This window comes from Nicotiana tomentosiformis, chromosome 4 (genome assembly GCF_000390325.3).
Source record: "Nicotiana tomentosiformis chromosome 4, ASM39032v3, whole genome shotgun sequence".
Taxonomy (NCBI): Eukaryota; Viridiplantae; Streptophyta; class Magnoliopsida; order Solanales; family Solanaceae; genus Nicotiana; species Nicotiana tomentosiformis.
Genome location: NC_090815.1, coordinates 98,429,173 through 98,573,351, shown reverse-complemented (window position 1 = coordinate 98,573,351; position 144,179 = coordinate 98,429,173). Strand labels below are relative to the sequence as shown.

General features: G+C 38.0%; 2 protein-coding genes and 2 long non-coding RNA genes across 7 annotated transcripts; 1 reads left to right on the top strand and 3 right to left on the bottom strand.

The window, feature by feature from the left end:
* Positions 1 to 61,640: 61,640 nt before the first annotated feature.
* On the top strand, positions 61,641 to 90,303 carry LOC104105125 (uncharacterized). Of its 4 annotated transcripts, none has more exons than XR_011415538.1 (5): positions 61,641 to 61,973; positions 62,350 to 62,421; positions 62,839 to 63,038; positions 88,823 to 88,918; positions 89,828 to 90,303. It is a non-coding gene; the product is annotated as an uncharacterized lncRNA (long non-coding RNA). The 4 variants fall into 4 exon arrangements; XR_011415537.1 differs by having other exon boundaries at positions 62,350 to 62,434; XR_011415536.1 differs by lacking the exon at positions 62,839 to 63,038.
* A 16,614-nt stretch (positions 90,304 to 106,917) lies between these two features.
* On the bottom strand, positions 106,918 to 119,338 carry LOC104094301 (uncharacterized). The gene is made up of 2 exons (XR_685851.2): positions 118,833 to 119,338; positions 106,918 to 107,038 (listed from the first exon to the last, which is right to left on the bottom strand). It is a non-coding gene; the product is annotated as an uncharacterized lncRNA (long non-coding RNA).
* A 4,950-nt stretch (positions 119,339 to 124,288) lies between these two features.
* LOC138910202 (uncharacterized) lies at positions 124,289 to 125,047 on the bottom strand. The gene is made up of 3 exons (XM_070201425.1): positions 124,779 to 125,047; positions 124,445 to 124,685; positions 124,289 to 124,324 (listed from the first exon to the last, which is right to left on the bottom strand). The coding sequence occupies exons 1-3, from the start codon at positions 125,045 to 125,047 to the stop codon at positions 124,289 to 124,291; spliced, it is 546 nt and encodes a 181-aa protein (XP_070057526.1).
* An 884-nt stretch (positions 125,048 to 125,931) lies between these two features.
* Positions 125,932 to 126,279, bottom strand: LOC104097475 (RING-H2 finger protein ATL46-like). Its single transcript, XM_009604036.1, has one exon. The coding sequence runs from the start codon at positions 126,277 to 126,279 to the stop codon at positions 125,932 to 125,934; it is 348 nt and encodes a 115-aa protein (XP_009602331.1).
* Positions 126,280 to 144,179: the final 17,900 nt, after the last annotated feature.

Sequence of the window (144,179 nt, the reverse complement as noted above, 5' to 3'; positions counted from 1 at the left end):
CTTATGTGTTTAGCGGACCGTAAAACAGAGTCAATTTCCTTGATTTGGGATTTTAAAATAAACCAGTGACTTGGGACACCCTAATAATTATTCTAAATGGCGACTCTAATTAAATAAATAATCCAATTTCGAATAATGTCACTTTGATTGAAAAAACTCCCTATTCCTCGAAAAAAGGAGGTGCGACATTTATTATCAAACCATCTATTTATACCAGTGGAAAAGGAAAAACAAAATCCTATAAACAAAACCCTAACTTGCTCTCCAATCAAAAAAAAAAAAAATTGCTCTCCAATTAAGCACCTATGAAATAGGCCTGCATATATTACAATAATAACTAAATTTACTATAATTACAATATTGACATTTAATAGAACTCATCATGGTTAGCACCTGTATTATCCTGCACAAAAAACAAAACAACCACAAAACAATAATGAAAAATGAAATGTCAGATTTCCCAAAAATTAAAGGAGAAAAAATTAAAGCAAGAATGACCACAAGGCATTATTGGACGGATTTAAATTATACACAATTACGATGTAAAGAATTTTACACTACTGGTGTAATTAAACTTATTAAAGCATGTTATTATTCTATTATCTAGTTTACTGTATCGAATTTGCTATGGAAAACTATATGTTACGTTGTTATAGATCAACTTTACAACGACATGCCTGGAATTATAAAAGTATTATACTATTTACTCCGTTCACTTTTACTTGTCCACTTTAAATTTTTTACGCCCTTAAGAAATAATAATTGTGGTATGTATTTTACCATATAACCCCTAATAATAATAGCGTTTCAAAAGTCTTGAGAAATAATTTTGAAAATGAGTAATTAATGATCGGGGTAAAACATGAAAAAAAGATTGTCTTTTATACCTCTCTTGAGAAAATATTAAATAGGAAAGGTTTTTGACTATTTTACCTTTATTTATGTCTTAAACTATAATCTCTCTTTATTTAATACTTACTCATAATTAAGGTATTTGTAATCTTCAAGAACATTAATATTAAGGGTAGAATAGGAAAAAAAAGAATTAATTTACTCTTGAACTTCTAAAATGACAAATAATTTGAGACAATTATTTTTAGAAACCACGGCAGATAATTTGAGACGGAGGTGTAATAAATATATGTTTATAAAGGCATATTAGTGGTCTGCTACAATAATGTATTTCAGTGTCAAAAAAGTGTTGAAGCACTTTTAAAATAATGAGCAAAGAAAAGGAACAACTATGACATTTAATGAATGGATCTTAAACATCATAAAGAATGTATCTTTTGGTCATTTAGAGGCCTTATGTACTGTACTAATAATCTGATTACTGATGTCACACTTCCTTTGGTGTTAAATATAATGGTACATAGTAATATAGTATGATGCACTCAAAATACGCATTTAACTAAATACTAATAGCCAACTATTTTATATGAATACAGAGACCCGACTATTTATAATGTGAAACTGACTCTACATAATTTAATACCAAAAGTCCAGTATAAAGCAGGTTAGTTATACACATTTTGAGGCCTAATACAAAGAAAGAAAAACTTTTTTCTTTGTAAAGAAAAACTAAATTTTGCTTCTCTTGCTTATTGAAAATTGTTTTCTTTTTTCATGCAGTATTTCCGTTCAACAAGACGGACCACTCATACTTGACATTAAGAAGTTCTGTTCATTAAATGCTTTTGGTCAAATAATAGACGGATCTCTAAACTTAGCACTATTGTTTATTTAAACACTAGATTGTTAAGAAATTTCAAAAGTTCAATTTAATAGAGCAACAAATCAGAAAACATAGAACTCATCCAAAGATCAAACAGATATATAGAATGGTACAATCTCTCATATTCTATATTTCTCATACAATCTGGCTACAGTAAAAAAGAAGTGTTTCAGCATCTAACTTGCTTCACTACCTAGCTAAAATAAAGAAAATACAGTCTCAGATTTAGCAATCATGGTAGCTTAATCAGTATCCAATCTTTAGCTTGGAAAACTTGATGCAAGTTCCATGTGTCCTATTGCGTGATTTATTGCATGCAATGTCGTAGAATGGGGCGGGGCGGGGCGGTTGCGGGGCGGGTTTAGATTCTAACCCGCAAAGACTTCAACCCGCCCCGCCCCGCCCCCGCATAACAAAATTTTATGTTTTCAACCCACACCAACCCTCATAAACCCGCCCCGTCCCGCCCCGCACCAACTCGCATAAACCCGTCCCGCAAAGCAAAAAATTTTCCTTTTTCATTTTTAAGAAATAATGAACTAGCACAAGTTTAATATTTTTGTTTTCTTCGGATTGTTAAATCCCTCGTACGCTATGACTCAGCTCTTTATTTATTTGAAGGTGATTTTTCTTTTGTCTTATGATACAATAGTCAAATGATTATTCTTCTCCTTTTTTTTTACTTTCACTGAAAATATTTTTTTTATGAAGGAAATCAAACAAAAACTTGTGCTAACAAATTATAAATTTGTGTCATATAGTGCTAATTCATATTTCTGAATGCCGCATCTTTTACGGTCTAGTCCTGGATAGCTCAATCCTGGAAGATAATCACACAATTACTGGAGGATCTAGGGCAACCTAACAGCTCCCCGTAAACTCATTTTCCTCCAATTGGAGGAAAATATTTTCCCTATCAAGAGAAGGGAAAATATTTTCCAAAACTTTTCTCAACCTCCCCCACCCTATTCCCCATCCCCACCAACTCCCACCAACCCACCCCACCCCCAAACCCACTCACACACCCCCACATCCCCACCAACCCACCCCACCCCCACCCTAAATAAAAATATTATTAATAGTACTTTCTTTTTATGTTATAGATAGATTTTTTTTTTTATGATATAAAAAAAGTTTTTTATTTTAATAAAAAACGTACTTTCTTTTCATGATGTAAAAAAAAAAAATTCTTTTATTTCAACAAAAAAAATTATTTTCTTTTCATGATATAAAAAAAGTATTTTTTTCCATTTCAACAAAATGAGTACTTTTTCTTTTTATGATGTAGAAAAAGTATTTTCTTTTATTTCAATAAAATGAGTACTTTATTTTCATGTTGTAGAAATAGTGCTTTCTTTTTCAACCAAAAAAAGTATATTTTCTTTTTAGTTATGGAGCACAAATTTCAATGTTATTTTTGCATAAAAAAATAAAGTAGCACATTAGTTCCTTTGGGTATTGGGGAAAGGGGGAGCAAGAAAACATGGGGACTTGGGGGAAGGGAGGGAGGCTGAGGAGAGTAGCATAAAAAATATTTTTCACTCTCTAACCAAATACTAAAAAATATTTTTCAGAAAAAGTTTTCCACTCACCAACTAAATAAGGAAAAATAAGTGGTAAAACCATCCATTTTCCATGAACAGAAATCCAGAGATAACGCCACCTTTCAGAGAGAATACATGTTGCTAGAGCATTCTTTGTCGGCAATAAAGAGAGAATTTGAACTAGCGGTGAGTCCGACAATTGACTGATACGGTCGTCTAGGGTTTCTTCAACTCCGGTGACTCTCACCTTTTGTTTCTTCGAAGATGAAGGATTTATCAAATTACTACTGCTACTTCTAAAGTCGTCATCTTTGGTGGAGTCGCCGGAAGAAGTCCATGAATTTGGAAGTTGGAATCGTCGTCGCTTCAAACAAACACTTCGGTTTCTTTTGTTTTTGTCTTCACTTTCCGACTTAAGAAGGCGCGTGACTTGGACCAAGTGAATTGTATCAAGGACGAAGAAGGTAGAGTCTTGTTGGATGAGGAGCTTATCCGTCGGAGATGGCAGACCTACTTTCATTGTCTCTTGAACGAGGAAGGGGACAGGAGCATTGTACTGGGTGATTTGGAGCTCTCGGGGAGTCGTTGTGACTTTGGATATTGTAGGCGTATTAGAGTTGATGAAGTTTAGAGGGCTATGTGTAAGATGAACAGGGGCAAAGTGACCGGGTCGGATGAAATTCCAGTGGAGTTTTGGAAGAGTAAGGGCAAGGCAGGCTTGGAGTGGCTCACTAAGTTATTTAGTATCATTTTTAGAACGAAAAAGATGCCCGAAGAGTTGATGTGGAGTACGATGGTTCCTGTATACAAGAACAAGGGTGATATTCAAAATTGCAATAACTATCGGGGTATCAAGCTGCTTAGCCATACTATGAAAGTTTGGGAGAGAGTGGTAGAGCTAAGGGTGAGGAGGAGTGTGTCTATTTCCGAGAACTAGTTTGGGTTTATGCCGGGGGCGTTCGACTACAAAAGCCATCCACCTTGTTAGGAGATTGATGGAAAAGTATAAGGAGAGAAAGAAGGACTTGCATATGGTGTTTATCGACTTAGAAAATGCATACGATAAAGTTCTGAGGGAGGTTTTGTGGAGATATTTAGAGGCTAAAGGTTTACCTGTTGCCTACGTTAGGTTGATTAAGGACATGCATGATGGAGTAAAGACCCAAGTGAGGACAGTGGGTGGGGACTCTAACCATTATTCGGTTATGATGGGGTTGCAGCAGGGGTCGACACTCAGCCCTATTTTGTTTGCTCTAGTGATGGACGTATTGACGCGCCACATCCAAGGGGAGGTGCCGTGGTGCATGATGTTTGCAGATGATATTGTATTGATTGACGAGATGCGAGACGGTGTGAATGCGCAATTAGAGGTATATAGACAGACCCTGGAATCTAAAGATTTCAAGTTGAGCAGGACTAAGACTGGATACTTGAAGTGTAAGTTCAGTGGCGAGACTCAAGGAGGGGAAGGAAAGGTGAGGCTGGATGCGCAGGTCATCCCTAGGATAGCGAGTTTTAAGTACCTTGGGTCTATTATTCAGGAGGGTGGGAAGATTGATGTGATGACCCAAAAGGTCATCTTATACTTTAGAACTTGAATCTGCGCTCTTAAGCCTTAAAAATCTCATTTTTACCCTCCTCGATTCACGTGCATAGGGATCTTAAATAAGAATTTTTATTTAAATCTCATCTTAAATAAGAATTTTTACCTAAAAAGTTGATCTTAGTTGACTTGGGTCAACATTTTTAGTAAACGGGCCCGGATACGTGTTTTGACGGTCTCGGTAGGTCCGTATCGAATTATGGGACCTGGGCGAATGTCCGGAATCGAATTCGGAGGTCCCTAGCTTGAGTTATGAATTTTTGATGAAAATTAAAAGTTTGGAAATTATTTATTTTTAAGAATTGATTGATATTTGGCATTGTTAGTATCGGGTCCGTATTTTAGTTCTGAAGTCCGGTACAAGTTCATTATGATATTTAAGACATGCCTGTGAAATTTGGTGAGAAACGGAGTTGATTTGACGTGATTCGGACGTCCAGTTGAGAAAATAGAAATTTTAAAGTGTTCTTGAGAATTTGATTTGATTTGGTGCTAAATTTAGAGTTCTATGTGTTATTTTGGCGATTTGATCGCGCGAGCAGGTCCGTATGATGTTTTCAGACTTGTGTGCATCTTTGGTTTGGAGCCCCGAGGTCTCGGACAAGTTTCAGATAGGCCACGAGATGTTTTGGACTTAGAAAATCTGAGATTTTAGCTGCAGCAGCTGTTCTGGTGTGCCCTTCTTCGCGTTCGCGTAGGTAGTGTCGCGAACGCGAAAGGTTAAATGGGGGCAGGGGAATTTTCTTCTTCGCAAACGCAATGGACTGGTCGCGAACGCGAAGCATTGGGGGTGGTACCCTTTGCGAACGCGATCTATCTCACACGAACGCGATAGTCTAAGGGACCTGGGGGAGCGGCGTCATGATCTTCTACGCGAACGCGTCCACTAACTCGCGAACGCGAAGGCTTTGGGGGAGCTGCCTTACACGAACGCGTAGATAGACTCGCGAACGCGAAGGCCTTAGGCCGATGGGCATCGCGATCGCGACAGGCCTCTCGCGAACGCGATGAAGGCCTGTCGAGTGACTTAAAACAGACTCTAAACACGGGTTTAAGCCATTTCTTAAACATTTTTCAAGAACCAAATGGGTAGAGGCAATTTTCAAAAGCCATTTTCTTCCCCAAAGTGTTGGTAAGTGATTCTAAACCATTTTCTTTCAATTACCCATTATATTTTATGAATTATCAATCTAAAATCTAGAGTTTTCATGGTAGAATTAGGGGTTAGGGTAGAAACTAGAAATTTCAAAAATTTGAGGATTTAGACCCCAATTTGAGGTCGGATTCCAAAATTAATTACATATTCGGGCTCGGGGGTGAATGGATAAAAGGATTTTGGTCCGAACCTCGAGTTTTGACCAAGTGGGCCCGAGGTCGATTTTTTGACTTTTTGGAGTAAAATTGGGAAACTTAATTTATGAAATATAATTGATTCCTTTAGCAATATTTGATATTATTGAGTTATTTTTGAATAGATACGAGTGGTTTGGAGGTGAATTCCAAAGGAAAAGCTGTGATTGGGAATTAAGTGGCAGGGGTCAGGCAGCCAAAGGTAGAGGCCAGACTGTTAGAGGTGGAGGTCAGGCCATTAGAGGTGCAGACCAGCCAGTTAGAGGGCATCCCAGGGATGTAGTTCAGGGTGGTGGGGCCCAGCCCCAGTGTTATGCTTTCCCAGCCAGGCCTGAGGCTGAGTCATCTGACCCTGTTATCACAGGTACTGTTTCAGTTTGCAGTAGAGATGCTTCAGTTCTATTTGATCCGAGATCTACTTACTCCTATGTGTCATCCTATTTTGCTTCCTATTTGGTTGTGCCCCGTGATTCTTTGAGTGCTCCTGTGTATGTGTCCACACCAGTGGGAAATGCTATTGTTGTAGATCGTGTTTATCGTTCGTGCGTGGTCACCATTGGGAGTCATGAGACTCGTGTAGATCTTCTCAACATGGTTGATTTTGATGTCATACTGGGTATGGATTGATTGTCACCTTATCATGCTATATTAGATTATCATGCCAAGACAGTGACCTTAGCCTTGCAGGGGTTGCCTCGATTAGAGTGGAGAGGAAATCTTGGCCATTCTACCAGCACGGTTATCTCTTATGTGAAGGCTCAGCATATGGTCGAGAAGGGGTGTCTAGCTTATTTGGCTTATGTCCGCGATTCTAGTGTGGAGGTTCCTTCCATAGATTCGGTGCCGGTTGTTCGTGAGTTTCCAGAGGTATTTCCTGTAGACCTGCCGGGGATGCCACCTGACAGGGATATTGATTTCTACATTGATTTGACTCCGGGCACTCAGCCTATTTCCATTCCGCCATATCGCATGGCCCCGCCAGAGTTGAAAGAATTGAAGGAGGAGTTGCAAGATTTGCTTGATAAGGGCTTCATTAGACCTAGTGTCTCGCCCTGGGGTGCACCCGTGTTGTTTGTGAAGAAGAAAGATGGATCGATGAGGATGTGTATAGATTATCGGCAGTTGAACAAAGTCACCATCAAGAAGAAGTATCCATTGCCAAGGATTGATGATTTATTTGATCAGCTTCAGGGTGCCAAGGTGTTTTCAAAGATTGATTTGAGATCTGGCTACCATCAGTTGAGGATTAGGGCATCCAATGTTCCTAAGACAGCTTTTCGGACTCGGTATGGGCATTATGAGTTTCTAATGATATCATTTGGGCTGACAAATGCCCCAACAGCATTCATGGATTTGATGAACCGGGTGTTCAAACCCTACTTGGATTCCTTTGTGGTTGTGTTTGTTGATGATATCTTGATCTACTCCCACAGTCGAGAGGAGCATGAGCAGCACATTCAGATCGTTCTTCAGACTCTGAAAGATAGCCAGTTATATGCTAAGTTCTCAAAATGCGAGTTTTGGTTGAGTTCAGTTGCTTTCTTGGGTCACGTTGTATCAACAGAGGGTATTTAGGTTGATCCTAAGAAGATTGAGGCAGTCCAGAACTGGCCTAGACACACATCAGCTACAGAGATCTGTAGTTTTTTTGGTTTGGCGGGCTATTACCTTCGATTTGTGAAAGGGTTTTCATCCATAGTAGCCCCGTTGACCAGATTGACCCAGAAGGGTGCCCCGTTTAGGTGGTCAGACGAGTGTGAAGCGAGCTTTCAGAAGCTCAAGACTGCTTTGACTATGGCACCGATATTGGTGTTACCCACAGATTCAGGATCTTATACAGTATACTATGACGCATCCCGTATTGGTCTGGGTGCGATATTGATGCAGGGTGGCAAGGTTATTGCATATGCTTTATGGCAGTTGAAGGTTCACGAGAAGAATTACCATGTTCATGATCTAGAGCTGGCAGCCATTGTTCACGCGCTGAAGTTTTGGAGGTACTATCTTTACGGCGTACCATGTAAGGTATTCACTGATCATCAGAGCTTGCAGTATTTGTTCAAGCAGAAGGAACTCAATTTGAGGCAGAGGAGATGGCTGGAGCTATTGAAAGACTATGATATCACCATATTGTATCATCCCGGGAAGGCCAACGTGGTAACCGACGCTTTGAGTAGGAAGTTAGTAAGTATGGGTAGCCTTGCATATATTCCAGTTGGTGAGAGACTGCTTGCATTGGATATTCAGACCTTGGCCAACCAGTTCGTGAGGTTAGATGTTTCTGAGCCCAGCCGTGTTCTAGCTTGTACAGTTGCTCTGCCTTCTTTGTTTGAGCGCATTAGAGATCGGCAGGATGACGATCCTCATTTACTTGTCCTTAGAGACACAGTGCGGCACGGGGGTGCCAACCACGTTACTGTTGGAGATGATGGAGTTTTGAGGATGCAGGGTTGTATTTGTGTGCCTAATGTGGATGGACTTCGTGAGCTGATCCTTGAGGAGTCCCACAGTTCCCAGTATTCTATTCATCCGAGAGCCGCCAAGATGTATCAGGACTTGAGGCAGTATTATTGGTGGAGGCGAATGAAGAAGAACATAGTTGCCTATGTATCCCGGTGCCTAAATTGCCAACAGGTAAAGTGTGAGCATCAGAGACCTGGTGGGTTACTTCAGAGGTTAGATATTCCTGAGTGGAAGTGAAAGCGTATCACCATGGATTTTGTTGTTGGACTCCCACGGACTCAGAGGAAGTTCGATGCAGTTTGGGTTATTGTGGACAGGCTAACTAAGTCAGCGCACTTCATTCCTGTGGCAGTTACCTATTCCTCAGAGCGGTTAGCAGAGATTTATATTCGAGAGATCGTTCGTCTTCACGGTGTGCCCGTGTCTATCATTTATGATCGAGGTACATAGTTTACCTCGCACTTTTAGAGGGCAGTACAGCGTGAGTTGGGTACGCGGGTTGAGTTGAGCACAGCATTCCATCCTCAGACGAAGGGGCAGTCCGAGCGTACTATTCAAATCTTGGAGGATATGCTCCGTGCTTGTGTTATAGACTTCGGAGGATCGTGGGATCAATTCTTTCCTTTGCAGAGTTCGCCTACAATAATAGCTACCAGTCTAGCATTCAGATGGCTCCCTATGAGGCATTATATGGTAGGCGGTGTCGGTCGCCAATCAGGTGGTTCGAGCCGAGAGAGGCTCGGTTGTTGGGCACAGACTTAGTACAAGATGCCTTGGATAAGGTCAAGATTATTCAGGATGGACTTCGCACAGCTCAGTCCAGGTAGAAGAGTTATGCCGACCGTAGAGTTTGTGATGTTGCATTCATGGTCGGAGAGAGAGTGTTACTTAGGGTATCACCCATGAAGGGTGTAATGAGGTTCGGAAAGAAGGGCAAATTGAGCCCTAGGTATATCGGACCTTTTGAGATTCTGGAGAGAGTGGGAGAGGTGGCTTACAAGCTTGCGTTGCAACCCAGTTTAGAAGCTGTTCATTCGGTATTCCATGTGTCCATGCTTCTAAAGTATCACGACGATCCGTCCCATGTGTTAGATTTCAGCTCTGTCCAGTTGGAAAAGGATTTGACTCACGAGGAGGAGCTGGTGGCAATTCTAGCCCGGCATGTTTGCCAGTTGAGATCAAAGAGTTACCCTTCAGTTCGAGTGCAGTGGAGAGGTTAGCCTATTGAGGTAGCTACTTGAGAGTCCGAGTCCGATATGCGGAGTAGATATCCCCACCTTTTCACCAGCCCAGGTACTTTTTTATGTTCGTTCGAGGAAGAACGGTTATTTTAGAGGTGGAGAATGTGATGACCCAAAAGGTCATCTTATGCTTTAGAACTCGAATATGCGCTCTTAAGCCTTAAAAATCTCATTTTACCTTCCTCGATTCGCGTGCACAGTCCGGGCAGGTTTTCGTAAAGCGTTTATTGTGAAAACTAATGAAAATAATAATTTTTGCCTTAAAAGTTGATTTTAGTTGACTTCGGTCAACATTTATGATAAACGGGCCCGGATCCGTGGTTTGATGGTCCCGGTAGGTAAATATCGAATTATGGGACCTGGGCATATACCCGGAATCGAATTCGGAGGTCCCTAACTTGAGTTATGAATTTTTGATGAAAATTAAAAGTTTGGAAATTATTTATTTTTAAGAATTGATTAATATTTGGCATTGTTAGTATCGGGTTCGTATTTTGATTCCGGAGCCCGGTACAGGTTCATTATGATATTTAAGACATGTCTGTGAAATTAAGTGAGAAACGGAGTTGATTTGACGTGATTCGGTCGTCCAGTTGAGAAAATAGAAATCTTAAAGTGTTCTTGAGAATTTCATTTGATTTGGTGCTAAATTTAGAGTTTTAGGTGTTATTTTAACGATTTGATCACGTGAGCAGGTCCGTATGATATTTTTAGACTTGTGTGCATGTTTGGTTTGGAGCCCCGAGGGCTCGGGCGAGTTTCGGATAGGCCACGGGATGTTTTGGACTTAGAAAATCTGAGATTTTAGCTGCAGCAGCTGTTCTGGTGTGCCCTTCTTCGCGTTCGCGTAGGTAGTGTCGCAAATGCGAAAGGTAAAATGGGGGCAGGGGAATTTTCTTCTTCGCGAACGCGACGGACTGGTCGCAAACGCGAAGGGTTGGGGGTGGTACCCTTCGCGAACGCGATCTGTCTCACGCGAACGCGATAGTCTAAGGGACTTGGGGGAGGGGAGTCATGTTCTTCTACGCGAACACGTCCACTGGGTCACGAACGCGAAGGCTTGGGGGGAGCTGCCTTACGCAAACGCGTAGATAGACTCGCGAACGCGAAGGCCTTAGGCCGTTGTGCATCGCGATCGCAACAGGCCTCTCGCGAACACGATGAAGGCCTATCCAGTGACTTAAAACAGACTCTAAACACGGGTTTAAGCCATTTCTTCAACAGTTTTCAAGAACCAAACGGGTAGAGGCAATTTTCAAGAGCCATTTTTCTTTCCCAAAGTGTCGGTAAGTGATTCTAAACCATTTTCTTTCAATGGTAGAATTAGGGGTTAGGGTAGAAACTAGGAATTTCGGAAATTTGAGGATTTAGACCCCAATTTGAGGTCAGATTCCAAAACTAATTACTTATTCGGTCTCGGGGGTGAATGGGTAAAAGAATTTTGGTCCGAACCTCGGGTTTTGACCAAGCGGGCCCGGGGTCAATTTTTCGACTTTTTGGAGTAAAATTGGGAAATTTAATTTATGAAATATAATTGATTCCTTTAGCAATATTTGATATTATTGAGTCATATTTGAATAGATACGAGTGGTTTGGAGGTGAATTCCAAAGGAAAAGCTGTGATTGAGAATTAAGTGGCCGTCGGAGCGAGGTAAGTATTGTGTCTAACTTTGGCTTGATGGAATAGATATTATGTGTTCATTTGCTACGTGTTTGGTTGTTAAATACGATGTATAGGTGAGGTGACGAGCATCTATGCGTCGTTGTCGAGTCATAGCATGCGAGTGAATTTTATTCTTGTCTATTTTGTAGCCTTAAATTTTACTATCCATGCTTAGTGGATTATTTGAAATGTTGGGTGATTCATATCTGGTTTCACTGAGATTTGGTAACTTTCGAATATTGATTCAAGGTTAAGATTACATTGTGCTATTGATTATGGTCAAAATACTGGTTCTTTTCTGATACTCTTATTTATCTGTTGTTATCGATTCTGTGATTGGTGAGGAAGAGCGTAAAGCACGAAGGGTGATGCCGTGCATGCTTTATTTATATTGTGAGGAAGAGTGTAAAGCATGAAGGGTGATGCCATGCATGCTTTATTTATATTGTGAGGAAGAGTGTAAAGCACGAAGGGTGATGTCGTGTATATTATGAGAGGTTTAATGCACGAAGGGTGATGCCGTGCCGTTCTATTTATTTATTTGGTGAGGTTGAGAGTAAAAGCACGAAGGGTGATGCCATGCAGTTTTCCTTTGCTGTTTTAATTGCTCAATTCGTTTAAGGATTTTCCGTTTAATTCTGTCTTTTCATTATTCTCACTATTTATGTTATATTCCCCACCGTATGTCCCCTTCCTATTATTTCTGCATTATTTCGTTATTTACTATTGATGCCACTAGCATGATTATATTGTTCAGGTTATATGTGGGTGTCTTGTCCTAGCCTCATCACTACTCGCCGATGTTAGGCTCGACACTTACCAGTATATGGGGTCGGTTGTACTGATGCTGCACTCTGCACTTTCTATGCAGATTTTGATACCGGCTCAGGTTGATCGAGATTTCCTATTGGTCCGCTGTCCGGAGACTCAAGGTAGATCTGTCGGCATTCGCAGACCTTGAAGTCCCCGTCTATCTTTTATGTCCTACTGTTTTCTTTCATTCAGATAGTTGTATTTCTTTCAGACTATTACTTGTAGTAAATTCTAGAATGCTCGTGAATTGTGACTCCAGATCCGGGTGGTAGTAATTAATACAGTTTTATGATTTTCCGCACTTATTATATTTCATCTTAGTTAGTTATTGTTATTTACTGAATGGAAATAAGAAATTGGTTTAACAATTTTCTAACGTTGGATTGCCTAGCAAGTGAAATGTTAGGCACCATCACGGTCCCATCGGTGGAAAATTTCGGGTCGTGACAATTGATGAAGGTGTCACACATCGTACTGGGGCGGAATGTATGAAATGGAGACTCGCTTCCAGGGTTTTGTGTGACAAGAAGGTGCCACCGAAACTTAAAGGTAAGTTCTACAGAGTGGTGGCCAAACCAATGATGTTGTATGAGGCTGAGTGTTGGCCAGTCAAGATAGCTCATGTCTAGAAGATGAAGGTAGCAGAGATGAGGATGTTGAGATGTGTAACGACCTGACTTGTCGTTTTAAGTATTTACGCCTCGTTCAACGATTTATGGTCATGAGCAACTTTGTGATGCGTATTATGACTTGCATGTGTGGTCGAGTTTGGTTTTCAGATGATTCAGGATTAAATTGAAAGAACAATTCTCATTTTTGAAGCTTAAATGAAAAGTGTTGACCAGAGTTAGACTTTTGAGCAAACGACCCCGGAATGAAATTTTGATGATGTCAATAGCTTTGTATGGTGATTTTGGACTTAGGCGTATGTCCGGATTTGGATTTGGAAGTCCGTAGGACAATTTGATGCATTTTGGCGAAAGTTTAAAAATGGAAGATTTTTAGAAAGTTTGATCGGGAGTTGACTTTATTGATATCGGAGTTGAAATTTGATTCTAGAAAATGGAATAGATCCATTATGTCATTTATGACTTATGTACAAAATTTGAAGTCATTCCGGATTGATTTGATACGTTTCGGCACAAAATATAAAAGTTGGAAGATTTGAAAACTCATAATTCGATTCGATGTGCGATTCGTAATTTCGGCGTCGTTTTGACGTGGTTTAAAGACTTGACTAAGTTTGTATTGTAATTTGGAACATGTTGGTGTATTTGGTTGAGGTCCCGGGGGCCTCGAGCGAGTTTTGGATGGTTAAACGGACCAAAATTGTGCTTGAAGGAATTCTGGAATTTTTCCAGTTCTGGTGCAATCGCACCTGCGATGGAAATGGTCGCAGGTGTGCGATCACAAAAGCAACAAAATAGTCACAGATACAGCCTGGACTGGAATGGGCAGAGGTCGCAGGTGCGATGAATTTTCCGCACCTGCGTGACCACATAAGCAGAAGCTCTTCCGCAGGTGCGAGAGGGCAGTGGCATGTGGACGTCGCAGAAGCGAGAATTTTCTCGCAAAAGCGAGCTCGCAGGTGTGACAAATGTATCCGCAGGTGCAAAACTGGGCAGAAACATAAGGATTGAACTTGGTCATTTTTCCATTTTCGTTTTGGATTTTTGGAGCTCGGATTTAGGCGATTCTGGAGGGATTTTTTACAAGCTTGGTTGGGGTAAGTTTTCTATATCCTAAAGTGTTTATATTTCATGAATCTATGATTATAGTCATCGTTTAATTCTGATTTTAATGGAAGAAATCAAGATTTTTGCAAAATCTTTCAAAAACGAAATTTCAAGATTTAGAGGATGATTTGTTATTGGAATTCGATAAAATTTGTATGGTTGAACTCGTATCGGAATGGGTGTTCGGATTTTATGAAAATTATGTCGGGTTCCGAGAGGCGGGCCCCACATTGACTTTTGTTGACTTTTTGGAATAAATATTTAAGTCGACGTATTATTATTCGGAATTATTTACAATGAATTTTAATGAAGTTATATAACTAATTTGGATAGATTTGAGCGGTCTGGAGGTTAATTCAAGCAAGAAGGCAATTTTGGAATATCAGCATAACTTCAAAAAGTTAAGTGTCTTGCCTAACCTTGAGTGGGGGAATTACCCCTTAGGCATCGAGTCTTATGTGCCATTTGTGAAATGTGAAAAGCCGTGTACGAGAGGTGATGAGTACGTACTTGGGCTATATGTGCAAAATTTATTGAATTTAAGTCTTGGGCATATTGTGTAGTAAATTGGATAATTGTTGGCGTTTATTTAATCATCTGTTTGCCATGCCTCAATTCGCATTTATTGATTTTGTTTTTATATGACGATTTGATGTGAATGTTACCTGTATATTTATGTGAATTCTATGAGTTTGATGGTTTGATATTTCTGTAATTTAATTTCATTATGGATTTTTCCTCTGCAAATAATTAATTAAACGAGTTTAAGAAGAAGTGTTAATATAATTATCAAAATTTTGATTAATGAAAGTGTTGCCCTATGCTGATTATTTTCTATTCTGTTGATTGTTTTTGAAGTTTTATATACATTGTGTGGAGCCTTGGGCTATTTGTTGTGAAATTAATTGATTTGTTATATCTTTGAAATTGGTTGTGGCCATTGGGCAAATTGTGATATGAATTGATTTTTGTTATGTTGCCGTGATAATATATTATGTGTAAATTGTTGAGTTATTATTTTTAGGATATAAGGGTGGCATTCTACTGTTGATATTATGTGGGTATAAGGGTGATATTTCACTGTTGTTATGTGTGTTGAGATATTATATAGACGAAGTGATAAGGGTGACTATAGGAGAGATACGGGTGACAATATGAGCGATAAGGGTGGCTATTGATATTGTCAGGGCGGAGGGATAAGAGAGGCTATTATAGGAGTGATAAGGGTGGCTATAGGAGAGATAAGGGTGGCTATTGTTAGGGATGATATATGATGATGTGGAGTTATTGTGTTGGTAATTTTCATGTGATGTTGGGGCATTCCTTGTGTTTATTTTTATATCTTGTGCAACTTGTCTTGTTGTTTCGGTAAACTTGATAATAGCCTAATTTATGTTGAAATTGTGAGCCTGTGGCTATTGCCGGACAGGTAATGTTATATGGGATCGGGTTGCACGCCGCAACAGATATGACACGTGGGCACGAGGTGCCGGAAAAAATATGATGATTTTATTATTGGCACGTGAACTGTTCGTGCAGCTTTATGTAATGACCCGACTAGTTGTTTGAGCTCTAGCACGTCATTCGGCAGTTTGTGGCCTTGGGTAGCTTCACTTCGGGTATTATCACTTGTGCGTGTGGTCGAAATTGCAATTCGGGAAGTTCGGGGTTGATTTGGAGAGAAAATTCTAATTTTAGAAGATTTAAGTTGGAGGAGTTGGCTTAGGGTTGATTTTTGAGTAAACGACCCTGAAATCGGGATTTGAAGGTTCCAACAGGTTTGTATGATGATTTTGGACTTGGGCGTATGTCCGGAGCGGGTTTTGGATGACTCGGGAGTGTTTCGGCGCCTATTATGGAAGTTGGCATTTTGGAAGAATTTCATAAGTTTGAGTTGAAGTGTATTTCAATGATATCGACGTCCGTTTGGGATTTCGAGTTTGGGAATAGATCTGTATGGTGATTCTGGTATTGGGAGCGCGTCTGGAAGTGGATTTTGAGGTCTGTAGGTCATTTCGGGGTCATTTGGCGGAAGTTTGAAATTTGTAGGGGTTTTGAAAAGTTTGACCGAGAGTGGACTTTTTGATATCGGGGTCGAATTCCGATCCCGAAAGTTGGAGTAGGTCCGCAATGTCAATTATAACTTGTGTTCAAAATTTAAGGTCAATCGGGCGTGATTTGATAGGTTTCGGCATCGATTGTAGAAGTTTGAAGTTTCAAAGTTCATTAAGTTTGAATTGGAAGGTGATTCATATTTTTAGCGTTGTTTGATGTGATTTAAAGGCTCGAACAAGTCCGTTTTATGATTTCAAACTTGATGGTATGTTTGGACGGGGCTTTGGGGGCCCCGATGCCGTTCGGACGATGCGCGGATTGAGTTGGAAACTAAAAAGAGCTGCTGGTTGCATCAGTTCTGGTGTAACCGCACCTGTGAGCTTTGGGCCGCTGGTGCGAGCCCGCAGATGAAAGGGTTCGGTCACAGAATCAGCTCTGAAGCGTTGGTCCAGGGACCGCAGGTGCAGAATTTTGTGCGTATCCGCGAATGCGCATATGTGAGGAGGAAAGGCGTAGGTGCGGGACTGGGCGCAGAAGCGGCACTCTTGCTGCAGAAGCGGGCTCCCTCTGCAGATGCGGCCCTCCCTAGGCTTGAAGGCCTCTGCAAAAGAGGACCAAGCACCACAGGTGCGGTACCGCAAATACGTCAACGCACCGCAGGTGCGAAGATCGCTGGGCAGTGATGTTTTTATAAAACGGGGGTTTGGCTCATTTTCACCTCATTTCGTCCATGGGAGCCGATTGTGGAACATTTTTGGAGTGCCATCTTCATCAACTATAATGGGGTAAGTGATTTCTTTACATTGTGAGTTAAATACATGGTTTTTATATGGATTCAAGCATGAAAATTTGTTGAAATTTGGGATTTTGAAGAAAACCCTAGAAATTGGTATTCTTGGATTTTGATCTCGAATTTGAGCATGAAATTGGGAATAAATTATATATTTGATTTCCTAGTGCTACGGGTAGTGTTTGTCTTCGAAAATTTTCGGAATCCGGGCACGTGGGCCCGAGGGTTGCTTTATCGATTTTTCGAGCGGAGTCTGAAATTGTTATAAATTTATTAATTATGAGTATTAGAGTTCATTTTGATTGGGTTGCATCTTAATTGACTAGTTTTGGAGCGACATGCATCAGTTTGAGGTGTTAGAGGGCTTTGGAGCCGGTTATGGAATTTCGGAGCGAGGTAAGTCTCATGTCTAACTCTGCGAGGGGGAAATTACCCCTAGGCGTTGCATATTGATATGTGATACTTGTTGTGGGGGTTACGTACGCGCGAGGTGACGAGAGCCCGTACGTAGTTACATTCATGTTATTGTCCTGGTAGGCTTAGGTTCATATCATGCTATAGCTGTACTATTTGAGAAGTTTCTCAACTATTAAATTCCTCTGTTTACATTACTACTTGAGACTAGACTTGTTATTGTAGAGACTTCACGAGTTCATGATTAGTCACCGAGTAATTCTACTCCGCTTACGGTATGTTTCCGCGATATATATACTTCATTGAAAGGTTTTTGTAAAAGAAATTACAACTCACACGTTTATTCGTAAGTGGGGTCAAGGACCCGTCAAAGCTTCTCACTCTTATGGGATCGGGCCGTTCGCCTCGACAGGGAATTGTATTTCACTCTTATGGGATCGGGTCGTTCGCCTCGGCAGGATTTATGTACCATACTCTCATGGGAGCGGGTTGTTTGCCTCGACAGTTTAATATATGTATCTATGGTTTGCGCCGTTCGAACCCTTAGCAGTACACAACTTAAATTTTATGTTGGATCGGGCCGTACGCCTCGACATTTCATATATCATATCCTCATGGACTCATGCATAATATTTGTCAAAAATCCAGTATATCTATGAGTTTTCCCGATTTGAGTTATGACGATCTATTTGATGAGATCCACTATATATGTATATATGCTCCGGTTAAGGAGGGAATTTCTAATAGAGAGCTTGATTTCCTCGTAAAGAAGGGGAATTTGTATCACGTGATTTATTACTTGTTTGCCTCATTTATTTACTCTGCCTCATACTTAGTTATCTCTTCACTGTACTTGATATTATTGGACCACTAGTGAGTGTCTATGTCGATCCCTCGTCACTACTCCTCCGGTGTTAGGCTAGATACTTAATGGGTATACGTTGATTACGTACTCATGCTACACTTACTGCTAATTTTTGTGCAGGTACATACGTGACTAGTGGCCTTGTGAGAGTCTAGTAGAGTCTTGCGGATCGGTACAGAGACGTCTGTACTTATCTTCGAGAGGCTATTAGGATCACTTCCCTTCCTGATTCCTCATCGTGCGAATTGATTCTTTTGAGGCTTGTACATTTATTTCTTTCCTATTCAATCTTATGCGACGTGAAGTACTTGTTATAGATTGAGAATCGAGGAATTGTCATGGTGCTACAGAGGTGGTTCAGGATGTCTCTGCCTGTTGATTGGGCTATTACCGTCGACTTGCAGAAGGTCGTCCTGTCGTTTCAGCTCAGCATCAATATTTCCTATGGTTTTGAGATTTGGCATTAATTGTTATAACGATTCGTGTATTGTTATCGCACCGTGTTTGTGTAATGGTAGGATGCTTGTCTATGCGTCGAGGCAATGAATAACTTTAAAGGAGGTTTTACTTAGTGTATGATTCATAGATTCAGTATTTTATTTCCAGCGGAGGATAGGCAATCAGACTGAGAATGTTCAGGTTTGGGTTGATGGAGTGACGAGACTTGGTATTTTCGAGCGTGGTGGAATTTTCATCTGTGATGTGGTGTCATCATCCGTTTTGAACGTGCTAAGGTTCGCCGATGTTATAGTCTTCTTCAATTTGCCTTCGAGGCAGGGTGTTGTGAAATGGTGCCTGAGATGCGATTGTCAGAGATAACGGAGTGTAGCAATTTCATAATCGAATTGGTACTTCTAGTATTGATGGATCGAGAAAGATGATCTTCTAAGAGGTTTAGAGTTTGGGGCAACAATTGGGCAGCGAAGGACGAGGGTTTGACCAAAGTGGGAGAGTGGCAGAATAGCATATGGGTTCTGTAGTAGGATAGCCACACGCCTTGAGGGAAGCTTAGAGCAATTTGGGAATCGTGATGGGCAGTGACTAGGACCATGGATTTTATTTAGATGCAACATGACTTCGAGTTTGGAATGTGTTGCTAGACTTTTAGATGATGTCAATAGGGAAGAAGGAACCTCGGCGGGTTCTAGGGTTATGTAATTGTAGCTTCAAGCTAAGTGGGAGAGCCCCACCCTCTATGATTGGATTGCGTAGTTGTCAACTTGTACGATTTTTGGTTATCGGTGTATTGATGGGTTATTACTACTAAGGAAAGAAAACATCAGTGGTAACTTGAGCAAAGAATTTGAGGAATGTGTACTATCTTTGACCTTATCGGTTCATGTTAAGGTTTTGGGAAGACCCAGAGTCTATGCTTCGTGTGGATATGATGTATAAGGAGAAGAATTCAGCCGGTTACCTCTTTGATAGGGTGTTCATTTGCTAGCAGGGCCTTGGAGTTTGATTATATTCAGGGACAAGTTAGAGTGGGTGACTCTGAACAATGGTCCTAGTAGGTTCAAAATTTAAGGTGCGGTGCCTAAGGATTTCGAGTCCGTGGTATGGTTAAGTATCGAGTTTTGGCAGCGGATTATGGAAAAAGGGAATTGGATTGTTCTATGTTGTCTACAGTCTTCGGTGCAGCATTTGAGGAATGGGAGAAAATAACTTCGGATCCATAGAGGGATTTTCAGAATGGGTGTACCAGTTGAAGATGAGAATATGCGCATAAGAAGGGTATGAGATGGTTCGTGGGTTTTGGAGACAACGTGACCTCGTGAAATAAGGTCACTCAGGATGAGTGCGGAATTGGGTTCATGATGTTTTGAATGAAGCTATTATTATTCCTAAGGCAAGTCCAAAGTAAATTAGAAGAAGTCGGATTCGGTTAGCAATGGTTGAATTGGCATGATAGTGGCAATGATAAGTTCCTTCAGCGTGTTAAGTGTACATGTATTTGTGGCGGTACGTGCGAGGCTTGACGGCCGCCATAATTGATCGTATTTGGAGGCATTCGAGTATTATGGCCTGTTATGTGTATATGATGCCCGGAAGAATTATGGTGGTTTAGACCACCACTCGAGGTTTGTATTTTCTGCGGTTATGGGAATTCAGTCACATGTGGCAATGGTTCTCCTGGAATGAGTTAAGTGAAAAGTTTTTATATGATGAAGTGTGTACCCTATTGGTGGTTCAGGAGTTATGATGCAATTCTTGTACTCTTGCGTATTGATATGTTAGGTGCAGTGAGCGGCATGGGAATTGGAAGTTGAGGATCAAGGTTGAAGTTGATGTCGACAAGAATGTCACGAGCTTTGATAAGCAGGGAAGAATTCAGATGTTTAGAGTAAGCTGGTATTATCCTTAGCGTCACCTGAGATCGGTGTCCTGTGTAAGAGGCTTTGTGTACTGATTTGTAGCTTCTTGATTTGCTTTACAACATTAGTGTGACCGGTGGTATGGATGTGCAGACTTGTTACCTGGTGCGGAGGGTCGTGGGAGTGTATCCCACAGGAAGATTGTATAAGTGTGACATGTAGTCACTTGATTGGTTAAAGATTTAAAACAAAGTATGGATATTGTGGTACTATCGCTAATATGGGAATTTATGCCTGAAGGGCGCTCAGTTTATTTGGTTGTGGAATGTGGAAGTTTGTTCCGGATTTGACGGTTGTTCTTTTGTGTCGTTGAATAGGTCATTGTGGGTCCTTGAGGGGCTATTTAGCCAAGCATGGTATGTTCAGAATCGGTTTGAGGTCCGTAGATGGATCTAAATGTGAATGTGGGCTCTATATCAGACAGGATGTGCTCATCTCAGCATAGCGTTGTTTTCGGAAGGGTATTCGGGCCTTGGATGTTATTTTTGTCGTCAGATATTCCGTGTAATCTATATTATACCAAGTAGGTTGTGAGGTGGTTTGATTATTCACACTCGTATTGAGGTCTCGTATGGTTTGTGGTATTATGTGAGCAGTATGGCTCTCGAGATACAGATCATATATCGCACCTTAGTTGTGCTTGAGTTTTGTAGCGCGTGACGCTACCCGTCTCCCCAGGATTTGTATTATGCACTTGGCGTGCTTATGGTTGATATTCGGGAATTTCGTGAGTATAAGCATTACGGCTCGATGTGTGTTTTCTTTAGATTATTATGTGTGGATCGGGTGGCACGCCGCCACGGGTATATGGTTGGATCGGGTGGCACGCTGTAAGGACCCGTAAAAATTTAAACCAAAAACTCGGGGTTTCATGGTGCCAAGATAGATTCCTACGTACGGTTCAGACTTTTTGAGTTGAACAGTACCCTACAGACTAAGAGGAAAATGTTTTGCAAATGAACGCATTTCTGCGGCCCATTATGCGGCCGCATAATCACTTTGCGGACCGCATAATGGCCGCAGAGTGAAGCAGTATATTTGGCCAACTTGAGGTCAGTTTTTCGATCGATTATGCGATCGCATAATCGATATGCGGACCGCATATCGATCGCATAACCCCTCATGGGTTTTTGCGGAGGGAGTTCTGCGGTGCATTATGCGACCGCATACTACCTGGGCCCCTGAATGCCATTTCTGCGGTCACTTTGCGGACCGCATAACCATTATGCGGTCGCATATGCGACCGCAGACCTGTGTCGGGGCACCATTTTTCTTACTTTAAAACCCGACCCCCATTCTGTTAAAACGCCCATTTAGTCTATTTTGAAGCTCATTTCTGAGATTTCTAGTGTGAGAGAGAGAGGGTTCTAGAGGGAGGGCCTAATTCCCATCAATTAATCTTCAACCATCACCCAAAGCTTGGAAATATTCAAGTAGAGTACCAAATTCTTCATTCAAAAAGGTAAGACTTCATCACCCCAACTCTTAATTTCAAACATAGCTATAATGGGGTATTAATAAGATGATCCATGGGTGTGAGGGTTGTTTATCTTGTATGCATGTGATAAAGTGTGTGGAAAAAATAAGAAGTGAACTAGAACCATGAATGCTTTCCTAATTTTGGGTTCAATTTGTATATTGCTAAAATAGATTGAGGTTGCTAAGGGTTCCAGAAAATTGTAGAGTCTAAAGAAGCACAATTGAGGTATGTATGGCTAACTCTTTTCTTCCTAGAATCGAACTCCTGGTGTCCGAATAATTGGTGTAAGTTCCGACTTGATCTTACTAGAATTGTTTGCCTTAATGTGTTGGGTTGAAAGATTCATGTTCCCTAATTATTTTAGGTGTTTACCATGTCATCATGCTATTTGAGAATGTAACTATGATTTGTTCCAAGCTCCTTCCCTTATGTGTGCAATGCCTTATGTGATGGTACTTATCGACATGAATGATGACGTTATTTGAACGAATAAAAAGGGAAAAACTTGAATTGTAAAATGTGCCCAAGTGCCAAGAACTACTTAATAAATGAGGCTGTTTGTCCCATGTAACGAAAGATGGGAAAGAGATGTGAATTGAGTGAGGAATTGAAAGAGGTTATGTCTCAAGTGAGATGGCTTAGCCGATCGGGCCGAGATCGGATGCCATGCTGTACACATGGTGGCATTTGTGTTGGAATTATTGATTTACATTGTGGATATGGATATGTCTCACTTGAGATGGCTTAGCCGGTCGGGCCGAGACCGGACTCCGTGTAAAAATCACAGTGGCATTATGGGTTGTGGCTTTGGCACTAAAGATTATTAACCTAAAAAGATGGAAAGATTGAATTGGAAATTATGTGATCCTTACTTGGTGTTTCCTTGTATTTCTATGAAGTACTTATTGATTTTTATGACTGCCTTCTCTTTGTTTCACTGTTCATTCTACTAAAATTGGTGTTTGCCTTACATACTAGTACTATTCGACAGTACTAACGTCTCTTTTGCCGGGGGCGCTACATCTTTGAATGGATGTAGGTGGTTCCATCGCAGATAGCGCTGATCGCAGATAGTGGTGTTCTCCCTCACACTCATCACAGTAGTTTTGGTGAGCCCCATTTCTTCCTGGGGTCAAGTAGTCCTTCTTTTGTATAAATTTTCATATTTTGAGGTATAGCTGGGGCCTTGTTGCCGGCATTGTCATGTTGCTCTTTTGTACCCTTAGAGGCTTCGTAGACGTTTATGTGGGTCATGTATGTATGTTGGGGTGGTCGTTGGATCGAGTTGTGTTTTGGAAACTCAACTATGGCATAATGCACGTATATAAGGAAAAAAATGAACTAGCAACGTTTATATATTTATATAATTGATCTCTACCCTATTTTACAAATGGTGATCCGTTCCCTTTTTGGATTATGAATGAGTCGGGTAGGAAAGGTTCAATAGGCTTGCTCAACCGGGTTCACTCGGTTGAGCGCCGGTTGCGCTCGCCGAAATTGGGGCGTGACTTTGGTATCAGAGCTTAAGGTTTTAAAGTATCCCATGATGTCTCGGAGCCATGTTAAGTAGAGCCCTTCTTATCGGTGTGGTTTCGACCACATCTATAATTAGGGGGCTACTTGGATATTTAAGAATGATACCGTTTATTGTTATTCTATATCGTGCGATAGAGCGGAACGTGAGGTTGTTTTCCCCTAAGTCGTGCATTATTCTAACTTTCAGTAAATGGTACCTAAGAAGAGAGCGAGAATTGGCCAACAAGCCAATACCACCCCAGGAGTGGTTGTTGATCCCTCACTTGATAATGCGAATGGGGATAATCCCCCTACTATCACACTGCCTGATTCGTGTACTCCAGAACAGAATACCCCAGTTCCTACACCCACGGAGGGTGCCACAATCCCTCCCGCTGATATACCTGTTCGACCTCCAGCCCCAGCTCCTGGTCCTGGTATTTCCGATGGGGATCTTAGGGGAGCTATTCAGATGCTGACTCAGTTAGTAGCTTCCCAGGCTCAGAGGTCAAATGTTGCACCCACTTCATTTAGCTTGCAAGGGGATTCTTCTGGTTCCAGGGTAAACATGTTCCTTCAGTTAGACCCTCCAGTGTTCATAGGTACTGATCCCGGGGCAGACCCTCAGGATTTTATTGATGAGATGCATAAGACTCTCCGAGTTATGCGTGCTACAGAGATAGAAGGAGTAGAGTTGGCCTCCTATCGTCTGAAAAGGGTGGCATATTCCTGGTTTGAGATGTGGGAGGATTCCCGTGAGGTGGGGAGCCCTCTGGCGGGATGGAGTGAGTTTGCGGATGTCTTCATAGACTATTTCTTGCCTGCCGAGACTAAGGCAGCCCGTGCTGTGGGGTTTGAGACCATTAAATAGGGTAGTAAGAGTGTGTGGGAATATCACATGGAGTTCGTGCGCCTGTCAAAGTATGATGCTCATATGATGCCGACTATGGAGATTAGGGTGCGTCGATTTGTGTAGGGCCTTAGCCCTTTCGTTATTAATGAGGCTGCTATAGCTGCTCTAAATTCCGACATGAACTATAGGAAGATGGTGGCATTTTCCCAAGCTACGGAGGCTCGGAAGTTAAAGCTCAGGATGGAACAGGAAAGTAGTAGTAGGGCCCAATCAGCGGGCAACCTTAGGGATTCATTGGGAGGTGGGAGATCAGCTTTTCGGGGAGGATTATTAGGGCCGCCCCAGTCTTATGCTCAGTCTTCAGCTAGTGCCCCGCCACCAGGGCACAGTCAACAGTAGGGGAGTCGCTTTAGGCCCGATCAGGGCAGTAGGGGGTCCCACCATCAGGGCCGATCAGGAGGGAGGTTCCAGCATCAGCAGAGGGCCTCATGACCTAAGTGTGGGAAGATACATTCGGGAGTCTGCTACCTGGACATGCCAGTATGTTACAGGTGCGGGATGGGAGGTCATATTCAGAGGGAGTGTCGTGCATCCCGTCAGGGTACAAGCAGGGGCACAGCTCAGTCATCCAGTCCTGAAGTTGCTATATCTTCAGCACCCCCTCCACCTTGAGGCTCTCCATCACCCATAGGGCATGGTGCAACTAGGGGTGGTGCACAAAGTTCGGGAGGACCCAACCGATTCTATGCTATGAGTGGTCGACAGAGTGCAGAGGCTTCCCTAGATATCGTCACAGGTATATTGATTGTTCAATCTCATGATGTGTATGACCTTATTGATCCCGGATCTTTTTTGTCCTATGTTACTCCTTATGTTGCTATGAGTTTCGGGATAGAACCGGAACAGCTTCATGAGCCGTTCTCTGTATCTACTCCGGTTGGCGAGTCTATTATGGCCGCACGGGTTTATAAGGATTGTGTTGTCACGGTGCGTGGTCGGGATACCATGGTCTATAATGGGAATGGATTGGCTTTATTCATGTTTTGCCAAACTCGATTGCCGAGCCAGAATCATGAGGCTTGAGTTTCCTAACGAGCCAGCTGTTGAATGGGAGGGGAATAATGTTATGCCAAAAGGTAGGTTTATTTCTCACCTTAAGGCCACGAAGATGATCAGGAAGGGGTGTATTTATCATTTTGTCCGAGTTACGGACACCACTGCTGAGGTGCCTACCCTTGAATCTGTACCAATTATGAATGAATTCCCCGATGTATTTCCGGATGAGCTCCCTGGAATTCCTCCACACACGGAGATTGATTTTGGGATTGATATGATGCCGGGCACGACACCTATATCCATTCCACCTTATAGAATGGCGCCGACAGAATTAAAAGAGCTAAAGGAGCAACTAGGGGATTTGCTAGAGAAAGGTTTCATCCGACCGAGTGTGTCACCTTGAAGCACACCGGTTCTCTTTTTCAGAAAGAAAGATGGATCGCTGCGGATGTGTATTGATTACCGGCAACTCAACAAAGTCACAATCAAAAACAAATACCCATTGCCTAGAATAGATGATTTGTTTGATCAATTACAAGGTGCTAAGTTCTTCTCCAAAATGTTTTTACGATCCGGGTACCATCAATTGAAGGTAAGGGAACAGGATATTCCAAAAACAGCTTTTAGAACTTTGAATTTTTTGTAATGTCTTTCGGGCTAACAAATGCCCCGGCAGCTTTCATGGATCTTATGAATCAAGTCTTCCAGCCGTTCCTCGACTCCTTTATGATAGTATTCATTGACGACATCCTTGTGTATTCACGAAGTCGAGATGATCACGCCGATCACCTCAGGGCAGTTCTGCAAACTCTTCATCCACACCAATTGTATGCAAAGTTCTCGAAATGTGAATTTTGGCTTGAATCTGTTACATTCTTGGATCATGTCGTCTCCGGAAAAGGAATTAAGGTTGATCCTCAAAATATTGCAACAGTGAATGATTGGCCTAGACCTACTACTCCAATAGAGATTCGCAGTTTCTTGGGTTTGATCGGGTATTATAGGAGGTTCGTGGAGGGGTTCTCCACTCTTGCCTCTCCATTGACTAAATTGACGCAGAAGGCAGTTAAGTTCCAGTGGTCCGATGCTTGTGAAAGGAGCTTCCAGGAATTGAAATCAAGATTGACTTAGGTGCCGGTATTGACCCTGCCAGAGGGTACCGAGGGGTTTGTGGTATATTGCGATGCTTCAAGGATCGGTCTTGGGTGTGTATTAATGCAACATGGTAAGGTTATAGCATATGCATCAAGGCAACTTAAGAATCATGAAAAGAACTATCCAACTCATGACTTAGAGCTTGCGACAGTGGTTTTTGCATTAAAAATTTGGCGTCATTATTTGTATGGAGTCCATGTAGATGTATTCACGGACCACAAGAGTCTTCAGTACATTTTTAAGCAAAAGGAATTGAACTTAAGGCAGAGAAGGTGGCTTGAATTGCTCAAATATTATGATATCGACATTTTGTATCATCCGGGGAAAGCTAATGTGGTGGTGGATGCTCTTAGTCGGAAATCTATGGGTAGTTTGGCTCACTTGGAGGCATGTCAAAGGCCCTTGGCCCAGGAGGTTCACCAGTTGGCCAGTTTGGGAGTTTGTCTTACGGACTCTAATGAAGGGGGAGTGATTGTGCGGAATAGGGCGGAATCATCGCTTGTGACGGAGTCAAGGAAAAGCAATACAATGATCCGGTGTTGGTGCAGCTGAAGGAAGGGATTCATAAACATTAGACTATGGCTTTTTCTCTTGGCATGGATGACGGTACATTACGGTACCAAGGACGACTATGTGTTCCAAACGTAGATGGTCTTTGGGAAAGAATCATGGCTGGAGTTCATACTTCTAGATATTTCGTGCACCCAGGAGCTCATGGATGACGATACATTATGGTACCAAACGTAGATGTTCTACTATTTCTAATGTGAGAATTTATACCTGAATGGTGCTCGGTTCATTTGGTTGTGGAATGTGGAAGTTTGTTCCGGATTTGACAGTTGTTCTTATGTATCATTGAATAGGTCATTGTGGGTCCTTGAGGGGATATTTAGCCAAGCATGGTATATTCAGAATCGGTTTGAGTTCCGTAGATGGATCTAAATGTGAATGCGGGCTCTATATCAGGCCGGATGTGCTCTTCTCAGCATAGCGTTATTTTCGGAAGGGTCTTCGGGCCTTGGATGTTATTTCTGTCGTCAGATATTCCGTGTAATCTATATTATACCAGGTGGGTTATGAGGTGGTTTGATTATTCACACTCGTATTGAGGTCCCGTATGGTTTGTGGTATTATGTGAGCAGGATGGCTCTCGAGATGCAGATCATATATCGCACCTTAGTTGTGCTTGAGTTTTGTAGCGCGTGACGCTACCCGTCTCCCCAGGATTTGTATTATGCACTTGGCGTGCTTATGGTTGATATTCGGGCATTTCGTGAGTATAAGCATTACGACTCAATTTGTGTTTTCTTTAGATTATTATGTGTGGATCGGGTGGCATGCCGCCATGGGTATATGGTTGGATCGGGTGGCATGCTGTAAGGACCCGTAAAAATTTAAACCAAAAACTCGGGGTTTCGTGGTGCCAAGATAGATTCTTGCGTACGGTTCGGACTTTTTGAGTTGAACAGTACCCTACAGACTGAGAGGAAACTATTTCGCAAATGAACGCATTTCTGCGGCCCATTATGCGGCCATATAATCACTCTGCAGACCGCATAATGGCCGCAGAGTGAAGAAGTAAATTTGGCCAACTTGAGGTCAGTTTTGCGGTCGATTATGCGACCGCATAATCGATATGCAGACCGCATAATCGATATGCAGACCATATATCGATCGCATAACCCCTCTTGGGTTTTTGCGGAGGGAGTTCTGCGGTGCATTATACGACCGCAGAATGAGTATGCGGACCGCATACTGGTCGCATACCTGAGCCGTAAGTTCAGGCCCCTGAAGGCCATTTCTGGATCACTTTGCGGACCGCATAACCATTATGCGGTCGCATATGCGACCGCGGACCTGTGTCGGGGCACCATTTTTCTTAATTTAAAACCCGACCCCCATTCCGTTAAAACACCCATTTAGTCTATTTTGAAGCTCATTTCTGAGATTTCTAGTGTGTGAGAGAGAGGGTTCTAGAGGGAGGGCCTAATTCCCATCAATTAATCTTAGACCATCACCCAAAGCTTAGAAATATTCAAATAGAGTACCAAATTCTTCATCCAAAAAGGTAAGACTTCATCACCCCAGCTCTTAATTTCAAACATAGCTATAATGGGGTATTAATAAGATGATCCATGGGTGTGGGGGTTGTTTATCTTGCATGCATGTGATAAAGTGTGTGAGAAAAATAAGAAGTGAACTAGAACCATGAACGCTTTCCTAATTTTGGGTTCAATTTGTATATTGCTAAAATAGATTGAGGTTGCTAAAGGTTCCGAAAAATTGTAGAGTCTAAAGAAGCACAATTGAGGTATGTATAGCTAACTCTTTTCTTCCTAGAATCGAACTCCTGGTGTCCGAATAATTGGTGTAAGTTACGACTTGATCTTACTAGAATTGTTTGCCTTAATGTGCTGGGTTGAAAGATTCATGTTCCCTAATTATTTTAGGTGTTTACCATGTCATCATGCTATTTGAGAATGTAACTATGATTTGTTCCAAGCTCCTTCCTTTATGTGTGCAATGCCTTATGTGATGGTACTTATCGACATGAATGATGACGTTATTTGAATGAATAAGAAGGGAAAAACTTGAATTGTAAAATGTGACCAAGTGCCAAGAACTACTTAATAAATGAGGCTGTTTGTGCCATGTAATGGAAGATGGGAAAGAGATGTGAATTGAGTGAGCAATTGAAAGAGGTTATGTCTCAAGTGAGATGGCTTAGCCGATCGGGCCGAGATCGGACGCCATGTTGTACACATGGTGGCATTTGTGTTGGAATTATTGATTTACATTGTGGATATGGATATGTCTCACTTGAGATGGCTTAGCCGGTCGGGCCGAGACCGGACTCCGTGTAAAAATCACAGTGGCATTATGGGTTGTGGCTTTGGCACTAAAGATTATTAACCTAAAAAGATGGAAAGATTGAATTGGAAATTATGTAATCCTTACTTGGTGTTTCCTTGTATTTCTGTGAAGTACTTATTGATTTTTATGACTGTCTTCTCTTTGTTTCACTGTTCATTCTACTAAAATTGGTGTTTGCCTTACATACTAGTACTATTCGATAGTACTGGCGTCCCTTTTGCCGGGGGCGCTACATCTTTGAATGGTTGTAGGTGGTTCCATCGCAGATAGTGCTGATTGCAGATAGTGGTGTTCTCCCTCACACTCATCACAGCAGTCTTAGTAAGCCTCATTTCTTCCTGGGGTCAAGTAGTCCTTCTTTTGTATAAGTTTTCATATTTTGAGGTATAGCCGGGGCCTTGTTGCCAACATTGTCATGTTGCTCTTTTGTACCCTTAGAGGCTCCGTAGACGTTTATGTGGGTCATGTATGTATGTTGGGGTGGTCGTTGGATCGAGTTGTGTTCTGGAAACTCAACTATGGCATAATGCACGTATATAAGGAAAATAATGAACTAGCAACGTTTATATATTTATATAATTGATCTCTCCCCTGTTTTACAAATGGTGATGCGTTCCCTTTTTGGATTATGAATGAGTCAGGTAGGAAAGGTTCAATAGGCTTTCTCGACCGGGTTCACTCGATTGAGCGCCGGTCGCACTCCCCGAGGTTGGGGCATAGCACACACCACCACGGATATGTTGTTTGGATCGGGTGGCCCGCCGCCACGGGTATCATGGTTTGATCGGGTTACACGCTCAACGGTATCATGTGTGGATCAGGTTGCACTTCGCAACAGTATGATATTGAGTACAGTTTCCCATAGCTATTATTTTGTGTTTTGCTTCTCGCTTCCTGAGGAAGGTTCATAATATCTTTTCGGTTGTTTAACTTAGTTACGTGGGTTGAGTAGTTCTTTCCAGAGTTCGTTTTTCCTTATGTATCACATTCGAGTTTGTGGCTTGTTGGCACATTGTGGAATCATATGAGACTTTTGGTAGTGATTGTGGTGGCTTATTACCGGAACGACTTATACTGGGTGAGGTGAGATTTTTGGACGTGGGATCAGTGCAATTAGATTTATATGAAGCATATTAAAGAGTAAATATTGTTATTCAGTCTACAATGAGGTAATGGTTCTTGTCGGGAGGAAAGACTCCATAAATTGTGATTCAGTAGGTGGTTATGAGTTCTACACATCTTCTCTGTCGTGGAAGTATTGTGAGAGTTAAAGCAAGGCTTAATTGGTCATGAGGTACACCACGGGCTTCAGGTCAGTGGAAATTTTAGTTGTTGTGCCTTGGAAAGATTGCCTTAGGCAAATGAGTTACGCGGTGCATGGTAAGAATTCAATAAGGGTATACAATCATGTGTTGGTACATCAGGTAGTGATGGATACGGTGTTCGTATGTTGGAAACAGACCTGGTAGAGAATTTCAGATGTTGGAATTTTGCTCTAAGGCTTATTTGCCTAAATAAAGGGGAGGATCTTCAGATTTGCTCGAGCCAATGTGCTCAGCTGGGTTGTGGTAGTACGGGTAGGTGCACAAGGTGTTAAACAGAGATTTCAGACAACTCCAGAGCAGTTATTAGCACATTCGAGGATGAACTTATGTTTAAGTAGGAGAGAATGTAATAACCTGACCGGTTGTTTTGAGCTCTAGCACATCATTTGGCAGTTTGAGGCGTTGAGTAGCTTCACTTCGGGTATTATGACTTGTGCGTGTGGTCGAAATTGAAATTCGAGAAGTTCAGGGTTGATTTGGAGAGAAAATTCTAATTTTAGAAGCTTTAAGTTGGAGGAGTTGGCTCAGGGTTGATTTTTGAGAAAATGACCTCGAAATCAGGATTTGAAGGTTCCAGCAGGTTTGTATGATGATTTTGGACTTGGGCGTATGTCCGGAGTGGGTTTTGGATGACCCGAGAGTGTTTCGGTGCCTATTATGGAAGTTGGCATTTTGGAAGAATTTCATAAGTTTGAGTTGAAGTGCATTTCAATGATATCGATGTTCGTTTGGGATTCCGAGTCTGAGAATAGCTCCGTATGGTGATTCTGGTATTGGGAGCGCATCCGGAAGTGGATTTGGAGGTCCGTAGGTCATTTCGGGGTAATTTGGCAGAAGTTAGAAATTTGAAGGGTTTTTGAGAAGTTTGACCATGAGTGGACTTTTTGATATCGGGGTCGGATTTCGATCACCGGAAGTTGGAGTAGGTCCACAATATCAATTATGAATCGTGTGCAAAATTTGAGGTCAATCAGATGTGATTTGATAGGTTTCGGCATCGATTGTAGAAGTTTGAAGTTTCAAAGTTCATTAAGTTTGAATTGGAAGGTGATTCGTATTTTTAGCGTTGTTTGATGTGATTTAAAGGCTCGAACAAGTCCGTTTTATTATTTCAAATTTGATGGTATGTTTGGACGGGGCCTCGGGGGCCCCGATGCCGTTCGGACGATGTGCGAATTGAGTTGGAAACTCAAAGGGGCTGCTGGTTGCATCAGTTATGGTGTAACCGCACCTGCGAGTTTTGGGCCACAGGTGTGAGCCCGCAGGTGCAAGGGTTCGGTCGCAGAAGCGGCTCTGAAGCATTTGGCCAGGGACCGCTGATCGGTGCCAAACCTACACCACTATTGAGTAGTGAGGATGGTCGATGCAGTTTTACCTAACAAGGTTGAGATCGATTTCCACAGGGAGTTAATTGATTTTGAATTAGGTATTTATCTAAATCTAGATGTGTGTGTTGTTCCTAATTGCACTTCCAAACATGATGATGTTGATTCTACTTCTATTTCTATTTCTATTGTATGCTAAGATTAAAGCTAAGTACAATATTTTTGATGATAGCTTTCAAGTGTTTAAAAAAAGGACTAGTGTAGTGACTTCCGCCTAGGTGGATATCTAACGGGTATCAAGAATATAGGGCGAGTTTGATTTTATTGGGTTCATAATATAGCTATCACACCCAAGTAATCACTCTATACCTCTCGGTAGTTTGAGTGATTTTGCCCAATTTGAGTTTCTCAAGTCCAAATGGGTATTCATGCAATACAAGTGATATTATCTCAAGTCGGGTATTACTATCTCTAGGTTTAACCCTTTTATGGGGGCTATCAATTTCTTGAGTTCACCCCAAATCCTTGTTAGCCTCATTTTTCTAGACTTAGTCCCTCTTTCTCAAGAAGAGCCTAAGTCACAAAGGCATGTATCAGTGTTTGCAACCACTAATTCTACAATTCAAGCATGAACTAGGCTAAATATCACTAACCCATAAACATTCAAGCCCTAAAATTCAAGACCCATTAAATAACCACACTAGGGTTGGATCACAACCCTAGCTATGGGTCTAGCTACTCATAATAATAGCAGAAATCAAAGATAAAGAGAAGATATAATCCATAATACTAAATTAAAAGATAAAAATCTAATGTTATAAGGTAAATCTTGTACAAAATTGCCCAAAAGAGAAAACCTAGCCATCTCACATACTCAGCAAAAATATAACATAACCTAAAATTGACAAAAAGATCTATTTATACTAAGCTAAAATTTTCGAACAAAAATACCCCTGCGAAAATTTCGCAGCCGCGTAATTCTGACCGCGGCCGTACACTTGCTTTCGCGGCTGCGTAATTCTAAACGCGGTCTGCATTTCTTCACATCTGGACCTGGGTTGAACCTTGTTTCGCGGACCGCGTAATTTCCACCGCGTCCGCGTGAGAGACTTCCGCGGCCGTGTAACTTTGACGCAGACCGCCCTTCTCATTTTTGCTTGAATTATGCACTCTCTGAACCTTTTCAACTGCGGTCCGCAGAATTCCCATCGCAGTCGTGCTGGTACTTTCGCGGCCACATCTTCTTATCGCGATCCGCGTTCATGTTTGTGCCCAAAAAACCATCTCTCTGATTCTTCATATCACGGACCTCGAAATAATGGTCGCGTCCGGTTGATACTTTCACGGCCGCACTTTTGTGTCGCGGTCCGCGTTCCACACCTCTTGGCTCAGTCTTGGTTTTTGTTCAAGTTTTGACTCCTTTATGAGTTGATTATGGCTCCTTTGTCTCATTTTGAACAATCCCTGCAAGCAAGCATATTAAGATAGTTTTCAGGAATACCTCCACGCATTTTTGGCCCAAAACACAAGTAAAAGAGAGCAATTAAAAGGCTAAAATCCCTACTTATCAACTCCCCCAAACTTAAGCTTTTGCTTGTCCTCAAGTAAATAAGGTAATTTCCACCTCCACAAGAAAAAGAAAAGGATATTTCAGCTGGCCTAAGGTGACTTCATCAAGCATCAATTGGGACTAACAATTACCCTCAACACAAATGAATTATCAACAACGTCATGTTATGACCTTTTGAGTTGCATAGTTCTAATGTGACACTAGAGCATCAAAAGTTGACTTATTTTATCAAGGAAGCTCGTTCTCTCACGTAGGTCATTGTGGATCCCAAACTCCTCCTCCTCTACTCTCCATGAGCAAATCTCACTTTTTAGAATGTAACACTCAAAACAAGGATTGTGATGAAGTGCGCTCATCACTCTCAAAAGAATGCCACAATTCGGCTCTAAGTACCATAAGCTTGCCTCTTATGTAAATCACCACTAATATAAGCTCACTCAACTTGAAATCATATAGGGCTTTAGCAGGGATGTAATGAAGGCTTTTGGATCAAGGTAGAACATAACGAACTATGATGGTTTCATCTTTCCTAAAGCACTCCATTTTCTCATTTCGGATCATACTTTCTTAACTCTTTGAGTCAATTTTCTTCTTCCTTAGGGGAACTAGAGAGACAAACCATCACTCTTTCTTACTCATGACAATTTCTTTGCCTTCCATCATTATGTTCTTTGAATCCCTTCAACCTTCTCTTTCTTTTTGACATATTTATTTTTGGCTTTTCTTCCTTTTCTTTGCCTTTCCTTTTTTTTTTGAACCTTTTATCACTTTCAATTTTCTCGTCTCTCCCCCAAACTTATGCTTTTGCCAATTGTTCAACATGAATGCTAAGGAAAGATTGGGTGCCAAGAGAGGGTCATTATAAAACGGATAAAGGCTTGTAATGTGGCTATTGAATGAAAAAGGTTTAGGCTCAAAGGGGTTTACTAGGGATATCATAATGGTAGGATACGGAAGCTTTCAAAGTTCAAATTGGACCAATGAGAGCCTACAATCACTTCTCAAGTAGAGCTACACTTAGAATTTCGCCTAGACAAACATTCAGGGCAAGTTCTAGACTTATTGGCATGGGACTTGGACTTGCAATTCAATACCTCACCTCTCAAGCTACTGGATTGTTAAAGAGAATGGAGTCGAGGGCCCACAACAACCCTAGCTAAGATTAAAGATCACAAATGGCTCAAAGAAACCACTCGATGATTGTTTTAGTCAACTCAAGAGTCTAAAGGTCACAACTAGAGCTATTCTTTGTCAATCAACTTGTCTCTAACCATGAGGTCGAAGGTAAATGTGTTAGTACCAAGTGAAGCCTGCTTGAAACACTTTTATTCATTACTACTATATATCAAAGCAAAAAAGAAAACAGACTCAATCCCTTAAGAAGGTTGTCACGCCATCCATCGTTGGGAAGAGCCACCCGATTCACACAACATCCACTTTTGGAAAGAACCATAGAATTAAGAAAACCAAAGACTTATTGATCACGTAGAATGTAAAAAGAAGCTAAAAACTCAAAAATAAGCTACTAAAGAAAATAAGAAGCTAAGCTATTAAGGAAAAATATGAAAGAAGTTATGAAGTAAACTACAGAAAGTAAAATGAATATGTACAATAATGGAGTGAAACGAATATATACAAAATGGAAATGAATATATACATCGAATGGTAAAGTTATACACATACCAAAAGTGAAAAATGACGAAAGTGAAAATAACGATAAATAAAGGTAAAGAAAAATAGTATCATAGTTATTACATACCAATGTCATCAAATAATAACCAAATCAAAAATGGACCCACCCCCAAATAAAAGATAGCATTGTCCTCAATGCTAATATCAAAATAAGATCTGGGAAGGGTTAGAGAGTAAAGAAAACTCCCTATGTGGTCTCTGTCTGCATGGGGTTAGGCACATGAGTAGGGTCCTCAAACTGCATAGGATCATCAGCTCCCTCTGGGTCCTCTAACTGGATCTCCAAATCCTCTGAGTGGGGGACCACAAATCCTCTAACTGGAGCTCTGTCTGCCTCATGCTCTGCTGCCTGTGTTGCTGGTACAGTCTCCTTCATGAGCAAGTCAAGTGGGATATCTCCAATAGAAGTGAACTTCTCTACCTCCCTCTTCAGCTTCTCCACTGACTCCTTTGAGGCCTGAGTCTTTCTCATCTTCTTTACCTGCTTGCCCAGATCCTTGATCACCTTGTCATGAGTATCCAAAGTCTCCAGGATCTTCTTTTGTTGTCCAGGAGCTTCTTCTGGTTGTCCTGAAGCTCCTTCAATGGATCCTCCACTGATGGAGGTACCTGAAACTGTGCTGGGGCTCACTATGCTGCTAATGCACTAGATAAGACAGAAAACTTTGATGTAGCTGCCTGCATCCAGTTGTTGATGCTAGATAAGGTCTGAGAAACCCGCAGTGCAGTCTGGCGGTAAGTAAAAGATGAGGGCACAGATAGTGGCACAGTGATGGATGGCCCGGATGAAGGAGGAGGCATGGCAGCTGAAGGTCCCTCTGCTGTGGAAGGCTCTGACCCTGTGGCCACTACCCTTGGCTCTTCAGACTGGCCAGTGAAGGTAGTGGCTTTACCCTTTTCTTTAGGGTTGTCCGGTCCTTGGAGGCTATACCAGGAGAAAGGTTTCTTCGGCTTCACCTCCGTGTCATAGTGCCTCCCCTCTACCCCTTGGTCCTCGAGATACATAGTGATGAAGTTGGGGTAGGGGTAGGACCTTTCTTCTTTTTCGGTTGCTTTGGAGATGTGGTAGGACATGAGGTTCCCCACATTGATTGGATACCCCGTCATGTGGTGGGAGAGTGGGATGACACTATCATGCTAGTTAGGATCAAGCCGGCTGCATACAAATGTGCACCACCCTTTGGCTTCAAAGCTGAGGGTGTTTCTGGCGATTGGGACTCCAGCTGCGAGCCAGGCCGGTGTTGTCCCTGGGATGGCTATTAATTCCGCTAGCCAAGGATGGGCTGCTTCATCTAGGGCCATCTTCTCCAAATACTGTACAGCTTCCACATCCTCAAATCCGGCATATTTGTTCAAGGTGTCGCCATCAAACCGTATCTTCAAGTTCCATAGCTTTGTCACAGTGGTGCCCTTTTTGATGTGGGCAACTTTTGCGTAGAACTCCTTGACAAGGTACTCATTGGCATCCGGAACCTTGCTGGTGAAGTACTTCCACCCTTTTCTCTCCTCAAACTATCTCTTGACACATGGATTGTGAGGAAGGAGATCTCTTTCTATAAACTGTCACTCAAGGGTGAGCGACCTTTGGGGCCACCATTCTCGGAATTTGAGGTATGCTTTCTCGCTCACGAATCTATCCGCCCACACCTTGGGCTTCCTTGATCTAGCAAGACCACCCACATTGGTATCACCCCCTCTCCCATCATCCGGAACCTCGTCATCCTTATCTACATTGATAGGAGTAGCCGTTGAGGCCAGAGTTGCAGCAGGTGGGGAAGATGGCTCCGATGCCTCACTACCTCCCTTTGAGCCATCAGACGACCCAGAAGAGGAGGTAGCTTCATTTATTAGGGGGTAGGGTTGTGATTTGGCCTCCTTTTGAGGTTGTGTAAATTCCCCCTCAGAAATCTCTCGGAATGGGAGATATTCACTTGTGTCTGATGATTCGGCTGGAGGTCTAGGGAGGGTTTGCTTTTTGCTTATGATTCTTTGAGCTGCTAAGGGCAAAGCCTGCTTTCCTTTGCCCCGGCCTCGGGAGGATTCTGCCCTCCCTTTTGATTTGCCTGCTCCTCCACGAGATCGCACCATTTTCTACAATACAGAATTAGTGAAAGATAATTAGAAATGGGGTTCAATCATGCCTTAAAGCAGTACAGATGAAATGAACAACAGTGCTTCTTAAAACAGGGCATCGCGGACCGCAAAAAAGTGGACGCGGCCGCGGAATGCCCATCGCGGACCGCAAAAAAGTGAACACAGCCGTGAAGAGGTCAGGTTCAGACTATTGACTCTATGCTCTTGGACACATGCAGAACGCGACAAATTAGACGCGGCCACGAATGACAAATTGCGGACCGCAAAAAAATGAACGCGGCCGCGAAAGCAATTAACATACTCTTTGAAGTTCACAAGCGCGGACCGCAAAAACTTGAACGCAGCCACGAAGGACCAACCGCGGACCGCATAAAAGTGACTGTGGCCGTGAACCCTTAGAAATCACTCAGTAACTAAAAGCTGGGGTAGCGCGGACTGCATAAAATGGACCGCGCCCGTGAAATTCAAATAAGATCGGTACTAAGAACACTGATAACTAAGGTTTTCACTAAGTGTGCAAAAAATAGTTCTATTAACCATGCAAAGTTACTAACCCCAACCCCTATTAGGCATATAAACACTACCCACATGCATTTAAGTATCAATTAAGCATTAATTTGAGATCATGGCATGCATCTAACCCTAACTAAAAAGAAAAATTAAAACAAAGAGAAAAGAAAAGAAAAATATAAAATCACATCATGGAATTGAACATACCAGTTGTAAAATTGTAGTAGGAAATGAACTCTTAATGTGAATGAGATGAAAATTGAGAGCACGATGAGATGAATAGTACTTTTTGTGCGGTGAAATGTTAGGGTTCGAAAAGTGTAACATGTTTAAGGAACCCTTATTTATACTAATCAACTGTGGAACCCACCGCCTTACCTGAGCGCGGCCACGAAATTCTATCGCGGTTCGCGCTATGTTACCTTATGTAGACCAACTTCAAGCACATGGGAGCGGTCCGTAGAATATTGGCCGCGGCCGCGAAATTCAACGCGGTCACAAAAATTGGAACGCGACCGCGATCTCTGAAGGATTTTTCCAACTTCAGAGAGTTGGCATTTTGCTCTTTTCAAGTACGCATCCGCGAAATGCTCACGCGGACCGCGAAATTTTGGGCGCAATCCATGAACTTTCAACACTTAGCCAAATTTTTTCCTGTCGAAATCCTGCACTGCACAACCAGTTCCTACATACACTTCACAACCAGTTAGTCCAAAACAATGCCTAATCTAAGAAGAAAATCAATAGAAAGAAAAACACATGGGTTGCCTCCCAAGAAGCGCCTAATTTAACGTCGCGGCACGACGCATGTTACCATCATCATTTGAAATGGATCAAGGCCACCACGTGGCTATCATCAATATTTCCAAGGTAATGCTTCATTCGGTTCCCATCTCTAAAGATTTCACCATTTTTGTTTTTCAAATCGAGAGCACCAAACGAAGTTACATGCACCACTTCAAAAGGGCCACTCCACTTTGACTTGAGCTTTCCCGAAAACATCTGTAACCGAGAGTTGAATAGAAGAACCAAGTCATCCTTCTTGAATTCTTTGTTCTGGATATATTTGTCATGTAAGTACTTCATCTTGTACTTATACAAGGACGAGCTGGAATAAGCATGGAACCGAAACTCATCAAGTTCATTTAGTTGCTCAACCCCGAGATTGGTAGCTACATCCCATTGAAGGTTCAACTTCTTCAGCGCCAACATGGCCTTGTGCTCTAATTCAACCGGAAGATGGAATGCTTTCCCAAATACCAACCGGTACGGAGACATACCAATTGGAGTGTTGTAAGCTGTACGATAGGCCCATAAAGCATTGTCAAGTTTCCTTGACCAATCAGTCCGGTTTGCATTGACAGTCTTGGATAATATGCTCTTGATCTCCCTGTTGGAGACCTCAACTTGTCCACTAACCTGTGGGTGATAAGGGGTTGACACCTTATGATTGACATCATACTTAGAAAGTAAAGTATCGAAGGCTTTGTTGTAAAAATGAGAACCCATATTACTAATGATAGCCTTTGGAGTGCCGAACCTTGTGAAGATATTTTTCTTTAAGAAATCCACCACACTTCGTACCTCATTGTTGGGTAAAGCCACAGCTTCAACCCATTTGGAAACATAATTAACAGCAATCAGAATATAAGTGTTCCCCACATGAACTCACAAATGGCCCCATAAAGTTAATGCCCCACACATCAAAAATATCAATCTCAAGAATAGTGGTGAGGGGCATTTCATTCTTCTTGGAAATTCCACCAGTTCTTTGGCACTCATCACAATGCCTAACAAGCTCGCTAGCATCTTTGTACAAGGTAGGCCAATAGAATCCACAGCTTAGGACCTTTATAGCAGTTCTCGCCCCACCATGATGCCCACCATAGGGAGAGGAATGGCAAGCTTCAAGAATACTCAATTGCTCCTCTTCCGGAACACATCTCCGGATAACACCATCATTGCAAATCTTGAAAAGATATGGCTCGTCCCAATAATAATCCAAACTGTCTCGTTTGAGCTTCCTCCTTTGGTTAGAAGAGAGCTCATTCGGGACAATGCTGGTCACAAGAAAGTTAGCCACATCGGCGAACCAAGGCATCCCATTCAAAGACACAGAGAGGAGTTGTTCATCCGAAAATGAATCATTAATCTCGAGGCCATCATGGGGCCTCCCCTCCTCATCCAAGCGGGACAAGTGGTCCGTCACTTGATTCTCACTCCCTTTTTGGTCTATGATTTCAAGGTCAAACTCTTGTAGAAGAAGAAACCATCTCATCAACCTAGCCTTAGAGTCCTTTTTGGTCATCAAGTAACGAAGTGCTGCGTGATCGGTGTGCACAATCACTTTGGCACCCATGAGGTATGCCCTAAACTTTTCCATGGAAAAGACAATGGCTAATAACTCTTTCTCGGTCACCGTATATTTGACTTGGGTGTCGTTCATTGTTTTGCTTGCATAATAAACCGGATGAAATATCTTGTTGGTCCTTTGCCCCAAAACCGCTCCTACCGCAACGTCGCTAGCATCACACATGAGCTCAAATGGTAAGCTCCAATTGGGTGCGGTAATTATGGGAGTGGTAGTCAATCTATACTTGAGAAGCTCATAAGATTTCATGCAATCATCATTGAACACAAACTTTGCATCTTTTTCCAACAACTTGCACAAGGGGTTCACCACTTTTGAGAAATCCTTGATGAACCTTCGGTAAAATCCCCGTGACCAAGAAAGCTCCTCACTCCCTTGACGGAAGTAGGAGAAAGGAGTTTTGGAATCACTTCAATTTTTTCTTTGTCCACTTCAATACCGTTCTTTGAGATCTTATGGCCGAGGACAATGCCCTCCTCGACCATAAAGTGGCACTTTTCCCAATTAAGCACTAAGTTGGTCTCTTCACATCGGGCCAACACTTTGTCAAGATTATCCAAGCATTCTTCAAATGAATCCCCCACAACACTGAAATAATCCATGAAAACTTTGAGGAAGTCCTCCACCATATTCGTAAATATTGCCATCATATACCGTTAAAAGGTAGCTGGTGCATTACACAAACCAAACAACATCCATGAGAATGAAAATGTGCCATACAGACAGGTGAAGGTGGTTTTCTCTTGGTCTTCAGGTGCAATGAGAATCTGGTTGTACCCGGAGTACCCATCCAAAAAGTAATAATAAGCACGCCCGAAAAGTCTATCCAACATTTGGTCAAGAAATGGCAATGGAAAATGGTCTTTGCGGGTCACTTTGTTCAGCTTTCTATAATCCATGCATACCCTCCATCCGGTAACAGTTCTGGTGTGGATCAACTCATTTTTCTCATTTGTGATCACAGTCACACCCCCTTCTTCGGGACACATTGTACCGGCGAAGTCCATGAACTATCCGAAATGGGGTACACAACCCCTGCATCTAGCCATTTGATTATCTCTTTTTTGACTTCGTCTTGCATGGCCTTATTCAACCTCCGTTGATGTTCTACGGATGGTTTGGCATCTTCCTCGAGTATGATTTTGTGCATGCAAAAGGCGGGGCTTATACCCCGAATGTCAGCCAAAGTCCATCCTATTGCCTTCTTCCTTCTTTGAAGCACCGCAAGGGTGGAATCTACCTGCAATTTAGTTAAGCACGAAGAATGAATAACAGGTAATATGGAACAAGGGCCTAAGAACTCATACCTAAGGTGTGAAGTCAAGGGCTTCAACTCCAATGTTGGTGGCTCCTCGATTGAGGGCTTTGTTGGTGGAGTCTTCCGGTTCTCAAGGTCCAAGAAAAGTTTATGGGGTCCATATGTGTAGGATCCCATTCCTTGCAAAGCATTTACGTATTCTATCAAGCCTGCCTTCTCATCATCCTCATGATTCAACAAAACAGCTTCCAGAGGGTCTTCCACATTGATCATAGCACTCGTATCATCAACAATCACCTTCTTCACAAGATCCACAAAAGAGCATACTTCGTTGCTATTAGGCTGCCTCATTGATTGCATACGTGGAACACAACTTTTTCATCGCCCACCCGGAAGGTGAGCTCCCCAGCTTCCATATCAATCAATGCCTTCCCTGTTGCTAGGAAAGGTCTCCCCAATATTATTGGCACCTCATAGTCAACTTCGTAGTCGAGAATCACAAAATCTGCGGGAAGAATGAACTTGTTGACCCAAACTAGAACTTCATCAATAATCCCCAGCGGCCTCTTCATTGTCTAGTCCGCCATTTGCAACCTCATGGAAGTAGGTCTTGGTTTCCCAATACCCAATGTCTTGAACACAGAATATGGCATCAAATTAATGCTCGCTCCCAAATCACACAAGGCTTCGGCGAAATCGGCACTACCAATAGTGCATGGAATTGTAAAGGCACCGGGATCTTCTAGATTTGGAGCCATGGAATGCACAATGGAACTCACTTGATGTGTCATTTTGATCGTCTCACAATTCATTGACCTCTTCTTTGTTACCAAGTCCTTCATGAACTTGGCATATCCCGACATTTGTTCTAGAGCTTCAACAAAAGGCACATTGATGGACAAACTCTTCATCATATCAATGAATTTCTTGAATTGTTTTTCATTGTTTTACTTTGCAAGCCTTTGAGGATACGGTGGAGGAGGCCTTGGCAAAGGGGCCTTGGCTTTGGGCACTACCATTTTTGGTATGTCTATCACGTGTTCCCTAGATGGGTTCACATCATTTTGTGTGTCCTCTACGTTGTCATCAATGTCTATCCTCACTTTATCATTCACATTCTCATCATTGGATTGGATCTCATCATCTTCTTGAACAACCAAATCATCATTCATAATCTTTCATGGATTGGAGGTACTTGCATCTCGACCTCTACCGCTTCTTGTGGTCACCGCCATAGCATGGCTTGTATTATTCCCACCCTTCGGGTTTACTACCGTATCACTTGGTAGTGCCCTCTTAGGACGAGTATTCAATGCTTGAGAAATTTGACCCATTTGTACTTCCAAGTTGAGGATAGAAGTATTGTGGGAGGCTATTTGGGCATCGGAGTCGGCATTTCTTTCCATCATTTGCTTGAACATACTTTCTATCCGCGCCATATCATTGTTTGAAGAACTTTGCCCTTGAGACGGATATGGACGCGGGTTGTTGGGTTGTTGATACATCGGGGGCCTTTGAAAGCCCGACCCCCGATTGCCTTGGTTATTGTTGCTCCAACACCCTTGGTTTCCATTGCCTCCCCAATTGTTATTATTGTTGCCACTCCAATTGATTACCCCAATTTTGGTTTTTTGTTCCCCCAATTGTTCGGATTGTTGTTGTTGCCACTATTCCAATTCCCTTGGCCTTGGTTGCCCCAATTTTGATTGTTTCCTTGTGATATCCATTGTTGATTTGGAGCATTGCTCTATTGACCTTGGTAATTATTGGCATATAAAACTTCCTCACTTTGATCATCATAAGAATCGTCTTGATTGTAGCCACTACCACTCTGCTCAAATTGCTCTTGATTGCTTTGCACTTGTTGACCACGCTGTCTTCTCTTGTTGACCATTACATTCACTCCTTCCATGGCGTTTACTTGCTTTGGCCCTGAACCTGCTGAAGCTGAGCCTTTGCTAACTGGTTCATAGTAGTTGTCAATTTTGCTATGGCTTGTCCGTGATCATGAAGTTCCTTGTGAAGTTGGATGACATTAGGGTCACCCGGAGGAACGTTTGCCCGACTTTGCCAAGCTGAGGAGGTGCCTGCCATCTCATCCAGAATTTCACATGCTTCTGAATATGGCGTGTTCATGAAGTTACCCCCTGCCTACTTATTCACCACACGCTGGTTGGTTGTGTTGATACCCCTATAAAATATTTGCTCGATCATTGCTTCAGTCATATCATTTTTGGGACATTCTTTTACCATTGTTCGGTACCGCTCCCAGATTTCATGTAAGGGTTCATTTGGCTCTTGTTTAAAGGCTAAGATATCATCCCTCAATGTTTCCATATGACCCGGAGAGAAAATATTTGCTATGAACTTCTCAGCCAACTCATCCCACGTGGTGATGGAATGGTTGGGAAGCCTCTCAAGCCAATCCAAATCCTTCCCTCTAAGTGAAAATGGGAAAAGCCTCAATCTCAAAGCATCCTCAGATACATTCGTCTGCTTGCTCCCCAAGCATGTGTCTACAAAACTTTTGAGATGCTTATATGCGTTCTGATGTGGAGCTCCGGTGAAGAAATCCCTTTAATCCAATAGAGTCAACATGTCATTGGTTATTTGAAAATTGCCCGCCCGAATCCGGGGCGGGATAATTGCACTTGCGTAGCCTTCATTGGATAGCACCCGGTGTGCTACCCTTGGAGAAGGTGGGGGAGGGTTTGGCATGTTGTCATGAGGTGGCTGGCCTCTTATTTGTACTTGAGGTTCTAGGTTGACCTCATCCACATCATTTTCATCTACCTCCTCCCCCTGAGGAATATGTCCGAGAGCTTTATTATGAGCCATTTGGTACCTAAAGCAATTGACACACAAAAATTAGAAAACGGAAGGAAAGAAAAACAAAGCACACAAATAGTTAGATAGATATCTAAAACCGTCTAACTCCCCGGCAACGGCGCCAAAAGTTGATCGGTGCCAAACCCACACCACTATTGAGTAGCGAGGATGGTCGATGCAGTTTTACCCAATAAGGTCGGGATCGATTTCCACAGGGAGTTAATTGATTTGGAGTTAGGTATTTATCTAAATCTAGATGTGTGTGTTTTTCCTAATTGCACTTTCAAACATGATGGTGTTGATTCTACTTCTATTTCTATTTCTATTGTATGCTAAGCTTAAATCTAAGTACAATATTTTTGATGATAGCTTTCAAGTGTTTAAAACAAGGACTAGGGTAGTGACTTCCGCCTAGGTGGATATCTAACGGGTATCAAGAATCTAGGGCGAGTTTGATTTGATTGGGGTCGTAATATAGCTATCACACCCAAGTACTCACTCTATACCTCTGGGTAGTTTGAGTGATTTTACCCAGTTTAGCTTTCTCAAGTCCAAATGGGTATTCATGCAATACAAGTGATATTAGCTCAAGTCTTGTATTACTATCTCTAGGTTTAACCCTTTTATTGGGGCTATCAATTTCTTGGGTTCACCCCAATTCCTTGTTAGCCTCATTTTCCTAGACTTAGTCCCTCTTTCTCAAGAAGAGCCTAACTCACAAAGGCATGAATCAATGTTTGCAACCACTAATTCTACAATTCTAGGATGAACTAGGCTAAATATCACTAACCCATAAATAATCAAGCCCTAAAATTCAAGACTCATTAAATACCCACACTAGGGTTGGGTCACAACCCTAGCTATGGGTCTAGCTACTCATAATAATAGCAGAAATCAAAGACAAAGAGAAGATATAATCCATAATACTAAATTAAAAGATGAAAATTTAATGTTATAAGATAAATCTTGTACAAAATTGCCTAAACGGGAAAACCTAGCCGTCTCACGTACTCAGCAAAAACATAACATAACCTAAAATTGACAAAAGGATCTATTTATACTAAGCTGAAATTTTCGGATAAAAATACCCCTGCGGAAGTTTCGCGGCCGCGTAATTCTGGCCGTGGCCACACACTTGCTTTTGCGGCTGCGTAATTCTAATCGCGGTCCGCGTTTCTTCACATCTGGACCTGGGTTGAACCTTGTTTCGCGGACCACGTAATTTCCACCGCATCCGCGTGAGAGACTTCCGTGGCCGCGTAACTAAGACGTGGACTGTGGAATTCCCATCGCGGCCGTGCTGGTACTTTGGCGGCCGCATCTTCTTGTCGCGGTCCACGTTCATGTTTGTGCCCAAAAAACCATCTCTCTGATTCTTCATATCGCGGACGTCAAAATAATGGCCACGTCCACGTTGATACTTTCACAGCCTCTCTTTTTTGTCGCGGTCCGCATTCTACACCTCTTGGCCCAGTCTTGGTTTTTGTTCAAGTTTTGACTCCTTTATGAGTTGATTCTGGCTCCTTTGGCTCATTGTGAACAATCCCTGCAAGCAAGCATATTAAGTTAGTTTCCGGGAATACCTTCACGCATTTTTGGCCCAAAATACAAGTAAAAGAGAGCAATTAATAGGCTAAAATCTCTACTTATCAACTGCATGTACGGAATATCGTGCGCACCGGCGAATGCGCAGGTGCGAGGAGGAAAGGAGCAGGTGCGGGACTGGGCGTAGAAGCGGCACACTTACCGCAGAAGCGAGCTCCCGTCCGCATACGTGGCCCTCCCTGGGCTTGAAGACCTCCGCAGAAGCAGACCAAGCACCGCAAATGCGGCTAACGCACCGCAGGTGCGAAGATCGCTGGGCAGTGAGGTTTTTATAAAATGGGTTTTTGGCTCATTTTCACCTCATTTCGTCCATGAGAGCCGATTTTGGAACACTTTTGGAGTGCCATCTTCATCAACTATAATGGGGTAAGTGATTTCTTCACATTGTGAGTTAAATACATGGTTTTTACATGGATTCACGCATGAACATTTGTTGAAATTTGGGATTTTGAAGAAAAACCTAGAAATTGGTATTCTTGGATTTTGAACTCGAATTTGGGCATGAAATTGGGAATAAATTATATATTTGAGTTCGTGCTGCTATGGGTAGTGTTTTTCTTGGAAAAGTTTCGGAATCCGGGTACGTGGGCTCGAGGGTTGCTTTATCGATTTTTCGAGCGGAGTTGAAAATTGTTATAAATTGATTAATTATGAGTATTAGAGTACATTTTGATTGGGTTGCATCTTAATTGACTAGTTTTTGAGCGACGGACATCGGTTTGAGGTGTTAGAGGGCTTTAGAGCCGGTTATGGAATTTCATAGCGAGGTAAGTCTGATGTCTAACTCTGTGAGAGGGAAATTACCCCTAGGTGTTGCATACTGATGTGTGCTACTTGTTGTGGGGGCTACGTACGCGCGAGGTGACGAGAGCCCGTATGTAGTTACATTCATGTTATTGTCCGGGTAGGCTTAGGTTCACATCATGCTATATCTGTACTATTTGAGCAGTCTCTCGACTATTAAATTCCTCTGTTTTACATTACTACTTGAGACTAGACTTGTTATTGTAAAGACTTCACGAGTTCATGATTAGTCACTGAGTAATTCTATTCCTCTTACGGCATGTTTCCGCGATATATATACTTCATTGAAAGGTTTTTGTAAAAGAAATTACGACTCATACGTTTATTTGTGAGTGGGGTCAAGGACCCATCAAAGCTTCTCACTCTTATGGGATCGGGCCGTTTGCCTCGGCAGGGAATTGTATTTCACTCTTATGGGATCGGGTTGTTCGCCTCGGCAGGATTTATGCACCACACTCTCATGGGAGTGGGCCGTTCGCCTCGGCAGTTTAATATATGTATCTATGGTTCGCGCCGTTTGACCCTCGGCAGTGCACAGTTTAAATTTTATGTTGGATTGGGCCATACGCCTCGACATTTCCTATATCATATCCTCATGGACTCGTGCGTAATATTTGGCAAAAAGCCAGTATATCTGCGAGTTTTCCCAATTTGAGTTATGACGATCTATCTGATGAGATCCACTATATATGTATATATGCTCCGGTTAAGGAGGAAATTTCTAATGAAGAGCTTGAGTTCCTCGTAAAGAGGGGGAATTTGTACCACGTGATTTATTACTTGTCTACCTCATTTATTTACTCTGCCTCATACTTACTTATCTCTTTACTGTACTTGATATTATTGGACCACTAGTGAGTGTCTATGTCGACTCGTCGTCACTACTCCTCCGGGGTTAGGCTAGATACTTACTGGGTACACGTTGATTACGTACTCATGTTACACTTGCTGTACTTTTTTGTACAGGTACATATGTGACTAGTGGCCTTGTGAGAGCAGAGGCGTGTATACATACGGGGACTTACATGAGCTACATTCCACATTACGACCCGCAGCCAGCAGAGTCTCCTTCAGAGTATTTATATTTCTCCTGTCCAAATTTGTATTCCGGACAGATGCTGTATTTTATTTTACATTTCTAGTTGATGCTCATGCACTTGTGACACCGGGTTTTGGGGCGACTATGAGTTGTTTTGTATTGAAATTTGTTAAAAATATTATCATTTACTCTGTAAATTTCATCTTCTACTATTTAATGGAAGGAAAAATATGATTTCAAATATTAAAACAAGAACCAAATTGAGTATTTATGGTTGGCTTGCCTAACAGCGGTATCTGGCGCCATCACGACTTTTAATAAATTTTGGTTCGTGACAGATATGAAAAGTGGGCACGAGGTGCCGGGAAAATATGATGATTTAATTATGGGCACGAAGTGCCGTGAAAATATGAAAGTGGACTGAGACCCGTATTTACGAAAAATATGAAACAAAAGGGCTGAGATCTATATTTTTATGATTATGAAATGGGGTGTCACATGGTGACTTTTAATTGAAAGAATTATATTCAAAATATTTATTTTGAAGATATTTTATTCAAAAAGTATTATTTGAAAGAATTGCATTTGAAAGATATTTATTTGAGGAAATTATATTTGAAAGAGAGTTATTTGGAAGAATTATATGTGAAAAATATTTATTTTAAGGGAGTATATTCGAAATATATTTATTGAAAAGTATTATATCCTGAAGAGTATTATTTGAGAAGCATACAGACGAAAGATTTATATTTGAAGGACTTGATTTAATTGGGTGTACTTGTATTTATTATTTGTTGAGCAATATTAATGGTGTTCTTATTGCCCTGCTGTGCATATCACTGGTTGATTTGTGCTTCCCTTATTGTTATTTGTTTTCTATTATTTTTGTATACTATATTGCACAGGTTATTAGACTAGTGAGTGTCTCGACTGTACCTCGTCACTACTCCACTGAGGTTAGTATTGATACTTACTGGGTACCGATCGTGGTGTATTCATACTACACTTCTGCACATTTTTGTGCGAAGCCAGGTATCGGAGCTATCAGACTCGGATAGAGTTAAAGTGTGATTGCAAGAATTCAAGGTAGAGTTGCTTGGTCGTCGCAGTCCCTTGAAGTCTTTTTATTTTATTGTACTGTTAATTATTAATCAAACAGTATTGAGTATTCGATCCTTGAGATCATTTCATGTATTCAGTTAGAGTTCGTGACTCAGTATTACCAGTCTTGGGAGGTTGTTATATTCATAATTATTTTCGCTGTTGGTTTATATATATAACAAAAATGGCTTGAAATGTAATTGTAATCAGCTTACCTAGTCTTAGAGACTAAGTTCCATCACGACGCCTGTGGTGGGAGTTTTGGTTCGTGACAAGATGGATGTGCGGGCACACTAGGTTAGATAGGGTCAGAAATAAGGCTATTCGCGACAAGGTGGGTGTGGCCCCTATTAAGGACAAGATGCAGGAAGTGCGGCTTAGGTGGTTTGGTCATGTGAAGAGGAGGAGCACAGACGCCCCGGTAAGGAGGTGTGAGAGGTTGACATTGGAGGGCCTACAGAGAGGTAGAGGTAGGCCAAAGAAGAGGTGGGGAAAGATGATTAGGCAAGACATGGCGCAGCTTCAGCTGACTGAGGACATGACCTTTGATACGAAGGTATGGAGGTCGAGGATTAGGGTAGTAGAGTCGGTAGTGTAGAGTGTTCATAACAGTAGTATTGACACGCATTTTCGCTTTCTGTTAGTAGTATGTTTTTATGACTAACCGTTGTTTTCATTCATTGTTGATCACCTTACTATCTTGTTATTTTTATTTTGCTTTTATATGGCTTTTTGATACTATCCCTTCTTGTCTATATTTTCATTAATGGGGTGCTTATACTTTCCTGAGCCGAGTGTCTATTGGAAACAACCTCTCTATCCTCACAAGGTAGGGGTAAGGTCTGCGTACACACTACCCTCCCCAGACCCCACGGTGTGGGATAATACTGGGTATGTTGTTGTTGTTGTTGTTGTTGTAAACTAAATAAATATATTTGACAATCTGACCCCTGATGTCGCCCAAACTCACACCACTAATTTAGGCTGCGAGGCGGTCGATGTAATAATAAAACCCCAATGCGAGTTGGGGTCGATTCCACAGGGAGCTTGATGTGGGATTAGGTATATACCTAGTGTGAATATATGACGTGCCTAAGATTACACTTCCCCATTTTCAATTGTTGTTTCTACTTCTACTTTTACGCTAAGGCTTGTAATTGTAAAGCTAAGAGACAATATTTTTGGTTTTGGTTATTTTTCAAGTTATAAAAGATCTAGGGTTGTGACTTCCGCCTAGTTGGTTACCTAACAGATTTATAGCTTTAGGGCATGTTTGGTTGATCGGGATACAATATAGCAATCACACGTAATTACTCACTATATACCTCTCGGTAGTTTGAGTGATTTTTCCCAATTCGGCTTTCTTAAGTCCAAATGGGTATCTCACGAAATAAGTGATAAATGCTCGAGTCGTGTCTTACTATCTCTAGATTCGACCCTTTAATTGGGGCTATCAATTTCTTGAGTTCATCCCAATTTCTTGTTAGCCAAGTTTTCCTAGACTTAGTCTCACTTTCACAAGTATAGATTAAGTCAATTAGGCATGAATCAATGTTTGCAACCATCAATTCTCAAATTCAAGCAAGAACTAGGCTAAAATTCATATACCCAATCACGAATAAGCCCTAAATCAATCACCCATTAAGTACCTATACTAGGGTTGGGTCACAACCCTAGCTAAGGGTTTAGCTACTCATGGACAATGAAGAAATTAAAGAAGAAACTAAGATAAAATGCATAATAATTGATTAAGGAAAGAAAATCTAATGTTTAAATGCTAAACTAGTACAAAGTTGCTCAATATAATAAATAAAAATGGCTCTAAATGTTCAGGTGCACTAAACTTAACCTAAAAATGACAAAAAGATCTATTTATACCCAGCTGAAAATATCTGACAAAATTGCCCCTGCGAAGGTTGTGCAGCCGCAAAATTCTGTGTGCGGTCCGCACTTTGAGACTGACTGGTGGGTATGTCTTTCTGCGATCGCACAAAGGTGAGATGCGACTGCATTTCCTCTAATTGTGCGGACCGCATAATTCTGAGTGCGGCTGCACCCTTGTGCTTGGGCTGGATCAGGGCTTCACTCTACGGACCACACATTTGTGAGTGCGGCCGCATTTTAGCATCCTGCGGCCGCACAATAATGATGCGGTCCGCACATCTTCAAGCTCCCAAAACTAAAGGTCTCTGAATCTAGTCTTCTGCAGCTGCAGAATAATTGTGCGGTCCTCACTCTGTGAAGAGAATCTATCAGTGCATCTTTAGAGTTTGCGGCCGCACACAGTATTGTGCGGTACGCACTGTAGCCCTTTTTGCCTTGTTTTGGTTCTTGTCCAATTTTACTCCTTTTTGAGTTGTTTTTCACTTCTTTGGCTCGTTTCCTAATATTCCTGCAAGAAAGCACATTTCATTAGTTCTCGGAAATACCTTTAAGCATTTTCGAGCTAAAATGTAAGTAAAAGAGAGCAAATAAGCGATCAAAATCCCTACTTATCAACTCCCCCAAACTTAAGCTTTTGCTTGTCCTCAAGCAATTAAGGCAATTTCCCACCTCCACTACAAAAGGGCTATTTTAGCTGGCCTAAGTTGAATCAAACACAAATCAATTGGGACCAACAATTACCCTCACACTCATGAATCATTAACAAGCCTATGAATTGAATGTTAAAGCACAAATGGCTCTAATGTGACCCTTGAGCATCAAGGGTTGACTTTGTTCATCAAGGAAGCTCGCTCTTTCATGCAGGTCACTGTGGATCCCAAACTCCTCCTCCTATACTCCCCGAAAGCTCATCTCACTCATGAATGAAGAATTTAATTCAATGACTCGAGAAAGATTCGCTTGTCACTCTCAAAAGAATGTCACCCGGCTCTAAGTACCATATGCTTACCCCTCATGTAGATCGCCACTAATGTAAGCTCGCTCAGCTTGAAATCACGTAGGGCTTTTTCGGCATGTAATGAAGGCTTTTGGACTAAGGAGGGAAATATCGGAATGGAATTGGTTCAGCTTCCCTTTAGCACTTCATATTCTCTTTTTGGCTCTTACTTTGCCGACTCTTTGAGTCATTTTTTTTCCCTTAGGGGGGTTAGGGGGACTTACGTCACTCTTTCTTTGTCATGCTATTCATACTTTCCTTCTTTGTTATCCTTGCTTTGAACTTTTGCTTTCTTTTGCATCTTTTCAACCGTTTTCACATTATTCACTTTCTTTGTGTTTTTTCTTTAGTTCTTCCTTTCTTTTTCTTTGCCTTTCCTCTTCTTCATTTCTTTTCCCTTAAGACCATCTTTAAACTCCTCGTCTCTCCCCCAAACTTATGTTTTTGCTATTTTAATCACATGAGTGCTAAAGAATGTTCGGGTGCCAAGAGAGAGTCACTATAAAACGGGTAAAGGCTTGTAATGTGGTTATCGAATAAAAAGGCTTTAGGCTCAAAAGGGTTTACTAAGGATGATATCATTGGTGGGCCATGGAAGGTTTCAAAACGGGTCAAGGAAAGCCTACAATCACTTCTCAAGCCAGTCTAACTTAGAATTTTGCCTAGAAACACATTCGGGGCAAGTTCTAGATCACTCGCACGGGTACTTGGACTTGTAACAAAATACCTCACCTCCCACACAACCGGATTGTCAAAGAGAATAGAGTCGAGGGCCCACAAACAACCGCATTCAAGATTGAAAATCGCTAATGGTTCAACTAAACCACCCGATGATTGCCTAAGTCAACACAAGAGTCACAAGGTCACTAACTAGGGTTATTTCTTTACAAAAACTTATTTTTAACCATAAGCGCATAGTTAAGTGTGTTGGTACCATGTGAAGCATGCTTGACCCTTATTTATTCATTAATACTACTTGTTTCTACCTAATCATCAAAAACTGACTCGATCCCTTAAGAAGGTTGTCACGCCATCCATCGTCGGGAAGAGCTACCCAGTTCACACAAGACCCATCTTTGGAAAGAACCGTAGCATTAAGAAAACCAAAGGCTTATTGTTCACTAAAACATAAAAAGAAGCTAACAAATCAAAAAGAAGCTAATAAAATAACTAAGAAGCTATACTATTAAGAAAACAAAATGAATAAGCTATGAACTAAAATACTGAAAGTAAGGCAAATGAATATACAAACCGAGAGGAATAGAATATATACAAGCGGAATGAATATATACATAATGAGGGAGAAAATAAAAATAAGAATAAAAGAAAAAGAGTATTAAAGTTATTACATGCCCAAATGTAATCAAATGTTATCATAGTCATCCAAAATGAACCAAAATAGACCACCCCTCAAATTATAATAAGCATTGTCCTCAATGCTTAGCAAAATCAAAACACAAGAGGATAGAGAGTAAAGAAAACTCCCTATGTGGTCTCAGGGTGACTGGCAGCATCACCACCCTCAGTCTCCTACAGCTGTATCTCATCATCACCGGGCTGAGGGACAACAGGGTTGGTGAGCATCTGAAGCATCTCCTCAGCAGTGGGGGCAGTGAGATCTAGCTTGTCAGACTGGCCAGCTGGTGCCTCTGCTGATGGTGCTGCTGGATCAGCTGGTACTGATGGATCTATCTCTATTAGTAGGTCAAAAGGCAAATCACTTGTTGTTGATATCTTCTTCACCTCCCTGCTCAAACTCTTCACTGCTTTCGTTGAAGCCTGGGATTTCCTCATATTCTTCACCTGCTTGGTCAACTCCTCAATAGCACCCCCGTGAGCCACCAGAGTATCCATAATAGTCTTCTGGTTGTCCAGAATCTGCTTCAATGTTTCCTCTACTGACGGAGGGACCTGTGGTGTTGCTGGGGTGGAGGACTGTGCTGCAACAACACTGGATATGTTAGACAGCTTAGAAGTGGCTGTCTGCATCCAGTTGTTGAGGCTCGCCAAAGTTTGGGAGACTCGCAGCGCAGTGAGAGGATAAGTGGATGAGGTTGGCATTGGTACTGCAGCTGATGGCCTAGAAGATGAAGATGGTAGTTGTCCTGGTGGAAGGCTCGACTGTTGTGGAAGGTATGGGAGCTGTAGATGGCTCAGCAGCAGCTCAGAACCCACCACTGATGGCTCGTCATACTGGCCAACGATGATAGTGACCTTACCCTTGAACTTTGGGTTGTCAGCACCCTGTAGGTGGAACCATGAGAAAGGCTTCTTGGCCTTTACTTTTGTGTCATATGGCCTTGGCTCCACCTTGGCATCATTGAAGTACTCTGTGAGGGTATTTGGATAAGGGTAGGACTTTTCACTTTTTCGGACCGCCAATGTGATCTTGGTTGACATGATGGCACCTACATTTACCGGCTACCCCACCATAATAGAAGCCACCAAAACTGCCCGGGGAAGTGGGAGGTTGTTATCATTCAAACTCGGATCAATCCGGCTGCACACAATGGTTTGCCACCCTTTAGCTTCAAAATTTAGGGTGGCCCGGAGGATAGGAACTCCTGTTGTAATCCATGGTGGTGCTGGTCCTCGGGCGGCCAAAATCTCAGCTAGCCACGGGCGAGCTACGTCACTCAGAGCCAACTTCTCTAGGTACTGGACGGCCTCCACGTCTTCGAATCCCACATAAGTGTTCAAAGAGCAGGCGTCGAAGCGGACTTTCAAATTTTTCACCTTTGTCACTTTCGTCCCCTTCTTGATATGAGCCACATTGGCGTAGAACTCCCTGACCAAGTGCTCATTTGCATCGATGACACTGTGGGTGAACCACTTCCACCCCTTGCGCTCGTGGAACTGACTAAGGACATTTGGATTACGAATATCCAAATCCTTCAATAAGAACTGTCGCTCAAGTGTGAGCGACCTCTGGGGCCACAATTCCCGGAACCTGTTGAAGGCTGTCAAGCTCATGAACCGATCCTCCTACATTTCCTTTTTCTTCGACCTCTCAAAGCCGCACATGAGTGTCCCCCCCTCTACCATCATCTGGGACATTATCATCATCGATATCAATAGGTATTGGTGTCGGAGTAGTAGGTGTAGAGGAGGGCTCGGGACCCTGGCTTCCCGCATCAGAACCCCCAGACGAACTAGATGTAGGTTCGTCGTGCAATGGAAATTTCCCAGTAGGTTGGGATGGTTGAGACTGGGCCTCAGGTTGGACCTCCATTGAATGACCCTTGGAGGCTTCCCTGGATGGGCCATAGGAACAGGATTCTGAGGGCTCTGTGTCCCTTCCTCTCCCAGTGGTCGGCTTTTTAGAAAAAGGCTTCGATTGCACTCGCAAAGGGAGAGTGTCTTTTCCTCTGCTCGGAAGGGTTCACCTCTCCCTTTTGATATATCTCCTCCACCACGTGATCTAACCATTGTCTACAATAAAAGGTGCATAGGTCAGTTGAGTTCAAAATACTTCAAACATTTACAAAACAATTGCAGCACAACAGTCATCAAAGGAGACAGTGTGGATCGCACAATTTTGAGTGCGGCCGCAGACTGTCTAGTGCAGACCACATAATTTTGAAGTGCGGTCGCACACCCTGAAGTACGGACTGCATAATTATGAGTGCGGCCGCATATCCTGAAGTGCGGACCGCACAATTTTAAGTGCGACCGCACAAGTCAATTCTTGAGATACTGATTCTCTAAAGTTCACAAGTGCGGTCGCACACATTTTTATGCGGCCGCACAATTTTTCTGCGGACCGCACAATTTTGAGTACGGCCGCACAAGTCTAATCCTGAGATGTCGATTCTTTGAAGTTCAAAAGTGCTGTCGCACACATATTTATGCGGATGTACAATTTTTTCTGCGGACCGAACAATTTTTAGTGCGGTCCGCACTTTTCATGCACAATATTTTCCCTTATCAAGTGGTATACGGACCGCACAAATTTGTGTGCGGCCGCACAATTTGAGCATTTACGATAGTAAAGTTAGGGTTCATGCAATTTTTCACAATTTAGACATGACATGCACAAATTAACATGATTAATGGTCTACCCAGTCCGTAATGAACATATATGAAACTACCCACATGATTTTAAGCACCCATGACTAACAATTGACATTTTAGGTCTAACAACTCACATCACAAAAGAACAAAAACTAAAAGAAATTGCAAAATCTAAAGATGTAATGAATATACCAGTTATGTAGGATGCAGGTAAGAATCTACACTGATGAAATAAAGGAAGATTGTGAACTAATTGATCGTGCACTGTGCTTGCTTAGGGTTCAAGACTTCAGAGTGGTAAAGTTATGAATAGTATCTCGAGGTTCTATTTGTAGTTTAACCAAGTCGCCCCAAACTTAAGGACAGTGCGGCCGCACAATTTTGAGTGCGGATCGCACTCTTTACCTGGACCTTGAAGCAACTATGCGGTCCGCATATAAGTGAGTGCGGCCGCAGAATTTGTGCGAAACGCACAATTTTATGTGCGACCGCAGATTGGCTATGAATTTTAACTGGCCAACTTCAGAGAACTTGCAATTTTTGTCTTCTAGTTGTGCGACCACACATAGAATTGTGCGGCCGCAGAGTGATTTATGCTGCTGCCTTTAGAATTATGCGGTCTGCACAATTAATGTATGGTCCGCACTCTTTCAACACTTAGCAAAAATTATTTTACACAGTCCCTGCAATGCACAACCATTCCTGCATACACTTTAAAACTAGTTAGCACAAAACAAAGCCTATCTAATGAAAAATAAAAAGAAAAAGACACCATGGGTTGCCTCCCAAGAAATGCCTGATTTAACGGCACGACACGACGCAGGTTACCATCAATCATTTGAAATGAATTAACGCCACAATGTGGCCATCATCAACTTTGCCAAGATAATATTTCACCCGGTGACCATTGACTCTAAACACTTCATCATTCTTGTTGTTCAAGTCTAATGCACCAAAGGGTGTCACATGCACAACCTCAAATGGACCACTCCACTTGGATTTCTACTTTCCCGGAAACATCCGCAACGGAGAATTGAACAAAAGTACAAGATTGCCTTCTTTGAACTCCTTGTTCCGGATGTACTTGTCATGGAGGTACTTCATTAAGCTCATTCAATTGTGCCACCCTTAAGTTGGCGACGATATCCCATTCAAGATTAAGCTTCTTTAATGCCCACATAGCCTTGTGCTCAAGTTCCACCGGTAAGTGACAAGCTTTCCCGAACACTAACCGATACGGAGACATACCAATTGGTGTTTTGTAAGCCGTCCTATAAGCCCAGAGAGCATCATCAAGTTTCTTTGACCAATCCGTCCAGTTGGCATTCACGGTCTTTGAGAAAATACTCTTGATCTCCCAGTTGGAAACTTCAACTTGCCCGCTTGCTTGAGGATGATAGGGGGTCGACACTTTGTGAGTAACACCATACTTTGTAAGTAAGGTATCAAAATTTTTGTTGCAAAAGTGCGATCCCTCATCACTAATAATGGCCCTTGGAGTACCAAACCTTGTGAAGTTATTCTTTTTAAAAAATGCCACCACACTCCGAGCTTCATTGTTGGGCAAAGCCACGGCTTCAACCCACTTTGACATATAATCCACAGCTACCAATATGTAAGTGTTCCCACAAGAGCTCACGAACGGACCCATGAAATCAATACCCCATATATCAAAAATGTCAATCTCCAAGATGGTGGTGAGGGGAATCTCATTTTTCTTAGAAATCCCACCGGCCCTTTGACATTCATCACAATGCTTGACGAGATCGCTAGCGTCCTTGTAAAGAGTAGTCCAATAGAATCCACAACTCAACACTTTTGTTGCCGTTCTAGCTACACCATGGTGACCACCATATGGAGAAGAGTGGCAAGCCTCAAGAATTTCCATTTGTTCCTCCTTCGGTACACATCGTCAAATCACACCATCGGTACAAATCCGGAAGAGAAAAGGCTCATCCCAATAATAGTCAAGGCAATCCCATTTGAGCTTCTTCCTTTGGTTTGACGAGAACTCATTCGGTACAATGCCACTCACAAGATAATTGGCAAAGTCGGCGAACCATGGCATCCCGATCATAGAAATGTCTAGGAGTTGCTCGTCGGGAAATGAATCATTTATCTCAAGGCCATTATGTGGGCTCCCCTCCTACTCCAAACGAGACAAGTGATCCGCCACTTGGTTTTCACTACCTTTGCGGTCTTGAATCTCTAGATCAAACTCTTGAAAAAGAAGCACCCACCGCATTAATCTTGCTTTAGAATCTTTCTTGCTCATCAAATATCGAAGCGCCGTATGGTCAGTGTGAACAATCACCTTTGTACCCATCAAGTACGGGCAGAACTTGTCCATAGCAAAAACAATAGCAAGGTGCTCTTTTTCGATCACTGTGTAGTTGACTTGGGCATCATTCATGGTTTTACTAGCATAATAGACCGGATAGAAGATTTTGTTGATACGCTGCCCCAAAACTGCTCCGACCGCAACATCACTTGCGTCACACATGAGTTCAAAAGGCAAGCTCCAATTCGGTGCGGTAATAATAAGAGTAGTAGTCAACTTGAACTTGAGCAATTCGAATGCCTTTATACAATCCTTGTTGAAATTGAACTTGGCATTCTTATCCAAAAGTTTACACAAGGGGTTCAACACCTTAGAAAAGTCCTTGATGAATCGGCGATAGAACCCTGCATGACCCAAGAAACTCCTCACTCCCTTTACGGATGTAGGGGGGAGTTTGGAGATCACCTCAATTTTGGCCTTGTCGACCTCAGTACCATGCTTTGAAATTTTGTGGCCGAGGACTATGCCTTCTTCGACCATGAAGTGACATTTCTCCCAATTCAAAACCAAGTTTGTCTCCTCACATCTTGCCAAGACCTTATCCAAGTTGTTCAAGCAATCATTGAAGGAATTCCCAACCACGGAGAAATCATCCATAAAGACCTCAAGAAAATCCTCCACCATGTCGGTGAAGATGGCCATCATACACCGTTGAAAGGTCGTCGGTGCATTACATAACCCAAATGGCATCCGCGAGAATGCGAAAGTACCATAGGGACAAGTGAAAGTAGTCTTTTCTTGGTCCTTAGGAGCAATGAGAATTTGATTGTAGCCGGAATATCCATCAAGGAAATAATAAAAAGCTCGTCCGGCCAACCTGCCAAGCATTTGATCAAGAAATGGAAGCGAAAAATGATCTTTCCGAGTGACTTTGTTGAGCTTCCGATAGTCCATGCACACTCTCCACCCGGTCAACGTTCTTGTAGGAATTAATTTGTTCTTGTCATTGGTGACCACAGTCATGCTCCCTTTCTTTGGGACAATTTTTCTATTATATAAATATTTTTATATATTGATATATAATATACATATTTTTTTATATATTCAGAATGTAATTGTTTTTAGCTAAGCATCCAAGTTGATCGGATAACTCAGAAGCTAACCACAATTTGGTGTGTTTGGTACGAAAATATTTTTCTAAAAATATTTTTCCTGGATAATGAATATTTTTATCAATTATTTTCCCATGTTTGGTTGGTGGGTGAAAAGCTTTTTCGAAAAAATATTTTCTAGTGTTTGTTTAGAGAGTAAAAAATATTTTTTTAAAAAAATATTTTTTTTGTGCTACTTTCCTTAACCCTACTTCCCCTAAATCCCCATGTTTTCTGTGCTCCTCCCTCCCTCCCTCCCCTCCCCAAATACCCAACGTTTTCAGGACTCTATTTTCTTCAAAAATTTAATTATTCTTTTAAAAATTCACACAAACCCAAAAGGGACTAATGTGTTGCCTTACCTTTTTATACTCAGAAACAACGTTGAAATTTGTATTACATAACTAAAAAGAAAATACTCTTTTTTGGTTGAAAAAGAAAGTATTTTTTCTACAACATAAAAAAAATATTCATTTTGTTAAAATAAAAGAAAATACTTTTTTACATTATGAAAAGAAAATACTCATTTTGTTGAAATGAAAAAAATAATACTTTTTATTACATATTTATTGAAACGAAAAAAATTACGTTTTTTACATCATAAAAGAAAGTATTTTTTTTGTTGAAATAAAAGAAAATATTTTTTTACATCATGAAAAGAAAATAGTCATTTTGTTGAAATAAAAAAAAAAAACTTTTTACTACATTATTTTGTTGAAATGAAAGAAAATACATTTTCAACATCATGAAAAGAAAGTATTTTTTTTGTTGAAATAAAAGAAAATACTTTTTACTACATCAATTTGTTGAAATGAAAGAAAATTATTTTTCAACATCATGAAAAGAGAGTACTTTTTTTGTTGAAATGAAAAAAGATATTTTTTTTGTTAAAATGAAAAAAGATACTTTTTACTACATTATTTTGTTAAAATGAAATAAAATACTTTTTCTACATCATGAAAAGAAAGTACTTTGTTTGTTGAAATGAAATAAAATACTTTTTTATATCATGAAAAAAAATACTAATTTTGTTGAAATGAAAAAAAGAAAGTACTCTATCTATAACATGAAAAGAAAGTATTTTTAATAATATTTCTATTTAGGAAGGGGGTAGGGGAGGGTGTGATGGGTGGGGGAGGATGGGTGGATGGGTTAGGGGTGGGGTGAAATAGGTGTTTGGGGGGGGGGGGTTGGTGGGAATGGGGAATAGGGTGGGAAAAGTTGAAGAAAGTTTTGAAAAATGTTTTCCTTTCTCTTGATAGAAAAAACATTTTGAGTTCATGAAGAAAATATTTCAAAAATATTTAAGCCAATCAAACATGAAAATTCATACCAAACATACCCTTTAAAAGAAAACTTTTCCATTTATTATCTAGAGGGATCTCCTAAAAATTACGAAGGAAAATCCCTACGGATTTGAGAGGGGGGGAAAAAGAAGAAGAAAGAGACTTATATCGTCATTAGGATAAATTTCGAACATTAATTTAACACGTATGAAGAGTCTAAATTAAGTGCTTCTAGACCTTTTGAGTTTTCACACTGAAAAGCACTAGTGTAGTAAACAACTAATCAAACACCTATACATGTCAAATTATAACGTACTTTTAACCAAATAAAAAAGGTCTTCAATTCGTGCTGGCATTAGTAATTTAGAGTTGGATAAAATAACCACAAAATAAATAATACTAGTAGTACAAAGAACAACCGAAAGTCCATAAAAAGTTCACAAATGTGAGGTTTATTGGTAAAACCCTCCAACTTTTTAAAGTCCCTCCCGAAACCAATCCTTGTATTACATTAAAGAAAATTATGTTCTCCCCAAGCAAGTAGAATAAAATTATTTTCGGGTAAATTTCATAAATGTTTATATGACTATAATTTTTTTACAGTTAAGTCATATAACTTTGCTTTCTCACATAAAAATCATATAATTATGACTTTTTTTTCATCAAAGTCACATAACTATATTTTCTCACACAAAAATTATAAAAGTTTTACTAACTTACACACAATTCATAGAGAACGAAAAATATAAATTTTAGTAATATTTTTTTATTTTGTGATTTTTTATTTTCAATGTGATAAATAATAATCCAATTAAAATAGGAATGATTTTAAGTCTTGATGGTCGACCAAGGACAAAGTGGTAATTTTACATAGCTAATTATAATATGTATTTTTATTGCTCTGATAATAGCCGTGTCCTTCCTCACATTCTTCCATTTAGAATTCTCGACAGCTCTGTCCTGCAAGCTTCTTTCACTATTGTACTTTGTTAATCATCTACTACGGCTAATGAGTTCTAGCAACAGTCGTCTTCCATTAGCATTAGACCTTTCTCCCTAACCTTTTCTTATCTTTCGTATCCTCTTTTAGGGATTCACATTTCCTTATCTCTGATCAGAATTGGAATAAAACTCTATGTTTCACAAATTGGGATAAACTTACCTGCTACTTCCTGCTGAACGAACCCTTGGAACAGCAATCGTCTACCAGGATGGAGCACTCTTGGAGCTTTCGAAGTGCTGAGTCGAAATATTGTGGTATACCCCTTTAATTGTTGTTTTTCAAGGGTTTAAATATTTTTTTCCTTATTTATTTATCTTAATCGGTTAAAGGTGGATCCTCTGATAATTTTGAGATATAACCTCTTTGAAATATTGAATTCTTTTGAGGTCTAAAACAGGTAAAAATTTAATAATCGATGATTTAAAATTTTGATGTATAACCCCTTTAAATTTTAGTTTGCACTTCCCGACTGCTTAGCACCATCTTTGCTATTATATTCTTGTTCTTTCCCTCATCGAGTTTTGTGTTTTTCGTTATTTATATTTTGATTCTTCTTCCAACCTCCTCTTAAATAAGGTTCAAAGTTTTGCTTCCTTAATTTTATTATTTCAACTGTTCAAATATTTTCAGGTGTTCCATAATATGCTTAGTGGGTTGTAAATGCATAACCAGTGCAACATATGAAATTTTAAGACCATAAAGGTACTAATTAGAGGTTAGTTTTGAATCATTCTATTGTTTAACTAAAATAATTGAGCGGATTGTGTGAAGGTTGTTTATCTTTACGCGCTTTGCTTGCTTCCGTGGCTGCCATTGTGAATAACAAAAATGCATGCATTTTATGTATCAGTTGTTATTGAACTGTATTTGTAAAATAATTCTGGAGAAGATAAAATAACATATAAACAGAAATGTAAAAGAAACAGAATTTAATCCGAGCTCACTGAATTCACAGTGTTTCCTTAAGGAATTTAATCCCCTCTTAGTACCCAAGGTTGTGAATTATTTTCTCCCAGGATAGAACGAATTACACACTGGTGTAGCGATACTTCAAACACCAATGTTTCAGCGAACACAAAGATCGGTAGCAAATCACACTTATTGTTGCTTTGTTTGTAGTTAAAACAATGCAGAAGAAAGGAGGAGAAGTCAGAAATTCGTATGGAAAATCTGAGAGAATTGACTGGTATTTATAGCCAATGTTGAGCTCAAACTGAAGAGGTGCAACTCTTCAAAACTTAGAGGTCTTCAAATCCGAAGAGGTGCAAACTGTTTCTTCAAATCTGAAGAGGTGCAAACTATTCTTCAAATGCGAAGAGGTGCAAACTGTTTCAGCCATATTGTAAATGTCTTTTACAAAAGGCGAAGGGCATATACTATTCCGTTGGATTTTATATTAATATTCTATTTACAAAAAATCGGATATTTAATAACATTTCTGTTAATATTTACTATTAACAAATAAATTTGGTCCAAAAAATCAATCAACCAATCGATCATTTGACAAAATACGAAAAAGGACCGCAGGTGCGAGCTCGCGGATGCGAGGATCATTTGACCAAATCCAAATCCAAATTCGAATAATCCGAAGCTGAAGCCGAGCCGAGCGAGCGACGACGACGGCGCGAGGCTTGCCTTCTTCTTAACTCTTTAAGAGCTAGAAGAAGTGCAATTGTATATATCCCCATCAAAATCTTTTCCTCTTCCAATATGGGAAAATGTTCCTTTGTCGAGGAGGGAAACTCAAATATTTTTAATTTTCCTCCTTTTTCCATTCACCCTCTTTTAAGCTACATTTAAGCTTAAAACCCCAATAATTTTAAGCTACATTTAAGCTTAAAAACCCAGCAATCCTCCACATGAATGGGGAATGGCTATATCACGAAAATATGCATGAAAAACTGTGTAATTCGCAAGCAAGGATTAATTGCATATGTGTCACGACCCAAAATCCCGCCACAGGTGTCGTGATGGCACCTAGTCTCTAATACTAGGTAAGCCGATTTCAATAACATTTTTTGAAGCCATGTTTTTTTCTTATTTATTTAAATAAGCAACCAAAACTAACAGCGGAATGAATAAGAACATACAACCTCCCAAGACTGGTAGTACTGAGTCACGAACTCTAGTTGAATACATGGAATGATCATGAGGACCAAATATACAATACTATTTGATTAAAAATTAACAGTACAATGAAATGAACAGACTCCAATGGACTGCGACGACCAAGCATCTCTACCTTGAATCCTTGCGATCACACTCTAACTCTGTCCGGGTCCGATACCTCCAATACCTGGCTCTGCACAAAAATGTTCAGGAGTGTAGTATGAGTACACCACGGTCGGTACCTAGTAAGTATCAAGACTAACCTCAGTGGAGTAGAGACGAGGTACAGTCAAGACACTCACTAGTCTAATAGCCTGTGCAATATAGTATACAAAATAATACTGAAAAATAACTAGCAATGATAACAACAAAATCAACCAGTGATATAACAACAACACAACAAGAACATCATAATTATTGCTCAGACGAATAAGAAACACAAGTACAACTAATTAATCAAGTCCTTCAAATATAAATTCTTTCGCCTATATATTTTTCAAATAATAATCTTCAGGATACAATACTTTCAAATAAATATATTTTCAAGTAAAAGTCACCTTGTGACACCTCATTTCACAATCATAAAAATTACGGGTCTCAGTCCACTTTCATATTTTTTCACGACACCTCGTGCCCATATTTTTATCACCATCACACGGACAACTCACGTGTCAAAATATCAATATATATAAGATCCACAGGATCAATTTATTTTCACTAAAGTAAGGTTAAAATCTTTAAATCAAGTAAGAAATCAACAAAGGAATAAATTTATTTTAGAAATTATTTGGGTAAAGAAAATGACATTTCAATTAAAATAAAGCATCCGATGACTACTAATTTGGATGTAAAATTTATTAAATTAAAATATAATAGCAATTTTTTTTATTTGAAACAACTCAATTCTAGAAAATCAGTAAAAACCATAAATACAAATGTACAGAGTCTTGTACAAAGAGCCAAAACCAATACGATACAACAAGGAATACAAAACACATAATTAAATCAAATAATACATCGCGGAAGAACATAAGAATTTACATATCACGGAAAAATAAAATAACCTAAGGCAAGCGCATCCATAGAAAAACATCAACAAAAGGACACTCCCGAGGTACCGCCTCGTAGTCCCAAAAGTAAATATGTAAGACAGGGGGGATCTCCCGGAATACCGTTCCGTAGTCCCAAAGTAAATATGCAGGGTAGAAGGATCTCCCGGAATACCGTTCTGTAGTCCCAAAGTAAATATGCAGGGCAGGAGGATCTCCCGGAATACCATTCCGTAGTCCCAAAGTAAAAATGCAGGGGCAAGGGGATCTCCCGGTACCCAAAGTAAATATGCAGGGGCAGGGGATCTCCCGGAATACCGTTCCGTAGTCCCAAAGTAAATATGCAGGGCAGGGGGATCTCCCGGAATACCGTTCCGTAGTCCCAAAGTAAATATCATTTCAACAACTACACATCAAGTGCTCACATATCACAAATGGCTCATCAAGTGCTCAAATTTAACAACATATCACAAATTGCACATCGAGTGCTCAAATATTTCAACTTGCTATAGAAATCAACAATACATCATTTTTTTTACAATAAGGAGCCCATGGCTCGATCATAATGTACACAAAATCTTAACAAAAATATCTGGGAGTGAACAACTCAACAAAATAATATTTCACTTAAATTCAAGGTGACAATCACACCAAATCATCATAGAAAAATAATTTCAACAAACAAGGATCTAGGCGTGACAAATAGAGGATTTAATAAGTTATAAAAATTTTCCAACTTAATACTTAAGGGCGTCTACGAATTTCAACCGATATAATTTGCACATATAAACCAAGTACGTATTCGTCACCTCGCGTACATAGTTTTAAATTACATAATTTTCACATAAGACTCAATGCCTAAGGGATAATTCCCCCACTCGAGGTTAGGCAATATACTTACCTTTTTGAAGTTATGCCAATATTCCATAATCGCCTTCTTGCTTGAATTGACCTCCAAACACCTCGAATCTAGCCACAAATAATTCGATTCAGTCAATAAAATTTATTGGAATTAATTCCATAAGAAAATACTAATTTTCCAACAAAAACCCGAAATTAGCTCAAAAATCGTCCGTGGGGCCCACATCTTGGAACCCTACAAAAGTAACAAAATCCGAAAGCCCATTCAACCACGAGTCTAACCATACCAATTTTACCAAAATCCGACCTCAACTCGACCTCCAAATCTTCAAATCTTATTTTCAAATCCCTAAGTTCAGACCCTGATTTACACATCAAAAACATGTAATCTAGTCGGATTAGTCGATGATAATTTAATATTATGGAGTAGAAATGATCACAAATGACTTACCTCAAGTTTTCCTTGAATTCTCTCTCAAAATCTCCCACAAAACAGTGCTTGAAGTCCCAAAAATGGCAAAAACTCGGAATCCCTCTGTTTTTAACATTCTGTCCAGGATTTTCGCACCCGCAGTGATTTTTTTGCTCCCGCGGTCTTCGCACCCGCGATGATTTTTTACGCACCCGCGGGCTTCGCACCTGCAATGATTTTTTTCGCACCCGCGATGATTTTTTTCGCACCCGCGGTGCCTGGATAGCCCATGCATTTTCGCTTCTGCGAATCAATCCTCTCATCCACGAGCTCGCACCTACGGCCCTTTTTCGCGCAGGTGCGATCACACCAGCAGCCCAGCTACTTCAACTCCTCCTCCAAATCCAAATTCGATCCGTTAAGCATCTGAAACCCACCCGAGACCTTCGGGACTCCGTCCGAATATACCAACAAGTTCCATAACATAACACGGACCTACTCGAGGCCTCAAATCATATCAAACAACATCAAAATGACGAATCGCACCTCAAATCAAAATCTATGAATTTTGAACTTTCAAATTCTATATCTTGTGCTTAAACATATCAAATCAATCCGGAATGACTTCAAATTTTGCACACAAGTCATAAATGACATAACGAAGCTATTCAAATTTCCAGAATAAGATTTCGACCCCGATATCAAAAAGTCAACCCCCCGGTCAAACGTCCCAAATTTAATTTTCGCTATTTCAAGCTTACTTCCACTACGGACCTCCAAATACTTTTTCGGACACGCTCCTAAGTCCAAAATCACCATACGGATCTATTGACATCATCAAAATTCCATTCCGGAGTCGTTTACTCAAAAGTCAACTCTCCAGTCAACTCTTTCCATTTAAGCTTCTAAACAAGGATTGTTCTTTTAATTTAATTTCGAATCTTCAGTAAATCAAACTCGACCATACCCGCGGGTCATAATACATATTGCGAAGCTTCTCGAGACCTTAAGTCACTGAACGGGGCGTAAATTCTTAAAACGACAAGTCGGGTCATTACATTCTTCACCTCTTAAACAAACGTTCGTCCTCGACCGTGCTAAGAATCTTTCTGAGGACTTTAAATTACTGAGTATATTCTTGCACATATACTTGTGGGTGATTCTACATTCCCGCAATTTGACACGGGTCCGACAACACCATCTCAATTGAGATTATTTATTTTCTCCATTCTTATAAGCTTTAGAGCAAAAATCCCTAACTCTCCAATCATTTCCAAAATGCCTGATTTTCACTTCGACGCACGGTATTAGTCTCAATTGGCTATAGCAACTCGTGCCTATGCACACATAAACTTTTTTGATAGTGTTGAAGTACTTCAAACTTTTTCTGGGGTATTTCATTCTTCCCCGCTTAGGATCATTCACCCTCAAACACACAACATAACTTATCTCTTCTTTCGCACATCGCAATCCTCCAAATTTTACTAACTCCCAAATTTTTTAGAAAATTTCGGCAGAGTCTTCACTGTAATTGGGCCTAACCACCTGCCAGAGTAACATCAAAATAACTCCTACAACACATCCGCAACCCAACAAAACACCACAAGGTATATATCAATAACACTAATCTCAGCATTGCATTATCATAATGATATCAGGACATGAAGCAAATCATATGTATGCTTATCACCACATCTCTGGTCTTAAAAGTTGTTCATAATAAATTCCTGTATCATCAATTAATCTCATATTAACCACCACCTCGTTTCGAATTTTTACAACACTGACAACAGAATGCGAGGCATGAAGACCTCATGATTACTTACTCGGATTAATGAGTAACATTTAACGCCACCTGGGCACTCACCTCATAGGCTAAAACTCAATGTTTACAGCACGAAAATGGCTGAATATGAACAGAAAATCTACAGCCTAACATGCATGAATCCCTATTAATATTATTGTACAAATTAAATTTCACAAAGGGAGAATTTTAAAATCATAAATATTTCACCACAAGGACCTCGTCCTTAACTCCGAATCACAAGTATTTTGCACATTGTGCCAACTGAAATTTCAATTTCCTTTCTTTCTTCTTTTCAATAAATTTTTGTAAATATTTTTCATAACACATAATGAACCCTCATACCGGTAGGGCATATAATTCATAAAATTGGAATCAATTATTCCGAAACACATCAAACCCACTTTAATGAATAGTAAAAGTTACTTTTGGACTTATAGTCCTCAATGGTGCCCAAAAATAAAAATGATAGACACAGGCTCACATCTTCAAATCTCCCAACAGGAATAAACATATAAGTGGTTCACAAAATTACGAAGCTCACCCATAAGCAGAGCATAATAGGAGGGCTCACCTCAATATTCAAAACCGAATCAAATTAAGGGAAAAATATCCTTTTATAACAAAAATCAGGATCGTACCTGTAACGTCACCATCTGGTGTATTGGCCTCAGCAAAATCACAGCGATTATATCAACGGGTCGGGTCTCCACCTCTTAGGTGCCCACTACCCGCCTGTCCTCCACCTCTAGCTTACTGTCCACGTGGAGTATTAATTGGAATAAAGCTTGTAGCCTAATTATTCTGATGAAATTCGTCTCTTCCAAGTCTGGGACATTCCTCTTGATGTGTCTAGTACAATCACATTGAAAACAACCCCTCTGCGGGTTCGGCTGCTCATACTGAGTCTCTGTCGGATAACTGGAATAACCATTATAGGAATCCCGTGCCGGTGGTGCATTAAAAGAACTTACTATAGCACCCCGAGTATTCTGAAATTGTTTCTGTGACCTCGCTGGTACTGAAATATAGAATTATTAGGGAAACGGGAATACCGTAAGTCCCAGCATCATCCCATACGAATCTCAGCTCTTAATCATATACAAATTTCGGAGAACCTTTCAATACTACATAAATACATCTCAGGCCAAAACTGATATAACACATGACCCCCACAATCTGATCGTTGATAGTGGACTCCCCTCACTTGGCGTTAAACCATAGGGCACATTCTGATGATCCACAATACTAACCTTCATCGCTCGTACGACTCCGGTCATAAGACATCTCAAACCATTTATTTGGCGCATGTCATCCTCGTGACAGTTAAACTCGCTTCCTCTAGTGCCTTGGTTGCGTACATACCCTTCGCTAAATAGAAATCCTATACGAACTACACAGTCTTTAATACCACCAGCTATTTCAGGTCTACATCCACCTCGTGACCCTACTACAATTTATGATGATTAGGCAATTAATTAAACCTTCTTAATATCATACTTATCAACCAGATGTCAGAACCTACTGCACCCCAATGTGCACAACTGAATGATCTCTCAATACTTCTGTATCCTTTATCTGGACGACACGTTGTAATAATGGTTGAGCAACCCTGGATATCTTATAACCCCTCTATAGTATCACGAACTATTGGCGCATAGTTGATACCGAGTGCGCAATTTCATACACGAGCGGATGCAAAAAAACATAAGATATATGCTTCAAGCTGAATAATGTTGCACGATGAGGAATGAAAGAAGTGAAAATATTTCCTACTAGCTCTGTAGCCTCTCGAAGATAAGTACAAACGTCTCCGTACCGATCCGCAAGACACTACTAAACTCGTTCGTGACTCGTAGAACCTATGAACCTAGAGTTTTGATACTAACTTGTCACGACCCAAAATCCCGTCACAGGCGTCGTGATGGCACCTAGTCTCTAATACTAGGTAAGCCGATTTCAGTAACAATTTTTTAAGCCATTTTGTTTTCTTATTTATTTAAATAAGCAACCAAAACTAACAACGGAACGAATAAGAACATACAACCTCCCAAGACTGGTAGTACTGAGTCACGAACTCTAGCTGAATACATGGAATGATCACGAAGACCAAATATATAATACTGTTTGATTAAAAATTAACAGTACAATGAAATGAACAGACTCCAAGGGACTGCGACGACCAAGCAGCTCTATCTTGAATCCTTGCGATCACACTCTAACTTTGTCCGGTCCGATACTTATAATACCTGGCTCTGCACAAAAATGTGCAGAAGTGTAGTGTGAGTACACCACGGTCGGTATCCAGTAAGTATCAAGACTAACCTCAGTGGAGTAGAGACGAGGTACAGTTAAGACACTCACTAGTCTAATAGCCTGTGCAATATAGTATACAAAATAATACTGGAAAATAACTAGCAATGATAACAACAAAATCAACCAGTGATATAACAACAATGCAACAAGAACATCATAATTATTGCTCAGACGAATAAGGAACACAAGTACAACCAATTAATCAAGTCCTTCAAATATAAATTCTTTCGCCTATATGTTTTTCAAATAATAATCTTCAGGATATAATACTTTCCAATAAATATATTTTCAAGTAAAAGTCACCATGTGATACCTCATTTCACAATCATAAAAATTATGGGTCTCGGTCCGCTATTATATTTTTTCACGACACCTCGTGCCCATATTTTTATCACCATCACACGGACAACTCACGTGTCAAAATATCAATATATATAAGATCCACAGGATCAATTTATTTTCACTAAAGTAAGGTTAAAATCTTTAAATCAAGAAAGAAATCAACAAAGGAATGAATTTATTTTAGAAATCATTTGGGTAAAGAAAATGACATTTCAATTAAAATGAAGCATCCGATGACTACTAATTTGGATGTAAAATTTATTAAATTAAAACATAATAGCAATTTATTTTTATTCGAAACAACTCAATTCTCGAAAACTAGTAAAAACCATAAACACAAATCTGCAGAATCTTGTACAAAGAGCCAAAACCAACACGATACAACAAGGAATACAAAACACATAATAAAATCAAATAATACATCATGGAAGAACACAAGAATTTACATATCACGAAAAAACAAAATAACCAAAGGCAAGTGCATCCATAGAAAAACATCAACAAAAGGGCACTCCCGAGGTACCGCCTCGTAGTGCCAAAAATAAATATGCAAGACAGGGGGGATCTCCCGAAATACCGTTCCGTAGTCCCAAAGTAAATATGCAGGGCAGGAGGATCTCCCGGAATACCGTTCCGTAGTCCCAAGGTAAATATGCAGGGGCAGGGGGATCTCCCGAAATACCGTTCCGTAGTCCCAAAGTAAATATGTAGGGCGGGGGGATCTCCTGGAATACCGTTCCGTAGTCCCAAAGTAAATATGATTTCAACAACTACACATAAAGTGCTCACATATCACAAATGGCTCATCAAGTGCTCAAATTTTACAACTTATCACAAATTGCACATTGAGTGCTCAAATATTTCAACTTGCCACAGAAATCAACAATACATCATTTTTCCACAATAAGGAGCCCATGGCTCGACCATAATGTACACAAAATCTTAACAAAAATATCCGGGAGTAAACAACTCAACAAAATAATATTTCATATAAATTCAAGGTGGCAATCACACCAAATCATCATAGAAAAACAATTTCAACAAATAAGGACATGACAAATAGAGGATTTAATAAGTTACAAAAAATTTCCAACTTTATACTTAAGGGCGTCTACGAATTTTAATTGATATAATTTGCACATATAAACCAAGTACGTACTCGTCACCTCGCGAACATGGTTTCAATTACACAATTTTCACATAAGACTCAATGCCTAAGGGGTAATTCCTCCACTCGAGGTTAGGCAAGATACTTACCTTTTTGAAGTTATGCCAATATTTCATAATCACCTTCTTGCTTGAATTGACCTCCAAACACCTAGAATCTAGCCACAAATAATTCGATTCAGTCAATAAAATTTATTGGAATTAATTCCATAAGAAACTACTAATTTTCCAACAAAAATTCGAAATTAGCTCAAAAATCGTCCGTGGGGCCCACAACTGGGAACCCTACAAAAGTTACAAAATCCGAAAGCCCATTCAACCACGAGTCTAACCATATCAATTTTACCAAAATCCGACCTCAACTCGACCTCCAAATCTTCAAATCTTATTTGCAATTCCCTAAGTTCAAACCCCGATTTACACCTCAAAAACATGTAATCTAGTCGGATTAGTCGATGATAATTCAATAATATGGAGTTGAAATGATCACAAGTGACTTACCTCAAGTCTCCCTTGAATTCTCTCTCAAAATCGCCCCAAAAACCGTGCTTGAAGGCCCAAAAATGGCAAAAACTCGGAACCCCTCTGTTTTTAATATTCTGTGCAGGATTTTCGCACCCGAGGTGATTTCTTCGCACCTGCGGTCTTCGCACCCGCGGTGCCTGGAAAGCCCATGCATTTTCGCTTCTGCGAATCAATCCTCGCATCCTTGAGCTCGCACTTGCGGCCCTTTTTCGCGCAGGTGCGATCACACCAGCAGCCCAGCTGCTTCAACTCCTCCTCCAAATCCAAATTCGATCCGTTAAGCATCTGAAACTCACCCGAGGTCCTCGGGACCCCGTCCGAATATACCAATGAGTTCCATAACATAACACGGAGTTACTCGAGGCCTCAAATCATATCAAATAATATCAAAACGATGAATCGCACCTCAAATCAAAATTTATGAACTTTGAACTTTCAAATTCTATATCTTGTGCCGAAACATATCAAATCAATCCGGAATGACTTCAAATTTTGCACACAAGTCATAAATGACATAACGAAGCTATTCAAATTTCCAGAATAAGATTTCGACCCCGATATCAAAAATTCAACCCCCGGTCAAACTCCCCAAAAATTAATTTTCGCCATTTCAAGCTTACTTCCACTACGGACCTCCAAATAATTTTTCGGACACGCCCCTAAGTCCAAAATCACCATACGAAACTATTGACATCATTAAAATTCCATTTCGGAGTCGTTTACTCAAAAGTCACTCTCCAGTCAACTCTTTCCATTTAAGCTTCTAAATAAGGATTGTTCTTTTAATTTAATTCTGAATCTTTAGTAAATCAAACTCGACCATACCCGCGGATCATAATACATATTGCGAAGTTGCTCGAGACCTTAAGTCACTAAACGAGGCATAAATTCTTAAAACGACAAGTCGGGTCGTTACAATATGGATAAGTAGGTTTCCCTTTGAACTTTCCGTAGTGAACTTATGTCGGATATACTCGGTCAATCGGTAGATTTGATATCTTTGAACCGTCGAACTTTGGTGTATACCTAGACAACCATAAATCACACAACCAACCCTTAACTATCTTTGGCTGTCATTGTTGTGTTCGTTTCAGCCATGAACACCGCCTGGTTTAATAAGTGCGTAGAGAATTGGCCTTACAAAATTTCCCTTGAAGCGGCTAACACTTCACACTTACATAGGTGATTCTTAAACGTGTCATCCCGTAGATACACTATTTGATATACCCCGTATCAAATTTAGAAATTATTAAAAAGCCTTAATGTTTTATCCTTGGTACTGAACATTGTCCCATCACGAGAAAGGACCAAACTTTTAGTTGACAATGTTGAACCGTCATTAATGACTTTGTTTGATCTCCTTCAACCTAGATCTTGGGATTTTCAGTCTTCTAGGTAGAGTTACCGCCACAATGGCTTGTTCTCGGCCATAGTCCCATTCCCCTCGATGATTTCTCAACTACCTCTCTAGTTTGGCCTTTTGTAAGTGGAATCGACATATTATTGCTTGACTTTACATAGTCAATCGTGATAATTCCTCTAGAGAGTAATTGCCTAACGGTTTTATGTCTTCTCGTATATGACAAGATTTACTGTTATACATCATGCTCCCAGCCCTTCCAATCGTCGCTTGACTATCGCAATGTATGCATATTGGTGCCAATAGTTTGGGCCAAAATGGAATGTCTTCCAAGAAATTCCGGAGCCATTTAGCTTCTTTGCCGGCTTTATCTAAGGCTATGAACTCAGCTTCCATTGTAGAGCGGGCAATACAAGTTTGCTTGGACGACTTCCAAGATACCGCTCCTCCACAAATAGTGAATACATATCCACTTGTAGACTTAGAATCAGTTGAACTGGTAATCCAATTTGCATTACAGTATCCCTCAATCACTGCAGGATATTTACTGTAGTGCAAATCAAAGTCTTGGGTATGTTCTAAATATCACAAAAGTCGTTTCATTGCCATCCAATGATATTGACCTGGATTGCTCGTATATCGACTCAATTTACTTATAGCATAAGCTATATCTGGTCGTGTAAAATTCATGATATACATTAAGCATCCCAACACACGCGCATAATCCAATTGTGATATGTTTTGGCCTTTGTTCTTTGCTAATGCAAGATTCACGTCAATTGGAGTCTTTGCAACTTTAAACCCTAAGTGCTTGAATTTTCCAAGTACTGTCTTAATATAATGAGATTGTAACAATGCCAGACCTTGAGGAGTCTTATTGATCTTAATCCCCAGAATTAAATCAGTAACTCCCAAGTCCTTCATATCAAACTTGCTAGTTAGCATACGCTTAGTCGCATTTATGTTGGCAATGTCATTACTCATTATCAGCATATCATCCACATATAAGCAAATAATGACTATGTGATTTGGAACATTTTTAATGTACACACATTTATCACATTCATTTATCTTAAAACCATTTGACAACATTGTTTTGTCAAATTTCGCATGCCATTGTTTGGGTACTTGTCTTAGTCCGTAAAGAGACTTAACAAGTCTACATACCTTCTTTTATTTACCTGGAACCACAAACCCTTCAGGTTGTTCTATGTAGATTTCTTCCTCCAAATCTCCATTTAAGAAGGTCGTCTTAACGTCCATTTGATGAATTTCAAGACCATAAACTGTAGCTAATGCTACTAACATTCATATGGACGTAATTCTTGTAACTAGAGAGTATCTATCAAAATAATCAAGACCTTCTCGCTGTCTATACCCTTTGACTACAATTCTTGCCTTATATTTATCAATAGTGTCATCATCTTTCATTTTCCTCTTAAAAATCCATTTAGAACCCAAAGGTTCATTTCCAGGAGGAAGATTAACCAATTCCCATGTATGGTTGTTCAATATGGATTCTATTTCACTATTGACTGCCTATTTCCAAAACAATGATTCCGAAGAAGACATAGCTTCTTTAAATGTTTGAGGCTCATTTTCCAATAAAAAAGTCACAAAATCTGGTCCAAATGAAGTAGACGTTCTTTGACGTTTACTACGTCTTGGATCATCCTGATTAAATGTACTTTCTTTTGTTTCTTCCCGAGATCATTTAGATCCTTCACCAATCGACTCACATTCCTTTTTATACGGGTATATATTTTCAAAGAATTCAGCATTATCTGATTTTATAACCGTATTATTATGAATGTCGGGATTTTCTGATTTATGAACCAGAAATCAATATGCTTTACTATTGGTCGCATATCCTATGAAAACACAATCAACGGTTTTCGGTCCTATTTTTACACTTTTGGGTTTAGGAACTTGCATTTTTGCCAAATACCCCCACACTTTAAAATAATTCAAATTGGGCTTCCTTCCTTTCTATTTTTCATATGGAATGGATTGTGTTTTGCTATGGGGTACTCGATTTAGTATCCGGTTGGCCGTAAGAACGGCTTCCCCCCACAAGTTCTGTGGCAAACCAGAACTTATTAACAATGCGTTCATCATCTCCTTTAATGAACGATTCTTTCTTTCCGCAATCCCATTGGATTGGGGCATGTAAGGGGCCGTTGTTTGATGAATTATTCCATATTCTAAACATATTTCTTCAAAAGGAGATTCATATTCTCCACCCCTATCACTTCTTATCATTTTAATTTTCTTGTTAAGTTGCGTTTCAACTTCATTTTTGTATTGCCTGAATGCATCTATTGCTTCATCTTTATTATTAAGTAAGTAAACATAGCAATATCGAGTATTGTCGTCAATAAAAGTTATGAAATACTTCTTTCTACCGCGAGATGGTATTGACTTCATGTCGCAAATATCTGTGTGAATTAAGTCTAAAGGATTTGAATTCCTTTTAACTGACTTATAAGGATGTTTAACATACTTAGATTTCACACATATTTGACATTTTGATTTGTCGCATTCAAACATAGACAATACTTCCAAATTAATCATTTTCCGTAAGGTTTTGTAATTGACATGACCCAATTATGCCATAATTCATTTGACTCAAGTAAGTAAGAAGAAGCTGAAATTTTATTATTATTCTCAATAACCATTACATTCTGCTTGAAAAGGCTCTCAGTGAGGTAACCTTTTCCTACAAATATTTTATTCTTACTTATTACAACCTTATTGGATACAAAATACACTTAAATCTATTCTTAACAAGAAGTCCAGCAGAGACTAAGTTCTTTCTAATCTTGGGAATATGAAGGACGTTGTTCAAAGTCACTACCTTACCAGAAGTCATTTTCATAAATATCTTCCCAGATCCTTCAATTTTGGCCATTGCAGAATTTCCCATAGAAAGCGTCTCTTCGGGTCCAACAAGAGCATATGTAGCAAAAGCTTCTCTAACAGCACAAACATGGCGACTGGCTCCAGAATCAATCCACAACTCCTTAGGATTTCCCACCAGGTTACATTCAGAAAGCATAGTACACAAGTCATCGATATCTTCGTGCTTTTCAACTATGTTTGCTTGACCCTTCTTCTTGTCTTTCTTTGGAGCACGACAGTCTGCAGATCTGTGTCCAGCTTTTTCACAGTTGTAGCAATTTTTGTTGAACCGCTTCTTGCTTGGGTTGCTTTTTCGGTCCATAAGCCTTCTTCCTCTTTTTATCCTCAACAATGTTTGCTCCCATTATTGTTGAGTTTCCACGACCTTTCTTTTCAGCAGCTTTGTTGTCCTCTTCGATTCTCAACTGAACAATGAGATCTTCAAGGGATATCTTTTTTCGTTTGTGTTTCAAGTAGTTTTTTAAGTCCTTCCACAAAGGAGGCAACTTCTCAATCATTGCTGTAACTTGGAACGCTTCATTGATGACAAGACCTTCAATGAAAATTCTGTTAGTAGAAACAATATAATTAATACTTTCAACATTAGTATTAATTTGACTTATACCTTCAGCAAGGAGATCGTGAATAATCACTTGTAATTCTTGAACTTGGGTAATAACAGACTTGCTATCTACCATTTTATAGTCTAAAAATTTAGCGGCAACGAATTTCCTTAACCCGACATCTTCCGTTTTGTATTTCCTTTCAAGCGCTATCCACAGTTGTTTTGACGTCTCCATATTACTATAGACGTTATACAGATCGCCCTCTAGTCCGCTAAGAATGTAATTCTTGCATAGAAAATCAGAATGCTTCCACGACTCAGTCACGAGAAAGTGTTCATTTTCTGGAGTTTCGTCGGGCAGAACAGGAACATCTTCCTTAATGAACTTCTGCAGACTTAAAGTCGTCAAGTAGAAGAACATCTTCTGCTGCCAGCGCTAGAAATCAATCTCGGAAAATTTTCCGGATTTTTCTGCCGGTGCCAATGCCGGTGTTGTTCGGCTTGTCGATGCATTGGCAGTCACCATAGGAACAGTCTGGTTCCCGTTGTCATTCGTCATTTCTGTAAAAGAATGACACAAAGAAACGTTAAAATCACGTAGATTTTAATCTCCACTGGAGTAGAAAATCACACAGGTTTTAGTCTCCAGAAACAGTGAATATAACATAAATACATAAAATATTAAATTTCTTAAGCTTGTTATTGAACTGTATTTGCAAAATAATTCTGGAGAAGATAAAATAATATATAAACAGAAATGTAAAAGAAACAAAATTTAATCCTAGCCCACTGAATTCACAGTGTTTCCTTAAGGAATTTAATCCCCTCCTAGTACCCAAGGTTGTGGATTATTTCCTCCCAGGATAGAACGAATTACACACTGGTGTAGCGATACTTCAAACACCAGTGTTTCAGCGAACACAAAGATCGGTAGCAAATCACACTTACTGTTGCTTTGTTTGTAGTTAAAACAATATAGAAGAAAAGAGGAGAAGTCAGAAATTCGTATGAAAAATCTGAGAGAATGGACTGGTATTTATAGCCAATGTTGAGCTCAGATTGAAGAGGTGCAACTCTTCAAATCCGAAGAGGTGCAAACTGTTTCTTCAAATCTGAAGAGGTGCAAACTATTCTTCAAATCCGAAGAGGTGCAAACTGTTTCGGCCATATTGTAAATGTCTTTTACAAAAAGCGAAGGGCATATACTATTCCGTTGGATTTAATATTAATATTCCGTTTACAAAAAATTGGATATTCAATAACATTTCTGTTAATATTTACTATAAACAAATAAATTTGGTCCAAAAAATTAATCAATCAATCATTTGACCGAAGCCGAGCCGAGCGAGCGACGATGACAACGGCGCGAGGCTTGCCTTCTTCTTAACTCTTTAAGAGCTAGTATACCCATCAAAATATTTTCCTCTTGCAATATGGGACAATGTCCCTTTGTCAAGGAGGGAAACTCAAATATTTTCAATTTCCCTCCATTTCCCATTCACCCTCTTTTAAGCTACATTTAAGCTTAAAAACACAATAATTTTAAGCTACATTTAAGCTTAAAAACCCAACATCAGTTACCTTAACTATCATGGTTGTTGATTAAAGAACTTCATACTGTATTTCAAGATGAGTATTGTTTTTTAAATTCACATCCCATAATATTGATTCTTACCAAACTAAAACATTGGATTCAGTGGTGTCTACCTATTTGAATTTGCAGGGTGGTGCATGTCACGACCCAAACTAACCCCTGTCGTGATGGCGCCTATCGTGGAACTAGGCAAGCCGACTCATTTCTAAAAGAAACTGACATTTTCATTTCAAAGATAATTTCAATGTTATTTAACATAAAACCCTTCGTAAAGGAGTACAAATCAAAATAAAATTGCAGAAGAAAAAGCCCGACATCGGGGTATCACTAGTCATGAGTATCTACTACAATCTATCTAACAATATCAAGGCTAACTCAGCCTGGAAAATAGCTAAATACAACTAGAGGAAGATAAGAGGGAGAAGAGCAGGGGCTGCGATCGCCAAACAGCTACCTTGCTATCTCCGAGAAAATCTGCGACCAGAATAATCAACAATCGCTACCATGTCCAGCTACACCTGGATCTGCACACAAGGTGCAGGGAGTAAAGTGAGTACGCCAACTCAGTAAGTAACAACAATAAATAAAGACTGAGCAGTAGTGACGAGCAATAAAGCATAAAACATTCATATCATGAAATCTCAGTAAAATACCTCATGCTTTTAAAATCAGGATTTGAATCAAAATATCTCGTTTAAACCTAGTTCCAGTAAAAATCATTTAAGGATATTTTTCAACAGCTTTCAAATAGAGAAAAAATGCAAAGGTGAAAAAAAATGAAGAAATCATAAATAGCACCTCGGGCAAAGCATCACTCATATACAGCCCCGTGGGCAAACCTCACAATCACTCTTACCACTCGGGCATACCTCACAATCACTCATGCCTCCCAGTCACTCAGCACTCGGCACTCGACACTCGCACTCAGTAGGTAACTGCGCTCACTGGGGGTGTATACACACTTCGGAGGGGCTCCTTCAGCCCAAGCGCTATAATCTGCACGGACAACTCACGTGCTGCACGGACAACTCACGTGCTATAATAATAAAGTATGCTGCAGGCGGGCAGCCCCGATCCACACTCATCCTCACAATCAGGCCCTCGGCCGATATCAACATGCTGCGGCGTGCAGCCCGATCCCATAAATATCCTCACAAATCAGGCCCCGGCCTCACTCAGTCATAAACCTCTCAAGCCACTTGGGCATTTCAGTAAAACAGGGAATTCGGCCCAAAACATTTATATGCATTAAAATAGAGTCATAAAACTGAGTTATGCGGTAAACAAGCATAAACATGACTGAGTATAGATTTTCAATTGAAAACAATGAGAGGATAGTAAGAAAAAGCCCCTAAGGGTCCAAACAGCACTGGCGCAAGGCCCAAACATGGCATTCAGCCCAATTTACAAAAATTCTTTCTAAAACATATAAGTATCATATAGTTTCAACAAAGCATGCACCTTTACAGTCGCTACGGGACGGACCAAGTAACAATCCCCAACAGTGCATGCCCACACGCCCGTCACCTAGCATGTGCGTCACTAAAAATAGTAGAATGATATAAAATCCGGGGTTTCGTACCATCAGGACTAGATTTACAATCGTTACTTACCTCAAACCAGTCAAATCTCTACCCCGCAATGCTCTTGCCTCTGGACTCGGCCTCCAAATGCTCCAAATCTATTCACAACTTGTACAATACCATCAATACGCGCTAATGGAATGAATTCCACAAGAAAAGCTACAAAATTAGATCAAAACCCGAAATTGGCTCAAACCCGGCCCCCGGGCCCACGTCTCGAAATCCGACAAAATTCACAAAACAAGAAAGCTCAATTACTTACGAAGCTAACCATACCAAATTCATCAAAATCCGACATCGTTTGGTCCTTAAATTACTCTTCAAAAATTCCAAGCCCTAACCCCTCATTTTTACTAATTATAATGATTAAACAACGGAAAATCACCATATATACGAGTATTAGGGCTCAAGAAACTTACCTCACGGATAGCCCTTGAATCACCCTTCACAAATCCCTCCAAAAGCTCCAAAAACCGATTTGAAAATGGTGGAAATGAACCAAATTCGCGAAGGGTTCTATTTATGGTTTCCGCCCAGGTTTTTCGCACCTGCGGAAACTTTCACGCTTCTGCGCCACCACACCTACGGAAAAATCCATCGCAGGTGCGGAACTCACTTAGGAGCCCAGCTTCCACATTTACGGCCCAAAACCCTGCGCCTCCAAAGGCGCACCTGCGCATTTCCTCCGCTTTTGCGAAGTCTGTCCAGGATCCCCCTTTCCGCATCTGCGCCCCAGGTTTCGCACCTGCAGGCTCGCAGATGCGACCTCCAACTCGCACCTGCGCAACATGCCTAGCCCAGCATTTCCTGCACCTGCGCACTCCCCACGTGCACCAGCGGCCTCGCACCTGTGACTCTTTCTTCCGCAGGTGCGAAAATAGCAGTAGCAGCAGCTTCAGCTGCATTTTCCAACTTCGACAAATCCGTTAACCACCCGGAATCACCCCGAGGCCCTCGGGACCTCAACCAAAAATATCAACAAGTCATATATCAACATACCAGCTTAGTTGAACCTTCGAATCACTCAAAACAACATCAAATCATCAGATTACCCTCGGATTCAAGCCTAAGAACTTCTAAATTTCCAAATTCGGCAATTGATGCCGAAACCAACCAAACCACGTCCGAATGACCTCAAATTTTTCACACACATCACAAATGACACTACAAACCTACTCCAACTTCCGGAATTCCATTCTGACTCCGATATCAAATTTTCCATTGCCGACCGAAATTGCCAAATTTCCAATTTCGCCAATTCAAGCCTAATTCTACCACGGACCTCCAAATCATATTCCGGACGCACTCCTAAGTCCAAAATCACCTAACGGAGCTAACGGAACCATCAGAATTCCAATCCGAGGTCAAATGCTAAAGAGTCAAATTTTGGTCAACTCTTCCAATTTAAAGCTTCAACAATGAAATTCATTCTTCCAATTCGATTCCGAAATACCTGCGACCCAAAACCAACGATTCACACAAGTCAAAGTACATCGTACGGATCTACTCATGCCCTCAAACAACCGAGCGAAGTGCAAATGTTCAAAATGACCGGTCAGGTCGTTACATCCTCCCCCACTTAAACATACGTTTGTCCTCGAACGTGCCCAGAGTTGTTCCAAAAGCCATCAAATCGTTGTGTAGCTTTCACATGCACATACCCGGGGGTGATCCCACGTCACCATATTCCATACAGGTCCGATAACACAGCATAACTGGAATTTCTCAATTCAACCTAGCCCACAAGCCTTCGAATCAAATTTCCAACATCCAAAATTTCCTATAAGATGAGAAGTTTGCATCTACATACCGTATAAGTCTGAACAGTCTGTACCAAAAGCCATAACCATAACTCAAATACTCAAATTCAAATACCGCATAGCTCGAATGCTCGAAGCAATGATTTCAAATCACAGTATCGGCTCAAATCAACCCAATGCTTGTAATAAACCTCATATCAGACAAAACCTCGTTCTAAAACCTTCGTACACTACCGATGATGAAAGAAACATACCGAATTCATAACCATTCATTAGACCAACCGGTCATGGAGCTCTCGTTCCTTCTACAAGTACTATAGCCAATTTCAAAGACGACTTCTGATATTATCCTCCCAATTATACCACAATCAAATCTGATAGCATCCATTCTAGGCCCAATGACCTCGTCTCATCCAACACGGCCACTCTAGTGACATGACATATCAATACAATCTAAAGCTATAACCCGTGCAATCCGTGCACCAGATAGCAACATTCCAAATATACCTAGTCGTAACAATGACCCAAACAGGAGAACCGTTCCGCAAGCTCGACGAGTACCACCCCGACGCAATGCTAAGAACCCATCACACACCGTAGAATCATAACACACGAATCTTACACGAGGGATCATATTTCCACATAACTCTGCTGCAATACGCGACCCTATCCAAATACTGGTCCATATGAAACACCTCAAGCTACCCTGCTAAAATCAATAACCATGCGCAATTCGACATCAAGTACCCAAAGTGCATTACCATAACCACGGAGAAGCAAATGACACCATGCCACATAAAACCCGAAAGAACATAACCAATACGTCATCAGCCAAGCAATATCCAATACTATTCTCGCTCAAATTCTGCTATAAGGCCATAATAGAATCGCACCATATGTGCATATAACCAACGAATCACAACTTCTCGTAGCATAGAAGAGTAACTCACAGATCATTTCAGAACATGAATAAGCTTCACATTAACCGAATCACACATCCTTCAACAATAGCAGTATGGAGCCAATCAATCCGGCTCGGTGTAGAATACACATCCTAATTGGGCCTACCAATGGGCCCCAAATCAACTATGGTCAGCCACCAATAGATAAACAACCTCCGAAAGTCCACAATGACGGAATCATAATACCTTCTATCATCTGGCTAGCTCCGGCCACAACTTTACAGTCCACAACCATGAAACAATATGCTCCTGAGAACTCCCAATCTCAAATTCCGTAAAACACATGAATCACTATATTTGATTCCACCTCTACCACCCGAATGCCTAACACCTCTCTCATACATAATCATCCCACGAGAAATATTAAAAAAAAAAAAAAAATTCTTCAGTGCCACATCGCAAAAATTTGAATATCCACAGTCGATCAACCAGGAGAGTGCCGCAATACCAGCGAAGTACCCATAAATCAAAACACACTGCCCCTTCTGAAATGTACACTCTCATCAAGCTATACCAGATAGTAATATCATTTACCTAGTCATCAGAAACCATTCATGTTGCCTAAGAATTTATGTCCTTCCCTTCAAAACTGAACTGTGACCGTGTACATGTAAATTTTATTCCCGCACAACACACCACATCTATTATGCCATCATTGACAAGCATAAGAATTCCATTATCAACTCTGAGTCACTAGCAAATTACATACCTTATTAGTCAGAAACCTCTTTCTTGCTTCTTTCTAGGAGGAAATCATAACACACAACACGCTCTGTACATCGGTAGAAAATATCCAGTTCAAACCATGGTAGAACCTATCATGAACACTTTGAAATCCATTTGCACATAACCAAGCTATCTGAACTGAATTCCTCTAACTCCACCAAGCCACACAGGTTGCCAAATTCAAGAGCATTGCCACGAAACACCTGTAGATACTAACCACATCATAAGTACCCAAAGAACCGATCATACCCATTACTGTGCTAACCCAACCTACTACCAAGCCGTCCTATTTCTCCAAGTTCTTCTAAATTGCCTTCAAATTGCTACTTTTTCCTTGTTAGAACACTACTATCCTTAACTAAAACTTACCTTTACGAACTCTAGCATAGAATCACGCCGCCCTAAGGCTTATAAGCCGCCAAATTCCCTTTTTATGTATCCCAAAGGCTCCACAACCAAAAATGCTTACTCCGAAGAGACTTTATGTGAACCTAAAACTATTTCCTTCACCTTCTTGATACTGAAATGCATAATTCACAATGATATAAAATGCCACGAGTCTCGACACCGCTCAATACAACTCCTAGTTTTCTAGCCATATTTATAAATCTTGAATCCATTGGAACATTCTCGAGAGTCATCCACTCTACTCAATTCTCGAATTAACCGACCAAACGGACCGAAATGACATGTGCCCCATTAGCACACCAACACCCAAGGGAATAAAGAGTAACCCATACTCCTACGCAATCGAGCAAAATCCCGCTCCATGTACACTACATTCTTTGTGAATAACCATTCAATTATTTTATGGTCCTCCTATAACCATAGAGTGTAATACAACTTGTGTCCAGAAATTTCTTTACCCGAGTCATCCTCGATCTCGATCTCGATCTCGACCTCTGCAAGTCATAACTGATTCACCGGTATACCCTGAACCGAAACTAATACGACCCATAACCGTGCAATCAACTCGTCGATAGCAAACTCCCCCACTTAGCCTTAAGCTGCAATTATATAAAATTAGAACCCGTAAGGATTTCTCCTTCTCAATTACTAAGGTCTCGCATCGTTAACCTGCCAGACTTCTCGAAGTCTTTTATTAAGCCTTTCATGAACATTCTGAATCTCCAGCCAAAATCACATACGCGACCTCCTACCGAGTAGCAAGTAATATTCCTCGCAAAAACTTCATCAACGTTACGCCACCGCTAGCTGCACACAGGAGATAACCCACATGTGGAATTCCTTACCGACATCTTCCAATGACACTGCACTGAGTGCAACGACCACTAAATTAGTAAATTCTCCTAAGTTCATGCTCGCCCACAATTTGTATAAGTCTACACTTTCCCTATTGACATCAATTGTACATCAACAATACCTTCTGAACTCAAGTCATATTACACCTGACACGATAATCAGATCTTTACGCCTCTATTCATTTCAAACATACTCCTTTCTACCATATTCAATTTTTCTTTGTACGCTAACCATCACTCCAAATAGAGTCTGCAGGCATATTCACATACTAACACGATTCCAAACCATTCTACACTTTCTCGCGCACGACTACCCTACTAGTGAATTCATATGCTAATCTGCCACTCTTACGTCGGTTAAATCATCTCCTTTAAGAAACTTCTCAACCTCTACTTCTCCTACTTGACCTGCTAGTACTTCAACCACTGCGAAACACTTCCCGTCATGTCTTCCCTCATACTTTGCTACCCAACTGCTGCATCAAATCGAAATGTATCTCTGTCGCAGCTGAACCAATAAAATGTTACCGACTCTAAGTCTCTTCGAAGATCATCTTTCTTGAGCCATCAACATCAAAAATACCCATTCGCAACCACAATTACTACACAATCACTTACTCTTCTTGAGTCCAAACTCATTGACAAGACATGAGAATTTAATTTGCCCCAAAATTTTAACAACGTGAAAGATCCTTCAAAACATTCACACTCAAGACCGTACGTCACATCAAAACGAAAATTAAGTGCCCAATGGCCTTCCTTTACATTTCAAGGAAACACTTCTCGTCACATTCAAATCATCTTAACACATCCCGCAGTTACATCATACTCATCACAAAGCCATTCCACCACTCATTGAGCCACGAATTCCACTCGTAGGGGCATTACCGGACATATGAGTCCAAATGTACAGGTTATAACTGAAGCTACCAAGCCAAAACTACAGTTTAAACCTGGCCTCAAGTCTTCCAGACTAGCCCATGACCAAAACACATAATACACATCTCGAACCTCGTTCATAGAATCACAAGCCGGCGATGCACAACTGATACCGAGCGCTCATGTGCGTATACGAGATGCGTGGAAGGAATTCAAAGAGTTATGTCTCAAGCTGAATCAATTTCGCATGATAGAATACAAGTAAGTGAAATTTTCCTAAGGGTTCTGCAGCCTCTCGAAGATAAGTACAGAAGTCTCCATATTGATCCGCAAGACTCTACTAAACCCGCTCATGACTCGTGAGACCTATGTAACCTAGGCTCTGATACCAATCTGTCACTACCCAAACTAACCCCTGTCGTGATGGCGCCTATCGTGGAACTAGGCAAGCCAACTCATTTCTAAAACAAACCGATATTTTCATTTCAAAGATAATTTCAATGTTATTTAACATAAAATCCTTCGTAAAGGAGTTCAAATGAAAATAAAAGTGCGGAAGGAAAAGCCCGACATTGGGGTGTCACTAGTCATGAGCATCTACTACAATCTATCTAACAATATCAAGGCTAACTCAGCCTGGAAAATAGCTAAATACAACCAGAGGAAGATAAGAGGGAGAAGAGCAGAGGCTGCGATTGCCAAACAGCTACCTTGCTATCTCTGAGAAAATCTGTGACCAGAACAATCAACAACCGCTACCGTGTCCAGCTACACCTGGATCTACACACAAGGTGCAGGGAGTAACATGAGTACGCCAACTCAGTAAGCAACAACAACAAATAAAGACTGAGCAGTATTGACGAGCAATAAAGCATATAACATTCATATCATGAAATCTCAGTAAAATACCTCATGCTTTTAAAATCACGATTTGAATCAAAATATCTCGTTTAAATCCAGTTCTAGTAAAAATCATTTAAGGATATTTTTCAACAGGTTTCAAACAGAGGAAAAATGCAAAGGTGAGCAAAAATGAAGAAATCATACACAGTCCCTCGGGCAAAGCATCACTCATATACATCCCCTCGAGCAAACCTCACAATCACTCTTGCCACTCGGGCATACCTCACAATCAATCATGCCTCCAGTCACTCAGCACTCGTCACTCGGCACTCGCACTCGGTAGGTACCTGCATTCACTAGGGGTGTATACACACTCCGGAGGGGCTCCTTCAGCCCAAGCGCTATAATCTGTACGGACAACTCACGTGCTGCACGGACAACTCACGTGCTATAATAATAAAGTATGCTGCAGGTGGGCAGCCCCGATCCACACTCATCCTCATAATCAAGCCCTCGGCCGATATCAACATGCTGGGGCGTGCATTCCGATCCCATAAATATCCTCACAAATCCGGCTCTCGGCCTCACTCAGTCATAAACCTCTCAAGCCACTCGGGCATTTCAGTAAAACAGGGCATTCAGCCCAAAATATTTATATGCATCAAAATAGAGTCATAAAACTGAGTTATGCAGTAAACAAGTATAAACATGACTGATTATAGATTTTCAATCGAAAACAATGAGAGGATAGTAAGAAAAAGCCCCTAAGGGTCCAAACAGCACTGGCGCAAGGCCCAAACATGGCATTCGGCCCAATTTACATAAATGCTTTCTAAAACATATAAGTATCATATAGTTTCAACAAAGTATGCAACTTTACAGTCGCTACGGGACGGACCAAGTCACAATCCCCAACAGTGCACGCCCACACGCCCGTCACCTAGCATGTACGTCACTAAAAATAGTAGAATGATACAAAATCCGAGGCTTCGTACCATCAGGACTAGATTTACAATCGTTACTTACCTCAAACCGGTCAAATCGCTATCCCACAATGCTCTTGCCTCTGGACTCGGCCTCCAAATGCTCCAAATCTATTCACAATCAATACAATACCATCAATACGCGCTAATGAAATGAATTCCACAAGAAAAGCTACAAAATTAGACCAAAACCCGAAATTGGCTCAAACCCGCCCCCCGGGCCCACATCTCGAAATCCGATAATTCAAGCTTAATTCTACCACGAACCTCCAAATAAGCTACTCCAACTTTCGGAATTTCATTCCAACCCCGATATCAAATTTTCCATTGCCGACTGAAATCGCCAGATTTTCAATTTCGCCAATTCAAACCTAATTCTACCACGGACCTCCAAATCACATTTTGGACGCGCTCCTAAGTCCAAAATCACCTAACGGAGCTAACCGAACCATCAGAATTCCAATTCGAGGTCAAATATTAAAGAGTCAAATTTTGGTCAACTCTCCCAATTTAAAGCTTCAACAATGAAATTCTTTCTTCCAATTCGATTCTGAAATACCTGCGACCCAAAACGATGATTAACACAAGTCAAAGTATATCATACGGAGCTACTCATGCCCTCAAACAACCGAGCAAAGTACAAATGTTCAAAACGACCGGTCGGGTCGTTATAGTGCATGTCATATTTCAGCACAATTTAGCTTATCGGTGGACATAATCAATGCTCACATAAGATATTAAAAAAGTAGAATACATTATTTTATCCTTGATCTCTCTTTTCTTTTAGAAAAATCATGGTTAACCTATTGATATTTGCCTATGACAATACATTTAAGTCCTACTGGTTATAATTCAACTACCGGTTATGTAAAAGAATATGTTGTGATATTATAACAAGTTGTCATTCAAGTTCATGATTTTCGAAAAAAAAAACACAGAATAGTAACTTAGAAGTTAAGATTGTTCTTCTTTTAGTGTAGCAAAAAGATCTAGGAAGAGATAATGCCACGAATGGTTACATTAGCACTTTGGATTATAAAGTATTGACTCTTACTTGTTTTCATTAATGCTTAAGTTGTAACTACATGTCTCGATTACAGGAATCACATATTGCAAAGAAGAATACAATCAGCTCAAAAGTGCCAAACATTTAGAGGACAAGTAATTTCCTGCTGCGTGCAACAGTTAAATATGAGGTTCATATAGCTTAGAGTCAACTCATTAATTGGTCTCCCTATTCTTTTTTGTGGCTAAAGATATCTGCTTGCCTATTACAGTGATATAATGTATATAATACTTCTTTCTCCTCCATTTGAAATCGTTGAAAGTAAGATAAAAGATAGCACGTGTACTGTTATAACTTCAACTTAGTAAGATCACTTTCGTGAGTAAAATACTTCTCTTGCTTGCCTTATGAGTTTTGAGTACCACTTCTCTCTTGATAGTTCTCCTTATATCAGCTCAATTATTGAAGTTATTATCCTCTGCAACCTTCTCTATCTTACCTTATAAGTACGGCATCTCTTTTTTGATAGTTCTCATTACTTCTCAATTACTGAAGTTATCATCTTTTGGAACCTTTTGAAGTTGTAAATTTGAGTCCTCTAGGCATATTTTTCTATTACCAACATTTACTTTTTTCCTTAACACACATAACAACTATAATATTTTTAATATCTTCAAGTTGCCTTTCCTTCTTCCTTCTTTTACTCTTGGATTTATCGTTATTTTTTGTGTATTCAGAGCTTATGTTTTTGTTGTTTGTGGATTAGTGTACCATTTTGTCTTTCTTCTTTCCCATGTTTTGTAGCTACATGTGCAGGTACAACTTATCCCTCTTCCTCCCTCCCTCCTTTTTCCCTTCCTAGAAATACTAGCAGACATCCATAATATTGTTTAGATCATATTATGGATCTGTACTCTGCGTCACTTTTATGTCTTATAAGAATAAGATCATATATACTTCTAAAAAATTTGCTTTCGATATCCATAACACAACAAATTAATTGATGTAATATGTACTAGATACAAAGGTTTATGTTTTGCACTTCTACCTGTTTATTAAATTATTTTTTCTTTATGGTTAATAGTCAGTTCATGTACAGGGTCTCGAGAAATAAGAAGACATCGATGCCAGATTGGAAGTGGTGTTGAGGTTGATCCACGAGCATATTCCTGAAACTTATGATCGACCAAATCAAGATTTTTGACCAGTTTTCTTCAAAGAAGCTTAGAAGGCTCATTGTTTCAGAACTTGTGTTCGTGTAATTGAAACTAAGTCGCAGTGACTTAACCTGCAGGCTACGTGAAAGGTCAAGCTCCTAAGATTTGGAGGAAAAGAAAAGTAATAAAAGTCAATAGGTTAGGTATTAGACATCGGATGTACCACTTTGCACTAACTGTTTCTACTGTGCAACTTGATAATTAAATAAGGATTCAATTATTTTGTTAAAAGACAAAATAATGACATAGCTAAGACGCAAGTTTTATTGTGATATTTTTAATGGACACTAGAACAGATGGTTTTTAGTAGTAATTAATACTATGCAGAATTTATGAATAATGAATCTTGAATATTCCATATTTGAGTAATGAATATTAGGAGTAGTCGACATTCTTAATTGTTGCCAATTTGTTACTTCCTATGACTTCTTTGACCATCTCAGTTGGATTCCCAAATTAATTCTCCAAAGCATCATTAGAGAATGATAGTCAGTTCAAATCTATAATGCTAGGCCAGTGCTCTGTACGGGCAATTCTCATCTAGTTTCCAAAGAAAGTGTTCAAGATGGTAGAATCTATATGCCGAAATTTCCTCTGGACGGGTAGAGGAGAGTTAACCAAAAGAGCACTATTGGAATGGGAGAAACTATGTTATCCTAAGGTTGAAGGGGGTCTTAACATTCTGAATATATCAATATGGAATAAGGCAGCAGTGTGTAAGCTTATGGAACCTATGTCAGAAAAAAGACAAATTATGGGTAGTTTGGGTGCATACAAACTATGGTAAAAGGAAGCAAGTTTGGGATATATAGGGGAAACAAACATCTTGGATAGTCAAAAAGTGCTGAAAGCTAAACTTTACTTAGAACGTGCTGGAGTAAATCAAAGTGAGTTAGAAAGGATGAGGTCTTTCTCTATCAAAGTGATATACCAGAAGATAAGGGGAGTCCATCAAAAAGTTCCATGGAGAAAGTTGATTTGTAATATTTATGGCAGCTCATAGGAGGCTAAGCACAAGGGACAGGCTGGCTAGCTGGGGTGTGACTGATACAGTGGTGTGTCCTCTGTGTAATGTTGCTACTGAAACTATTGACCATTTATTTTTCAGATATGTGTACTCAAGTGGAATATGGAACATATTATTATAATGGCAAGGCAAGAGGTGCAAGTTACCAGACAAATTGTTCAAGAGATATTCTGCAGAGGTTCTGTGTGGGCTCGACTGGCTAAAAAACTTGAAAGCTTAAATTTTTATCCTTAGTTAGAGACTAGTAAATGCTTTATGATGTTGTTGTTGTTTAGGGGGTACAATAGTGCTTGAGCTGTACAAAGATTACTTGGTAATTAATAAAAAAACTATTTACCAAAAAAAAAAGGAATGACTCAACCCGATCTAGCCCACCTGACCCAATACTCATATATATAAATTAAAATAATACTAAAGCGAATAGTAAATCCTTCAAAATATGATACTTCTATTTTTTATTTTTGTTTTCAAGATTTTTATTCAAATTGGTAGCATTTTTATTCAAATTGATAGCATTTTTATTTCAAATTCTCTCTAATTATACCTTTTATTTTTTTATTTTTTGGTCAGAATCTCATGCATTCCGAACAAAAATTTTTTATGGGAAAAGACTTCACTTTTAGTATTATTTTAACTTACTTATATGGGTATTGGTCCAGGCTGGGTCGGGTCATTCCTATTTTAAGAGAAAAATATAAAATTAATCAGCCGACCGAAACTAATTGCATTTGCTAACCAAAATATATATAGAATGTGTATGTCATATGTATATAATACACATATATATAAAAAATATATTTTATCGGTTATTATTTTAGGAGCGGCTAAAAATATACTAATATTACTTTTATTTTTATTGGGTAATTATTTATTATACTGAAAATAAATAAAATAAAAAAATATAAAATAAAAAAATACTACCGAAAAATTTATTTCCGGCCACTATGATTTTTGTGTGAGTTAGTGAAAGTTTTATAATTTTGGTATGAGAAAATAAAGTTATATGACTTTGGTGAAAAAAAAGTCATAGTTATATAAGTTTTGTATGAGAAAACAAAGTTATATGACTTTGGTGAAAAAAAGTCATAGCTATATGACCATTTGTGAAATTTACCCAATTATTTCCTGTACAAAAAGAATATTTTTCTTTCCTTTCAAGCTAATTTACCGATTTAATGAAAAATATTCAATAAAAGAATTAAAGCATGTTTGGATTAACTGATTTGAAGTAGCTGATAAGAATTAGGTGCTGAAAAGTATTTTTTAAGTGTTGAAATTAATTTAATAAATAAGCAGTTACGTATTTGGGTACAAGTGCTGAAATAGATAATAAACTGCTGCAGTATTTAATAAAAAAGTGCTGATAAGCTCTTTTTCTGTTAAAATGACTTGAATAACCTTAGAACTGTTTACACTTATAAGGGCGTAATTTCTTCAAAATTTTAGATTCCAGATCGATTCAAATACAAAATATTCTATTTATTATTTTATTTTAAATACAACTGTAATTAAATAAGATAATTTTTATAATAAATATAATTTATTTTATGATAAGCATATAATCATAAGTTATAATAATTAATAAATTGACAAAAGTTTCTCAGTAAAAAAAATAAATCTAAATAGGATAATATATTTGAAGAAAAACATTGTCTTCATCAACCACAACACTTTGAAACCAATACACCAAAAATTTGATGTCTTCGTTTATTGCATATAATTCAAAGATTAATACAAAATCACATAGATACAAATATGCAAAGGAATAGAGAATTTTCTTACCTCAAATAGTCAATGAGAATTGCAGACTTGAAAAGATGTGGAGTTTAGATTGAAAAAATACGTGAGGCAATGAGTATCGATGTAGGAATTTTGTTTTGAAAAGGAATAGAAGCCACTAACGAGAGTAGCTTAGGGTCAACGTGTCTGCATAAGTTGTACGCGTAAAAGCTGGCGTTCTGTATTTGCTAAATTGTTGTCACGTGTATCTTAGCTTATTTAAATTGGGCCCGGGAGGACTTTTTATAAATATATTAGAATGGAGCAAGTCTTATTGGTTGAAAAGGAACTTTAATGTAGCACCAGTGTAAAATTTTGATTGTGTTGACCTATTTGCCACTGTGCTTATGTCATCGGATTACTTTGTTTTTTTCGAAAAAAGGTCAAAATTGTCCTGGACTATCGAAAATAGTTCAAATATACCCTCCGTTTGTTTTTGGTACCAAATTTGTCCTCACCGTCTAAAAATTAGACTATTATTGCCTTAAAAACCAACGGCTGCCACATCAGTTTTTGGACACATTTAAATATTATGGAAAAGGGTCAAATTTGCCCTCGAACTATCTAAAATAGCTCAATTATATCCTTCGTTTGTGTTTGGTACCAAATATGTCCTTGACGTCTAAATATTGGACCATTATTGCCCTAAAAACTAACGGTCGTCACATGAGCTCATATGAACAACAAAAGTCTATCTCCAACAGACGATCCTCTATCTTGATAAAAGCCCACGGATAAAATTTCTTTCTCTATTTTCATTCGTTGACTCATCTAAGTATTGCTCCTTCCAAATAATTAAAGCTACACCAATCTTATTATGAGAAATTTAGTTGGGCTATTCTTAAGATTCACAAATCTGTAAAAAAAATTCAATATACTATACAAGAAATAAAATACCAACTTTTATCACTTAAAATCAGAAATCTTATCACAAAAATGGTGAGAACAACAAAAACTGCATATTGCAGTATTCCCATGGCTAGCTATCCAAGCTCATAGCTCAAAAAGGTTACAAATTAGTTGCAGAGATATATCCTTTTAAAAACAACTCTCATAAAAAACTCGAAAACCATTAGAATGAGACCATTCTCTAAAATACTATACCCTTCCACTTCCGGCCTTCATCAACATAAAAGAAAAAAAGACCGACCGCAAATAAGACCTAGACCCAAAACCTCGTAAAAATTTTTAGACACCACTTAATCCTTCCCATCCTCACTGGCCTAGCTAGCAGGCCACCTGAAGTGCTTCACTATGCCTTCACGGGAAATGCAGCAACCTCTCGCAGAAAATGGGTTCTTGCGGGTGGAGAAGGTTTTTTTTGTGTCTCATGTTGTACTGGCATGTTAACATGATTATAGTATTTTAATAGGTCCAGAAGCTGATGTGACAGCCATTAGATTTTAGGGCAAGGACATATTTGGTACCAAACACAAACTGAGGATATAATTGAGCTATTTTTGATATATAGTTCGGGGGCAATTTTGATCCTTTTTCCGTAATATTTAAATATGTCCAAAAGTTTATGTGGCAGCCGTTAGTTTTTAGGGCAATAATGGTCCAATTTTTAGACGGCGAGAATAAATTTAGTACCAAAAATAAACTAAGGGTATATTTGAGCTATTTTCGATAGTTCGGGAATAATTTTGACCCTTTTCCGTTGTTTTTCTGACGGTCACAATCAACTAGACCCCGTTGTATACTCTTAAATTTCCATTGCCTTTCTTCTTTCAAGAGGAAAGAGTTCACTCAGTTGTTTGTTTCCTCAAACATGCATCAACATCTCCAGCTTGAAATAGGAATTCCTAAGTTGAACTGATTTGTTTATTTTCTACTCACATTTTAGAATAATTTTGTGTATTATCAGTTGAAAAAAAGCTACTAAATTATTATTTTGCGCGCATAATATCCTTAAGAGCACTTAGGTTGTTAACTTTTTGAATATTTTGGGTAGTTATTATTCGATTTTTATTTATGTATAATTGGATATTTACCTTCATGGAATTAAATTGTTTGAATATATCATATCACTTAGTTCAATCAGATTTAAGTTTCGTAATAGAAAAGACTTGGTTTATTACTAACTTTACTTAGTAAATATGAACCACATTAAGCAATGACTCTCAAGGGCCTTATGGACTCGATCGGAGTGACTCAAGGTCGTTATCCTCCGATTTTCATTATGTAACTGTGTATGTATCAATTATCCGAGAGTCAACAAGGATCATAAGAAGACATAAGATTCAAGATGCTATCAAGGCGGTAAGTGATCTCGACAAAAAACAATAAGAGTCATGAACTATAACAATATGAAACAATGAGGTTCACAAGCCTTAATCTTGAGAAAAGAGTTCATTTTGAAGTAACGCCATTATAGTTACGTTCTTTGTACATTATGCCAAAAGAAAGAAAGAGTGAGCCTTAACATACGCCTTTGTCGTTTACTTAACGACTCAACGTATATCTTCCCGAAAACTTCAATCTTATACAACAACTTCAACTCCAAATCCAAGCTTCTCTTAGCTCACAACAATCCTTAATGCGACAACACAATCTTGTTAAATTATACTGGTAGTTACTAACTGGATTGGTTCTTTTCTTCCCATTTTGGATAGGCTTTTCCAGATATGAAGTCTTGGGCCATACAGATGCAAGCACACAATTTCGGATGACTTTCTCTTGTCTGCATCCATGATGGATAGAGGGAGGGTGAAGAAATACATCTACTTTTATTTGTTTAATTGTGCTTTGCATTTCCTTGATTATCGGCATGATATTTAATACTCTGAAATATGAATAGCTTGGGGCTTAGGAGTTAGGAGAAGAACATATATATGGAAATCACACATGATCTAAATCCAATTTTTTAATTATTCTCTTTGTAGATAAAAGAATGCATCCAGAATGAATAACCATGTAATCTACCTACGCATATTAAATTACAGGTTTACTCCTGTCCTTGCAAGTTATTTTAGATACAAAAAATGAATGATATCCGAAAAAAATAACAAAAATTGTAAATAGCCGTTGGACCAGGGCATACCCTCACTAGTGTAACTAGAAACGCCATTGAGTGCAACATCCATTACTCAAGCCAGAGAGCAACAGAAGAGCAAGTTCTTCCTCAAAGATAGTAAACGTCAGTCCTTCATCTTCAACTTTCCGGTGATCTTCCATCATATTTTCCGGTATAATCGCGCTCCGGCAAAGCGGGCACGTGGCTTGACCCTTGCCGTATATTAACCATTTATCTAAGCAATTTTCATGGAACATATGACTGCAACTTTCAATCTTCCTCCCTTTATCTCCGTGCTCGAATTCGCATAAGCAAATCGCACAATCATGTGGTTCTGTAGCAGCTAAGCCCAGTAACTTCCTCTTTTTGTACACAAATTTAGAGCTCTTCTTGTTTATTATTTTCCTGCACTTGTGTTTTTCTTGTCTCTGTACGTATAAACTGGCTGAAACAAGAGAAACCAGCACTAGAAACCTTAGTACTTTAGGAAGCCATGAATAGAATAAAATGTTGATCAGTTCGTGAAAATGAGAGAAGAATTTAGTGAGAGCCGGCATTTCTTTTTTTCTTTTTTTACCCTGTTTTGGAGGAAGAGAAAGAAGAGCTCTATTTATGTAGTTTATTAATTTAACCTACTTGTGGATAACCTAGAGGTTCTAAAAGGGATTTAGTTATATTAATTTAACATGTTATACCAAATTATTTATAATCACTTCCTGTAAGTTAGCAATAAATTATTATTTGCATAAAAATTGCAGTAACTTTAAAAAGATAGACAGCCAAGTTAGGGGCAACAGTGTCGTTCAAATCCAAAGGAAAAGTAGAGTAAATTAGAATTACGGATGATGCCTTACATTCTTTATCTTTAGATAGTGTCTTCATACAACGATAAGCACTACGGTCAACTTCTAAAACCGTGGATAATAAAATTATATTTTCTCATATTTATAGGAAAGTCAGGAATTTATTACTGCTAATCAGATTAGTGCCTGTATATATCTAAAGGACAACTACATCTAAAGGCAAAAAGAATACACGCGCATAATTAAAGATAACAATTTGTATATATCTTCTATAACTATACTCCCTTCGTTCACTTTTACTTGTCCAGTATTCTAAAAATAAATTTTTTCTTTTACTCTTTCCGTTCACTTTTATTTGTCAAGTATTCTAAAAATAAATTCTCATTTTTATTTGTCACTTTTCACATATCAAGAGAAAAATAAATTATTTTTTCTGTTTTGCCCTTAGCATTAATTACTCGTTCCAAATCATTTTTCAAATCCATTAAGAATATACACCAATTAATATGGGTATCATGGTAAATGAAACACTTTATTTATTATTTCTTAAGGGGTGTGCAAAATCAATAGTGACAAGTAAAAGTGAACGGAGGGAGTACTTGTCACTTTTAGTATATCAAGAGAATAAAATTTTTTTCATGTTATACTCATAGTATTAATTACTCATTTCAAATTATTTTTTTAAATTAATTGAAAATATACATCAATTAATATGGGTATCATGGTAAATTATGCATTTTGTTTATTATTTTTAAAAGGAGAGTGTAAAATACATAGTGGACAAGTAAAAGTGAACGGAGAGAGTAATTAGTAGCAAATTTTGTCACGGGTATAAAAAGAATCCAAGTGAGAACTTCAAACTTTATGTGCAGCCTACGGTTTGTAAATCGAATTTGTGATTAGACACGTTCGGATACAGTATTCCACTATAAATTTTCCGAATGACAATGTACTGATTCTCACTGTTCCAAAGGATAATTTTTTTTTAAATCGATCGCGGTCGACCGATCAATTTCAGTCAGTCAAAAAATTGGCCGAAAAACCGACCGAAGTCAGTCGTTTTTCAAAATATTTTATTTTTTAATTTTGTTTTTGCGAAACCGACCAACTTTGGTCGGTTTTGTTTTGCGCAAAAATACGGAAAACTATTTTTGATTCCTGTAAAATTTTAACCGATCAACTTTGATCGATTTTTCATTTAAAATTAATACAATATTGCGAATTTTAACCGACCAACTTTGATCGGCTTTACAAGGCCATATTTATTTTTATTAATATTAAGACGTCTGAATCTAAATGCACATCTGAATATTAATATTTTGTATTAAGTTTACAAGGTGTGAATCTGAATACTAATTTAAAATGTTATATTACGATCTGAATACTGAATAACTAAGACTGTTTGTTTTCTATACATCACTATGTATAGAACTTTTCTTTATTTAAGAATTAATAAGTATTAATTCAAATCAAATAGTTCTAATTAATCTAATATTATATTAAATAAATATTTTCAAATATTATATTGTGGTTGATGGTGATAGTGGCTAACAATGGTGGTTGTAGGTGCCGACTTGGTAGTGGCTGATTGTGGAGTTGGTTGATAGTGGTAATTATGGGTAATAGATGGTGGATGACAGTAATAGTTTATGGTGGTGACTAATGTTGCGGCAAACGCACACGCAAGTATACGCGGTCGTCAAGTAATAAAGTGACTAAAAGTCGGATGTCGAACCCACGAGGACTTGTGATTAACTATTAACTAAATTAGACTATCATAATTATCTAAACAAGAATTAAACCTAAAAATATTTTATTCTAAACTAATTAAATAAAAAAATATAAATAATGAACTTTGAACAGAGAAAGAGCAGATTTTTTTATGATATCAATGTAATGAAGACGATCTAGGGTTATGGGCTATCTAACAATCCTATTATATTTTTCAATTGAATTGACCGACTAATTTATCTAGCTTATTCGTTGACAGGGTTAATATTTCTCATAAGAATTTGTCGAGTTCTTACTCGCCTATTTAAGCTAACCTAACGCCTATATGTCTATGGAGTTAGAATCAACAAGAACACATTTATAATTCCTATAAATCAACCAAGCAAGGCAATTAGGTATATGTCTATCCTAACCATGAATCCGTTCCCCGATGCCCGAGTTCAAGAACTTGCTCTACTCAATCCTATATGCAATCTAGAATTCCCACTTTCGAGTTCAATTCAAGATTCGTAGATAGTATTCAATTGGTGATCAAGCAATTAAATAATTAAGCGCAAGATTGAATAAATAAACCAATATGATAAATCAAGAAGGCAAAATCAATATCCGAATAATAATAGTCATGAAAGAACCACAACCCTAGAACGTGAAATTTAGCTCCACATAGACATGGTAGCGAAACAACAAATCATACAAAGAAACATAAAAATTGCTAAGTTTGGTGAGAAAAAGATGGAACTTAATGAATTCTGGCCTCCATAGCGGCTCTGTGCTTGTATTTTCCTCTAAAAAAATGTCCTCTCCAAGTATGTTCTCCCCAAGTATGTTTTTAGGTCTATTTATATGTGTAGAAAAAGACCTAAACGTGTAGGACAAGTCCTAGTCAAACCCGGAAATGAATTAAATCTTCAAACTCGGATTGGACCTGGCCCCAGGCCTAGCGTCGCCAGCCTAACGCCAGCTTCTGCCTGGCTTTATTCTTGCAAAGCCAGCCAAACGCCAGCTTCAGCCTGGCTTTAGCCTTGCAAACCCAGCCTTAAGCCAGCTTCAAGCATAGCGTCGCCACGTTCTCTCATTCACTGCTCCTGCGCACACTTTCGACTTGTAGGTCTCCTTTTTCTTCTACTTTCATCTCCAATTTACCTACACATAAAATAGACTCAATTAAGCACAAATATAGTATAGTTTAGCATTAAAGACCTAAAATATAAGGTAAGTAATGCACTAAAAATATGTAATTATAACCAAACATCACTACCCCACACTTAAACTCTTGCTCGTCCTCGAGCAATCAAACTACATTTTATATAGAAACGGCCTTTTAAAATAATTCTCCTAACTCATCACACCAAGAATCTTTAAAATAGACTAAGCACAAGAGTGTAACATCTTCACCTCAAAATTTGACTCATAAGTACCACGCATTATTCACATCTCACTCACTTACTCTAACATAAAGGTCAAGGACATTACCTTTCCTTCATGAATCAAGTGCGCTCACACAACAAAAGAGAGTAGTTTCACACACAATAAAAATTTAAGAACAATTAGGAACTCAAGATAGAAAGAATTCACTTACTCTATGAAATAACATTCATATGCCACAAAAGATGCGCCATAGGCTTTCCCGTAGTGTACTACTCTACTAATTGAGCTCATTCAGTCTAGGATCAAGTAGGACTTTAATTGGTTGTAATGTAGGCTACGGGTCGGGTAGGATACATTTGGATATAAAAGTGACTACACCTCCCTAAGCACTTTAATACATATACTTTAACATTTAACCCCACACTTATGTCAAACAATAACTCCATACTTCTTTAAGTACAATTATATCAAGAGTCACCACTATCAAAGAATATTTTTCACAGCAATACAACTAATTTTTCCTTTCTTTTCTTTATTTTTCAATTCAAGTGGCTTTTTTTTTTTTTAAAATAGTGCACATTTCTCCTTATTTCATTAGTTTCACACAAAAGTCAAACCAACCACCCACACTTTAACTTTTACAAAGTTCATAACAATTCAAGTGCTCATGAGAGGTGAAAAGATTCAAATAAATGGTTAATTCAAACAAATACGTAAGGCTTATAATGTGGTTGCCAAAGAAACAAGATTACAGGCTCAAAGGGGTTAACTACGATACATAACAATAAGGTGGGTAAATTATATAACTGGTTCAACAAAGAAACGCCTATATCACTTCCAAGATTGAACAAAACTACTATTTCGCTTTGCAAACACACGGGGCAAGTTCTAGATATCAAATGCAATGCATAGAATTACACACAAACCTCACACACGCATGGCACATAACTGACTTAGGATTGGACTCATCAAGACATTCTAGTCAAAGCAGTTAAGCAAAGTTAAGATCATACGATTTAAGCTATTTATACAAGAGTCAAAAACTGAGCTTAAGCGTCACAACCAAAGTACTCACTATTCTCAAGGCATAACAAAGTTAAGAGATATTACTCCAATTCAATTCGTCTCACAGTGGCTCCTACTCCAAAAAAAATATAAAACTACCTACACCCGGTTCAAATAAAACCCTTGAAAAAGAACCGCGACACAAAAAAAATCAAGGGAGAATTATTACACTACCTAACAAAAGAAAATCTCTTTTTTTTTCAACTTAAATCCCTCAAGAAACCTTTCGAATGAGATCCATCGTCGGAAAAAGTCCAAAATTGTATGAAAGATTTTTTTTTTTACTACACTAAGAACGAGTATTACAACTAAGCTAAGATAGCACAGAAAAATACCCAGACAATCTCCTCACCCCACACTTAAAATTATGCAATGTCCTCAATGCACACTATAAATAACAAGAAGGAAAAAAAAGACTCCCTCGTAGGACAAAGGCCGAATAATTAGCAGCTTACAAGATACTCAGACTTCTCCCAAGTATGGTCCTTTGTGTGGGCACCCCACACTTAGTTCTCACCATCTAACTCACTTTTTCACTCTTCCAATGACTTTGTTTCCTATGCTTATCATCATACAAAATCAAAACAAACACTACGAAATAATAAAATAAAAACAAAAATAAAAAAAAGTAGTAAAGCTCGGTTGCCTCCCAACAAGCGCCTTATTTAAAGTCGCGGCATGACTTGAACCACTTTTTGCCTCCACCTTGAACTTATGAATTGCGCCCCTAATTTGGTTTCAAGTTTTCTCTATGCTCTTTTGGTGGGGCTACAAAGATAACAAGACCAAGTAATACATTTTTTCCTCTGTACTTTTCGGCCTTTAGACATGGAATGTAATTTTTGTTTTTTGGTACAACAAATTCAAGAATATAGAAATTCTCATCCTCACCCTTTGACTCCCCCATAGGCTCAGATGGCTCGATTAGTATCTTACTATCTAAACACAATGTGGAAAAATGATTGGAATGAAGTCTAATGCGCCCTGACTCATGAATTGTACTACTATTTACATCCTCATATATACGCACACTCAAGTCTCCCAAAGTAATGTTATCTACTCCCTCGTATGTCTCTAGATCACTCTTCTCAACATTGGCATCCTAAAAATAAATATGGTCTAATGATTGGTATTCTCGTTTTAGCTCCTCAATTTGGTCTAGAAGATGTTTTTCAGCTTCACACAACTCATCATTAAATTGTTGGCCATTACACGCATCAACCTTTGCATTCAAATTTGCATCCAAGTTATGCACAACCAAGCCAAATTGTGCAAGATCAACTCTCACCTTAGACCAATCATTCACCAACGTTGTTAAGAGACAACGTTATTCCGTATATTCCCTTAATCGAGAATATATGTCCCAATACCAACCCTTACTTCCATATTCAAATTCAGACCTCCCAGAGTTCAGGGCATGACAAGACCAAAAAGATGGGCCATAACGGTCTTCCATCAACCAAGCGTCTTCATCAATAACCTTACCTCCGGATACTTCATCCCTAGATGTCATGTTGAGAGAACTAGAAACACACTAAGAGAAAAGTTAAATAGTTATAAAATTAAAAATATTTAAAAAAGAAAAAAAAAGTTAAAAGTAAAAGTCTAATCTAGAAAGATAGCTAATTCTAAGTCCCCGGCAACGGCGCCAAAAACTTATTGCGGCCAAACGCACACGCAAGTATACGCGGTCGTCAAGTAATAAAGTGACTAAAAGTCGGATGTCGAACCCACGAGGATTTGTGATTAACTATTAACTAAATTAGACTATCCTAATTATCTAAACAAGAATTAAACCTAAAAATATTTTATTCTAAACTAATTAAATAAAAAAATATAAATAATGAACTTTGAACAGAGAAAGAGCAGATTTTTTTATGATATCAATGTAATGAAGACGATCTAGGGTTATGGGCTATCTAACAATCCTATTGTATTCTTCACTTGAATTGACCGACTAATTTATCTAGCTTATTCGTTGACAGGGTTAATATTGCTCATAAAAATCTGTCGAGTTCTTACTCGCCTATTTAAGCTAACCTAACGCATATATGTCTATGAAGTTAGAATCAACAAGAACACATTTATAATTCCTGTAAATCAACCAAGCAAGAAAATTAGGTATATGTCTATCCTAACCACGAATCCATTTTCCGATGCCCGAGTTCAAGAACTTGCTCTACTCAATCCTATATGCAATCTAGAATTTCCACTTTTGAGTTCAATTCTAGATCCGTAGATTGTATTCAATTGGTGATCAAGCAATTAAATAATTAAGCGCAAGATTGACTAAATAAACCAATATGATAAATCAAGAAGGCAAAATCAATATCCTAATAATAATAGTCATCAAAGAACCACAACCCTAGAACGTGAAGTTTAGCTCAACATAGACATGGCAGCCAAACAACAAATCATACAAAGAAACATAAAAATTACTAAGTTTGGTGGGAGAAAGATGAAACTTAATGAATTCCGGCCTCCACGGCGGCTCTGTGCTTGTATTTTCCTCTCAAAAACGTCCTCTCCAAGTATCTTCTCCCCAAGTATGTTTTTAGGTCTATTTATATGTATAGAAAAAGACCTAAACGTGTAGGACAAGTCCTAGTCAAACCCGGAAACGAATTAAGTCTTCAAAACTCGGATTGGACCTGGCCCCAAGCCTGGCGTCGCCAGCTTAACGCCAGCTTCAGTCTGGCTTCAAGCCTGGCATCGCTAGGTTCTCTCATTTACTGCTCCTGCGCACGCTTTTGACTTGTAGGTCTTATTTTTCTTCTATTTTCATCTCCAATTCACCTACAAATAAAATAGACTCAATTAAGCACAAATATGATATAGTTTAGCATTAAAGCCCCAAAATGTAAGGTAAGTAATGCACTAAAAATATGTAATTATAACCAAACATCAACTGATAACAGTGATGGGTGATATATAATGATGATTGATAGTTGTGGATTGGTGATTGTTATGGTAATAGTGGTTGATGATGATGGTTGTAAATGATGGCTTGCAGTAGTGACAACTGTCATTCGTGCTTGGTAGCGGTGGTGGTTGTGGCTGAAGATGGTGGTACTTGGTAGTCTATAATAGTGGGGAAAATCGATAGCAGTGGTGATGATGATTAGTGGTGAAAGTGTAGGAGTAATAGTAAAATATCATTTTTACATAAATTCTTGAATGTATAACATCTTAACAATATCAAGACTATGTTGTAGATCTTAATCATGGAGATCTATTCAGACCCATTAAATGGTTGTAAAATCGAAAAAACAAACAGATTTAATGGTTAAGATTTGAATGATTAAGATTCAGATCTAGAAAATATAAACGAACTTAATGTCTGAGATATGATGAAATAAAATTCAGACCTCCATTAAGTGCAAACAAATGAGGCCTAAATATGCTCTACTTTAATTGACTTGCTGCAACAATATTTGGGATGACTAGTCTATTTTGGAATAGAAGGTCATATATAGTGTGTACTATAAGAATAACTGAAATTAGAAGAAATACTTTACATAATATTAGAGGGTCAATATTATTGCGGCACGCAACCCGTTCTCAATATTAACTTATTAACATGAACAATTCAACACAACTAAATTTTGTAATCTCATCACAAAAGGAAATAAAGCGTATAGAACATCAAGAAACTACCAGTAAAAATAGAACATAACCAGTGACTCGTATTCGCAAATCTCGACAAATTATCAATACAAGAATAGCTGAAAGACTCCCACAATCGAACAAAATATAGTAAAGTAAATACGATAAAGGCAAGTAAAGACACTAATCAATGAAGATATATAATTAATACATGTAGGAACATATATCATGTAAGTAGGTATTGATTAAAGAATTAATAAACTAAAACAGGCAGCAACCAATTGGCAGATAACAAGTAAGGCATGGATAACAAGTAAAGACATGTAGCAAATCAAAGCATGTAACGAAGTATAACATAGAATAAATAAGGATACAAAGATAAATAGCACAACTCGCATGCTTTATCCCATGAAAATGTATATACACTTGTCACCTCGCATATACGACGTTCCCACACATAATTCACATAACAAATAAACCAACAAGTCTGAATTCTCTCAAGTCAAAGTTAAATGCGGCCTTACCTCTTTCCGCAATCAAATCAATCGAATCTAGCCAAATATTATTCAAACAATCCAAAATAAGCTTTAGAAAATACCCACAAATGAAAAGGATTCGATCTTTAGAAAAATTGAAAAGGTCAACAAAAGTCAACCCCGAGCTCGCTTGGTCAAAACTCAAGATTTTGACCAAAATTGAATCACCTATACATCCCCCAGCCCAGTTATATAATTTGTTTCAAAATCCGACCTCAATTTGAAGTCTAAATCTCAATTTTACAAAATTCCTAAATTCTACCCAAAACCCCTAATTTCTACTATGAAATTCCTAGATTTGATGTTAAAAACTCATGAAAAGTAATTAAAATTATTTGAAAACTAGTTAAATGTGCTTACCAATGAATTTGGAAGGAAAGTATTTTTCAAAAATCACATCTAGAGAGCTTAGGGTTGAAAAATAATGTAAAATGAGTTAACTCCCGATTTTTTTATCTTTTACCCAACTGCAAGTATTTGTTCACAATTGTGAAGACCCCATTTGCAAAATGCTGATCGCAAAAGCGAACAGTGCAATAGGCCCCTAGAAGTTGCAATTGCAACAAAAGCATCGCATTTGCGACTGCCCCTCGTGTGCAAATGCGATCAAAGCTGACCAGCCTACCCAAGTGTGGCAAATACGACAGGTATTTCGCATTTGCGGAGCTCCCCCAGTTCGTATTTGTGATCAAAACTTCGTATTTGCGAAGTGCACATTCCCCAGCCCCTTCACAGATGCTAGCAGCCACTCGCAAAAGCGAGGCTCGCAGTAATATCTCGCATTTGCGAGATCTGAAGGTTGGCACTAGCAACAACTATGTATCAACTGTTCCAAATTCTTTCGTAACACATTCGAAACTCACCTGATCCCCTCTAGCTCCAATTCGTATATGCACACAAGTGTAATAACATCCTACAAACTTGCTATATACCTCAAATCATCAAAATAATATCAAATAAAAAGAATCGATCCTCAAAACTCAAGAATTTCAACTTAAAACTCAATTTTCACAATCTTTCACATAATGCGCCGAAATCTGCGCGGGTCACCCCGGACCCAACCAAACGTGCATACAAGTTCAAAAATATCATACAAACCTACCGGAATCGTCAAAACACCTATCCGGAGTCGTTTACCAAAATGTTGATCTTGGTCAACCCAATCCTTATTTTAGGTCAAAATCGCTTTTTCTTCAAAATTTTATGTAAAAATATTCTAAAAAGCGACACGGACCACACACTCAAATTAAGAAACATCAAATGAAGCTATGAGAGATTTCAAATCACGAAAATTAAGGCTAGTATTCAAAAACACATGTCAGGTCGTCCAAATATTCCCCTATACTTTCGAAAATGGTCTAAGAATACCCCTCGCTATACTATTGAGTTATCTATACCCCTACAGTCGTACTTTGAGTTCAAATATACCCCTCATTTAAACGGAGGGACACGTGTCATTGTCCTGTTGGCCAATTCTAAATATATCCTAATTAATTAAAAAGACTCATTACCCATACCCGAAAAGCAATTTTCTAAAGCAATTCTTTTTTTGTAAAAACTGAAAAAACTATTTTTTTTTTACTAAAAACTGAAAAAACGAAAATATTTTTTTAAACAATGTTTTTGTAAAAACTGAAAAAAAAACTGAAAAGCAATGTTTTTGTAAAAACTGGAAAAAATTGAATGTTTTTTTACTAGAAACTGAAAAAATCGAAAATAGTTTTTCCTAGTTTTTAGAAAAATATTGCATTAAAAAAACTGAAAAATAATTTCTAAAGCAATTCTTTTTGTAAAAACTAAAAAAAAAACTGAAAAGCAATTTTCTAAAGCAATGTTTTTGTAAAATGATTGATCTTTCTCAAAGTCCGGACTAAATCTAAGTAGGTTTGGAATTCTAAGTATGTTTAAGTTATTAATTAGGTCATTTTAAATTAATAATTTACAAAATTCAATAAATTTATTAAGAAAAGTTAAATTTTAACTAAAGCTACTAAATTCCATAAACCTAAAGTACAACTTGACATTAAAAGATTTAAAGAAGGGAACATAAACCAAGTATATATTATTGGGGACTATAACCCCTATTCCTTTTCTCTTTTTTACCGTACAAAACATTGTTAAACAAGTAGTCAAGAAATCAAAAAATTTGTGACTAAGAACACCTGTAAGTAGAGAATTATTTTCAAATAGAGAAAGTGGTCATTCTTTTTTGTACAGATTTAAAAAAAATAGATTCACATAATTAAAACGGATATAATATTTAATTGACTAGCTATAGAAATATTTGGGATGACTTGACGACCAAGTAAACTATAAATATATTTTTGTGGAATACAGGATATAAGATGAATTGAAAGTAGAATAACAATTACCTTTGTGTTCACATGCACTTTATATGATTACTATTTTCTTATTAGTTATTCCAAAAAAAAAAAATTATTTAAAAATAATTTAATTAAATTTAAACCTTTTATTTTATCACACAAATAGAGGCGAATCCAGAATTTGAGTGCGACGGGGGTACCATTATATGCTAATTACTAGCGATAAAATTTGGCGTGCAACTAGAAGCTAATTATTAGCGATAAAATTTGATGTGCAACTCTTTAAAATATTAATGATTACTATCAATAACTTATCATCTAAGTATTAAAAAAGATTCTAAAGAAAGAAAAAGCATCGAACATAGAGAGATATTTATTCGCAAGATGGGTGCTACGGGAAGGGAAGATGTTTGATTTAAGCCTATTTTAAACTTCACAATTTCTAGTTTGTTCTCAAATTAAAAAGGAGTTTGTGATCAAAAGGGTGTGTTAGTAGTCGAAGAATTGAAGAAGAGTCTCAATCTCTCGGTTGTCATCGTGGAGTAAGAGTTGGCGATGCCCACTACTTTATCAAAGTGATTATTGAAGAAGCTTGTGACAGAAAAGATTTATATTTTTTTATTATTTGTGGAGCAATAAGTTACAATTTGAGGTTTTTGATATGAAGGGTGAGATTTAAAAAAAAGGATAAAATTAATTAAGTTAACCATCATGTACTAGTATTAAACTAAAATTGAATTTAGAAAAAAAAACAAAAAAAAACAGTTTGCTATTAAATTTAAATTTTTATGTTGAATTCAAATAACTAAAATAGAAAGAAGGAGAAAAAGCTAAACATGGATTTCAAACTCAAATCAACCACGGAAGGGAAGAAACTTAAGTACTCCACTCAACCACTCCTCGAGTCAAGCTTTTTGTATTTGAGGCACAAGTAAATTATTTAAGGGGTCTCATCTGTATTTGCAAATATATATATACATATGTAATATATATATACATGGTTTCTGTTGAGATTAACGGGTCCCATGACCCCTCAAACAGCAAGGTAGGTTCGTCTCTGAACTCAAATATTATGAAACGTTTAAGATCACAAGTTTTAAATTTTTATTTTTCTTAAAATGTAATTTCGTATCTAATGAAACTAGGTCAAGAATATTATAGCATATACATCAAGAAGAGAAGATGTAGGCGTAATTTTGACGCGTTAAATTTTTCAGAAGCTTCTTTGTAAGATGTTTGATTTTTTACTTGACTTATTCGAGGTGGATTCCTTTTAACCTATTTGTCAATAACCTATTTGTCAATAACCTAGTCAAAAGTAAGGCAACCAGGTCTTGGAATTCAAAAGAAAACTACAGTTAGTCCCAATTTAAAGTCCAAGTTTTTGTTACCGGGATTTACCATCATTACGCCATCGGTTTCAAATCTATTATGTAACGTACAATAAATGAAATAAATGGTTATAACGGGCAGAACAAGGCAATCAATTACGAAATTGACTAAACAGACACGAGATTGAGTCAACAGGCACGTGATTGACTCAACAGGCATGTGATTGACTCATAAGTTACGGAATTCCAGCATTTACACAGATGTTACAAGTTTTTTAAAAGTAACAGATGGATTGAGCAAATACTCATAATGGACCTATAATTCAAGGAGAATGGTTACTTAGATTTAGCCATATAAATAGACACATTTTACCACTATTGTAATCATCTAATTTTCTTCTCTACAATTTTACACATTGTAATTTATAGCATCCTGGTCCCAAGTTAGCTATAGTTCGACCCTTCAAGCTCTGTTCGGCTTATCATCCTATCAAGGATCATTCAATAAGAATTATTTCTTCTCTGCTTTATTTTTATTATATTATATTTCACGAGGTCAAATGCTAAAGAACTAAAATATATCGTTGACTTCCCAAATAGGAAGGTTTACGTTGGTCAGGACTCGACACCGAATTTAAAGGTAAGTTGATTGAATTTTTATGTGTTAATGCAAATTGCTTTGCTTGCCCCCATGCCCACATAATAGGTATACCATCAGAGGTAATGGCTTGTATGGTCAATATTGACCCCCGCTATAATCCGGTCAAGCAAAAAAAGAAACTTGAGTTAAATAATAAAAAATAAAGTAATAAAATTTCGAACGGTCGATTTAGCCCGAAAAGTCGAATCATCCGGACTCGCTAGCTAGCATCAACCTATCATTACCTTCAAAATTCCGAGGAGAAAGATGGTTGCTAGTGTACCAAATTGTCTTGGATGTCTCATTAAATGTAATCTTAATTCAAGAGATAAAGGTACATAATCTCAAATCTATTATAAAATACTCTTAGACACGGAAACTACATATCTACGTTTTGAGAAGTTGGCATTAATAGAAACTGCCCTAAATCTAAGGCTTTATTTTCATTGTCATCAAATTCCCATAGTCACTATATTTTTATTATGCAATATTTTGCAAAAACACAAACTGTAAGGAAGGCTATCTAAATCGGTAGTCGAACTTAGTGAATATGATATTATTTATCAGCCACGTATGGCTATAAAATTACAAGTTTAATAGATTTCATGATTAATCTTAGCTCAAACATATTGCCCGAAGCTAAAAAGGAAGTACATATTGTTTCTGGGATAATTATCAGATTTGAACCTTCTACACAATTATGTTCTCAAGTATTAAAAGTCCTGGGTTAGGGACAATGCTTAATGCACCTATTGGGGAAGTAGTTACATAATTCATAAAAGTTGCATTATTACTAACAATGAAACCGAGTATGAAGCATATGTTACAGGGTGCGAATTAGCTCGGGGACTCAGTGTCATGACCCAAAATCCATTAAAGGTCATGATGGTGCCGGACCCCGCTGTCACGCAAGCCAAAAATAAATACTTAATTTGGTTCTCATTTTAATATTTTTGAAATCATATTTCCTTCAATTAAATAATAAAAGATGGAATTTACAGTGTAAATAATAATATTTTTAACAATTTCAATATAGCACAATCCCTAATCACCCCCAAAACCCGGTGTCACAGGTGCATGAGTATCAACTAGGAATGTAAAATAAATATAGCATCTGTCCGGTATACAAATTGGAAAGGAAAAAAAATATAAATACTCTGAAGGAGACTCTGTTGGCTGCGAATCATAGTATAGAGTGCAGCTCACCTAAGTCCCCACTATAACCGTGCCTCTGCGCCCACAAGACCACTAGATATATATGTACCTGCACAAATATGAGCAGCAAGTGTAGTATGAGTACGTAAATCAATGCGTACCCAGTAAGTATCCCGTCTAACCTCGAATAAGTAGTGACGAGAGGTCTGCTCCGACACTTACTATGGGCTATAAATAAAATACCAACGATATAATTTAGCATGGATTACGTAGAACGGCTGTAAGCTCAATATCATGAAATAAGTAAACAATTCTTTTGTTAATAAGAAATTTTCAAATTTATTTTTCATCGTTTATCATTTTGTAACTCAGGTCAATGAGTCAACTATCATAAATTCCAAAGCAAACAATTCAATCATGCGCAAATCATGCCGAGGTCGTACGACCCAATCCAACATATAAATATAAATTGTGCACTGCCGAGGGTCGAACGGCTCGAACCATAGATGCATCTATTAAATCTGTCGATGCGTTCGGCCCGCTCCACAAAATAATAAACACATTCAAACAACCAAGTCAAGAATTTATTAAGGGGCAATTATTCAAGAAAATGCCAAATTCTCATTTAACGGCCAAGAGAACGAATTTTATCCTTTTAAAAATTCCTTTACCAAGTTCAGTGTGATTTAAGCAAATAAAATTAACAAGAAGGTTGCAAATATCGCAAGTATAGCATGATTTGGATCCTAGACTACCCGGACTTAAGCATAATAGTAGCTACGCACGGATTCTCGTCACCTCGTGTGTACGTAGCCCCCACAAATAGGAGCACATATTGAATTATTTTACCTATGGGGTTAATTCCCTCTTACAGGGTTAGAAAGGAGACTTACTTTGCTCCGAAGTTTCATAGCCGGCTCCCAAGCCTTTCCAACAACTCAAACCGATGTCCAACACTCCAAAACTAGTCAATAAATGTGCAAACCCATAAAAATATACTCTAATACTCACAACAATTCGATTTAAATAAATTTTCAACTCCGCTCGAAAAGATGATAAAATCACTTTCAGGCCCACGTGCCCGAATTTCGAAAATTTCGAAGATAAACTTTACCCATAACACCACGAACTCAAATATATAATTTATTTTAAATTCCATGTCCGATTTCGTGGTCAAAATCTAAAAATATAAATTTTTAGATTTTTCTTCAAAATCTCAAATTTCCACAAATTTTCAAGTCTAAATCCATATATAATCTAAGTATTTAACTTGCAATAGGTGGGAATCACTTACCTTGACATAGATGACAAAAATCTCCCTTCCACGAGCTCCAAAAATCGCCCAACTAAATGAAAAATAGAGGAAAATGGCTGAATCCCGTCTTTTAAAAACCTCACTGCCCAGGCAACCCTTCTTTGCGAACACGGCACATCCCTCGCTTTTGCGAGGCTCAATAACCTCATGCCCATAAATCTCTCTTCGCGTTCGCGACACTCTGATCACGTTCGCGAAGGCCAGCTGCCCAGAACCCTCGCGTTCGCATTCCTTCTACGCATTTGCGTTGGCCAAATGGCCTTAGGTCCATCTCCCCCTTTCTTTTTCACGTTCGTGTCGCCTTGGCCGCATTCGCGAAGGCTTGTCCAGCTCTTGCCTAGCGTTCCCGTTCGCGAAGGCCAACCAAGCAGCCTCACAATTTCCTCTACGCGAAATCCGGACTTCCTTCGCGTTCGCGAAGAAGGACACTAGACACCAGCAATAGCAGTCCAAAACAGCCCGAAATGATCCGAAACAATCCCGAAACACACCTGAGGTCCCCGGGACCCGTCCAAATCGCACAAACTAGTCCCATAACATAACACCGACCTGCTCGAGGCCTCAAATCACTTTAAACAACATCATAATCATGAATCACATCATAATTCAAACTTAATAAACTTTAGAACTTCAAACTTCTACATTCGATGCCGAAACCCATCAAATCACGTTTGATTGACCTGAAATTTTTGAAAACAAGTCACATTCGATATTACGGACCTATTCCAAGTCCCGGAATTGGATTCTGACCCCGATATCAAAAAGTCCACTCCCGGTCAAACTTCTCATAAACCTTAAGATTTCTAACTTCCACCAAATGACCCCAAAATGACATACAGACCTCCCAATCCACTCTCGGACACGCTCCAAATATCAAAATTGCCATAAAGAGCTATTCTCAGACTTGAAATCCCAAACGGACACTGATAATATTGAAATGCACTTCAACCCAAATTTATGAAATTCTTACAAAATGTCAACTTTCACAATAGGTGAGAAACGCTCCCGGGTCATCCAAAACCCGATCCGGACATACGCCCAAGTCCAAAAACCTCATACAAACCTGTCGGAACCTTCAAATCCCGATTCTGAGGTCGTTTACTTAAAAATCCAACCTTAGCCAATTCTTCCAACTTAAAGTTTTCGGAATGAGAATTTTCTTTCCAAATCCACTCCGAACTTCCCGAAATTCAATTCCGACCACACGTACAAGTCATAATACCTGAAGTGAAGCTACTCATGGCCTCGAACTATTGAACGATGCGCTGAAGCTCAAAACGACCGATCAAGTCATTACACTTAGAGCAAAACTGTTGATTTAACGATTGATTCTTAACTCGTGATCAAATCCAAGAAAATTAGGCATCCTGAGAAAACTAAGACATATATGCTAGTCTCGAATCTAGTGCTAATATCACAGACTACAACAACAACTATGGACTCTTATTGAGAAATATCGTTTCGGGATCAAATAGTCTCGGAATCGAGTCATTCCTTATTTGGGCGATCCCTAATCTATCATCAACTAGAATAAAAATGAGCTAATATTGACTAATTTAATTTGGAATTAGCATAATAAATTCACTGATTACTTGCAGAATGAGACTTTACCCAAAGACAGACACGCTCTAGACAACTCTGAGTGTGTCTCATCCCGTACTGTTGTAATGACTCGGACGGTCTTTTTGAGAGTACTAACCTCGAAACCCTATTTATTTCTTCCTATATTTTATTTTGTGGTTACGTAACTTGCCGGGAGGATTTATTTTTGGTTTCGGAGTAAAATGGGACACATAGTCCCTAAAATGGAAGTTTAAATCGTAGGAATAAACTGTAGTTTGAATTGAATGAAGACAACGCCGAAATGGAGTTTTGTTGGTTCCTATAGCTCTGTAAGGTAATTTTGGTCTTAGGAGCGTGTTCGGGTATTGAATTGGAGGTCCGTAAGTCATTTTAGCGTTAATTGGCGAAAGTTAAAAAACTTGGTGTAATTAGAGGACAAGTAATTTCATGCTGCGTGCAATAGTTAAATATGAGGTTCATATAACTTAGAGTCAACTCATTAATTGGTCTCCCTATTCTTTTTTGTGGCTAAAGATATCTGCTTGCCTATTACAGTGATATAATGTATATAATACTTCTTTCTCCTCCATTTGAAATCGTTGAAAGTAAGATAAAAGATAGCACGTGTACTGTTATAACTTCAACTTAGTAAGATCACTTTCGTGAGTACAATACTTCTCTAGCTCACCTTATGAGTTTTGAGTACCACTTATCTCTTGATAGTTCTCCTTATATCATCTCAATTATTAAAGTTATTATCCTCTGCAACCTTCTCTATCTTACCTTATAAGTACGACATCTCTCTTTTGATAGTTCTCGTTACTTCTCAATTACTGAAGTTATCATCTTTTGGAACCTTTTCAAGTTATAAATTTGAGTCCTCTAGGCATATTTTTCTATTACCTACATTTACTTTTTTCCTTAAACACACATAACAACTATAATATTTTTAAATGTCTTCAAGTTGCCTTTCCTTCTTCCTTCTTTTACTCTTGGATTTATCGTTATTTTTTGTGTATTCAAAGCTTATGTTTTTGCTGTTTGTGGATTAGTGTACCATTTTGTCTTTCTTCTTTCCCATGTTTTGTAGCTACATGTGCAGGTACAACTTATCCCTCTTCCTCCTTCCCTCCTTTTTCCCTTCCTAGAAATACTAGCACACATCCATAATATTGTTTAGATCTTCTGACGGGGTTTTATGTCTGTACTCTGCGTCACTTTTATGTCTTATAAGAATAAGATCATATATACTTCTAAAAAATTTGCTTTCGATATCCATAACACAACAAATTAATTGATGTAATGCGTACTAGATACAAAGGTTTATGTTTTGCATTTCTACCTGTTTATTAAATTATTTTTTCTTTATGGTTAATAGTCAGTTCATGTACAGGGTCTCGAGAAATAAGAAAACATCGATGCCAGATTGGAAGTGGTGTTGAGGTTGATCCACGAGCACATTCCTGAAACTTATGATCGACCAAATCAAGATTTTTGACCAGTTTTCTTCAAAGAAGCTTAGAAGGCTCATTGTTTCAGAACTTGTGTTCGTGTAATTGAAACTAAGTCGCAGTGACTTAACCTGCAGGCTACGTGAAAGGTCAAGCTCCTAAGATTTGGAGGAAAAGAAAAGTAATAAAAGTCAATAGGTTAGGTATTAGACATCGGATGCACCACTTTGCACTAACTGTTTCTACTGTACAACTTGATAATTAAATAAGGATTCAATTATTTTGTTAAAAGACAAAATAATGACATAGCTAAGACGCAAGTTTTATTGTGATATTTGTAATAGACACTAGAACAGATGGTTTTTAGTAGTAACTAATACTATGCAGAATTTATGAATAATGAATTTCGTATATTCCATATTTGAGTAATGAATATTAGGAGTTGTCGACATTCTTAATTGTTGCCAATTTGTTACTTCCTATGACTTCTTTTACCATCCCAGTTGGATTCCCAAATTAATTCTCCAAGGCATCATTAGAGAATGATAGTAAGTTCAAATCTACAATGCTGGGCCAGTGCTCTACACGGGCAATTCCCATCTAGTTTCCAAAGAAAGTGTTCCAGATGGTAGAATCTATATGCCGAAATTTCCTCTGGACAGGTGGAGGAGAGTTGACCAAAAGAGCACTATTGGAATGGGAGAAACTATGTTATCCTAAGGTTGCAGGAGGTCTTAAAATTCTAGATATATCAATATGGAATATGGCAACAGTGTGTAAGCTTATGGAACCTATGTCAGAAAAAAGACAAATTATGGGTAGTTTGGGTGCATACATACTATGGTAAAAGGAAGCAAGTTTGGGATATATAGGGGAAACAAACATCTTGGATAGTCAAAAGGTACTGAAAGCTAAACTTTACTCGAAAAAAGGGTCAAAATTATCCTTGCATTGTCGAAAATAGCTCAAATATACCCTCCGTTTGTTTTTGGTACCAAATTTGTCCTCACCGTCTAAAAATTGGACCATTATTGCCTTAAAAACCAACGGCTGCCACATCAGTTTTTGGACACATTTAAATATTATGGAAAAGGGTCAAAATTGCCCTCGAACTATCTAAAATAGCTCAATTATATCCTTCGTTTGTATTTGGTACCAAATATGTCCTTGACGTCTAAATATTGGACCATTATTGCCCTAAAAACTAACGGCTGTCACATGAGCTCATGTGAACAACAAAAGTCTATCTCCAAGAGACGGTCCTCCATCTTGACAAAAGTCCCCACGGATAAAATTTCTTTCTCCATTTTCATTCGTTGACTCATCTAAGTGTTGCTCCTTCCAAATAATTAAAGCTACACCAATTTTATTATGAGAAATTTAGTTGGGCTATTCTTAAGATTCACAAATCTGTAAAAAAAATTCCAATATACTACTATACAAGAAATAAAATACCAACTTTTATCACTTAAAATCAGAAATCTTATCACAAAAAAGGTGAGAACTACAAAAACTGCATATTGCAGTATTCCCATGGCTAGCTATCCAAGCTCATAACTCAAAAAGGTCACAAATTAGTTGCAGAGATATATCCTTTTAAAAACAACTCTCATAAAAAACTCAAAAACTATTAGAATGAGACCATTCTCTAAAATACTATACCCTTCCACTTCCAGCCTTCATCAACATAAAAGAAAAGAAAACCGACCGCAAATAAGACCTAGACCCAAAACCTCATAAAAAGATACACTTTTTAGACACCACCTAATCCTTCCCATCCTCACTGGCCTAGCTAGTAGGCCATCTGAAGTGTTTCACTGTGCCTTCACGGAAAATGCAGCAACCCCTCGCAGAAAATGGGTTCTTGCGGGTGGAGAAGGTTTTTTTTTTTGTGTCTTGTTGTACTGGCATGTCAACATGATTATAGTATTTTAATAGGTCCAAAAGCTTATGTGACAGCCATTAGATTTTAGGGCAAGGACATATTTGGTACCAAACACAAACGGATGATATAATTGAGCTATTTTCGATATATAGTTCGGGAGCAATTTTGATCCTTTTTCCGTAATATTTAAATATGTCCAAAAGCTTATGTGACAGCCGTTAGTTTTTAGGGCAATAATGATCCAATTTTTAGACGGCGAGAATAAATTTAGTACCAAAAATAAACTAAGGGTATATTTGAGCTATTTTCGATAGTTCGGGAATAATTTTCACCCTTTTCCGTTGTTTTTCTGACGATCACAATCAACTAGATCCCATGTGAATCTCACTTTCCCATCCAATCTCTCTCTTTATATACTCTTAAATTTCCATTGCCTTTCTTCTTTCAAGAGGAAAGAGTTCACTCAGTTGTTTGTTTCCTCAAACATGCATCAACATCTCCAGCTTGAAATAGGAATTCCTAAGTTGAACTGATTTGTTTATTTTCTACTCACATTTTAGAATAATTTTGTATATTATCAGTTGAAAAAAAGCGACTAAATTATTATTTTGCGCGCATAACACCCTTAAGAGCACTTAGGTTTTTAAACTTTTTGAATATTTTGGGTAGTTATTATTCGATTTTTATTTATGTATAATTGGATAATTACCTTCATGGAATTAAATTGTTTGAATATATCATATCGATCACTTAGTTCAATCAGATTTAAGTTTCGTAATAGAAAAGACTTGGTTTATTACTAACTTTACTTAGTAAATATGAACCACATTAAGCAATGACTCTCAAGGGCCTTATGGACTCGATCGGAGTGACTCAAGGTCGTTATCCTCCGATTTTCATTATGTAACTGTGTATGTATCAATTATCCGAGAGTCAACAAGGATCTTTCTCAAAGTCCGGACTAAATCTAAGTAGGTTTGGAATTCTAAGTATGTTTAAGTTATTAATTAGGTCATTTTAAATTAATAATTTACAAAATTCAATAAATTTATTAAGAAAAGTTAAATTTTAACTAAAGCTACTAAATTCCATAAACCTAAAGTACAACTTGACATTAAAAGATTTAAAGAAGGGAACATAAACTGAAAATACAGATATTTTCTTTTTTTCAGTTTTTAGTTAAAAAATTTCAGTTTTCCCATTATTTAATTGCTTTTTAATTTTTTTTCCAGTTTTTACAAAAATATTGGTTTAGAAAATATTTTTCAGTTTTTTTGAAGCAGTGTTTTTGTAAAAACTGGCAAAAAAAAATATTTTCATTTTTTTTAATTTTTAGTAAAAACAATTCAGTTTTTACAAAAAATAATGCTTTAGAAAATTGATTTTTGGGTATGGGTAATGAGTCTTTTTAATTAATTTGGAGATATTTAGAATTGGCCAACAGAACGATGACACGTGTCCCTCCGTTTAAATGAAGAGTATATTTGAACCCAAAGTATGACTGCAGGGGTATAAATAACTCAATAGTATAACGAGTGATATTTTTAGACCATTTTCGAATATAACGAGGTATATTTGGACTTTTGTAGTAAATAATTTAGGGGGAATAAAAACTTACCGCTAAAGATGCCGCTAAAGACTTTTTTTTGTTGTCGTACCAATTAGTTCCAAAGGTCAATTTTTTTTTAGTATGCATGACTCAAATTCAATGTTTTTGTTGTTTTCTATGTGCAACTAGTCCCTCTTGTTTCCGACTGCCAGGATCTAGACTAGGCCCAACGCTCGTCAATTTGGCTTATTTGACTCTTCCAAAATGTGGCTGGTCTTTTACGCTTTTCTTTTTCTACTATGAGATATCGAATTATTTTGTAAATATTACTAATTGAGTTGTATATATTGATAGTGTAAAAATTAATTATCTATATAATTTAACTTATAATAGTAGTATTAACTGTCTCGTTTTTTCAGATTTTTAATTTTACTTATTATGAAAATTAAAAAGTTCTGCTAAATTTTTGTCATGAAAATAACTTTGCTCAGAGCATGTTTGGCTAAGCGTCTAAGAATTGCCTACTTTGAGAATTACTTTTATCAAAATAGCTTTTGCGAAAAGGACATTTGGATAGAAACAATTTATGATTGATAACAGATTGTGTCTGACTAAACTTTTCAAGAAATACTTTTAGTGTTAAATTACAAAAACAAATAGTAGGTTTGGAATTCTAAGTATGTTTAAGTTATTAATTAGATCGTTTTAACAACTGAAAGCAAAAAATTTGTGACTAAGAACACCTGTAAGTAGAACATCCATTACTCAAGCCAGAAAGCAATAGAAGAGCAAGTTCTTCTTCAAAGAGATTAAACCTCAGTCCTCCATCTTCAACTTCCTGGATCTCTTCAACCATATAGTTCGGTATAATCACACTCCGGCAAACCGGGCAATTACTGTTTTGTCCCTTGCCGTGCATCACCCATTTATCCAAACAATTTTCATGGAATATATGACTGCAACTTTTAATCTTCCTTCCTTTATCTCCGTGCTCGAATTCCAGTAAGCAAATCGCACAATCAAGTGGCTCTTTTGCTCTTCTATTATACACAAATTTAGAGCATTTCTTGTCTATCATCATTTCCTTGTGCTTGTTTTTTTCGAGCCAACGTACATATGAACTAAATAAAATAATAAACACCAGCAGTAGACATCTCAAAATTTGAGGAAGCCATGAAGAGAAGAAAATGTTTATCAGCTCGTGAAAATGATGGAAAAGTTTAGCGAGAGTCGGCATAATAACAGAAAAAGGAACTACTACTATATGGTAACAAGTATCAAGGTTGTCAATATATATACTACAACTTGAATGGCAAAAGCATATACTCCTCCGTGGACTCATTTGACTGGACACGAAGTTTAAAAAAAGAGAGAAGATTTTTGAACGTGTGGTATAAAATGAGACACATATATTTTGTGTGGCTATAAATTATTCCATAAAAAATAGGTTCACATAAATTGAAACGGATATAATATTTAATTGACTAGCTGTAGAAATATTTGGGATGACTTGACGACCAAGTAAACTATAAATATATTTTTGTGGAATACAGGATATAAGATGAATTGAAAGTAGAATAACAATTACCTTTGTGTTCACATGCACTTTATATGATCACTATTTTCTTATTAGTTATTCCAAGAAAAATAAATTATTTAAAAATAATTTAATTAAATTTAAACCTTTTATTTTATCACACAAATAGAGGCGGATCCAGAATTTGAGTGCGACGGGGGTACCATTATATGCTAATTACTAGCGATAAAATTTGGCGTGCAACTAGAAGCTAATTATTAGCGATAAAATTTGGTGTGCAACTCTTTAAAATATTAATGATTACTATCAATAACTTATCATCTAAGTATTAAAAAAGATTCTAAAGAAAGAAAAAGCACCGAACATAGAGAGAGATATTTATTCGCAAGATGGGTGCTACGGGAAGGGAAGATGTTTGATTTAAGCCTATTTTAAACTTCACAATTTCTAGTTTGTTCTCAAATTAAAAAGGAGTTTGTGATCAAAAGGGTGTGTTAGTAGTCGAAGAATTGAAGAAGAGTCTCAATCTCTCGGTTGCCATTGTGGAGTAAGAGTTGGCGATGCCCACTACTTTATCAAAGTGATTATTGAAGAAGCTTGTGACAGAAAAGATTTATATTTTTTTATTATTTGTGGAGCAATAAGTTGCAATTTGAGATTTTTGATATGAAGGGTGAGATTTAAAAAAAAGGATAAAATTAATTAAGTTAACCATCATGTACTAGTACTAAACTAAAGTTGAATTTAGAAAAAAAAAACAAAAAAAAAACGGTTTGCTATTAAATTTAAATTATGTTGAATTCAAATAACTAAAATAGAAAGAAGGAGAAAAGGCTAAACATGGGTTTCAAACTCAAATCAACCACGGAAGGGAAGAAACTTAAGTACTCCACTCAACCACTCCTCGAGTCAAGCTTTTTGTATTTGAGGCACAAGTAAATTATTTAAGGGGTCTCATCTGTATTTGCAAATATATATATACATATGTAATATATATATACATGGTTTCTGTTGAGAGTAACGGGTCCCATGACCCCTCAAACAGCAAGGTAGGTTCGTCTCTGAACTCAAATATTATGAAATGTTTAAGATCACAAGTTTCAAATTTTTATTTTTCTTAAAATGTAATTTCGTATCTAATGAAACTAGGTCAAGAATATTATAGCATATACATCAAGAAGAGAAGATGTAGGCGTAATTTTGACGCGTTAAATTTTTCAGAAGCTTCTTTGTAAGATGTTGATTTTTTACTTGACTTATTCGAGGTGGATTCCTTTTAACCTATTTGTCAATAACCTATTTGTCAATAACCTAGTCAAAAGTAAGGCAACCAGGTCTTGGAATTCAAAAGAAAACTACAGTTAGTCCCAATTTAAAGTCCAAGTTTTTGTTACCGGGATTTACCATCATTACGCCATCGGTTACACATATATATATAAAAAAAAATTATCGGCTATTATTTTAGGAGCGACTAAAAATATACTAATATTACTTTTATTTTTATTGGGTAATTATTTATTAGACTGAAAATAAAAAAAATAAAAAAAATATAAAATAAGAAAATACTACTGAAAAAATTATTTCCGACCACTATGATTTTTGTGTGAGTTAGTGAAAGTTTTATGATTTTTGTGTGAGAAAATAAAGTTATATGACTTTGGTGAAAAAAAAGTCATAGTTATATAATTTTTGTATGAGAAAACAAAGTTATATGACTTTGGTGAAAAAAAGTCATAGTTATATGACCATTTGTGAAATTTACCCAATTATTTCCTGTACAAAAAGAATATTTTTCTTTCCTCTCAAGCTAATTTACCGATTTAATGAAAAATATTCAATAAAAGAATTAGAGCCCGTTTGGATTAGCTGATTTGAAGTAGCTGATAAGTATTAGGTGCTGAAAAGTATTTTTTAAGTGCTGAAATTGATTTAATAAATAAACAGTTACGTGTTTAGGTACAAGAGCTTAAATTGATAATAAACTACTGCAGTATTTAATAAAAAGTGCTTATAAGCTCTTTTTCTGTTAAAATGACTTGAATAACCTTAGAACTGTTTACACTTATAAGGGCGTAATTTCTTCAAAATTTTAGATTCCTGATCGATTCAAATATAAAATATTTTATTTATCATTTTATTTTAAATACAAATGTAATTAAATAAGATAATTTTTATAATAAATATAATTTATTTTATGATAAGCATATAATTATAAGTTATAATAATTAATAAATTGACAAAAGTTTCTCAGTAAAAAAAATAAATCTAAATAGGATAATATATTTGAAGAGAAACATTGTCTTCATCAACCACAACACTTTTAAGCCAATACACCAAAAATTTGATGTCTTCGTTTATTACATATAGTTCAAAGATTAATACAAAATCACATAGATACAAATATGCAAAGGAATAGAGAATTTGCTTACCTCAAATAGTCAATGAGAATTGCAGACTTGAAAAGACGTGGGGTTTAGGTTGAAAAAATACGTGAGGCAATGAGTATTGATGTAGGAGTTTTGTTTTGAAAAGGAATATTTTAGAGATAAAATAGTAAAAATCTTGGTCAAACTTAAAGTGCTTATAAGCTAAAAATTCATAAGCTGGAGGTGACCAGCTTATGGCTTTTGGCTTATAAATACTTGGCTTATAAGCACTTTTAACTTTACCAAACACATAAATAAACCGAAAAGTACTTATAAGTTAGTTTGACCCGCTTATAAACTTAGTCAGACATCCTCTTAGAATGCATATCAAATATTACTACTATTATAGAAGCCACTAACGAGAGTAGCTTAGGGTCAACGTGTCTGCATAAGTTGTATGCGTAAAAGCTGGCGTTCTGTATTTCCTAAATTGTTGTCACGTGTATCTTAGCTTTTTTAAATTGGGCCCGGGAGGACTTTTTGTAAATATATTAGAATGGAGCAAGTCTTATTGGTTGAAAAGGAACTTTAATGTAGCACCAGTGTAAAATTTTGATTGTATTGACCTATTTGCCCATGTGCTTATGTCATCGGATTACTTTGTTTTTTCGGAAAAAGGGTCAAAATTATCCTCGGACTATTGAAAATAGCTCAAATATATCCTCCGATTATTTTTGGTACCAAATTTGTCCTCGCCGTCTAAAAATTGAACCATTATTACCTTAAAAACTAACGGCTGCCACATCAGTTTTTGGACACATTTAAATATTATGGAAAAGGGTCAAAATTGCCCTCGAACTATCTAAAATAGCTCAATTATATCCTTCGTTTGTGTTTGGTACCAAATATGTCCTTGACGTCTAAATATTGGACCATTATTGCCCTAAAAACTAATGGCCGTCACATGAGCTCATGTGAACAACAAAAGTCTATCTCCAACAGACGGTCCTCCATCTTGACAAAAGCCCCCACGGATAAAATTTTCTTCTCCGTTTTCATTCGTTTACTCATCTAAGTGTTGTTCCTTCCAAATAATTAAAGCTACACCAATTTTATTATAAGAAATTTAGTTGGGCTATTCTTAAGATTCACAAATCTGTAAAAAAAATTCCAATATACTATACAAGAAATAAAATACCAACTTTTATCACTTAAAATCAGAAATCTTATCACAAAAATGGTGAGAACAACAAAAACTGCATATTGCAGTATTCCCATGGCTAGCTATCCAAGCTCATAGCTCAAAAAGGTCACAAATTAGTTGCAGAGATATATCCTTTTAAAAATAACTCTCATAAAAAATTCGAAAACTATTAGAATGAGACCATTATCTAAAATACTATACCCTCCCACTTCCAGCCTTTATCAACATAAAAGAAAAGAAAACCGACCGCAAATAAGACCTAGACCCAAAACTATCTAAACGACCCACTAGGTGGGTGAATAGGTCCACAAATATCCCCTTGTATACGTTTCAAAAACGCAGGGGACTGAATCCGAACCTTTGTTGGTGATGGTCTAATAATCAACTTGCCTTGATAACAAGAAGTGCAAGAAAACTCATTATTTAAAAGAATCTTTAAATTTTTTAATGGATGCCTATTTGAGTTCTCTATAATTCGTCTCATCATAATTGATCCAGGATGTCCCAATCGATCATGCCAAAGTATAAAAGTATTGGAATTAGAAACCTTTTGGTTTACGATAAAATGTGCCTTAATTGCACTAATTCTTATCCAATACATGCCACAAGATAAAGATGAAAACTTCTCAATAACCCTTTTCTGGCCAGAGACATTCTTGGTAACGATGAGATATTCAAGATTATTCTCATCTATTGTCTCAATATGAAATCCATTTCGACGGATATCTTTAAAACTCAATAAGTTCCTCTTGGACTTGGAGGAGAACATTGCATTCTCTATGATAAGTATTGTTCCCTTAGGCATAGTTATATTAGCTCTTCCAGAGCCTTCAATTTGATTATTACTACCAGAAATTGTAGTAACATCTGCCTTACACATACTTAAATGAGAAAAATATTTCTTCTCTTTAAATATTGTATGTGTTGTACATGAATCAATTAAGCAAATATTTTTACAATTAAACTTTGATCCAAGTTTGCTTTGAAAGATATCCATATTTGCTTCCCATGGTTTGACATACAAAAGAAGTATATGAATAAATATTAGTATTTTTAGAGAAAAAGGAAAAGAAATAAAGTTAAACCAATAATTCAATAGTGACATTTTAATGCATTTGCCGACAAATTCTAATTATTATACAAATAATTACGCAACAAAAATAATACAATTTTAACACTAGAAAAATTTCTTCCTTGGCCACGAACAGGGCCACGACCTTTTCCACGCTTAGAATAATGGGAATATACCTTATTCACTTCAGGCAATGGTGTAGACCCAGTGGGTTGATTTTCGTGATTTCTCATGAGGAAATCATTATTTCGTTCAGCCACAAGGAGAAGAGAAATCAACTCAGAATACTTCTTGAAACCTTTCTCTCGGTACTGCTGTTGCAAGACCATATTGGAGGCATGAAACGTTGTGAACATTTTTTCAAGCATATCATAATCAATGATAGTATCTCCACAGAGTTTCAATTTAGAAATAATTCTGAACATCGTAAAATTATATTCAGAAACAGACTTAAAGTCTTGGAGCCTCAGATGAGCTCAATCATATCGTGTTTGTGGAAGAGTGACCAACTTTAAGTTGTCATATCTTTCCTTTAAGCCATTCCACAAAACAAGTGGATCTTTGACTGTGAGATATTCTATCTTCAACCCTTCATCGAGGTGATGGCGCAAGAAAATCAAGGCCTTTGCACAGTCTTGGGTAGATGCTTTATTTTTGTCTTTAATGGCATCTCCAAGACCCATTGCATCTAAATGGATTTCAGCATCCAACACCCATGTCATATAGTTCTTGCCAGAAATTTTAAGGGCAACGAACTTTTTTTTCATAATATCAGTCATAATTAAAGGAGGAGAAAAGTTATACCTTAGTCTTCTCAAAAAGCTTCTTGAGACGGTAGAGTCTCGTGCTGATAACGTGTTATAAAATATAACTCAAAGTAACAATATGGAACAAGGAAAAACAAGCTAAGAGATATAGAGAGAAAGAGAAGAGAGATTCTTATTTCTTCTTCAATTGTGTGTATTTTTCTATCTATTACAAGGCCTTTATATATGCATAAAAAGTGAAGAAAATATGTCATTGAATATGTCATTAAACATAGAAAATATGTCATTGAATATGTCATTAAACATTTGAGATGAAGATCACGGAGGAAGAGTAGACATCCACCATAATTTGATATTTCTTATAACAACTTTTTACATGTCATTAGTTTTTACTTAAATGATTTCTCTATTTCTTTAGTTTGGGGCCTATATATAAAATCTTCCGGACTGTCGGTTGTCGATCATGCAGTGTCCAGATTAACGTTGTATCCTCTCCCAAATGCACTTTCAATGTCAATGTCATTATTATCGGCATGTAGAATGTGAATATAATAACGTAATGTGAATATAGTAACGTGAAATGATTGATCTTTCTCAAAGTCCGGACTAAATCTAAGTAGGTTTGGAATTCTAAGTATGTTTAAGTTATTAATTAGGTCATTTTAAATTAATAATTTACAAAATTCAATAAATTTCTTTAAAAAAAGTTAAAGTTGAACTAAAGCTACTAAATTCGATTGGATCAAAATCTAAAGTCCAACTTGACATTAAAAGATTTAAAGAAGGGAACATAAACCAAGTATATATTATTGGGGACTATAACCCCTATTCCTTTTCTCTTTTTTACCGTACAAAACATTGTTAAACAAGTAGTCAAGAAATCAAAAAAATTGTGACTAAGAACACCTGTAAGTAGAACATCCATTACTCAAGCCAGAAAGCAATAGAAGAGCAAGTTCTTCTTCAAAGAGATTAAACCTCAGTCCTCCATCTTCAACTTCCTGGATCTCTTCAACCATATAGTTCGGTATAATCACACTCCGGCAAACCGGGCAATTACTGTTTTGTCCCTTGCCGTGCATCACCCATTTATCCAAACAATTTTCATGGAATATATGACTGCAACTTTTAATCTTCCTTCCTTTATCTCCGTGCTCGAATTCCAGTAAGCAAATCGCACAATCAAGTGGCTCTTTTGCTCTTCTATTATACACAAATTTAGAGCATTTCTTGTCTATCATCATTTCCTTGTGCTTGTTTTTTTCGAGCCAACGTACATATGAACTAAATAAAATAATAAACACCAGCAGTAGACATCTCAAAATTTGAGGAAGCCATGAAGAGAAGAAAATGTTTATCAGCTCGTGAAAATGATGGAAAAGTTTAGCGAGAGTCGGCATAATAACAGAAAAAGGAACTACTACTATATGGTAACAAGTATCAAGGTTGTCAATATATATACTACAACTTGAATGGCAAAAGCATATACTCCTCCGTGGACTCATTTGACTGGACACGAAGTTTAAAAAAAGAGAGAAGATTTTTGAACGTGTGGTATAAAATGAGACACATATATTTTGTGTGGCTATAAATTATTCCATAAAAAATAGGTTCACATAAATTGAAACGGATATAATATTTAATTGACTAGCTGTAGAAATATTTGGGATGACTTTGACGACCAAGTAAACTATAAATATATTTTTGTGGAATACAGGATATAAGATGAATTGAAAGTAGAATAACAATTACCTTTGTGTTCACATGCACTTTATATGATTACTATTTTCTTATTAGTTATTTCAAAAAAAAAAAAATTATTTAAAAATAATTTAATTAAATTTAAAACTTTTATTTTATCACATAAATAGAGGCGGATCCAGAATTTGAGTGCGACGGGGGTACCATTATATGGTAATTACTAGCGATAAAATTTGGCGTGCAACTAGAAGCTAATTATTAGCGATAAAATTTGGTGTGCAGCTCTTTAAAATATTAATGATTACTATCAATAACTTATCATCTAAGTATTTAAAAAGATTCTAAAGAAAGAAAAAGCACCGAATATAGAGAGAGATATTTATTCGCAAGATGGGTGCTACGGGAAGGGAAGATGTTTGATTTAAGCCTATTTTAAACTTCACAATTTCTAGTTTGTTCTCAAATGAAAAAGGAGTCTGTGATCAAAAGGGTGTGTTAGTAGTCGAAGAATTAAAGAAGAGTCTCAATCTCTCGGTTGCCATCGTGGAGTAAGAGTTGGCGATGCCCACTACTTTATCGAAGTGATTGTTGAAGAAGCGTGTGACAGAAAAGATTATATTTTTTTATTATTTGTGGAGTAATAAGTTGCAAATTGAGGTTTTTGAACTGAAGGGTGAGATTTAAAAAAAGGATAAAATTAATTAAGTTGACCATTATGTACTAGTACTAAACTAAAATTGAATTTAGAAAAAAATTAAAAAAAAATAATTTGCTATTAAATTTAAATTATGTTGAATTCAAATAACTAAAATAGAAAGAAGGAGAAAAAGCTAAACATGGGTTTCAAACTCAAATCAACCACGGAAGGGAAGAAACGTAAGTACTCCACTCAACCACTCCTAGAGTCAACCACTCCTAGAGTCAAGCTTTTGTATTTGAGGCACAAGTAAATTATTTAAGTGGTCTCATCTATATATATATATATATATATATATATATATATATATATGGTTTCTGCTGAGATTAACGGGTCCCGTGACCCCTCAAACAGCAAGATAGGTTCGTCTTTGCACACAAATATTGTGAAACGTTTAAGATCACAAGTTTCAAATTTTTATTTTTTTTAAAATGTAATTTCGTATCTAATGAAACTAGGTCAAGAATATTATAGCATATACATCAAGAAGAGAAGATGTGGGCGTAATTTTGACGCGTTAAATTTTTCAGAAGCTTCTTTGTAAGATGTTGATTTTTTACTGGACTTATTCGAGGTGGATTCCTTTTAACCTATTTGTCAATAACCTAGACAAAAGTAAGGCAACCAGGTCTTGGAATTCAAAAGAAAACTACAGTTAGTCCCAATTTAAAGTCCAAGTTTTTGTTACCTCGTGACGTAATACATTGATTTTAAGCAGTTAAGCACATGTCATGCAGTCCTTTTTTCTTCTACCAGCATCTTGGCTCGACTTCTTCAGAATTAGGTATGTAAATTAATGTTTTATTCAAAAAAAAATAATAAGCTAAATCCTCCAACTCCAAAGACCCATTTTGGGACAAATTATTATATACCTAAAATCACGGTCTTCACAAACCGAAGAAGTTTTCTTAGCAAATTTACTTTTATTAATTAGTATATCCGGAGAGAGTTTCCAAAGGAGATACTCAATATACCTAAAAATTAAGTTCTTTTTCTCTTCTTTTTGTGATACCTTCGGTCTGTAGGTTAAAAGTTACGCAGTGATTCTTCCTTTCTTAAAAAGTTTTGTTTGATAAACACTTTGGTATGATGTGTATTAGTGAAAAATAGACTCACCATGTGGGGTCTATTAAATGGCGATACGTGTGAGCAAAGTTTGGAGAAAAGTAAAGAAAGACATGTAAAGATGATATGTGAATCATCCTCGGCACCGAACATAATCATACCGTGCATGTTAGTCTCGGAACTGGTCATCATGAAATAGCCCAGGATCAGGTGCTGGAGAATAGCTCATAATTATAAATGAGGAAAGAATTAATTAATCCTGAATTACATGGGATTTACCATCATTACGCCATCTGTTACAAATCAATTATGTAACGTACAATAAATGAAATAAATGGTTATAACGGACAGAACAAGGCAATCAATTACGAAATTGACTAAACAGACACGAGATTGACTCAACAGGCATGTGATTGAGTCAACAGGCACGGAATTGACTCAACAGGCATGGGATTGACTCATAAGTTACGGAATTAACTCATCAGTTACGGAATTCCAGCATTTACACATATGTTACAAGTCTTCCAAAAGTAACAGATAGATTGAGTAAATACTCATAATGGACCCATAATTCAAGGAGAATGTTTACTTAGATTTAGCCCTATAAATAGGCACATTTTACCACTATTGTAATCATCTAATTTTCTTCTCCACAATTCTAATTCTAGCATCTTGCTCCCAAGTTAGCCATAGTTCGGCCCTTCAAGCTCTGTTCGGCTCATCATCCTATCAAGGATCATTCAATAAGAATTATTTCTTCTCTGCTTTATTTTTATTATATTATCTGTCATTGAATTTTATTTCACTTCTCTATCACATTGTATTAACGAAAATTTATATCTTTCGAATCGAATCGGTCTCTTATGGCCCGTCATATAAAACTTATTACTTTGACCTTGAAAATTATTTTTTGGGTTAAACATGATGAAGTAATCTTTCTGGCCTTTTATAAAACTCGTCGTCTCATTCTTGAAGGATATAGAGCTTATTATATATAATCAATTACCAGCACTAGAGTTTTCAGTAAAATATTCCATAAGAGTTTGAACCATTTATTTTCAATTATACAAATAATGAATGATATTATGAATTAAATAAAATGAGAGGGTTGTTCAAGGTAAGTATTCTCCGCCTCTAATCTTGAAGTTAGTTTGAATCAACAAAAGAGCAAAGTTTGAGAGCTCCGGAGAGTGATAGAAAAATTATGAATTAAATTTGTCGGTAGAATATTACTTGTCATAACATACCTTATATACTTTCAATTCTCTTTTATCCAGATATTCTAAATCATGTGTGCTTAACAATTTTTAATCTAAATTTTATTACAGAAATTGGGTGCTCGATTAATATACCTGTATGAATTACTAGTTTTTGGTTATAAAATAATAATGTGTGGTTTCAAAAATAATGAATATTTGAACACCCATGGCCCATAACATGGGTATTAGTATGTAGGGGCGGATGTACGTGGGAGGAGTGGGTTCACGTAAACTCATCCTACTCTCCCTAAATCATGTATAGCATCAATGAATTTTAGCTCAAATACATATATAAAGATGGGTGAACCCAAGTTCAAGTGAGCACTTTAGTGCACTAGTAAGAGGTGCGTCTTGTACCTTTTAATCAGAGGTTCGATTCTTGTACTCTGTAACAGTTCGACCGGTTGTTTTGAGTGTATTAGCCCCGATCCTCTATTTATTGCCTTCTCTGTGTTATTCTGTGGTTATGTGACTTGCCGGGATGTTTGGTTTTAGTTTCGGAGTGAAATGGGACACATAGTCCCTAAATTAGAAGTTTAAGTCGTAGGAGTTGACCATAGTTTTACTTGTCTGAAGACGACTCTAAAATGGAGTTTCGATGGTTCCAATAGCTCTGTATGATAAGTTTGGTCTTAGGATCGTGTCTAGATGTTGATTTGGAGGTCCGTAGATCATTTCGGCGTAAATTGGCGAAAGTTGAAAGGATGGAAAATTTTGGAATGTTTGACCGGGAGTGGCCTTTTTTAATATCGGGGTTGGACTTCAATTCCAGAAATTGAAATAGGTCTGTAATGTCATTTAGAACTTGTGTGCAAAATTTGAGGTCAATCGGACGTGATTTGATAGGTTTCGGGGTCGGATGTGGACGTTAGAAGTTCAAAGTTAATTAGGCTTGAATCGATGCACAATTCATAGTTTTAGCGTTGTTTGATGTGATTTGAAGGCTCGACTAAGTTTTAACAATGTTTTAGGACTTGCTAGTATAATTCGTTGAGGTCTCGGGGGTCTCGGGTGTGATTCGGATCAAATTCGGTGCATTTTGGAACTTGGGAGATTGCAGATTTTGCTGGTGCTAGTGTTGTTGTACGTGATCGCGAGAGTGGGGCCGTGTTCGTGAGGTGTTAATGGTGGCAACTAGGATTTTGTTCTATGCGTTCACGAGACTGGGTTAGTGATCGCATAAGTTGGTGTAACAGTGAATCGCGAACGCGTGGGTACGATCGCATTTGCATAGAGGAAAGAGAAGGCTGGGGATTCAAGCGCGATTTTTCATTGCGATCACGTGAAGTCATTCGTGATCGCGTAGGCATGAGGGTTCAGTGCACCGTGTTCACGAGTGAACCCTCGCCTTCTCGTAAGCGAAAAATTGGACCAATGGCATTTTGTGCTTCGCGAACGCGAGGCAAGTTCCCCGTTCGCGGAGAAGGAATATCTGGGCAGCATATTTAAGTTTCAAAATCGAGGGTTTATGTCTATAAACCAAGTATTTAACTGGCAATAGGAGGGAATCACTTACCTTGTATTAGATGGTGAAAATACTCTCTTGTAGAGCTCCAAAAATAGCCCAAGCCGTGCGAAAAATGGGTGAAATGAACCCAAACCCAGTTTTAAAACCAGTCTGCTCAAGACTGCTCCTTTTCGCGTTCACGGAAATGCCATCGCGTTCGCGAAGGCCAAAAATCTCAGGCTCCAAATTACTCTACGCGTTTGCGACCTCTTCCTCGCGTTCGCGAAGCCTTGTGGCCACTACCCTTCGCGTTCGCATGCCACTAGCCGCGTTTGCGAAGGTTTAACGCCTGGTAGCCCCCAGCTCTCATTTCCTCTTCGCGTTCGCGTCCTCCAGCTTGTGACCCCGAAATGACCTACATACCTCCAAATCCATATCCGGATGCGCCCCTAAGACCAGAATTACCATGCGGATCTATTCCCAGGTTCGGATCCCAAAAGGACATCGATAACATCAAAATCTACTTCAACCCAAACTTAGGAAATTATTAAACCTTCAAAATGCCAATCTTCCGTAATAGGCGTCGAATTACTCCAGGTTCATCCGATACTCGACTTGAACATATACTCAAATCTAAAATCATCATACGAACCTATTAGAAGCTTAAATTCCTAATTCTGAGGTCGTTTACTAAAACAAATCCAAACCTTAGTCAATTCTTCCAACTTAAAGCTTTCGAATTTAGAATTTTCTTCCCAAATCAACTCCATACCTCCCGAAATTTGATTCCGACCATACGTACAAGTCATAATACCTAAAGTGAAGCTACTCAAGGCCTCAAACCGATGAACGACGCGTTAAAGCTCAAAACGACTGGTCGGGTCGTTACAAAGCATTTTGGCGCTTATTGTAGAAAGTTGGCATTTTTGGAAGTTTTAGAATTTCATAAGTTTGGTTTGAAGTGAATTTTGATTTTATCGATGTCCGATTGAGGTTCTGAGCATTTTTGAAATAGGTTCTATTATGACTTGTGAAGTCATTCCGGATTGATTTGATACGTTTTGGCACAAGATATAGAATTTGGAAGTTTGACAATTTATAAGTTGATTCGAGGTGCGATTCGTAATTTTAATATTGTTTGGCGCAATTTGAGGCCTCGACTAAGTTTGTATTGAATTTTGGGATATTTTGGTATATTTGGTTAAGGTCCCGAGGGCCTCGGGTGGATTTCAGATGGTTAACAGATCGATTTTTGGACTAAATAATGCTGGGATGTTTTTGGTTGCTGGATCGGATTTAGCATATTTTGGATTCGGATTTCGGATTCTACAAAATGTAATCTGATCCGAATTTATATCGGATCGGATCAGATCAGATTTTTATATTTCGAATTGGATTATTATGCCTCAAAGTTGCAAACTCATGTGTATATTTTCTTTGCAAAAGAGGCAATACAGTAAGAAAAATTCATGTTTATGCAATTATGAGAGTACTATGGTGTAAATATAGCTAAATTTGGCAATTGTAAAGGTAATAATGTGGAGGAAGATGTAAAGGAAGTACTGACTATCCGAGATTAAAGTCTAATATTTATACATGCCCTAATAATTACAGATTTCGGATCGGATCAGGTTACAACTATACTAATCTGAATCTGATCCGAATATCCAAAATATTAACAAATACAATCTGAAATCCGACCCAAATATCCGAAATCCAAAATTGAGCGGATCGGTTCGGATTTCGGATATCTGATCCAAATGAACAGCCCTAGGTGCGATAGCTTCTGCGGAAGCTGGGTTGCAGAAGCGACATCGCAGAAGCGAGGATCGCGTCTCAGAAGTAAGGAAGGATGGCTGGGGAAGGCTTTGCAGAAGTAGAAAATGGAACGCTTTTGCGACTCCGCAAAAGCGACAGAGTGGTCGCATAAGCGACCTGGAGCGCAGATATGGCTATGGCTTTGCACCTGCGGTTGCACAGAAGCGGAAAGGAGTCCGCATGTGCGATGGGACTGCTGACCAGTGAACTTTGCAGATGCGGATTGGTGGTCGCAGATACAAAGATTTTGTCCGCAGAAGCAAAAACTGGGCAAGAACATAAGGGATCGAACTTAGTCATTACGTCATTTTTATTTGGGATTTTTGGAACGCGATTCTTGGGCGATTTTGAGGAGTTTTCATCATGAAACATAAGGTATGTAATTTTTCACTTGTTGTGAGCTAAATGTAAGGTTATATGTGGATATAAGGAGGCAAAATTTAGAAAAATTGTGGGATTTTGATAGAAAACCTAGAATTGATAATTTTAGATTTTGACCACGATTTTGGAAATTAAATTAGGAATAAATTATATATTTGAGTTCGTTATATTATGGGTAAGGTTTATATTCGAAAATTTTCGAAATCCGGGCACATGGGTCTGAGGGTTGACTTTATTGACTTTTCGAGCGGAGTTAGGGATTGTTAAAAATTGATTAATTATATGCAACATAGTATATTTTTATTGATTTGCACATTGTTTGACTAGTTTTGGAGAGACGAACATCGGTTTGAAGTGTTAGAGTGGCGTCGGAGCCGGCTATGAAACTTTGGAGCAAGGTAAGTCTCATATCTAACTCTGGGAAGAGGAAACTACCCCTATGTGATGTATTTAATATGTGCTACTTGTTGCGGGGGCTATGTACCCACGAGGTGACGAGAGTCCGTACATAGCTAGTTTTATGTTATGTCCGGGTAGACTTAGGTTCCCTCCATGCTATAACTGTACTATTTGAGTTGTTTCTTACCTATTAAATTCTTTTATTTTACGTTGCGACTTGAGACTAGACTTGTGTAGAGTGATACACTTGCTATTGTAGAGATTCAATGGGCTTCATGATTAGCTGAGGAATAATTGTTCTCCTCTTACGAATTTCTTCCGCGTTATGTGTTTTTATCGAAAAGTTTCCCTTAAACTTTATAACACATGTCTATTCGTGAATGGGGTCAAGGATCCGTTAAAGCTTCTTATTCTAATGGGGTCGGGTTGTTCGCCTTGGTAGTATAATAGAAACATCTATGGTTCGTGCCATTCGACCCTCGACAGTGCACATATTATGATGAGATCGAGTTGTATGCCTCGACATTTCTATAAAATACTCTTATGAAATCGTGCATAATAATTGACAATAAGCTAGCATATCTGTGACTTTTCCTCATTGGAACTGTGACGACCTATCTGGTGAGGTCCATTATATATATATACTCTGATTGAGGATGCAACTACTAGCTGAGAACTTGAGTTATTGCTGATAGAAGAATTTTACCACGTATTTATACTTGTTATTTTATTTATTTACTCTGACTCACATCTGTTTACTTCTATTGTATCTGTCTTATTGGACCACTAGTAAGTGTCTATGTCGACCTCTCGTCACTACTTCTCTAGGGTTAGGCTAGATACTTACTAAGTAAGTGGTGATTTACATACCCATGCTATACTTCTTGCACTTATTGTGCAGGTACATATATGTCTGGTGGTCTTTTGGGCGCAAAAGCGCGGCTATTGCAGGGACTTTACCATGAGCTACATTTCATGTTACGATCCGCAACTTGCAGAGTCTCCATCAGAGTTTATATTCTCCTATCTAATTTGTATTCCGGACATATGTTGTATTTTATTATATTTCCTAGTTCATGCTCATGCACTTATGACACCGGGTTTTGGGGGTTCCTACAGGTTCTTCATTATCGTAGTTCGAGTAAATATTATCATTTACCCTATAAATTCTATTTCATACTATTTAATTAATAAAAATTATAGTTTTAAAATACTAAAATGAGTAATTAAGTTGATAAATCATTATTGGCTTGCCTGACGGTGGTGTTAGGCGATATCACGACCTTTAGTGAATTTTGGATCGTGACACTTTCTTCTTTTAAATCATATATCTATCTATACTATATTAAAACCATAAAAGCCTTTAGCAAAATGTCGTTTGCCTTTTTTATCCTTTAAAAATAGATTTTACACAAGACAAAATAGTTATTTAATTCTTTTTTTAATATTTAGGACTTGAAAATCCATTGAAATTTGGTTATAAAATCTTTCCTAATTTGAATTATATACCTAAAACTTAGGACTTTAAATCAATTAAATTTTACCTTATAGTTAAAAAGTCTAACTCTTTTGGAGGGAAAAAACTTACCCGCACCGGGTGTTTACACCATGTTAAGTTAATATGTGCTGAAAAAATTCTCCTAAACTTTAGTTCAGTTAGTAACCCCACTTAGGCTATTATTGTCTTCACAAAAAAAAAAAGTCGTTAAAACCTAAATTGAAAATTTCTTTTCAAGATTAAGTTTGATAAACTTTTCATGATCAGTAATAGTGTAATTATGCAAAGACAAGTGCAATTGGTGAAGTTCTTTCGTATAAGTTTATTCTTTTTGAATATACATGTTTGTTGTTTCACAAACTAAACCATTTACCTTTTGTGTGGTAATAGCATATCGAAATAAAAGGCCACACATATTCACCATTAGTAGACAACAGACAGTATGGAATTTTAAGATGTTGAGTATTTTTATATTAATATTTAATCAAGGTTATGTGCAAAATATATGGTACTTAACTACGGTTAAGTACTAATAATTATAGTTAAATAAAGTGACCCGATGCGGGTAAGTTTTTTCCCTTTTGGAGCGTTAAAGTTTTAACTACCCTGTCCTTATTCGAAATCTAAACTGACTCCTCTTTCGTTGTCTTTGTTTTGCAAATATTTACTATCTGCTACTTACTATTATAAAAGCAAGAAGACGTTATGCCAAATAATGATCAATATTTTTATTCTTTGAAGATAAATTTACATAAGCAAATTATTATCTTAATACTTTAAAATTAACTCAAGTTTTGACTATTAAATTTGTTCTTATTTAAACAATGTACGAACTCAAACATTAAGGTACTTAAAGTATATCACAAAAAATATTTAACAAAATTTAACTTTAGATAAATTAATATTAATTAAGACTTTAAAAGGCAAAAGAATTTTTCATGTTATAAATGTTTGGATAAAATTATTGTTACATTTAAATATTCAAAGCTTGGATGAGCTAATATGAATTAGAATCAACAAATAAAATTTCCTTTAAGGTTGAGAAAAAATAAATAATTTCTAATAATTAACTAATTAGCAATTAAAAGTATCCAATTTAATTTCTATTAAAATTCATTATATAAGTACAATTATTTTTCAAGTTGAAAAAACTCTTAGGCTACATAAATTTATTTTTATAAAAAGAGCATTGAATTGGACGATATAACAAATAAGGAAAAATAGTTACTCTATAGTAGTAAAAGTCAAATTGGTAAAAATACAAACTTGAATCAATAATGGTAAAATAGTAGTAGACAAAATGCATTCTAAATTGAATTAATTTTGTAATTAATTTTTTGTTTCTATTTACATTCATTTCAACACATGATAGCTCCCTATAATTTTTATGTATTAAATTATTTTGATAAAATATTAACTCAACATTAGTCATTTTTAGATTTTACATCATGACCTATGGATTTTTTCTATGATACAGGGCAACCTCTTTATTTTCAAATCTCTAAAATACTAAAATATTTATCTTTTTAATTTGTTTTATTTGAAAAATATTTTTGTGATTTATGTGTTTTCAAAATTAGGTAAAAATAATAATTTTGAAATCACAATAAGGCATCTTAAGACTTTTGTGGAGCAAGTTGTTTTTCCATTGTGTTAGCTAAATGAGATTAACATACATTTGTTTTTCATGAACTTACCTTTTTTAAACTTTTATTTTATAACTCAAACATATTATGTGATTTTTTAAAATTGTGTACCCCTTTGATATAAGTCCACGCGCAAAGTGCGTATCCTAATACTAGTTAATTAATAAATGAGGTTAAATCCATGTGCCCCAGCCTCTTTTTCTAATTAAATACACCTTTTTCTTTTTATTGGTTTCACGTTTTGTTTTTGTTTTTGTTTTTTTTTTCTCCTCTTTCTTTAGTCTTTGTTTGACTTTTAAAATTCCTAAATTAAAAATAACCCTTTCAGAAACTCAGGTCTTCATGGTGCACTCATACTTTTGAAATCCTTGATATGCCTCTGTTAGTATGTACTATGCACTCACTCAAATTAATTTTTATAATTTTTTGTTGCTTTCCATTTGCCACTAGTTCTCCCTCTTGTTTCCTTCTTAGTTCCACGAAGTAGACTATGTTAGAAATTTGCCGTCTCTTCTAGAGATTTTTGGTATGACCCACATATTAGATAATAAATTATTTGTCTTATCTTCCAAGTAAATAATATATCAAATAAAATTCTGTAGTTATGCATATATGGTAGTTTCTTTGACGGAAAGAAACTACCATATATTAGGAGTCCCTAGGCCAATTATAATTTATGGAGAAGTCCATAGGGCTAAATTATTTGTCTAAGAGTCGCTAGCCTACCTATAAATATGCATGTGACTCCATCAGTCTGGAATCCTACGATTGGCACAGGCTAGAAGGCTCTCTAGGTTTTCTGTCAAAGTTTACCAAGGTGGCTCTACAACACTTGAACAACTATAGTTGCAGATATGCTCCTTGTTTAATGTTCGTTGCGGTGACTCTATGTATATGTTTAAATTCTACATAGTGGTATCAGAGCATGCTTTTTAGCTATGTTGTTCAATATTTGTTGATGGTAATTATGAATATAATTTATCATGTTTAGGTGACAAGTATTTGGTAACATAGAGTTAGAACCCCAATCGGCAAATTAAACTTCTACTTTAGAGTTTCGAGTGTTTGTTGTTATTGTTTAATATGTGAGCATTATGTATTTCTATAGTAAGGATAGCAAGTGAGCCGGTCCGGGACCGGGACCGGCCTAGGACCGCATTTCAAACGGGTCAAAAGGGCAAGGACCAGTAGATGTGGGTATGTGCCGGTCTCGTGGGCCGGTTCTTGGCTTTGAACCGTTAAGATCGGGGCAGTTTGGCCCGCCAAGGGACAGGAACTGGACCGGGACCGGACCGGTCCCTTGGAAGGCCAAACGGTCCCAACGGTAGATTTTGTTTTTAAAAAAAAGAGTCGTTTGAAAAATTTTAAAAACAGTCGTTTGGGCTATCAAAAATAGTCGTTGGCTATTTAGAAAATAGTCATTTAACCCCCCCTCCCCCAAACTTTATTTTAACCCCAAACTTTTTATAATTACACTTTTTTCCTATTTTCAACTATAAATACCCCCTCATTCTTTCATTTTTTTCTTACAAAATCAATATCAATCTATCACAATCTCTCTCTAATTTTTTTCTATACTAGCTACTATAACTTACTATTGTTACAATTTGTGAAAAAATTATAAAGTTGGTGAATTGAAGTATTCAAGTCTTCAACGATAATCAATTTTCAACAAGTTGTTTGTCAATTCGGTAAACTCGTTCTAACTCTTAAGTCTTAATATTATAATTTTTGTTTGTTTTATTTATTTGCTTTTACTTGATTAATTAAGATGGCTTCCTTAAAAAATTATTTTTTCAAAAATAAGAATAAGAAAAAATCCAAGAGTGGCGAATCTAATGGTAATGTTGTTCCTCCTCCCCTGCCCCCGGCTACCCGAATCAAACCCCATATCCGTTCTACACCTGCTATTCTTGATAGCGATAATAGTTTATTACAATTTACCAATAGTTAATTTTACCATAATATTGCACCCGGTGAACAATTAGACCATAAATTTATGAATGCTCTTTATTCTAATAATTATAATACTATTGATGAAGATGATGATGAGGAAATTGATCTTGATGAAACTCAACCGGATGATGAGACACACACTAGTCCTGCTCATGATGTTAACCCAACCAGTGATAACCCTGCTAATCCAAATGATGACCCATCTGATACTCCTGTTACTGCCCCAACTTTTTCTAGACAACCTACAAAACGGACGAAAACATCTCCTGTTTGGCCTTTTTTACACAACTAGTTCCACAAAATAAGGCTAAGTGTAAAACTTGTGGTACTGAGTTAGCTTTTAAATATGTTGCTGGATTGCAGGGGGGAGGGGGAGGGGGGAGACTTTGGCTAGACACATAAAAAAAACATCCTAGAGATAGAATAAAATATGAACGTTTGAAAGCTTTGGCCAAGGGGAGAAGTATACGTAGTCCTAGTCAGGGTGACCCTAGTACCGGTTCAAATCAATTTTGACCGAGAATTAATACTGTTACCGGTGGTATTTTATATTATGATCCAAAAACAGATCGGGAAGAATTGAGAAAAATGGTAATTGTTATGTGCTTACCCTATAGTTTTCCTTCTGACCCTTCGTTTGTGCATTATATTAGAAAAGTTTTTAATCTTACTTATAAAGATTTTCCTCGCACAACCGTAAAGAGTGATATTTATAAATATAAGCATGAATATGAACAATATTTGCGCTATTTATTTACTCATATAAATTGTCGTGATGCTATTACAACTTATATTAGTAGAAGTGGCAATGACTGTGATTACCTTACTGTTATCAGTCATTGAATTGGTGAGGAATAGATAATACAAAAGAGCATAATTGCTTATAGAATAATTAATTCATGTCACACAGGACAGTTTATTGCTAGCATAGTTACAGATATTTGCAAATTTTTTGCATTAGTGATAAAATAATGTTGGTTTCCATGGATAATGCTACTAATAATATAAATGCTATAGAATCGCTTACTACTGCGCTAAATCCTACATTTAGTAATATATTTTTGTATGTTAGATGTATTTGTCATATTTACCATTTAATTGTGGGTGATGGTATGAGAATTTTAAATATTGAAACTGAAAAGGTTAAAATGGCTCTTAACTAGCTTTTTTATTCAAACCGTAGAAGTAGACTTGGAGAATATTTTAAAAGTTGCGATGAATTTGGCCTAAGAGAAATAAAGGTTCTTAAACCTTGTCTAACTAGATGGAATTACATGTATGAAAGTTTGGTTGTTGCATATGAATATAGAAACCCCATAAATTTAACGTTTAATGCACATGTAAGTGATGATGATGAGAACCTTACGAATGGGGATTGGGCTAATGTTAAAATGCTTGTTGATTTTTTAGAAAGTTTTCATATTGCTACAAATGAATTTTCTGGGCAATATTATCCTACTATTTCCAACTGTTTAGTTGATATTGCAGAACTTGCAAATTTGTTTAGTCATTTTTTAAAGGGTGGAAAAATTTATAAACTTGCTATTGATTCTATGAGAAAAAAGTTTAAAAAATATTTTTTTTCCCTATTCCCCCTATTTATGGTGTTGCTGCTTTGTTAAATCCTTGTATGAAATTAGGAGGTCCTCAATTTTGGTATGAAACTGTTTATAATGGTTTAGCACTTGAAGATGATGAGTTGGCTGGACTTCCGGAAGCAATAGCCTCAATTAGAATAAATGCTCAAACTATTTATAATGTTTATCAAGTTACATTAAATCATGTTAGACCAAATGTTCCAACTCCTTCTCCTTCTGATTTTCAATCACCTAAAAGAACTGCTGGAGTAAGAGCACTTAGTGCTTGGGCGAGGTTTAGGGGTTCTCAAGGTTCTAGTAGTAATGATTTTTCACAACTAAATGAGCTTGAAGTTTATTTGTCGCAGCAAATTGAGGAAGTGAATCCCGACGGCTTCTTTAATCTTTTGCAATGGTGGAAGGACAAAGAAAAATACTTTCTGGTTCTTTCAAGGATGACCCGAGACATTTTAACTATTCAAGCATCAATAGTGGCATCGGAGAGCGCTTTCAGTCAAGCAAGACTTCAACTTGGTAATTATAGAGCGTCTATGAGGGAGAGCTTGAAAAAATTAGTACTTTCCAGAGATTGTATCCATTCGGAAAGAAGAAATTTTGGACTTTCTGAATCACAACCAGAGGAAGACGAAGCTTACGAAGAACTACTAGCTGAACTTGCGGAGGATGCTGCTTCACCTGACAATGGAAACGGCGATGACCAAGCTACTTTTCCGCCACCACCAACGGAAATTCCTCCGAACCTTGAAGGATTTATGAAGTTTGTAAGAGATACCATGTAACTTGTATGAACAAAAATTAGTATGTATTATGTAACTTGTATTTTGGCACATCTTGATTAGTTTTTTTTTCTTCTCAATAGTGGTATTAGCACCTTGTTGTGCTCATTCCATAGAGGGGGAAGACTAAGAAAGATATTGACATATTTTTTTAATGCTATAATAAAATTACAAGGCATTGATTTGAATATATCTTTACAATATTTTTGTCTTTAAATTTTGAATTAAAAAGTTTAGGTCAAAATTCTATAATAAAATTTACAAGGCATTGCCTTAGATTTTTTTTTTTTTTACATCTTTTTGTCTCTAATTTCAATTCTACTTTTTTTTTAAAATATATAATATTTTAGCCGTTGGGCCCATTTAGCCCGGGACCATGAGTTCGTGGGCCTGATCCCGGGTCGATTCCTAGAAAAAGACTATTTAGCCCGGGACCGTTTAGTTAGGGACCGAACATGCAACGACCCGACCGGTCGTTTTGAGCCCTAGTGCGTCATTTAGCAGTTTGAGGCCACGAACAGCTTCACTTTAGGTATTATGACTTACACGCGTGGTCGGAATTGAAATTTTGGAAGTTCAGAATTGATCTGGAAAGAAAATTCCCATTTCAGAAGCTTTAAGTTGGAAGAATTGACTAAAGTTAGATTTTTGAGTAAACGATATCAGAATTGGATTTGAAGGTCCTAATAGGTTTTTATGATAATTTTGGACTTGGGCGTATGTCCGTATCGGGTTTTGGATAACCCGTGAGTGTGTCGGCACCTATTGTGAAAGTTAGCATTTTGGAAGAATTCCATAAATTTGGGTTGAAGTGCATTTCAAGGTTATCGATGTCCGTTTGGGATTTCGAGTATGGGTATATCTCCGTATGGTAATTCTGGAATTGGGAGCGCGTCCGGAAGTGGATTCGGAGGTCCGTAAGTCATTTTGGAGTCATTTGGCTAAAGCTAGAAATTTGAAGGTTTTTGAGAAGTTTAACCGGAAGTGGACTTTTTGATATCAAGGTCGGATTCTGATTCCGGAAGTTGGAGTAAGTCCGTAATGTCGAATGTGACTTGTGTGCAAAATTTGAGGTCAATCGGACGTGATTTGATAGGTTCCGAAATCGAATGCAGAACTTTGAAGTTCTAAAGTTCATTAAGCTTACATTGGGGTGCGATTCATGATTTTGATGTTGTTTTATGTGATTTGAGGCCTCGAGAAAGTTTATGTTATGTTATGGGACTGGTTGGTATGATTGGACGGGGTCCCGGGGGCCTCGGGTGTGTTTCGGGGTAGTTTCGGATCATTTTGGGCTGTTTTGCAATAGCCGATGCTGGTGTCTGGTGTTGTTCTTCGCGTTCGCGAGGATCCTCTCGCGTTCGCGAAGAAGGATTTGGCTTCTGGGATTTTGTTCTTCGCGTTCGCGAAGAAGATAATTTTTGTTCCGCAAGTCTAACTTCGAAGGCTCATATCTTACAATCTATAAGGAACTTAGAGATGATTCAAAAATAAAAATTATAGCCCTTTGTGTCTAGTTTTCCGAAAAGTAAACCATTTAGAATTTGGATTTATATACAAAAAGTTATGGCTGATACATTATAGGCTATCCAGGAAGATAAAGAAATTTGTATTTCATAGGGCTGACTTTGACAGCTTATATCTCACAATGTATAAGGAATTGGGAGATGATCAACATATAAAAGTTATAACCCTTGATGTCTAGTTTCTAGAAAGTCAAAACATTTGTGATTTGGAGTTTTTGTATAAAATGTTATTACCATTATACTAGAGACTGTCTGAGAAGAGTTTGAAAATGGTTTCTGAGAATTTTGTTCATCGCAAACGCGATGGAGGTCTCACGAACGCGATGAAGGGTCGTCTGGGCAATGTATAAGTTTGAAAAAATGGGTTTGGCTCATTTCATCTCATTTCCTCCATGGGAGCCGGCCTAGGAGCGATTTTGGAGCTCCATTTTCATCATTTATATCAAGATAAGTGATTCCTAACTATTGCAAGTTAAATACTTGGTTTATATACGAATTTAGGCGTGAAAATTCATGAAAATTAGTAAAAATTTGGGGTTTTGAAGAAAAACCTAGAAATTGGTATTTTTGGATTTTAACCACGAAAATTACTATGGGATTGGATGGAAATGGTATATTTGAGTTCTTGAGATTATGGGTAACGATTCCCTCCGAAAATTTTCGAAATCCGGGCACGTGGGCCCGGGGTGAATTTTAGAAATTTTATCATTTTGGATAGAGTAATTTATTTAATAGATAAATTTCGAATTATTTAATATGTATTAATTATTTCATATAGCTTCTGGATAGTTTCGGATTTTCGGCACCGAATTGGGATTTTTACACGACATCGTGATCGGAAGTGAGCATTGAGATAAGGTAAGTTTCTTGTCTAATCTTGTGAGGGGGAAATTACCCCATAGGTAATTAAATTAATAATTGTTGCTAATTGTGGGGCTACATACGTACGAGGTGACGAGAGTCCGTGCGTAGTAACTATTAATGCTAAAGTCCGGGTAGTTTAGGACTCAAAGTATGAATTACTTGTGTAAATTGTATTCGTTATTTAATTACATTATTTGATATATATCGTAAATTGTTAGTGAGAGATAGTAAAAGATGAAAATCTCATATGCTTATTTCTGTTTAAATTAATTAATTGTTAAAAGAAAATTGTCCATCCTCTCGAATTTATCTTATAATAAACATACTCTCATTCCGGAGGTACATAAGAAAATATCCTCCTTTCTTGTGGAGCGGGCCGAAAGTTTCGGCAGGATAGATGTATCCATAGATCTTGTCGCACGTCCCTCGGCAGTGTACATAACACTCTGGATCGGGCCGAATGACCTCGGCAGAAATCGTGCTTAATAATAATAATTACACGATACTTTGATA

What these genes read in the sequence shown, in the direction of transcription:
- LOC138910202 (XM_070201425.1), bottom strand. Translation starts at nt 125,047, where the DNA reads ATGACTGATATTATGAAAAAAAAGTTCGTTGCCCTTAAAATTTCTGGC. An exon ending in GAAAGATATGACAACTTAAA is followed by an intron (nt 124,686 to 124,778) that starts GTTGGTCACTCT and finishes TACGATGTTCAG; the next exon opens with AATTATTTCTAAATTGAAAC. An exon ending in CATTGCCTGAAGTGAATAAG is followed by an intron (nt 124,325 to 124,444) that starts GTATATTCCCAT and finishes TATAATAATTAG; the next exon opens with AATTTGTCGGCAAATGCATT.
- LOC104097475 (XM_009604036.1), bottom strand. Translation starts at nt 126,279, where the DNA reads ATGATGATAGACAAGAAATGCTCTAAATTTGTGTATAATAGAAGAGCA.